Source organism: Cervus canadensis, chromosome 30 (assembly GCF_019320065.1).
Source record: "Cervus canadensis isolate Bull #8, Minnesota chromosome 30, ASM1932006v1, whole genome shotgun sequence".
In the NCBI taxonomy this organism is placed as follows: domain Eukaryota; kingdom Metazoa; phylum Chordata; class Mammalia; order Artiodactyla; family Cervidae; genus Cervus; species Cervus canadensis.
Genome location: NC_057415.1, coordinates 13,528,838 through 13,673,016, shown reverse-complemented (window position 1 = coordinate 13,673,016; position 144,179 = coordinate 13,528,838). Strand labels below are relative to the sequence as shown.

General features: G+C 39.9%; 1 protein-coding gene, 1 long non-coding RNA gene and 2 pseudogenes across 7 annotated transcripts; 2 read left to right on the top strand and 2 right to left on the bottom strand.

Moving 5' to 3' along the window:
- Positions 1–20,845: 20,845 nt before the first annotated feature.
- Positions 20,846–22,721, bottom strand: LOC122431807 (annotated as a pseudogene). Its single transcript, XR_006266629.1, has one exon. The product of XR_006266629.1 is annotated as an RNA-binding protein 7-like (transcript).
- A 16,956-nt stretch (positions 22,722–39,677) lies between these two features.
- On the bottom strand, positions 39,678–108,533 carry LOC122431808. 5 transcript variants are annotated; one of them, XR_006266631.1, is made up of 8 exons: positions 107,541–108,533; positions 91,120–91,273; positions 89,368–89,432; positions 86,603–86,738; positions 84,764–84,842; positions 45,817–45,902; positions 44,463–44,589; positions 39,678–43,730 (listed from the first exon to the last, which is right to left on the bottom strand). It is a non-coding gene; the product is annotated as an uncharacterized LOC122431808 (long non-coding RNA). The 5 variants fall into 5 exon arrangements; XR_006266632.1 differs by lacking the exons at positions 84,764–84,842; positions 86,603–86,738 and adding an exon at positions 51,017–51,294; XR_006266633.1 differs by lacking the exon at positions 86,603–86,738 and having other exon boundaries at positions 39,679–43,730.
- Positions 61,174–61,275, top strand: LOC122432140 (annotated as a pseudogene).
- An 875-nt stretch (positions 108,534–109,408) lies between the features above and the next one.
- Positions 109,409–111,919, top strand: GAS1 (growth arrest specific 1). Its single transcript, XM_043453276.1, has one exon. The coding sequence runs from the start codon at positions 109,549–109,551 to the stop codon at positions 110,590–110,592; it is 1,044 nt and encodes a 347-aa protein (XP_043309211.1). The 5' UTR covers positions 109,409–109,548; the 3' UTR covers positions 110,593–111,919.
- Positions 111,920–144,179: the final 32,260 nt, after the last annotated feature.

The following is a 144,179-nucleotide window of genomic DNA, read 5'->3' as shown; positions in this document are numbered from 1 at the left end:
GCATAGTCAATGAAGCAGATGTTTTTCTCGAACTCCCCTGCTTTATCTACGATTCAGCGGATGTTGGCAATTTGGTCTCTGGCTCCTTTCCCTCTTCTAAATCCAACTTGAACATCTGGAATTTCTCAGTTCATGTCCTATTGAAGCCTAGCTTGAAGGATTTTGAGCATTATCTTCCTAGGATGTGAAACGGGTGCAATTGTATGGTAGTTTGAACATAACTACAAAAAGAGATGGGCCTCCCAGGTGGCTCAGTGGTAAAGAACCTGCCTGCTAATGCAAGAGATGTAAGAGACAAAGGTTTGATCCCTGGGTCATGAAGATCCCTTGGAGAAGGGCATGGCAACCCACTCCATTATTCTTGCCTGGAGAAGCTCATGGACAGAGGAGCCTGGCAGGCTATAGTCCATGAGGTTGCAAAGAGTTGGACACTAGTGAAGCAACTTAACATGCATGCACACACAAAAACAAATCTGATTTCAAATCATGAAGAATCTAGAAATAAATACATGAAGAACCTGGAAATAAATAGCAGAGATCTAGAGTTTCACACATTAAGAAAAATTAAAAATTGGCAATAGCATACAAAATAATGAAAATATTACCAATGGGAACACTAAAGGGTTAACCTTATTTTCTTCTTTGAACTTATAAGCTGACTTTTCTTCAGAATCAGCTACCTTTACATAACCTATTGTTCTTGTAACTCTTGGCTTCCTTCTGACATCAAAAATGACAAAAAACTGCAAAAAGGAGAAAGAGAGAACTTTGAAGTAATAGCAGGAAATAATTGTACCATATCAAGTATTTTGTTATATTTAGTAATATACAACATGGATTAAAAATGAAAATACATTCTATAATTCTCTACTATTCCAAACTCTAAATCAGTGGAAGTGGCTCTAAAATCATTTAAGTCTTTAGAATACCTTGAGAAACATTCACATATCTTGTTAACCAATCGTTCTATACTTACTATGCTGATTTACGGTTCTCACGATTTATGGTCTCAAAAATGTAAAAAATGGGACCCCTGGAAGTTGAAAAATAGACATCAAGTAGTTTGGGTCAAGCCATATTACCTACTGTGAGTAAAAATTTCAGGAGTTTAAATTGTGAATGAAGAGATAAATAAAAGTATTGATTTTTTAAATCTCATATTAAAATGCCCTCATGGTGGTAATTCAGTGTAATGTTCTATAAAATTTGGGAAATGTATCAACAGTCTAGTGGTCACCAAGTAGATGAAGCCAAATCAATCCATAATCTCACTTCATCTCTGTATCTCTATTCATTTCTGACCTCTCTCTGTATCTATCTTTTGTTAGATAGGAAAATATGGATATACATTGCATACATATTCTTTTTTTTTTAATGTTCTTTGGTTTTACCTTTAATTTTCTTTTTATTGTAATTCCTTTTTAACATTTCAATACCTTGTCAGCTTAAAAGAGGAAAAAGAATTATGAAAAAAAGAAACATGTGTTTGGAGACATAGGTATTAGAACTGTAAGTCTGATTCATTCTGATCCAAGGCTTTCTCTTCAACACTCTCAATTTTTGTGTAAACTTGTTTGATCTTTTTTATGTTTAAGACTAATTAATGCACTAATTTTTCTCTCAAGACCAATTAACACAGTAATTTACACTTTTTTTTCCTGAGATAAGTGTGGGTGTCTGATTCACTGTGTTACTTCCTTCTCAGTCATGTTATAAGCAACAGAAAAAAGTCTGATCTCACAATTTTTATAGAGCATATTGTAAAATATTTACCTGTTGAATCATTATAACAACTCCAGGAGCTAGATTTTTTTATCATTATCATTCTGTAGTTGAGGAAACACTCATGCATCTATTCATTCCTGTAGACTCAACTGTGTTGGGAGAAACTGTGCTTCATATCTTTGGTTGTCTTTCACAATACTGTCCTTCAAGACCAGACCAATGTGTAGGTAATATAATCAATATTAGCTTCTTAATCAATGTGAGCTTCTTAAACTTTTTCTGCACATACTCTAAGAGATGGGACAGAAGGAGTTCATTATCTCAACATCATTAGCTTTTTCATATTTTTATAGATGTCAATATGAAAATTTAGCCCAAGGAAATCTTCATTTTAATATTTGAATAGAAAGTTATTTTTCTTAATAAGCAATTACATAAAGGTAAAAATCATAAATTTTAAAAAGGATAGAGAAAATTTATTATGCTCAGAATCTTACTATCTAGACAAGCTAGACATTAATAATAGGCAAATATATTTGAAAATCTTTATGATGAGTTGTATGTATGTTAATAACAATAGATTCATTACTGTTATAAAGTATCATTTTCCAAATGATATGCTTTTGATATTTCATGTCAATAAATACATATCTACATTGTTACTCTCACTAAATGAATATTTTTTCCACTGTATGTGTTACATAATTTATCAATCATCTACTTTATTTAAATAAAGGATACTTTACATCAGAGCTGGGTATGTGTAAGTAATATTGTATGTGAAGGAGAGAAAGGGTATTTATAAGGATATTTCAAAGAAGAAGATTAAGGAGAAACGTCATAGAACTCCAAGTCTAAGATTAGTTTGCGTGGAAGACCAACTTACTCAGTCTTCAAATACAGCTGAAGTTCAAGATCACAGGATCTCTGTGTGTGGTAGAGGCAAGTGCCATAGGCAAGGTGTTGAGCCATAATTTGTCAAACATCTGTATTCTCCTTCCATGCTCACACATGTTTATAACAATCCAATGGGTGGTTTTTAGCTTCAACTTAAAAAAAAAAAAAAAGGACATTTTAGAGGTGACAGTATTTTAGTGTTCTCTCAAATACTTAAGTAAATTTGACCAGGATCTCAAATATTTACCTTATGAACAATACTTCACACCACATTGCTATACTGTTCACTGATGGTAAATTATGGTAATCCCTTGTTCCTTCAACTCTTGCTCTCCAAACTTTTACTATCTGCACTTAAAAGCCAGAAAGATTAGAAAGCAACTTTGGATAAATTCCTTCCTAGTAAAAGAGTTGCTGCTTGCTGTCTGAAACTAAGGAATCAAATCAATTCAGATAACACTTCCTCTCTTGCTATCTAAACTTGATGGCTGAGTAGTCCATATTGGCCCAGAACTCAATATCTTGCTAGGAGATGGATACTTTAATCAGCTCACAAGTACATATTTCATGGGGGAGAAGGAAGGTTGGAACAAAACAGTGTAGATTTAAGAAAACTTAGTAGATCTTTTTGTTTAACTGTGATCAGGCAATGGATTATGAATTAATGAAAAGATCTATCACTCTGTAAGAGAACTGAGAAATGACTTGGGGAGTGGGAATGAGGAAGAGATTACATAGAGCAGAGAAACATTGATATTATGTTCAGTTCAAAAAATCCCTTCTAATTATTCTTTAATGAAATGAATATATATTTTCCTACTTTCCTTCTTCCCCCATCTTTTTTTGCTTCCTCTTTATGTTTGTAGGTTTGTTTATTTTTTGATAATCTAAGTGACAGTTCTCATCATTGTCTCTGTATAGTATTTTATTATCTGAATGCTCGACTCAACTAGAGGCATAAGTGAAAGCAAGGCAGCTAATGAAACCAGAATTCACTTCATAACAGGGAAACATCTGGAAGACTTTGGGTAATATTTTGCTTCTTCAGCTGGTGGCTTGTTTGCCCTTTGCTTCTGATCTGCTCCTAGGTTTTCACATATGAGACAAAAAATACTTTAACTAAAGCAATGTTTCTCAACCTTGTGGGATCATGAGTATCGCCTGGGGACTACTGGTTAAATGAACAGACCCAGGCATCACTGAATCAGAATTTCTAGGGAATTGGTTTGGAAATGTGTGTTTTTAGCAAAGGTCTCAGATGATTCTTATGATCAGATGAGTTCAGGGCTTACTGGACTGAGATATAGACTTTTGTACATGATCTAAAAGCAAGTCTACCCATAAGTCAATGGTATGGAGTCCCCGGTATCTGTAAAGCATGAACAGCTCAAGTGATTCACATGAGGACCTGAGACTTTCCTCAAAGTCATGAACCTTAGCACTATCATTCATAAGTTTTAATGTCCACCATTGAAATAAGCTGTCCATTTCCTCTCCTGCACCAGAAGATTCTAAATAAGTAGGTCTCAGTTCAGTTCAGTCGCTCAGTCGTGTCTGACTCTTTGCGACCCCATGAATCACAGCATGCCAGGCCTCCCTGTCCATCACCAACTCCCGGAGTTTACTCAAAATCATGCCCATCGAGTCACTGATGCCATCCAACCATCTCATCCTCTGTCGTCCCCTTCTCCTCCTGCCCCCAATCCCTCCCAGCATCAGGGTCTTTTCCAATGAGTCAATTCTTCGCATGAGGTAGCCAAAGTATTGGAGTTTCAGCTTCAGCATCAGTCCTTCCAATGAACACCCAGGGACTTATCTCCTTTAGGATGGACTGGTTGGATCTCCTTGCAGTCCAAGGGACTCTCAAGAGTCTTCTCCAACACCACAGTTCAAAAGCATCAATTCTTTGGTGCTCAGCTTTCTTTATAGTCCAACTCTCACATCCATACATGGCCACTGGAAAAACCGTAGCCTTGACTAGATGGACCTTTGTTGGCAAAGTAATGTCTCTGCTTTTTAATATGCTATCTAGGTTGGTCATAACTTTCCTTCCAAGGAGTAGGCGTCTTTTAATTTTACGGCTGCAGTCACCATCTGCAGTGATTTTAGAGCCCAGAAAAATAAAGTCTGACACTGTTTCCACTGTTTACCCATCTATTTCCTGTGAAGTGATGGGACCAGATGCCATGATCTTAGTTTTCTGAATGTTGAGCTTTAAGCCAACTTTTTCCCTCTCCTCTTTCACTTTCATCAAGAGGCTTTTTAGTTTCTCTTCACTTTCTGCCATGAGATTATTGATATTTCTCCCGGCAATCTTGATTCCAGCTTGTGCTTCTTCCAGCTCAGCGTTTCTCATGAGGTACCCTGCATACAAGTTAAATAAGCAGGGTGACAATATACAGCCTTGACATACTCCTTTTCATATTTGGAACCAGTCTGTTGGTCCATGTCCAGTTCTAACTGTTGCTTCCTGACCTGAATATAGGTTTCTCAAGAGGTGGGTCAGGTGGTCTGGTATTCCCATCTCTTTCGGAATTTCCCACAGTTTATTGTGATCCATACAGTCAAAGGCCTTGGCATAGAAATAAAGCAGAAATAGATGTTTTTCTGGAACTCTCTTGCTTTTTCGATGATCCAGCAGATGTTGGCAATATGGTCTCTGGTTCCTCTGCCTTTTCTAATGCCAGCTTGAACATCTGGAAGTTCACAGTTCACATATTGCTGTCTTTCAACAACACAAGAGAAGACTCGACATATGGACATCACCAGATGGTCAACACCAAAATCAGATTGATTTTATTCTTTGCAGCCAAAGATGCAGAAGCTCTATACAGTCAGCAAAAACAAGACCAGGAGCTGACTGTGGCTCAGATCATGAGCTCCTTATTGCCAAATTCAGACTTAAATTGAAGAAAGTAGGGAAAACCACTAGACCATTCAGGTATGACCTAAATCAAATCCCTTATGACTATACAGTGGAAAGTGAGAAATAGATTTAAGGAACTAGATCTGATAGACAGAGTTCCTGATGAACTATGGACGGAGGTTCGTGACATTGTACAGGAGACAGGGATCAAGACCATCCCCATGGAAAAGAAATGCAAAAAAGCAAGATGGTTGTCTGAGGAGGCCTTACAAATAGCTGTGAAAAGAAAAGTGAAAAGCAAAGGAGAAAAGGAAAGATATTCCCATTTGAATGCAGAGTTCCAAAGAATAGCCAGAAGAGATAAGAAAGCCTTCCTCTGCGATCAATGCAAAGAAATAGAGGAAAACAACAGAATGGGAAAGACTAGAGATCTCTTCAAGAAAATTAGAGATACCAAGGGAACATTTCATGCAAAAATGGGCTCAATAAAGGACAGGAATGGTATGGACCTAACAAAAGCAGAAGATATTAAGAAGAGGTGGCAAGAATACACAAAAGAACTGTACAAAAAAGATCTTCATGACCCAGATAATCATGATGGTGTGATCACTCACCTAGAGCCAGACATCCTGGAATGTGAAGTCAGGTGGGCCTTAGAAAGCATCACTATGAACAAAGCTAGTGGAGGTGATGGAATTCCAGTTGAGCTAATTCAAATCCTAAAAGATAATGCTGTGAAAGTGCTGCACTCAATATGCCAGCAAATTTGGAAAACTTGGCAGTGGCCACAGGACTGGAAAAGGTCCATTTTCATTCCAATCCCAAAGAAAGGCAAAGCCAAAGAATGCTCAAACTACCACACAACTGCACTCATCTCCCATACTAGTAAAGTAATGCTCAAATCAGTAGGTCTAGGAGGGCAGAGAATAGCTTGAGAAGCACAGATAAATTGTCATCCATCATCCCTGCTAGTCTTCAGACCAGCTTTAGACAAAATACTAAAGTAAGCATAGTTGCTTGCAATTAACTCTCTCTCTCTCCGTTGAAGTAGCCTTACATTAACCCTCACAATGGTTTGAATTGCCAGGCAGTCTCTTCTGGATACCCATCAGCTGTCTCTCCTCTTTCCCCCAATGTTTCATCCCTTCTTCCCTTTTCAACATACAAACTCTCAGACAGTCCTCTCCCACCCATCACCTAATGCTGAGGTCTCCCTAAATTTCTCCAGTCTATTAACATATCTCCCTTGAGCTTCATGTCTTTTCATTAAAAAACTATCCACTTGGATATCTCAGGCATGCTTGAAAATTTGGACGTTTAAGCCATAAGCTCTCATGCTGTCACTATCCACTCATCTGCCCAAGAAAACACTGGGCATTTTTCTTAATTCCCTCCACTTTTTTCTCAATATCATAATCATAGGCAGGTTTTGTCACTTCTTTATCAAGTACATCCATTTGCCTGAATCTACTGACATTGTCCAGTTTCTTAGACAAATCCCTTGATTTCTTCCTCCCACAAAACATACAAGCAAATAAACCCTGCTCCCATGTCTGACTTTCCCTTCCCAATCAACGACAACACCATGCATTCTAGAATCTTATGGCAAAACAACCTGGAGTCTTCACCTCCTCTCTAACCCCCCTGCTGCTGCTGCTGCTGCTGCTTCTAAGTCGCTTCAGTCGTGTCCAACCCTGTGCGACCCCATAGACAGCAGCCCACCAGGCTCCCCTATCCCTGTGATTCTCCAGGCAAGAACACTGGAGTGGGTTGCCATTTCCTTCTCTAATGCATGAAAGTGAAACGTAAAAGTGAAGTCACTCAGTCGTGTCCTACTCTTCGCGACCCCATGGACTGCAGCCCACCAGGCTCCTCTGCCCATGGGATTTTCCAGGCAAGAGTACTGGAGTGGGTTGCCATTGCCTTCTCTGCTCTAACCCCCCTACCTGCATCCAAACCATAAGCGAAGTCTCTTGATCCTAACTTTAAAACATAGCTGACATCTGAGCACCTCTCCCTCTCATTGCTGACGCCACACTGGTCTTAACCACATCAAGTATTGCCTCAAATACTGCAATGACTTTTCTTTTTTGTTCTTACTATTACCACCACTTGTTGATCACTCTCCATAAGGTAACTAGAATCAACATTCTGAAATATAAACCATTATACCACTCACTCCTCATCCAGTGGCTTTCCACTCACTTAGAATAAAATTGAGCCTCCTTTCAGTGGTCCCCTGAACCCTGTATTACCTGGTTGCACTTCCCTCTCTACCCTCATTCCTACTCATGCTTCTCCCATTCTTTCTGTCCAGCCACATTGGTCTTCTTACTGAGGACTTTGCTCTTGAATGGTCTCTCAGCCTGCAGTGCTTCTCTCTGAGGTCGCTGGGATACTGACACCTTCACCTCAAGTCTCTGCTAATCAGTCTCCCCCCTCAGAAAGTCCTGCCACCTGGCTGGGCTACTCATAAGTGCCTCTTAGCCAGGGACAGTCCCCATGAATGCCTCTTTTCATGGCATCTTGTTTGATTTGGCATTTGTCCCTGTGTTTTGTTTTGTTTTTTAATTTTGAAATAAAGTATAATTAGAAATAGAAACAAAAACTTACCAAGATTTTGTTTCATTGGCCTCCATTTTGATCTTCTGGATTTTGCTATGAGCTGGTCTGTCTGGTGACCTGTGAGGATCGTGTGCAGTGAACAGAGTTCACACTGCAACATGTAATTAAATCTGAAAGGCCTCCAGAGATTACTCTCTTTCTCTCTCTTTCCAGAAACAATATTCCTAAAACTTCCATTTCAAATATAAACACAGAGGGTTTGCTAATGAAACAAATTGTGCTCAGGCACTTAAAGTCCCAGTTATTGAATGGTGGTGGTGGTTGTTCTTCAGTTGCTAAATAATGTCTGACTCTTTTCAATCCGATGGACTGCAGCACAACAGGCTCCTCTGTCCTCCACTATCTCCTGGAGTTTGCTCAAATTCATGTCCATTAAGTCAATGATGCTATCTAACAATCTTATCTTCTGCCACCCTCTTCTCCTTTTGCCTTTAATCTTTTCCAGCATCGGGGTCTTTTCCAATGAGTCAGCTCTTTGCATCATGTGACCAAAGTTATTGGAGCTTCAGCTTCAGCATCAATCCTTCCAATGAATATTCAGGGTTCATTTCCTGAACTAGGATTGACTGGTTTGATCTCCTTGCAGCCCAAGGGACTCTCAAGAGTCTTGTCCAGTGCTAATTTGAAAGCATCAATTCTTTAGCGCTCAGCCTTCTTTATCTTTCACATCCATACATGGCTACTGAAAAAACCATAGCTTTGACTATATGGACTTTTTGTCCGTAAAGTGATGTCTCTGTTTTTTAATACACTGTCTAGGCTTATCATACCTTTCCTTCCAAGAACAGGTGTCTTTCAATTTCATGGCTGCAGTCACTGCTCACAGTGATTTTGGAGTCCAAGAAAATAAAATCTGTCATTGCTTCCACTTTTTTTGTTCTATTTGCCATGAAGTGATGGGACCAGAGGCCATGATCTTAGTTTTTTGAATGTTGAGTTTCAAGTCAACTTTTTCGCTCTCCTCTTCCACCCTCATCAAGAGGCTCTTCAGTTCCTCTTCACTTTCTGCTACTAGGATAGTGTTATCTGCATGTCTGAGGCTATTGATATTTCTCCAGCAATCTTGATTTCAGCTTGAGCTTCATTCAGCCTGGCATTTCACATGATTTACTCTACATGTAAGTTAAATAAGCTGGGTGACATTATATAGCCATGTCATATTCCTTTCCCAGTTTTGAACCAGCCAGTTGTTACCTGTAAGATTCTAACTGTTGCTTCTTGACCCACATACAGTTTTCTCAAGAGACAGGTAAGGTGGTCTAGTATTCCCATCTCTTTAAGAATTTTCCACAATTTGTTGTGATTCACACAGTCAAGGTTTTTGTGCAGTCAATGAAGCAGAAGTAGGTGGTTTTCTGGAATTGCCTTGCTTTTTCTATGATCCAGCAAATGTTGGCAATTTGGTCTCTGGTTTCTCTGCCTTTTCTAAAACCAGTTTATACATCTGGAAGTTCTCAGTTCACAGACTGCTGACCTAGTTTGAAGGACTTTGAGCATAACCTCACTAGCATGTGAAATGAGCACAGTTGTTTGGTAGTTTGAACATTCTTTGGCATTGCCCTTCTTTGGGATTGAAATAAAAACTGACTTTTTCCAGTCCTGCAGCCACTGCTGATTTTCCAAATTGGCTGACATATTGAGTGTAACACTTTAACAGGATCATCTTTTATGAGCTGAAATAACAGCTGGAATTCAGTCACCTTCACTAGCTTTGTTTGTAGTAATGCTCCCTAAAGTCCACTTGACTTCACACTCCAGGATGTCTGGCTCTAGGTGAATGACCACACCATCATGGTTATCTGGGTCATTAAGACCTTTTTTGTATAGTTCTTCTGTTTATTCTTGCCACCTCTTTTTAATCTCTTCTGCTTCTCTGAAGTCCTTACCATTTCTGTCCTTTATTGTGCCCATCCTTGCATGAAATGTTCCCTTGATATCTCCAATTTTCTTGAAGCCTAGCTTGGAAGCTCAGTGATAAAAAATCTGCTTGCCAATGCAGGAGACTTGGATTTCATCCCTAGTCTAAGAAGATTCCACATGCCACAGAGCAACTAAGCCCGTGTCACAACTATTGAGTTGTCTTAAGTAGTTTAGCTTTCTTAATGACTACAGTGATTAGATGTCCTAGATTTCTCAGGATAATCTAACTAAGAGAATGTTGGAAAACAGGAATATGTATCATACCTTGCTGCAGATAATATGTCCTGATTTTTTAATTCAAAACATGATCTCATGGCCCTAGTTTCCGATCTCATTGTTTTTATATTTGTCTGCACTCTTATTCCCAGTGTCGTTCTCACTGAAACAATTCCCTCACTCTTTTTTCAATTTATTTATTTTAATTGGAGTATAATTACCTTATAATATTGTGATGGTTTTTGCCATACATCAACATGAATCAGCCATGGGCAGGCATGTGTCCCCCCATCCTGAACCCCTTCCCAAATCCCTCCCCACCCCATCCCTCTAGGTTGTGCCAGATCACCAGCTTTGGGTACCCTGCTTCTTGCATCGAACTTGCGCTGGTCATTTATTTTACATATGGTAATATACATGTTTCAATGCTATTCTCTCAAATCATCCCCTCACTCTTAATTTACAGTTGATGATGGTCTGGCCAAAGCTTATTGACTGAAGCTTCAGTCTGAATATTGGCGCTACTACATATAATTTCTACGCATTTACCCCAATGCATCATTATTTATTTTGAAATAAAAGTTTCTCAGTATGCCAATAATCTTCTCTCTTAAAATGCAGAGCCATGTATTAAGATTCTAATACGTGTATAATATATATTCTAATAGTATAATTCCATACTTTCCTTGTCCATTTCTTCACTTGCTTTTTTGTGTGTGTGTGAGAGAAATTTTCAAAAAGAAAACTTTTTGATTTAACTTATTTTGTTAACATTCATGAAAATACACTGACATGGGAAAAAATCAAGGAGATCAACTGGAAAAAAAAAAAGCCCCCTTACTTAGAGTTTTCTTGCATGCCCCTGTCCCTCGGCAGAGGCAGCCACTGCTACCAGTTAGGTTTGTAGCCTTCTAGACACTTCTGTGCATTTTCATATATAGTTTGGTTTTGACTGAAATGTTTGGATAGGCCCTCTTTCTTACTGATTCAGATCTTTTGGCATAAACTCTGCAAAGCAAGTCAATTATTAGCCTTACAATTCAACTCCTCCTTACATAGAAGGGAGTCATAGGCATTCAACTAATTTAGTTATCTCTGATTGAGTTTTAGAAATAAATGGGTTTTCAGCACATAACTTCTCAGTACATTTGATAGCCAGTAAGCTCTCACTAAAGAAACTGACAATTGAACTGAAATTAGCTGGCCCTCTCTCTCGCCACAAAGGCCCAGTATTATCACTACCTCCAACTGCAACTTCTGACATAATGAAGGGATTGGTGGGAGAGGTCTGCTAAAGCCATTTGTATAACCAACAGGATTTCCCATCAGTGTGATGACATCATATCATAAATAAATAGGAACATTTTGGAAAATGGTCATAATTTGATGATACTATAAATGGCAGCCATTAAGAGCAAGGGTATTGTAATTAGAGGTGACTTTTACACCCCAACTGACCACCTAACTAAATTCAGAATTAATTTAGGTATTAATTAATTGTATTCCCTTGTACTGGCCTCTCTGAGTCTCAGTATTCTTTTCTGTAAAAATGGGAAAACAGTCACCCTTATCTCCGAGTGATGTGAGCATTAAATGAGATACTGTGTACAGAGTGATTAGTTCAGCACCTAGCTTGTAGGACTTCTCAGATGAGCCTCAAAGAGGACAGAGTGACTGTTACTTTATTGATTTGCATAAATAATTCTTTACAGTGCTTTCCTTCACTTGCTTACTGTAAAGATCTCAATATATTATGGTTGTTCTATGTCCTAGAACTCCAAAGACAGTCAAGACTCCAAATATTACCATTATCAGTATGATCATGTTTCCAGAGAAAAAACATATTTTAAAGTTTCCATGTCACTGATTTCTAAGGTGATTGTGCATATGCAGGGGGTAGTAAAGATACTCCACTTGGATGAACAAAGAAATATTAGAGTCTTTACATCAATTTTCTTTCTTTTGCATTTCAATTTGGCATTAGTGCAAAAGAATGTGTATAGAACTTATAAATAAATGTACTAGTATCACAGAGGCATATTTCCGAGTATACAGTTACAAAGTTTTGGAAGCCATTGTTATAGAAAAGGAGCTGGCACACTACATTCAGTCCACAGGCCAAATCTGGCCTTGACTTGTTTTTATAAATAAAGTTTTATTGGTATATAGCTATATCAATTTGCTTACATATTTTCAATGGCTGCTTCCATGTTATAGTGGTAAAGTAGAGTAGTTACAACAACGACTAGATGGCTTGCAAAGCCTAAAATAGTTGTTAGCTGACCCTTTAAAGTTTGCCAACATTACAATGGAGGATGGCTTTATAAGAGGAGGGATATAATGTACACTGAAATTTGTTTTTAATACCTTTCCACACCAGTATTACCTGATCCACTTGGCAACTCTAAAAAGTGGTAGATTATGGACCAGCAGCATCCGCATCATCTGGAATCTTGTTTGAAATACAGATTCTTGAGTCTCACTCTAGACCTTTCAGAATCTGCCTTTGAACAAGACCCACAGCAGTTGTGTGTGAACATTAAAATTTGAAAAATAGCAGTTGTACCTCTATAACTCTCAGGTTAAATATTAGTGGACTGCTTGGAACCTCCAAAGAACCTAAGTGGATATTAGTTTTAGATTTCTCATTGTATGTATATTTGCTTCTGCATTGCACTGATGAACTGACTTGCCGTATATGTATAGAAAACCAGGGGAGCTGGCATGGTCTGGCTCTCCTCCAATTCATGTTTAAATATGGAAAGGCTAAGTCAACCGTGCATAAGCTTTGAGGCATCTCTCTTTTATTAAAAGATAAAAAAAGGTATCTTGTTCTTGAAGCTTAAACCATGGTGATGTGTCCATTGATGAGGAAACTTGTAGTAAAGGACTACTGATCTCTAGATTTTGTTGTTCATAGTGTTTTAGTTTTTTGTTTGTTTTACAGCTTTTCTATATTGAATTATTAGTTGATTTACTATGTTGTGTTAGTTTCAAATGTATAGCAAAATGATTCAGTTATACATACACACATACATGTATATCTATTCTTTTTCAGATTCTTTTCCCTTATAGGTCATTACAAAATATTGAGTATAATTACCTGTACAAGACAGTAGATCCCTGTTGGTTATCTATTTTATATACAGGAGTGTATATATGTTAATCTCAAACTCCTGTTTTATCCCTTCCTCTCCCTTTCCCCTTCGATATGCTTAGTTGCCCGGTCATGTCCGACTCTGCGACCCCGTGGACTGTGGCCCGGCAGCCTCCTCAGTCTATGGAATTCCCCAGGCAGGAACACTGAAGTCGGTTGCCATGCCCTCCTCCAGGAAATCTTCCCAGCCCAGGAATCAAACCCAGATCTCCTGCCTTGCAGGCGGATTCTTTATCATCTGAGCCACCCGGGGAAGCCCTTCCTCTTTGGTAACCATAAGTTTTTCTTTATTTGTGGGTCTACTTTTTAAATTATGAAAATTCTGTAAGAAGATTAAAAACACATTTATCTATCCTTCCACCTCACAAGGAAGAAACAAATGAAGAATTCCCTGCAAGAGAGCAGTCAGGACAGAATGAACTTCCCAAGCACACAAGCTGGGCCTCTGGGCCCAGCACCTGGCTCGGGAGCTGAAGTCCGATCAGGCCCGCTGTGCCTTCTGGGTCAGAACCAGCCAATCCCTTCCTTTCTTGAGGTTCTGTCATGGAGTTTTCAGTTTTCCTAATGAAGTATTAATGAGGTGGGTGTAATTTATTGAAGAGGGCAAGGTACACTTGCTGGGCCTGAAGTTGAGTTATGTTTCCTGAAGGGAAAAGAAAGTTATGAAATAAATCATCCCCTCTTTAATTAGCAGCTTTGGCTAGCCGACTTGAAATGACTGGGAAAAGTGGGAAAATAAGCCAGGAGTTTTGTCAGAAACCCAAACATGGGTCTCATTTGCTGCTCACTGAGAGATTTATGCAGTTTGGGGTGAACATGTTGGGAGATCCGAGTCAGTTACGTGAAGCACTACAATGAAATGCTCTCCTTCTGTTCTGGATAAACCTTAAATCAGGTTTCTTTCCATTTAATTCCAGTGTTATGTTAAAAATGAAAAAGGCCCGAGAACATTAGGGAGGAGAGGCAGCAAATTAGCACATCTTCCAATATTTTCCAACACCCTCCTACCTGCTTATCTCTACCAGTAGGTTTTCCTTCCATGTATCACTTTTACTTTCTCCGCCAGAATGTGTATTCTATAATTTCAACAGCACAGGCTCTTGGCCATCACTTCATCTGAGCCAGAGGCATAGCACTCTGTATATGATCAGTACATTGAAAACACATGTCGTTTCAGCTCAGGTCAGTTTCTGCAGAGCCTTGTAGAACGTGCCAGGTACTGGGCCAGAGGGACATGAAAACAAATCTGTGAGGTAGAGGGTCACAGATGATGTTAGAGGAGAAGAATTTTTGAGCATTCATGGGAAAAAAGAGAATTGATTTTGGAGAAATTTTTACTTGTTTACCATGCTAGTTAGAGTACATTTACATTATTTTCTCCATTTCACAGTACAGATCATGCTCAAAAGCTCAAAAGAACTTTGGCCCATTGCCCCCCAACTACCTGCACTTAAAAACTACACAAGTAAAATGTACATGTTCTTCATCCTGATATTTCTCAGCAAAGCCCAGTCATGCCCTGAGGCTGAGTTTGAACCTGGCCCTCCTGGGGTTAGTATCCACCTTCTGTGACCCAAAATGGTTTCCTGCCTTGAAAAATGACTTAAGTTTTGTGTACATAACTGCCCAAAACATTTTGGTAAGCTAAATGTGAAAGAATCAAAAACATATGAATTACGCTTTCTTGAACATACATGTGATTTTAAGAGAAATGAATTTGTCCTCAAGCATTTTGTTCTCCTGAACATTCTGTCTGGACTCCAAACCTTACCATGATCCCTAGAAGGAGAGAGTGCGGCCTGGCATTTCTAGGCTGACAGTGTGAATCTATTAGAAACTGTAACTTCTTTCTTGCCTCCTGTTGACAGATTTTTGTGAGGGATCAGCCCAAACGAGCCCACTCTTAGCTTTTAAATCATCCTTCCCCGGAATGGTTGTTCTTCACTGCCCGCATCCAACCCCTACTGCTGAAACTCAGAGTAAGCAAAGATTTCCCATATTTTCTTGGGAAATGCTCATTCCCCTAACTCAGGCCTCAAGGAAAAAAATTTACCCTAACAGCCCCCATTTTAGAAAAATGAAAAGACAAAGGATCTGAGGCTTTTTCTCCTGCTGCAGAGCTGTCATGAAGTCTGTAGGTCACATTTTCCTCTTTACATACATCCTGTCCACTTTGTCAGCTAGTACTTCATATTCATGAAATTCAAACCATGATATTCCAGGCCCTTCCAGGCCTTGCTTTGGAAGAAAGAAATTGCTTTCCCAGACGCCATTGTCTCTCTCACCCCCTTGATTAAGGCTGCTATGCCCACCTGCTGCCGAGAAAGCAGAGGTGATTCAAACATGGGCATGGCCTCCTGGAGTTGGGGGCCGAGGGCTCATTTGAGGAAGAACAGACCACTAATAAATTGCACGGTCATTACCCTTTATGCATACTTGTTCTAATAGGTGTCGCAGATTCCTGCCTCCTAATAAGGAAAGGAAGTTGAAAAACACATAAATTCTCTCAAGGGAGTCAGACAGCCTGAAGCCACGTTCAACAGCTGCGAACGTTACCATGAGCACAAAAGCAAAACAGGGCTTAAAAAAGTGATACATTGCCAGGGATTTTGGCAAGATTTCCTTGGATCCAGACTATGTTTTGCGCAGTTTCAGTTGAAAAGAAGAGCAGTGCGCCTGCCTGCCACATGTGATGGAATTCAGAATTAAATAAACAGTGGCATTAATTGATCTAAAAGGGCTTCATTGAATGCAGCCCAATGTTTGCCTCTATACCAAAGATTTGTTTGTTTGCTTAGTTGCTTATTTTAACTTTTTCTTTTCTCTCTCTTTTGCTTTTTTTAAGTCTCAGGAGTTCATGTTTTGGCACAAGATGGAAGTTTTCTGTTTGGTTGGTTGGTTTTTGCTTTTTTTTGTTTTTGTCCAATGCCACAATGTCCCTAGCTCTAAATTTTGAATGTTTGAAGGTTTTCTTGAGAATGGTTCTTTCTCCTCTCTCCTTTCTTCTTTTCCTTCTTTTCTAGGATTTAGTTTCTCTGAGAGGATCTAGAGATTTGCTGGAGATGTGCTTTGCTTATTTATGGTGATGGCAAAGGGGAATTCAGATGCCTCTTTAAGAGGCCATTAGTCTACCCCCCTGAGAGTTTATGGGCTTAAGAAGAAAATCCATGAGAATATATAGGACTGGAGTTCAAAGTAGACCCCGAAGTCCAGGGCAACAGATATGAATTTCTTTTGTATTTTGATTTGGTTCAAATTTGCTTTTGAGTTTTGTTAAGACCCAGTCTTTCCTGTGAGCTACAATTTGTTTTTCACAAAGGATGTGTTCCAAACTTTATTTCATAGCAACTGTTTTGTTTCATCTAGTCTTGCTCACTCTGACTTTGGGAAGTTACTTTTGAGAAGAATGTGTGATTCTCATTTTCTTTTAAAGTGATTTGTTTCACCCACTTTTGTACAAAGTGATATTGGGGTATTGAGTTTCTAGAGGGTTCCTTATCTGAATGCAGAACCCCACAGAACTGGATCACTTTCACTTTTTTCCCTCCATTACTTCCCAATTTTTTTAATGCTTGCTCTGAAATGCAAGTCTCCTTTTACCCCGTTCTGGGGACCATTTTTCCTTTGCCACATTAGAAAGTAAGTCTAAGAAGATGAGAAGTCAGGCCTACACTCAATTCACTAGTATCCAGCCTGGCAGTTTTCTTTATTTGTCCATTTTTAAGTCATAGACAAGGAAACTAAGATATTTTACAGAGCTCTACATTTAGCCAAGGACACATAGGCAATCATGGCAGAAACATAATGACTAAAATCCCAAGGCCAGTGGCCTTCAAAATGTTCCAGGAAATTAAAGATTTTGAAACAGTGCTTCAGATGTAGAAACCTTCAATTCCAAATAAACAGATTTTGGAAAACTATCTGGCAATATCTATTAAAATGAACAATGCATGTAGGCTTTCTATACATGCACACATAATCTTTCTACACACACACACATGTAATCTAAACATGTAACCCACACAGTACATGTGATCTTTCTGTATATACATGTTCTTTGTTGTTTAATGAATCATTCAGTTCTGTGGGGTTCTGCATAAATGAGTTATGCATAAGGCTTAATTAGAGAAGAAAGGTCACGCCAGGTAGTGACCCCCCCAGAGAAGGAAGGGTTCAGCAGAGGAGGGGCTATCAATATCTCATCTGTATTTGTAATGTTTTGTTTCTTCAGGTGGATGGTTAGTATAAGAGGATCATCATGTTATTATTTACACTCTTATATGTCTGAAACATTTCAAAAAGTCTTAAAGAGTATTGAACTTGACAATGTTTTGAAGCCTAGAGGTTAGTAGTTTACTACAGAGTAGTAATCCCAGTGAGAACCACTGGCTGATAGAGATGGAGAATAATATTCCCAAAGATATCACGCTTACCTTCCCACAACTGGGCCTCCCAGCTGCCCTCTGTATGAAAGCATCATGACATTCCAGAGAAGAAAACATTTTAATTTTTGAATACATGATGGTCCATAAATCTTTATAGTATGTGAATTAGCACCAGCATAAATTGATCAAAAAGAGATTTGGTCACGATTATTGTAAAACATAGGTCACATTTCTATTTATTCATGTAAACTTTATAACTGTTAGTCACAATAGAAACTACAGTGAGCATCATCTCAGAGAAAATCTGCTGTCACTACTGATAATCAGGTCAATTAGATGTGCTGTCCCCCCGGCTCTAGCATAGTGACCAAGTAAGCACTTAACCATGGACTTCAGGAGTAAACAAGATGCCAGAGCCATCTGGTATAACCCTCTCCTTCTGCAGGGATTTTTAAGGAAGCAGATTCAGAGTTTGAATGCCTCTTCTCCATTCCTACCTTCTGCATTTTGGACTGTATCACACCTGACACCACCAATCACAGGGCCTCTTCCCAGCACACTTCAATTAAACCATCATCCTAAAATATCGGTTTGCTTAATTATATTTAATTCCCTAAACTTTCTCCTGTGGTAGGACAGGAAATGCAACTGGATATTGCTTTCTCTTATAAATATTTGGAAGAGCTGTGCTGGAGTATTAGAGTAAGTATCTATTCCCAGGCAGAGGAAGCTGCCTTTCAGCAGTGGTGAACCATGGCCACTTGCCACCAGAACCAGTCATCTGTCACTTTACTGTGGAATGAGTTGCAACATCTAGAATGTGCTGCTCCTCTTAAAGACTCAGAATATTACTCAGAAAGTTACTTTGAATACAGTTTATTGTCATGGTCAGGTCAACTCAATGTGGCTACATGTAACTGCTAGGTTATTTCAATCTTTGTTTACATATAATGACTTATTTTGCATTAACATGGGTGTTTTGTGTTATAAAATGCTCTGATTTCTGACAGCAGCAGGAAAGGGAGCGATATTGTGAAGTGCACTAAAGCTGTCCCCAGGAGGCAGGTTGAATAGGAAACACTGAGGCAAACATGCTGGCCTCCTATGTGTCTACTCTCAAGGGGAGAGGAAGGCAGGAAGAGGAAGCTGGCCCCTAGAGACACAGAAGAGAGGATAAGACAAAGCTGGATACAGCAGGCTCACGGAGAAAGGCCATTTGATCGGACAACTCACAAAGAGGGATCCAGGAGCTCTGACTGCCGGTGAGATGTAAACCTGTGTTTGCTTGTTTTCTTCTATCTCACAAGACCTCATTCTTATCAGCTGAGGTGGAGCACAAAGATTAAGCAGGATTAAGGCAAGAATAATTCTAGGATATGTATGCAATGACAAGTTGGTTTTATGTTTCTTCCTACCTGTGTGCAATGTATTTGCTTACTTATTTTTGGAATAGAATACAGTAATTTATCATATCTTTAATGCACAACTAAAGTCATCTTTTTCCTCCCTGAACCTGCATCTCCCCTTGAACTATCATCTCCTCCTTAATCACTACCCTATACAGCGAGGCCCTCCACCCATAACCATTGAAACTCAAGAACTATGATCCTGCTCACTCACCAACAACACCACCTAAGCATTCCTTCTTGAGAAAATAAGATATGATTGGCTCAAGAAGCAATTACTGGTTTTCATAATGTCAGTTTATTAAGATATATTTACATATGTTATATATATATATACACACACATATACTTTATATATAGATCTATAAAATAAAATTCACTATTTTTAAGTGTACAATTCAGGAGTGTTTAAAATACTCACAGAATTGTGCAACCATCATCAATTTTTTTCACTGTACATCTTTATCACCCAGAAGTGAAAGCCTGTGACTTTTAGAGGCCATTCATAATCCATCCTCAGCAACCACTAATCTATATTTTGTCTATGGATTTGCATATTCTGGATATTTCATATACATGTAAACAAACAACATGTGGACTTTGGTGTTTGGCTTCTTTCACTGAGCATAATATTGTGAAAGTTCAATCATGTCATAGCATGTATGAGTGCTTCAGTTCTTTTTCGGGCTGAATAATATTCTACTTTATGGCTATACCACATTTTGTTTATCTACTCAACAATTGATGGATGTTTGGATTGTTCCACTTTTTAGCTACTGTGACCAATGCTGCTGTGAATATTTATTTACAGGTTTTTATGTAGACATATGTTTCAGTTCTCTTCAGGATATACCAAGGAATAGAATTGCTGGGTTATAAGGTAGCTCTATATTTAACATCTTGAGATATTTCCAAACTGTTTTCCAAGGTGGTTGCACCATTTTACAACCTTACTAGCAATGTATGGCCCTGAAGGAGGGTACAGCAACCCACTCCAGTATTTTTCCCTTGAGAATCCCATGGACAGAGGAGCCTAGTGGGCTACAGTCCATAGGGTCTCAAAGAGACATGACTGAAGCAACTTAGCAGCAGCAGCAATGTATAAAGGTTCCAATTTCTCCATATCTTTGTCAACATTTTATGTTGCCTATCTCTTCTATTTTAGCCATCCTTATAAGTGTGAAGTTATATCTTGTTATGTTTTGACTGGACTGTTCCCAAATGACTAATGATATTAAACATCTTTTCATGGGCTTGTTTTCTATCTGTATATACTCTTTCCAGAAATATCTATTCAAAAAACTAGTTATTTTTAAATTGAGTTGTCTTTTTCTTGTTGGATTGTATGAGTTTATATATTATGCATTCACATGCTTTATCAGATATATGATTTGCATAGAAGATATAAGTATTTTCTCCCATCCTGTGGATCATCTTTTCACCTTCCTGGTGCTCTTATTTGCAGCAAAAAAGTTTATGATTTTGATTCAGTATAGTGTATAAATTTTCTCTTTCATCACTTGTGCTTCTGGAGTCATATTCAAGAAACCATTGTCTAATGTAAAGCCATGAAGATTTATCCTTTTTTTCCTAGGAGTTTTACAATTTTAGCTTCTACATTTAGGTTTTCAATTTTTTTTTTGTTTTTATTTTCAATATATTAAAAAGCAACATAGTACAAATGCTATAGTTAATATTAAAAAGGATCCAAATTTTACAAGGAATTAATTTTTATAAACAAGTTCTACAATGAAAGGGAAACAGCATCTTGATACATAAAAGTGTTGTTAAACAAGATTTAAAAATTTTTAAATCAGAAAATGTTTCAGACTAAATTCTTTCAAATGTTCAAACAAAAAGTAACCTGTACAATCTCCATAGTAAGATGTGTCCCTGTACACTTGTCCTGGGTACAATGTTAAAATTTTCAAAGTTTGAGTCATAGAGGCAGTACTTTAAAAAGTACATTTTCAGTAAAACATTTTACCATTTATCCAACTATGCACTTATATTTTTGTTCTTCTAGAAATAGGGGATTTATATTAACACTGTATTTTTACTGTAAAAAAATACATTTAGTGATATTTAATTTCCTGAGTGGCCTCAGTCATACATCAATTTAATGAGCAAATTCTAAAATTTTACAACGAAATAGCATGTGTAGATGTACACTTCTATGCTCAAGATCATGTCACAGAACTTACACCTAAGTTCTCTGAGAAGTTAAATATGGTTTATCCCCAAACTTTATCAAAAAGCTTTGTTAGTAAAACGAATCACTGAAGTTAAACATTTTCTCATTTATTAACAAAATACTGAGTCAATTCTGACGATCAACTTGAAAATTTTTCATTATATACACCAAAAATCTGATTCACCAACAAGAAGCTTCTTGCAATACAAAAAAATAAGATAATTAAAATATTTTCTTCATAATACAACTAATCCATATAATACATCCTTTACTCAATTGTCTAAAATGATTAGGAATTGTGGCACTTCTTTTGCATAAAACCCTTTCCTCTTTTTAAAACCCTGAGGTGAAAGGCTATGAATGTAATAAAACTAGAACCACAATTCTTCTCATGTCTGTATTGAATTGCTACTGGGTTTTAAAATTTTTACAAAGAAATGTGGCAACTTGTAAAGCTGCTCTATAGTTTTTTAAGAAAACATTCTCAGAAACAAAAAAAGGACCTAAAATGACCCTATGAAAATCCTTATAACACTTGTTAGTGTTGAGATGAGCGCCATTTTCCATTTCTACCACTGTCTCTTCTGTTATCATAGCCATGGCTCCAGCCATCGTGATTCCTGTCTTCATAGAAAAAATCGTCTCTGTTTCCTCTGTAATGATGGTCAGACAGATCACTATAACGCTGTTCACGGCTGTAATGTCTATCCATCACGTAGGGATAAGAATTCAGTCTGACTTTTCTCTGTGATGATGGTGTATCTTGGCGCCACTGGGAGCTTGAAGACTGGTTAAAAGTATGATTATGTGACTGAACTGATGGGGAAAATCCTGACTGATCCAGATGTGGAGAACCAAATTTCCCTCCATATGACATCTGTCTCAAAACACTGTTCATCACTGCTTGTCTCTGATAATTTTCTGAAGATGAGAAAGATCTTTGAATTGTCTGTGATGATGGAGTCATGTTATCCATCGTCCTGCTAGGAGACGTGGAAGTAGGGCTTGAATTTCCAACATGATGCTGGGATATGACAAACTGACCTTCTGTGAGGCATGGCTACTTCCTGATCTAAACTGAATCTTGATAGGCCTTCCAAAAAGTTTGATTCCATTAAGCAAATTCATGGCGTAAGGAACAGATACTTCATGTTTGAAATTCACAAACGCAAACTGCTTCGGTTTACCATCCTTGCCTTTTGGAATTTTCACTTTAATTACTGGACCAGCCTGGTGGAAAAGCTCGAAGAGGAAGGAGCTCCTCTGTCACTTTCGTTTCAAGGTTGCCCACAAAGAGAGTGCAATCCGCTTCGGCTGCCGCCGCCCCCATCTCAGCGTCGCCCCCTCCCGAAAAAGGCCGAAGGGCCGCCCAGGTTTTCAATTTATTTGAGTTAATTTTTATATGGTGTGAGGTAGGAGTTCAACTTCCATTTTGTGCCTGTGGGTATCAAATTTTCCCAGCACCATTTATTGAGAGTTTCCCCATTGAATTGTATTGGTACACTGTAGATGATCAATTGACCCTAAATATTAGGATTTATTTCTGTATCTCAATTTTATTCCATTGAACTATATGTCTGTTTCCACACCAGGACAATACTATCTTACTATCTTAAAGACCCTGATACTGGGAAAGATTGAAGGCAGGAGGAGAAGGGGACGACAAAGGATGTGATGGTTGGACAGCATCACTGATTCAAATATGTTTGAGCAGGCTCCAGGAGATGGTGAAGGACAGGGAAGCCTGGCGTGCTGTAGTCCATGGGGTCACAAAGATGTGGACAGAACTTAGTGACTGAACAACAACAAAGTAAGTTTTGATATCAACAACTTTAGGTCCTGTTACTCTGTCCTTTTTCAACATTGTTTGAGCTATTCTTGGTCCTTCCTATTTCTGTATAAAAAGAACTTGGCTTACTTTATCCCTAAGTCCTGGGAGGTAACCTCTAAACCCTTGGAATTTCTTGAGTGAAAGAAGTATCTTTTATTCACGTTGGGTCCCTTGGACCACACCTGATAGTTTGTGCTAATGTAGTGACTTATGGTGGTCCTGTAGATAGTTTATGCTAAGGAGATGACTTGCCATGGGGATTGGTCATTTCAGAGAGACCAACCACATGATTACAGTGTCAGGGCTTCAAGCCACATGATACCAGCCCAACCTCTGGGAAGGGGAGGGGAGCAGGAGATTGAATATAACCACAGAGGCAATCATTCAATCAATTTTGTCTTTGTAATGCCTCAGCAAAAACTGAATACTGGAGCTTCCCTTGTGGATGATACTCTTTGAGTATGGTCACACTTTGATGTTAGGAGGGTGATATATACCCGGGTACAATGAAAACTTTCCGTTTGGAATCCTCCCAGACTTCACCTGATGTGTCTCTCCCTTTAGCTGGTTCTGATTTGTGGCTGTGATCCTAAAAATAGTACTTCCCTGAGTCCTGTGAGTTGTTCTAATGAAATTATCAAACCCCAGAATGGTTGTGGGAACCCCTGAATTTGTAACCAGCTGGTCAGAGCTAAGGATAGTCTTGGGGATATCAGTCACAAGTCCAGGGATCCCCAAGACTATCCAATCTGGATGTCTTTTAATTTCCATTTCTTTTAAACAACTCCAGCTAGAGCGTCCAGTACAATATTGAATTGAGGTCCCAAGAACAGACATTTTTGTCTTGTTTCTGACCTTAGGAGAAAGCATTCAGTCTGGCTTTTTCATAGATGGCCTTGATAAGCCTGAGAAAGTTTACTTTTATTCCAACTTTGTTGAGTCTTTTTATTAAGAAAGAATATCCATCATTTTCTGAAGAGCCAAAAAGAGGAGGTGAATGAAACATCCTATTAAGAAAATATATGAAATGTTCTTCCATTTAGCTAGCTCCTTATTCTCCACTGAAGTTGTGGCTGTTGAGGCAAGAACCCCCGAATCATAGACAGGCTGCCATTAACTTCGTGTAGAGTATGAGGAGATTCCCCTTCCTCTTGCCGCCACGCTGACCTGCATTCAAATCATCTAATCAAGAGAACATCCATTTAAAGTGCTCCTGACTTCTGACTTCCTTAGCAGCAAAGGGGTCCTGAATCAGGAATAACTATTTCAGGGAAATAATTTTGTAGTTCAGAGAAAGCAAATTGTTTCTTATTAGGACATTTCTCAACTCTTCTTTCCCCAAATGAGAGATATTTAAGCAAAGGAAAGATGTGGGACTGAGAATTGAGGGTTCCTTTATTCTCCGTGGTGGCTTAGTCCATCCTTCAAGGTATGCACGAATTCTCATAAGCATGGCCTTTTGTAGTCCCCTGGCCCCAACTACACAAGAAGGGAATTTAAATAGAGGAGATTCAGAGAGAGGAACTATACCAGAGATAGCACTCCCTAGAATATTTTCTTTTAAAAGACAACACTCTATCATGCTATTATTGTTTGCATCATCCCAAGTGTGTGATGAAAATGTCATCCTTTGCACAGGCTGATTAAGTTTAGTGACCACCATATGAGGCTGTCTCACGACTCAGTGACTCAGAGTGCTCCAGTCAACTAAGGCTGCTTGGCAAGGCCAGATGCAGGAGAAGTGGTATCTTCTCTCGATTGTTCCTTCAAGGTAATTAGTAGTAAACCTCCAAAGTTGTTGAGATTATTGCAAAGAAAGGAACATAGGGAAGCTGAGAGGAAATGTTTCTTGGTCTAGGAAGAAGATGGAAGGAAGAGAGGAATTACATTTTTTTAAATGCTGTAGACTAAGAAAAGAAGCCAGAAGAAAAAAATGAATGGGACCAAGAGGAACTAAGAATTGACTTTAAAGTTTAGCTGGAACTCTATAGTTGCAAACATTTTTGGATAAAATGCAGAAAAAACTTGCTTTTCGTGATCTGGGAGACTTACAGAGATGACTGCCTCCATTCTAGTACCTTTCACGTTGCATCTGCCACTGAGTGGACCATGACATGGCTTTGAGACTTCCAAAAACACAGGTGTTGAGTCTCTTTCACACAGGTCTAGAACTATCCCTGGCACAGCAGTTGTAAAAGGAAAGCCAGGGTCTTATCTTCCTCACTGATCACCCTACTTTGCCCTGGCTATAAGAAAGACCAGGGGAAAGTTCAGGCTGGGACAGAAACCAAGCAACACCTCCCAAGCCAAGACAGGCCAGAGCTCCTAGAGTCATATCATTATGGGAGCAGGTCTGTGAACTCTTAGGCAGTGCTTCCAGTGTGTGCCAAGGAAGGAGGTCAGAATGGGTGATGGAAAAGTAAAAATACCAGGTCACTGTCGTGGGATCCACACATGGAAGTTTGAGTGAGTCATGTACTCTCTAAAGACACTCAGATAGGAATCTAAATCCTGACTGTGCACATGTAATTTAGAAAGCCCTTGACAATGTTTTTTTTTAATATATATATACAATGTAAAGGTTATTTTGCATTTAGTTAATACAAAATATTGGCTATATTCCCCATATTGTATAATATGTCCTTGAGTCTATCTTACACCAATAGAGTGTACCTCCTACTACCCCCTCTATACTGCCCCTCCTCAATAGTAACTACTAGTCTGTTCACTATATCTGAGAGTCTGCTTCTTTTTTGTTCTAGTCACTAGTTTGTTGTATATTTTAGATTCTGCATATGAGTGATATCATTCAGTATCTGTCTTTTTCTGACTTATTTCACTTAGCACAATGCCCTCCTAGTATATCCATGTTGTTGCAAATGGCAAAATTTCATTCTTTTTTACAACTGAATAGTATTCTATTCTGCATATATACCACATCTTCTTTATCCATTCCTTTCTTATGGAACACTTAGGTTGTTTGGACAATGTTTTATTTCCTCATCTGTGAAAAAGAGTAATAGCATGTGACTCATGCAATGAGGTGTATAATGAAAACAAAACAAGATGTGTGTGTGTGTGTATGTGTGCGGGGGTGGGGGGGGGCGGGAATAAAATTTTACCAGATTTCATGAGTAACATTTAAGGTAGTAGGAATAGAAACACTCTAGTGTAGGTTAGAGTTTATTTTTTCAATATCAGGTGTTCTAATCTAAATAGGAATTAAATAAGAATCAGAGAAAAGATCAACTTCAGGCTGGAGAAAAACAACATACTCTTAAGAGAGGTTGTAAGGGGATAGGGAAGAAAAGCTAGAAAAAAAACAGAAAAATATGCTTTTCCTTCTCTAGCAACAGGAGCACTTGGCCAGTTCACTCGGCACCCCATTGGGGCCTAGCTGAGGAATCCTGGTGTGGCATAAAGTCTGCACCACTGGGATGAAAACCTTCAGTTGGCAGAGGACCCACTGCAGGGCCGAGTCTCACTGAGTCCTCAGAAATTTTGACATGTTCCTGCTGACACAACTGATGATATACTCATGTGCTTGCTTGACATGTAAACTTCTTGAGCTTTTTTTCAACATTTGTGAAAGAGTGACTGAATTGGCTTCAATTTTAAACTGAAAAAGATAGAGATTAGGTGCTCTGTGTTAACTGTCCCCAGTCCAAGGCTGAGCTAAAAGCTCCCAACTTTCAGCTAGAAGGAGCTCTTGATTTACAATCACACCAGGATGGATTACCTGAAAAAAGCAACCTTCAGGCAAACTGTGATTAACTTGACCAAAGACATCTGGGAGAGCCATCGATGGCCTGAAATTATGACCTTAGTATTCTGGCCTGAAACTAGACACCACTGGAATTGCCTTCCTGCAAGACTCCAGCACAGGGGCCTTTGTTTGGTATTCCAACAGCTTTTTTTTTCTCTTGGAGCAGTTTAGTAAAAAAACACCTCCACAGGGACAGTCCATGAAGAAATAATCACAACTTCCCAGCTTAGCAGAAGTTGCTTTTCAGAAAACAAACTCCAACTTGCTCAAATCATGGGAGCAAAACAATGAATGCCTCGATGATTAGCTACTGCTGAATATGTAGTTTTATCAGAGAAGTGAACTAAATATAAAATTTGGGGCTTGAAAAAATCATATGCTCACAATTAGCTGGGCTTTCCTGTTGGATACTGTAAAATCGCAACGGGCTGTCAGGATTCATTTTCAGTCGCTGTTATCAGCCGTGAATAAAGGTTGGAGTGAAATGTGAAACAGACTTACAGGTGCTAACACCAGTAATTTATCAGCATGAGGCAGGCTCCTTTTTGTTCTCTGAAAAGCCCTGGGAACCTCAGTGCCTCCTTTTGTGTGGAGGAGTTGATGATCCAACAACAGTCACACAACTAGGACTTGGAAAGAAACTAAAGGAAAAAAAAAAAAAAAAAACCCATGAGCCCTCTCACACAAAGGTGCCTTTCAAGAAAGTATTTGGGCTTAAAACTAAAGTTTTGGAGACCTGTGAAATATTTCCTTCTGTGCTTTCTGCTCTCTCCTGGCTATTGCTGTGCCCTCTTATCTGGATCTTTTGGTCCTCGCGGGATTTGAACTGATTTTTGTCTTAGCAGGGTACAAAACCTTATGCCAGGAAGGGCAAGAGGCCTGCAGAGCATGTGCCCTTGGGCTGAGAGGATTGTGCTTACATTCATAGAACAAAAATCAACAAATTCACCTATTCCCTTTCTAGTTGGGTCGCCTTGAGGGCACAGAAAATGGGTGAAATGAGAATATCTAAATTTATAAAATTAAGTCAGTGTTCAAAAAAATAATCACAGAGCTAATGAAGCACATAAAAAAAAAAATAAAACTATTTGTGCCCATGAACTTTCCAAGAAAATTGCTATGGTGGATTTTCACACTTAAGAAACCAGAAGAAAATAAACATAAATTAGGGGATTAAACTGATCTCAGAAGAATAACAGAGAGTATTAAGTAGCTTTGGAAACACTGAAAATTTTACTAGAGTTTAAATCCCTGAAATGAATTGAAAATCTTTTGTTTTAATGAGAAACAATAAATGGACATGGTTGGTAACCGATGGCCTCACTTCTTGGATGAAGTTCTCATACAGGAAGGGACAAGTGAACAGGTATAGAGAGATGAGTTTTCACTACGTCAAAACTGTTGCGAAATAAGCTCATCAATTTAGTTTTTCCCTCAACTTCCCTTAATTTTCCCACAATTTCATTCTTAATATACCTTTTATAGTACTTAAACTTCCTTCCCTAAAGATTTTAAACATGAAAATCATTTTTGAAATAGAGATTTGTTTTTCTATGGGATTATGAAGATTTTTGTGTAAATAATCTAAGTAAGAACCCCTTTAGTTTGAACCTTTAGAGGTTTCAGTAATTTACAAGTATTTTCCTAAAGGAAAATCACCACTGAAATATAGGCATACCTCATTCTACTACACTTTGCAGATATTGAATTTTATAAAATGAAAGTTTATAGCAACCCTTTGGCATTGGGCAAGTTTATTGGCACCATTTCCCAACAGCATTTGCTCCCTGGGTGTCTCTGTCACATTTTGGTAATTCTTGTAATATTTCATCATTATTACATTTGTTATGGTGATCTGTGATCAGTGATCTTTGATGTTACTATTGCTACTTATGGAAGGCTCAGATGATGGTTAGCATTGGAATATTTTTAAGTTAAAGTAACACATTGTTTTTTAATATAGAACTTATTGAACACTTAATAGTCAACAGTTCAGTGTAAGTATTACTTTTATATGTACTGGGAAACAAAACAATTTATGTGATGTGATTTATCATGATATGAGCTTTACCGCTATGCTCTGAAACACAGCCTGCAACATCGCTGAGGTATCCTGGTACAAAAACTGACAAGGGTAAACATATTCCCAGAGAACTTTAATTTGTTGGATATACATTAAAAGTGTTAACTTCATATTACAGATTATCAGTAAATTTTGGTGATGTTTCAAAAACATATTCAGGCAACATCCTCTGAGGTTTATTTTCGGGACCACATGTTAAGAATTTTCCAATCTTAGAGCCTCTTTAAAGGCCCCAGGATCTAAACTGACTTCCTCATCAGCCCCTTCCCTTTTCCAGTCCTGTGGGCTTCCTGAGCTGGCAAGGGTGAAAAATAGGAAAGAATCCTTGATCTAAAGGAAGAAAAGTGTTTCTGCAATCGATTATGGTTGCCCCTTACTCTTTAAATAGCTTAAACGATGTTGTTGGATTTTTAAATCCTAGATAATTTCTAGCTAAAAATGTGTGATTCATTTGGCATAATGTTGAAAGAGTACAAGCCAGGAGTGGGTTTTGTTTTAAATCACAGATTCATTGGGCAAGATACCATGGTAGCAACACTTTGCTCATCTACAACCTGGGGATAATACACATTACATCACAACATTGTTGTTAGAACCCAAACAAACAATATCCATTGAAGGCACCTCACAGAAGGTAAAGTGCCTTCGAAACAGGAGTTGCCATCAGAGCTGTTTGTGTGAGGCAAGTGAGGGAAGTATATCAGAGCTCACTTGTAATAGAAATGAGCATAATTTGCAAGTTACATCAGAGCTCCAGACTCTTCTTTTTGACTGTCACTGAGTAACTCCAGCTCTTATCATGGATGCAAAGGGTGGTTCCTACAGACATGATCTGCCTCTTTGGTGATGATGTTGACACACAGATTTCCAGAGAACGTGCAAGCCTGTATTTCAGGTTTATGTGGTCTTTTCTTGACATACAAAATCCACAAAGGATGCAAGTCTGGTCATCTTTCTCTAATCCACTCAGCTCCTTCCCCTGATTCTTGCCAAGAATGTGGCAGGACTGGCAGTCAATTGGCACACACTGGGAAGGCCATACTGGTTATTAAATATTGAAATACTGACATAATGGTTGATAAATAATGGTCACTTCCTTGAACCCCACAGAGTGCTCCCTTGATGCACAGACCTGGTGGCCCAACCATCCCTGAGGTTTGACAATTAGGATGACACTGTTATGGTTGAGTGAGTGAAGTCACTCAGTCGTGTCCGACTCTTTGCAACCCCAAGGACTGTAGCCATTTCACGCTCCTCCGTCCAGGCAAGAGTACTCGAGTGGGTTGCCATTTCCTTCTCCAGAGGATCTTCCTGACCCAGGGATCAAACCTGGGTCTTCCGCATTGTAGGCAGACACTTTACTGTCTGAGCCACCAGGAAGTCCTTACTGTTATGGTTGATCAGTACCAACTGGTTAAATTTTTTAACATGAACTGTGGGGTGAAAGGCCTTAGTCTTTGACTCTTGGCCTCACCATTCCCAGTCCTACAGTTGGCAGTTCAGTTCAGTCATTCAGTCGTGTCCAACTCTTTGCGACCCCAGGGACTGTAGCACACCAGGCTTCCCCGTCCTTCACCAACTCCCAGAGCTTGCTCAAACTCATGTCCATCAAATCAGTGATGCCATCCAACCACCTCATCCTCTGTCCAGTGTCTGTCTTAATCCTCAGACCTTATTCCTTACTCCCCTACACTTCATCCCCTCAAAGGTCCAGCCTCTTCGTGTCTGGCCTCCATAGTGGGTTTTTTTCAGTCATTCTCTGTTTAGTCAGATTCCACTGATGAATGGAGGACTGGAAGAGGGTGAAGAAGGTGAGAGGTAGAAGCATTCTGCAGAGTAGTCACCAGGAGGAGCATCCAAAGTCAACAAGATCCCATGAAAATCAAAGACTGAGCCTCTCAAGGTCACAATTATTGTAAGATATCACTCAAAATACTGCTGAAAGCAGCTTTTTTTTTGCCCCTTTCCCATTTGCTCATTTCTGTTCCCCTCTAATCTTAGAGCATGAGGTAATTTAACCTAACTCCTGACTTAGGCTCTCCTGAATGCGCAGCACGCTTTGCCTAACCTGTGGATTCTTTCCCTAGGTTAGAAGAAGTAGGAATGAAGGATCAACAGTTAAAGAATGACTAGCTGTCTACCCTCAACATTGCCCTTAACAATCCTCAGGTAGATCATGTGGGCAAAATAACATCTGAGGACAGAGTCAGTCAGTTTGTACTCAATGGACAACAACATAGAACCTAACCTCCTGCCTGGATGAGTCACTGTGATTCTTCCCCATTTTCCCCTTTAAAAATTGCACTATCCCATGGGTTCTCATTAGTTATCTATTTTATACATATTGTCAATATTGTATATATGTCAATCCCAGTCTCCTAATTCACCCCACCGCCTTTTCTTTCCCCTTTGGTATCCATACCTTTGTTCACTATGTCTGTGTCTCTATTTCTGCTTTGTAAAAAAGATCGTTTATAACCAGGTTTTTCAGATTCCATATATATGTGTTAATATGCTAAATTTGTTTTTCTCTTTCTGACTTACTTCACTGTACTCAATGCTCTGTGGTGACCTAAATGGGAAGGAAATCCAAAATAGAGGGGATATATATATATATATATATATATATATATATATATATATATACACACACACACACACACATATATCTTTCTATAACTGATTCACTTTGCTATACAGTAGGACTAAAGCAACATTGTAAAGCAACGACTATACTCTGAGAAAAAATAATAATATTTAAAAAATACAGAAACTGAAAAAAAATACAGAAACTGTTATGGCTGAGCAGAATCTTTGGAGTTGCTCTCAGGACATGAGTTCACCTTCTCTCCAGTTTGCTAGTTTTTCTGATTAAAGCACCTTTCTTTTCCATTAACACTTGCCTTTCAAATGATTGGCCTTTTGAGAGGTGAGCAGCCAGCCTGAGTTCAGTAATAGAGTGTCTCCTTCCTCATCTCTGTTATTTCCTTGGCTGAAACAGATTTCATGAAGGGATAATGGAGGAGAAAAAAATCTATGTGGAATAAAGATTTGTTTTCCCATGGAATTGTGAAAGTTTTTATACGAATAACTCAATTTAGGACACTTAGTTTGGACACTGAGAGGTGTCCATTACTTATAAGAAATGCTCCTAAAGAGAAAGCGCTGTTGAAATACAAAACCTGCCTGGCTCCCCTTATACGTGCCTAACAAAAAGTCATCTACTGTTGAAGTTCAAGTTCAAATCAAAATTGTAGGTCTTTACCTAGATACATTTGATATCTTCCTATTCGTTAAAAGAATACTCTTACTCATCAGAAAGTTTTCTTAAGTTAGTGAAACATTCCTTCCCACTTCTGTTGGATCTAATACAACATCAGACTTTTTCCCTGGGATGCCCCTATGGAAAATGTAGGGGTGAAGGAGAAGCAAGGGAAGCAGGAAGTGTTCTTGTTTGTGGCCCTTTGTAGCCACATGGTAATGCTCTCCCCCCCACTCCCTTTCCGCTAATTCCTTCTGATCAGTTTGGGTGCAAGGAGAGAGGAGGACTATGTCTCCTTTGTGAGCACAAAAGGTGGCTCCTGACTATTCTTGCTCTTGCCACTGATGCATGGATGAGTGCTTTTCTGTGACGAATGAGGACATGCAAAAGATGGAAATCTATAAATTATCTTTTTATTTTGGTTCTTGTTATATGATAAAATATGTGTGGTAGATATAAAATCATTTGTATAAAATCATTATATAGTTCCAACTATACAAATATGTAATACCTATTAATGGTAGTATTGCCATTCTTAGAAAGCTAACAATCCATTACATTTGAACAAGATAAGATCTAACTAATGATATTAACCAAGCCAAACATTGATGAAGCCCAGGAACCTCTCTGTCTTTTTCACCACTCTGAGTTTACCAGAGTTCTTCATGTAGCAGAGCCCAATAATTGTTGCTGTCAGATTAAGAGACTAGAATATAAGATGAAGGCCACATGATAATGCATTTTTTTTTTCCAAAAAATAATGTTGGCTGTTCTTTGAAGAAAATAAAGTTACTTTCATACTTCACACTATATAAAAAGTATTCGGATGAATATACCTCATACTATATAAAAAAATTCAGATTGCCAAATGTAAAAACCAAAATTATAAATTTATATATAATTTATATATATAATATATAATTATAAATTTACTAGAAGAAAGTAAAGGAGAATTTCTTTTTTTAATTAACTTCTGTGACTTTTTTTTTAGTTGAGTGTACAAAAATGGGCTAAATGACTGCATAATAAAAAGTTGAATATTTAGTTGGATAATCTAATAAGCATAAATATAATTAAATAGCATAAAAGAGATGGGCATACCAGACCACCTGACCTGCCTCTTGAGAAATCTGTATGCAAGTCAGGAAGCAACAGTTAGAACTGGACATGGAAAAACAGACTGCTTCCAAATAGGAAAAGGAGTACGTCAAGGCTGTATATGGTCACCCTGCTTATTTCACTTATATGCAAAGTACATCATGAGAAACTGAGCAGGAGGAAGCACAAGCTGGACTCAAGATTGCCGGGAGAAATAGCAATAATCTCAGATATGCAGATGACACCCCCCTTATGGCAGAAAGTGAAGAGGAACTAAAGAGCCTCTTGACAAAAGTGAAAGAGGACAGTGAAAAAGTTGGCTTAAAGCTCAACATTCAGAAAACTAAGATCATGGCATCCAATTCCATCCCTTCACGGCAAATAGATGGGCAAACAGTGGAAACAGTGGCTGACTTTATTTTTCTGGGCTCCAAAATCACTGCAGATGGTGATTGAAGTCATGAAATTAAAAGACGCTTACACCTTGGAAGGAAAGTTATGACCAACCTAGATAGCATATTAAAAAGCAGAGATATTACCTTGCCAACAAAGGTCCATCTAGTCAAGGCTATGGTTTTTCCAGTGGTCATGTATGGATGTGAGAGTTGGACTATAAAGAAAGCTGAGTGCCGAAGAATTGATGCTTTTGAACTGTGGTGTTGGAGAAGACTCTTGAGAGTCCTTTGGACTGCAAGGAGATCCAGCCAGTCCATCCTAAAGGAGATCAGTCCTGGGTGTTCATTGGAAGTACAGATGTTGAAGCTGAAACTCCAATACTTTGTCCACCTGATGGGAAGAGCTGACTCATTTGAAAAGACCCTGATGCTGGTAAAGATTGAAGGCAGGAGGAGAAGGGGACGACAGAGGATGAGATGGTTGGATGGCATCATTGACTCAATGGACATGAGTTTGGGTGGACTCTGGGAGTTGGTGATGGACAGGGAAGCCTGGCGTGCTGCGGTTCATGTGGTTGCAAAGAGTCGGACACGACTGAGTGACTGAACTGAACTGAAAAGTAACTTAGCAAAGGGGAGAAAAGCTGAGGTCCCTCTTAAGGAAAAGCTCTTTACAATCTTCATATGGAGAAGTTTTCCTAAGGAAGATTAAAAAAAAAAACAGAACCCAGAAAGTAAAATAAAATTGGATTTGATGACTTTAAGAGGGATATGTTACTCACTATGAAAGATACCATGAAAAACATTTAAAAAAAAAAAAAAAACTAAGTAAATAAAAGCCAACTTGGGAGAAAATATTTGCAAAATATACAACTGTTACAGGAAAGGCAGACAAATTTACCCTGTAGAAAAAGGGTCAAAGGATACAAGCAATTAATGCAAAAATGAAAATACAAATGGCTAGGCCATCCCTAGTGGTCCAGTGGTTGAGTCTGCCTTCCAGTGCAGGGGATATGGGTTTAATCCTTGGTCGGGAAGTAAGATCCCACATGCCACAGAGCAACTGAGCCTCTTCACCACAACTAGAGAAGCCTGTATGCCACAAAGACCTAATGCAGCCAAATATATAATTTTTTTTAAAAAAAGAAATACAAATGGCCAATGAACATTGGACTGAAATGTTCTGTCCAGTCCAATGAACATTGGACTGAGAACGGACTCAGTCTCACCAGTAGGGAGAAAAATTTAGATGAAAAGAAAATGAGATGCTGCTTCTGCCTACCTGGCAAAAATGGAACAGACTGTTAATCTCTAGTGGTGGCGGTCTACAGCCTCCCTTGGAGACTGCTGCATGGAATGCACATTGGTAAACTTGTGTAAATAAATATTGATATGTAGAACATGTGAGTCACTTTATATCAATAGACACGCACCTGTAGCAAGAGGCTCAAAAGCATCTTGGACCTGGGTGCTTCTTAAGAGGTAGGAAGAGTACAGAAACTATGTAGGATGATAATGAGTAAGAAGCACCAACAAATGAATGGGACCAAGAGAAGGCTGTGGGAAGAACCAAAAAGTTAGCAGAAGGGAGAGCAGTCAAATGACCAAGAGAAGGTCCTAATGGGACCACTCTGATGCCCAGGCCAGGGACTGGAGGGGAGTTCACGGGCTGTGACCAGAGCACACGCATGTATAGTTTATTGCACCTACATTTCCATGCAGCAGCAATTACGTGGGACTCTGGTTTGCTGCATCAACACCAATTACTCTATTGTTTACACTAACCAGTGGCAGGCACTGATGTTACTGGACGGCCCCCTTAAAAAGCTTCAAAAGTGTTTTTCCCGTGTCTTCTGGATTAAGTCCACGTTGCCTTGCAGCAAGAGAACAAGACAGAGCACAAGCATGAACTGATCTCCTTCCCCTTCCTCCATCTATTTCTCTGAAGTTGTACCTGTTGAAAAAGTACCCTGTGAAATTCAGATGATAAAATAATATCTGACTACAGAGGAAGAAGGGCTTCCCTGGCAGCTCAACTAGTAAAGAATTTGCCTGCAATGCAGGAGACCCCAGTTCAACTTCTGGGTCTGGAAGATCCCCTGGAGAAGGGATAGGCTACCCACTCCTGTATTCTTGGGCTTCCCTGGTAACTTAGATGGTAAAAAATTTGCCTGCAATGCGGGAGACCTGGGTTCAATCCCTGGGTTGGGAAGACCCCTGGAAAAAGGAACAGCTACCCACTCCAGTATTCTGACCTGGAGAATTCCACAACAGATGGCAAGATTGAACATTGACATCTTTGGGATCAATGAACTGAAATGGACAGGAACAGACAAATTTAATTCAAATGACCATTATATCTACTACTGTGGTCAAGAATCTCTTAGAAGAAATGGAGTAGGCCTCATAGTCAACAAAAGACTACAACAAATGCAGTACTTGGGTGCAGTCTCAAACATGAAGAATGATCTCAGCTTGTTTCCAAGGCAAACCACTTGACATCAGAGTAATCCCAGTCTATGCCCCAACCACTAATGCTGAAGAAGCTGAAGTTGATCGATTCTATGAAAGCCTACGAGAACTTCTAGAACTAACACCAAAAAAAGATGTCCCTTTCATCATGTGTGTGTACATGCTAAGTAGCTTTTTTCATGTCCTACTCTTTGTGACCCTATGACTGTAGCCCACCAGACTTCTCTGTCCACGGGGTTCTCTAGGCAAGCATACTGGAATGGATTGCCATGCCCTCCCCCAGGGGATCTTCCTGACCCAGAAATCAAACCCATGTTTCCTATGGCCCCTGCATTGCAGGCAGATTCTTCACCTCTGAGCCAAAAGGATGCCCCGCTTTTGTGATAGAAGATTGGAATGCAAAAGTAGGAAGTCAAGAGATACCTGGAGTAACAGACAAGTTTGGCCTTGAAGTGAAAAAGGAAGCACACCAAAGGTTAACAGAGTTTCATCAAGAGAACACACTGGTCATAGCAAACAAGCTTTTACAACAAACTGAGAGACGATTCTCATATGGACATCACCAGATGGTCAATATCAAAATCAGATTGATTATGTCCTTTGTAGCCAAAGATGGAGAAGCTCGATATAGTCAGCGAAAACAAGACCTGAAGCTGATTGTGTCTCAGATCATGCGCTCCTTATCACAAAATTCAGGCTTCAATTGAAGAAAGTAGGGAAACTACTAGGTGATTCAGGTATGACCTAAATCAAATCCCTTACAATTATGCAGTAGAAGTGACAAATAGATTCAAGGGATTAGATCTGATAGACAGAGTGCCTGAAGAACTATGGACAGAGGTTCATATCATTTCTACAGGAGGCAGTGATCAAAACCATCCCCAAGCGGGGGGGGGGATGCAATAAGGCAAAACAGTTGTCTGAGGGAAAAAAACAGAAGTGAAAGGTAAAGGAGAAAGGGAAAGATATACCCATCTGAATGCAGAGTTCCAAAGAATAGCAAGTAGAGATAAGACAGACTTCCTAAGTGAACAATGCAAAGAAATAGAGGAAAACAATAGAATGGGAAAGACTATAGAAATAGAGGAAAACAATAGAATGGGAAAGACTATAGATCTCTTCAAGAATATTGGAGATACCAAGGGAACATTTCATGCAAAGATGGGCTCAGTAAAGAATAGAAATGGCAAGGACCTAACAGAAGCAGAAGATATTAAGAAGAGGTGGCAAGAATATATAGAAGAACTATACGAGAAAGATCCTAATGACCCGGATAACCATGGGGATGGTGTGGTGACTCTGGTCACCTAGAGCCAGACATCCTGGAGTGTGAAGTCAGTGGACCTTAGGAAACATTACAACAAATAAAGCTAATGGAGGTGATGGAATTCCAGCTGAGCTATTTCAAATCCTAAAGGATGACTCTGTTAAAGTTCTGCACTCAATATGCCAACAAATTTGGAAAACTCAGCAGTGGCCACAGGACTGGAAAAAGTCAGCTTTCATTCCAATCCCATTCTTTGAGAATGTTCAAACTAACATACAATTGCACTCATTTCACATGCTAACAAGTTTATGCTCAAAATCCTTCAAGCAGTACATGAACCAAGGACTTCCAGATGTACAAGCTGGGTTGCAAAGAGGCAGAGGAACTAGAGATAAAATTGCCAACATTCATAGGATCATGGAGAAAGCAACGGAGTTCCAGAAAAATATCTACCTCTGCTTCATTGACTACTCTAAAGCCTTTGACTGTATGGATCACAACAAACTGTGGAAAATTCTTAAAGAAATGGGAATACCAGACCACCTTACTTATTTCCTGAGAAACCTGTATGCAGATCAAGAAGCAACAGTTAGAACCTTACACGAAACAACGGACTGTTGCAAAATGGAAAAGGAGTACAACAAGGCTGTACATTGTCACCCTGCTTATTTAGCTTACATGCAGAATGCATTATGCAAAATGCCAGGCTTGATGAATCACAAGCTAGCATCCAGATTGCCAGAAGAAATATCAACAACCTCAGATAAGCAGATGGTACCACTCTAATGGTAGAAAGTGAAGAAGAACTAAAGAACTTCTTGATGAGAGTGAAAGAGGAGACTGAAAAAGCTGGCTTGAAACTCAGCATTCAATAAGTAAGATTCATGGCATCCAGTCCCATCACTTCATGGCAAATAGAAGTGGAAAAAGTGGAAGCAGTCGCAGATTTTTTTTGAAAATCACTGTGGAATGTGACTGCAGCCATGAAATTAAAAGACGCTTCCTTCTTGGAAGGAAAGCTATGACAAGCATAGACTGTATTGAAAAACAGAAATATCACTTTGCTGACACAAGGTCCATATAATCAAATCTATGATTTTTCTTGTAGTTGTGTACGGATGTGAGAGTTGGACCATGAAGAAGGCTGACTGCCAAAGAATTGATGCTTTTGAACTGTGTTGCTGAAGAAGACTCTTGAGTGTCCCTTGGAATGCAAGATCAAACCAGTCAATCCTAAAGGAAATAAACCCTGAATATTCATTGGAAGGACTGGTGCTGAAGCTGACGTTCCAATACTTTGACCACCTGATGCGAAGAGCCGATTCATTGGAAAAGATCCTGATCCTGGGAAAGATTGAAGGCAAAAGGAGAAGGGGCCAGCAGAGGATGAGATAGTTAGATGGCATCACTGAGTCAAAGGACATGAATTCGAGCAAATTCTAGGAGATAGTGGAGGACAGAGGAGCCTGTCCATGAGGTCACAAAGTCACACATGACTTAGTGATATAACAACAAAAATAACAAATGAAGTTTACAAGACACTGGTCCCTGTCTTCCAGAAGTTTACCATTGAGTCTCTGAAACAGAGAAACACAAACTCACTGGAAGGCAGCCCCCTCTCTCACATTGCTGAGCCAGCGAGTCCTTGGAAAACCTCGTTTTTCTCCTGTCTTCCCCCCACACCTGCCTCCCATCCATTAGCAAGCCCTGTTAGCTCCACCTGGATAACAGGGTCAGTCTGACCATTTCCCATTGCTTCCTCTGCCACCAATCTGGTCTAAGCAGCTGCATCATAAGCACTCTGACTGCTTCTTATCTGGTCTCCCTTCTCCTAAGCGTGCCCACTTCAATCCAGTCTCAATACTGCAGCCAGGGTGATCCCTGGAAGTCAGGTCAAGTCCTCCTCTAAAATTCTGCAATGGCTCCCATTTGAAAGGAAGAGTCAAGATCTCCATGGTGGCCCAGGAGCCCCTACATAATATCTAACCCCTCCCCCATGCGTGCTCTGACGTCACGCTCCATAGCAACACCCCTCCCCCCCCCCTCTCCAGTTGCACTGCAGTCCTGCGACCAGCCCCTTCTCCCTTTCTCCTCCCTTCTCAGGACTCTTGCACCGTTTATTCTGCCTGCCTGGATCACTCCCTTCTTTTGACTAACCTGCTCCCCTTTCCAAGTCTTTACCTAAAAGTCACCCTCTTAATGAGATTGACCCAGATCCCCACTCCCCTTGCCCCATCTAAAGTTGCTGTCTGTTTTCTCCTCATCTCCCCTCTGCTATTCTGTTTTTTCCATAGAACCTATCATACTATATATTTTACTTATGTATTATGTTTATTCTACACTGACTAGAATTTAAGCTCCATAGTGACATTTTTGTTTGTTTTATTTTCTGATGTAATCCAGAAAGGTTAGAATGAATGAATGAATAAATGACTAAAATGGTCATTAACAAAGACTGTTTATTAAATCTTGAAGCATAGATTAGTGTTTAAAAATTAACAAAATGGGGATCTCATGTTTTCTTAAATAGATGTATATCAACAAGGTACAAGAGGACTTAATTTGGAGATCATTTCGGCCCTTTCAGGCTGAATTCAGACAGTTCAAGGACAAATGTGTGCAATTTAAAGACTGAGCTGTTCAAAATAAAAGACAACACTCAACTTTCTGACCTTCTCCTGAACTTTGGCATTTGTTTATCCAAGCAATCAATTGGCTCTTAAGTATTTTGAGTTCCACTTCAGTAATTCATAAATGCTTTTGATTACTGTGGTGATTATTTAAGGACAAGAAAATAAAATGCCCAAAAAAAAGAAAATTAAATAGGTATTAAGTACTTTTGAACAGTGGATTCACATGCTGTCAGATCTAATGCATGTCAAGTCATGCATTTTCCAGCTGTTTTAAGTCTCAGAGCAGAGCTAACTCTGTCCTGAAAACTGTTCTTACAAAGAAGATAATGAGCACCAATTGGGAATACTCAGGTTGGCTCCAAACTGGCTAATCTCAGAGCTGCTGCTCCAGGAAAGATTTTTCCCATAATTACAGGAGATTGCAACCATGGAAAAATAAAAGGCAGGAGAAATGGAGAAGTAGATATTCTGGAAATATAATCTTGGTTAAAGAGAGAGAAACAACTGTCACAGCAGGAAACAAAGTTATCATGTCTCATTCACAAACACAGTTCAGTCCTGCTAGTCTATTCTGTAAATATCTGAAAATGATAATAGCTCACATCTTTAATTTGAATTAAATTATCTTTTGTGATTTCTGACAACCTTGATTTGTTTGGGATTTTTGTACATAAGCACATACTTAAAGTATTTTACTGTGTTCAGGTTTTGGGTGCCTATTTTAACATTATTTATTTTTAGTGGTTTTTAAAATACATGCTTGTTGTAGAGAATTTTGCAAAGAGTAAAAGGAGATCACCTGAAATTTCACCATACAGTTAACTTTTCCACCTTATTTCTCTTCAGTCTTTTTTTCTGTGCCTGTGTAGTAACTCCAGCTATCCAATCAAACTGTTAAGAAGTTGTCTCTCTCCTCTTTCCAGAGAACTCCAAACCTTCTTGACATGAGCAAGAGGTCAGGCCCCTTTCATTGTCCCTTGAGGGACAGAAAACCAGGAATTTAAACTATTGACTAAAAGGCTCCTTTTGGGGGACTGTTGCTTTTGTTGTAGCCAGATTCAGGAAGTCTGGAGCCAGGCCAGTGTAATGCAGAGACCCTGCAGGAAGAGAAGTGGGGGCCTCAATCAGGTAAATGTGTCTGATGGTCTAGACCATCCACCAGCAAAGGAAACATGCATCTCTCTACCATGGTCACTGCCATTCTGGTGGAAGCTTCTCTGGAGGAGAGCTCAGAAGCAAAGGAAGCCTCCTTCATTGGTATTGCTCAGGCCATGCAATTGCCGCCTGGAGTCCCCTAAAGTCATGTCAACCTTTCCATTGACACCCACACCCCTACCCCCACCCCATGAGATACACTGTGTTTCTGTAGAGGCTCATCCATATGCAGCAGCATTTGGTCAGGAAGAGGCAAATATCAGCCACACACTGTGTCTCCTACCGGCCTTTCTCATCCATGATTTTACAACTCTGCTACCGGGCTCAGTCTCAAACATCCAATCTAAGCACAGTCTTGTCTGCTCCAAACAGCTTATCAGTGGAACCCTGCAGTGGGAGTGTCAGAGGGCTGCCCCACCACATCCCTAAAAATCATGCGGTGAGATGTTATAACACTGGAAATAAAGAAGGATGCCTTCCCCACTTGCCTTGTAAATATCACTGACTCCTAGTTTTGAGAGAACTATAGAGACAATTCACCTCTTCTGCTCTCTGACTTTATTTATCTGAAATGATTCCTCCCAAATTGCTGAAAGCCAGTTACTATAAATTGTTTTTCACTTATTAAAAACAGTATTAAAGATCATATTATAATTGAAGGCAGTTTTTAAAAGAACCAAAAAAGCAGGCAATGAGTGAACATCATTGTCAGCAACAATGGTTCGTTATCAAATGCAGTTTTAGCTATGGGTTATTCATGATGGTGTAGTGTCTACTTGGTGACTGTGCACTGGAGCAGAAAAACATTTTGAACATCAACAAATTATACTTACAAAAACCACTGAACAATAAAACTTGAGTGTTTTGAAATACATACAATATATATATATATAGACAGAGAGAGAGAGAGAGAGAGATTCATTTTGAAAACTACTTGCTAAAGAGTATCCTTTCTACCTTTAAATAGGTTACAACTGAACATGGGCATTATTGACACAAAAAAAGAGAATATTTCAACAAAGAACATCTAAGCCATGGATGCAAACAACAACCAATACCTATGAATAAATAATAAACACACAAATAAAGTATGCACACAGTTTATGTACAACATTTGATTTCATATCTGGAGGCTCTATAGAAGAAAAATGATAAGGAGAAAAAAAGCTTTTATTATTCAGGGAAATCATGGTGCTTCAAGAAACATGTGAAAGAAGGAGCGGAAGTGCTGGACAAAGCATTGCTGGGATCAAATTCCTGACATGAGAGAGGGTGGGTGCAGACTTGGTCTTGTGAGTGAAAAACCACATGGAAGTCTAATGCAGACACCAGATGGCCTGAGGTGGGGAGAGTGAGTTCATGGGTTCTAGGGAGAGAAAGGACATTTGCAGGACACTTACAGCCCATCATATTTCTAGATTATTGAGGAAAACAAGAGCCAAGTCTCAATCGATATTTACTCTTTATAGAGATCCTTCAAGTTATACTGCCTCAGACTAATTCTCCCAGAAGGAATAAATGCAAATTTGCTGTCCAGTAAAGTTAACTGTATTCCCATCAGTGACTTCCTTGCTTTGAGAGGAACAATTATCTTGGGAGTTAAAGAGCACAACACCGTGATATGTAAGACATTAGTAACTTTGTGGAAAACTTGAGTTTTCACAATAGGGATAGACAGCATCAGGAGGGACCTCTTAAAATAGTTGGGAGCAAAGCTGGGAATTCCAAATCAAATTTTACTATGCTAAACTTAGGAATCTTTCTTCTCAGTGTTAATTGCTCTCTATCTTTGATCACCACTGAAGACGTTCATCCCATTATCATAAAACGTTCTTGAAAATTATTCCTGGAGACATCACTCCTCCTCCATGGCTCTACCCATTCCCTTTCCCTCTTCATGAGAGTCCAACCAGCATGGTGACCTGCAATGGGGTTTATTGGCCCTCCAGAGGGCTCTGCAGGAAGGGCACAATTCCACTGATACACACTAGCTCCATCAAACTTCTGGAACTTTTCCCAAAATGTCTCCACTATAGGCATCTGGAGCACATTGACTTTCTCTCTTCAAATGTTTAAGTTTTCTTCTGCTTGATGACTTCTTTCTCCTCCTCATTTCCTGTCTTAGGTCAAGATAAATGAATTTTTCACTGGGAAAGCCATTTGGATCTCTGAGGCTTTAACTCCTAATTCATGTTATCTAGTCCATTGCCTTTAGGTTTTCTCCAGCTCATTTTACCCTTGTCTTGACTGTTGTCTTCTGTAGTTCTGTATCCGCACAAGCTAGGAGTCTTCTGAAAGCCCCTCCTATGTGAGTAGCTGCCTTGTTGTACCTCTTCGATATTCACTCCACAGATAGAGGATCAAACGGTAGGAATTTCTGACCAAGCAAAGAACAGAATAGATTATATGGGAATTAATTATGTACTTACTTATTTTATTCTATAGAACATGCTTTCTGATATTAAGCCACTCTGCCCAATCATCCATGCAAAGGAAGGATCTTTCAAAGACACGGTAGGAAAGTTTTTAATCCTCGGTCCTGGTTTAGATATAAGAATATGACAGAGTGATCTGAGCAATCAGTTTCCAATATGATATGATCTGTGGGTTTGAAGAGGTCTTGTTTATCTACCCTAGTCCTTAGAATAGTGTCAATAAAGATTTATCCTTTTGGATTAACTTTATCATGATAATATATTTGAAACCTAAAACTGGGTTTCGAATGACACACAGGGACAGAATAGATTATGTGCAAACAGATGAAATTCTCAAAGAAATGTATGTCCTTATTCTGTAAGTATGAACAAATTACTTGAAGTGGTATTCCTCAAAATGCTATCAGTCATTCTTACCTTTCTGTGAATTAATCTTATTATGAAATTACTTTACTGCTTTCAACTACTCACAATAAAGGGAAGAGCATTTTTTTTTAAATGAAGACAATCATGAAATATGGAGTTTTGTCCCCCAGTAGACTTGCCTTGGCAGAGAATATAGACACCTGGGTAGATAATGGTTAGGAAGTCAGGAGGAAGGCTCTACCAAAATAGGCAAACAGTGCCTTCACGCCTATAGACGAAAACCTCCAAAAAGCAGGAAAGCTAATCACCATGTTGTTTCTTCCCAAAGGAAGTGCTCAGGGTATAGCCTTGTATCCACTTCAGCCATAGTCTTGGTCAAGAGCATCAACTTCTGAAGAGTACTTCCTGGTTCAAGTTACTATTGCAGACAAAAAGCTGAAAACAAATAACATGGAAACAAATAAAAGGGGTCACTGACTCAGGGATCAAAACACTAGCCAGCTCCCCCAAGAAACCAATGGTAGGTTAACAGACTTCTTAAAAATCACTTCTTTATGGGGTTTATTTATTTATTTATTTATTTATTTATTTTTATGGGGTTTATTTAATAAAGATGAAAACACAGTACACTTTTGCAAGGCATTTTTTCTTCAATTGTGTTGTTTACTGTGTTGCATAAGTGGCAAACTCTTTTATACTCTTGCCAAAAAGAAAAGTAGGGGGAGGACTAAGAAAGAATGTTCTCCAGAGGAGAATCCAAAAGGAAAGAATTGGCAAAATGTTCTGAAATAATGGCAGATAGTTCTGCTGGTCCCATATTGGACTTTATCTTGAAAAGATCGTGTATTAAATTATATAGGGCTCTTAAAAATTCAAAGAACTCTTATTTTGACAAAACATTTTTCTATCATCTGGTTAGAATTCTTGGACCAGTTAGCTCAGATCTGCTATTTCCTCCCCATGTGTTTTGCAAACCATGGGAAGAGGGGGTCATTTTTTTTTGCAGGAGTCAGGAATGAGACGCAATTATGGGGGCCTGTGTACAGGATGGATGATATTGTCCCCCAAGCCAGCCAACATAGAAGACCACTTGTCTGCATCCAGGCACTGCTGATTGAATTTGGCCTGATGTATCTTACAAAGGGCCTTATCAGCCAGCTCTCCTCCTCTGTTTATTTAGAAAGAAACCATTGTGTGATGTGGTTATTCTAACAAGGACTGCAGAGCAAGTACTGCTTTTGACATGATGAATCTTCAGAGTGCATGTGTGTATGCACGTGCATACACACACACACACACACACACACACACACACACACACACACACACACACACACACACACACACACACACACAGTCCCAGAGGCTCTCCTGCCTGGTATGTATGGAAAAGCCTCAGATTGGAGCTTATATATCTGAAGTTCCAGCAGACAGATTTGCAGTCAGACAGAGGATTTGCTATCCTCAGTCTTAACCAACAATATTTTGGGGGGCAGTTTATATTCAGAAATCCTGTGTGTTGGAATGCTGGAATAACAGCAATTTTTGGTAATTTGCCTGGGTTTGCATTTGTATTTTCTTTGGCCTAATCTGCTTAATTAAGACCTGAACTCTGGCTGGCTGCCAGCATTCACAGAGCATGTAGGCACCAGATTGACTTACCTCTATTTCTGTTGACTGAAAAATGACATTCCTCTTGCTTTGTGAGCCTCTCACCCTGGGGAAAGGCATATATTGAATCCACTTGCCTGAAAATAAAACTTTAAGTAAACAAAGATACAAAGTGAATGTACCCATTTTCCCATTTATCCCTCATCCTCTAAAAATCAAGAAGTGTTAATAAGGACTCCATCTCAAAGGGAAACCAGTAGTGAGCACAAACTAGTTCTTACTGAACAGATGAGGGTTCATTCGGAAAGAAACATTTAGGCATATACTGACATGTCTGCTGAGCAGCCCCCATGTTCAAGCACCGATGGGAAGTCTAGACAAAGGTCCCCCAATCTTGCTTAAGTCCAGAAAGGGACAGAGACGTGTTCATAGCAAGCTCTCACATAAGCCAGCATGGAAGAAAGACTGTTTTGGAGATGCAAGCAATGTGCCCAGAAAGGGACTTTGTTTTCTTCTGGGAGGTGGGGTTCCTGCAGAGGCCTCATCTGAACTGAAACTCTTTCCCATCAGTAGCAGTCACATACATATGCCCTGACATGGAACAGCACAAAATGAAACACACTTTCCTTCCCAGTGAATTGGAACATCCATATGCATATGTATGCCTGTACATATGTGTTTGTAGGTGTGTATGTGTGTGTGTGCTTGTGTATTAGTCACTCTGTCATGTCCAACTTTTTGTGACCCATTGGACTCTAGTCCGCCAGGCTCCTCTGTCCATGGAATTCTCCAAAAAGAATACTGGAGTGGGTATCCATTCCCTTCTCCAGAGGATCTTCCCAACCCAGGGATTGAAATCTGGTCTCCTGCATTGCAGGTGTATTCTTTACCATCTGAGCCACAGTGATAAATTAAGGAGAAGAAAAATAGTTGATAAGTTTTTATGACATATATATTGCTGTGGCTTCTGAGATGGTGAAGTGGTAAAGAATCTGCCTGCCAGTGCAGGAGACACAGAAGATGTGTGTTTGATTCTTAGGTTAAGAAGATCCCTTGGAGTGGGAAATGGCAACCTACTTCAGTATTCTTGCCTGGAAAATTCCATGGACAGAAGAGCCTGGTGGGCTACAGTTCATGGGTTGCAAAGAGTCAGACATGACTGAGCTTGTACGAATGCACAAATATTGCCTTAACTATTTTTCTATATTCTAAATTCAGTTGAGTTCAGTTCCGTTGCTCAGTCATGTCCGACTCTTTGCAACCCCATGGACTGCAGCACGCCAGGCCTCCCTGTCCATCACCAACTCCCGGAGTTTACCCAAACTCAAATCCATTGAGTTGGTGATGCCATCCCACCATCTCATCCTCTGGCATCCCCTTCTCCTCCCACCTTCAATCTTTCCCAGCATGAGGGTCCTTTCCAATGAGTCAGTTCTTCGCATCAGGTGGCCAAAGTATTGGAGTTTCAGCTTCAACATCAGTCCTTCCCATGAACACACAGGACTGATTTCCTTTAGGATGGACTGGCTGGATCTCCTTGCAGTTCAAAAGAACTCTCGAGAGTCTTCTCCAACACCACAGTTCAAAAGCATCAATTCTTCAGTGCTCAGCTTTCTTTATAGCGCTCAGCTTTCTTTCTTTCTCTCTCACAACCATACATGACTACTGGAAAAACCATAGCTTTGACTAAACAGACCTTTGTTGGCAAAGTAATGTCTCTGCTTTTTAATATGCTATCTAGGTAGGTCATAACTTTCCTTCCAAGGAGTAAGCGTCTTTTAATTTCATGGCTGCAATCACCATCTGCAGTGATTTTGGAGCCCAGAAAAATAAACTCTGACACTGTTTCCCCATCTATTTGCCATGAAGTGATGGGACCAGATGCCATGATCTTAGTTTTCTGAATGTTGAGCTTTAAGCCAACTTTTTCACTCTCCTCTTTCACTTTCATCAAGAGGCTCTTTAGTTCCTCTTCACTTTCTGCCATAAGGGTGGTGTCATCTGCATATCTGAAGTTGTTGATTATTTCTCCTGGCAATCTTGATTCCAGTTTGTGCTTCATTCAGCCCAGAATTTCTCATGATGTACTCTGCATATAAGTTAAATAAGCAGGGTGACAATATACAGCCTTGACGTACTCCTTTTCCTATTTGGAACCAGTCTGTTGTTCCATGTCCAGTTCTAACTGTTGTTTCCTGATCTACATACAGATTTATCAAGAGGCAGGTCAGGTGGTCTGGTATTCCCATCTCTTTCAGAATTTTCCACTTTATTGTGATCCACAAAGTCAAAGGCTTTGGTGTAGTCAATAAAGCTGAAATAGATGTTTTTCTGGAATTCTCTTGCTTTTTCAATGATCCAGGAGATGTCGGCAATTTGATCTCTAGCTCCTCTGCCTTTTCCAAATCCAGCTTGAACATCTGGAAGTTCACTATTCATGTATTGCTGAAGCCTGGCTTGGAGAATTTTGAACATTACTTTACTAGCGTGTCAGATGAGTGCAATTGTGCAGTAGTTTAAGCATTCTTTTGCATTACCTTTCTTTGGGATTTGAATGAAAACTGACCTTTTCCAGTACTGGGGCCACTGCTCCTGGGTTTTCCAAATTTGCTGGCATATTGAGTGCAGCTCTTTCACAGCATCCTCATTTAGGATTTGAAATAGCTCAACTGGAATTCCATCACGTCCCCTAGCTTTGTTCATAGTGATGCTTCCTAAGGCAAACTTGACTTCACATTCCAGGATGTCTGGTTCTAGGTGAGTGATCACACCATCATGATTATCTGGGTCATGAAGATCTTTTTTGTACAGTTCTGTGTATTCTTGCCACTCTTCTTAATATCTTCTGCTTCTGCTAGGTCCATACCATTTCTGTCCTTTATTGAGCCCATCTTTGCATGAAATATTCTCTTGGTATCTCTAATTTTCTTGAAGAGATCAGCAGTCTTTCCCATTCTGTTGTTTTCCTCTATTTCTTTGCAGTGATCACTGAGGAAGGTTTTCTTATCTCTCCTTGCTATTCTTTGGAACTCTGCATTTAACTGTACATATATCACATATATGGTGGTGCTAGTGGTGCTAAGTTGCTTCAGTGAAGTCTGACTCTTTGCAACCCTATGGAATGTAGCCTGCCAGGCTCCTCTATCCCTGGGATTCTCCAGGAAAGAATACTACAGTGGGTTACCATGCCCTTCCCCAGGGGATCTTCCCAACCCAGGGATAGAATCTGCATCTCTTATGTCTCCTGTATTGGCAGGTGGGTTCTTTACCATTGGTACCACCTGGGAAGTGGGAGCCTGGCGGGCTATAGTCCATGGGGTTTCAAACAGCTGGACATGACTAAGCAACTAAGCATACACACATATATATATACACTATAAGTTTAAACAAACATATATAAGCATATATATACACCATTATTGGCTAAGTTCCTATCTTTTTACATATCTAAATTAACTATTTTATTCAAGAATAATTGACAAACAATACTATGTTAGCTCTAGATGCACATAAAGTGAGTCAGTATTTCTTTACATCACAAAGTGATCATACATGGCAGTTACATGGCAAGCTCAGTGCAATCAATCATAATGGAGTTTAACTTTTCTTGTTCAAATCCTGGCTCACCCCATCCACCATGTCTAATTGTGAAGTTACTTAAAACTATTAATATTCTCCTCTACAAAATAAGGATGATGACCATACCTGTGTCATGGGATTGTTACAAATCTTTAGTGAGACAATATATACAAGACACTTAGCATATTCTTTGGTACAAAGTGAGCATTCAATAATGTCATAGATCACTATATACAAATGAAATAAATACACACATCATGCAACTTAGACAATAGAATTGGTTTCCTTATAATTAGTTTACTGTATTTCACTAACCGTATAATAATCGAATTATTAAAATACCATAGACTAAGCAATAGGCCAACACTTTCTTTTCTACTTGTATTGATTTTTCTTTCCAGATCAGCCATAATTCAAGTCATGTTCATGTAAATGCAAGGGCATTTGTAAAGGTCAATAAAGGTGGTGATTCCCAGTTGTTATAACTCATCAAGACAGACTTAACATCAATGAGAACTGTATTTTGAGATTCCTGTTATCCATCGTGCCTCTGTGTGATGAATCACCACAGATAGGTCCTCATAACTATAAAAGGCATTCATGTAAATGCAAAAAAAACAGGTCATTGCGAGATATTTTGGTTTGTAACTCTTCCTCACAAGACTTTATGACCTTTCTAAAGATGGCCACATTTATCACAGCCTCTCCCACAGCAAATGGCAGCACATTTGGTTTATCTAGAATGGTTGCTGGGCTTCCCAGGTGGCACAGTGGTAATAAAATGTACCTACCAATGCAGGAGATGCAAGAGACACAGGTTCCATTCCTGGGTCAAGAAGATTCCCCTAAAGTAGGAAATAGCAACCCATTCCAGTATTCTTGCCTAGAAAACTCCATGGACAGAGGAGCCTGGCAGGTTACAGTTCATGGGGTTGCCAAGAATGGGACATGACTGAGCAACTGAGCACACACACAGAGGACTGTTGGCATGAATAGGGAAGAAACAAGCACCTCCTTATTTCTGAATGTAGGGCGTATGACATGTGACTTGATCAATTTGATTTAATGGCACAAAACTTCGTAGCCTTTGCCTGATTACAAATCTTCAAAGACTATCTCTAAACAAAGAGTCACATTCAAAATTTTAATCTATGTAGGAAATGGAAGATATATGCAGTCTTTCTGTAAGAAAGTATGTTAGGTTCTGAGAAACACAAATAGTAGCTACTCAATATTTGTGTTAGGGAACAGTGTCTGTGCCACAGGGCTTAGGAATGCTATCTTATAGAAATTTGTGAGAAAATATCCAGAACTTTAGAAAAAATAAAAAGCATAGACACTTAGGCCAGTGATGATAGGGACCATCTTCTTGAGAAGTGCTCAAAAAGAAATTGAAGTATTCATTTAATAAAATTTCCCTTCAATACTAGTTTCAAGACATTCCCATTTACATAATGAAGATTTTCTTGATCACTGTGGCCACTGATGAACCAATTCTCCACCTTCTAAATTTCTAGAGCAATGGCTGTTTGTGTGCACCTCCTGCCATAGGACATGGAGTATAGAGTTCATTATGTTTTCTGTGAAAATTCACCAGCTCCCAGTCTTGATTCTAAGCTGAGTCCAACCCCAAGCTCTATTCCCCTGTGACTGATCATGACTTAAGTAACACCTTGCCATCACACAATTCCTTGCCAAGTGAATACTTCATCCACAGTAAGATGCTTGCAGATTAGAATCCTTGATATGTGGAGTTTTCATGTTTCTTCACTTCTTCAGGAGACACTGGACTTTATTGCTATGCAAGAAATTCCCTCACTGTAGGTGAGTCTACATATGCTATATGCCAGACAAGAGCCACTTGAGTTACTTGAGCTGAGTTACCATCTGCCCAGGGGTTAATCTGGATGGGAGTGTTTCCAGTTTATGTTGTATGTCTGTGTAAAGATACTGGGCCAATCAGAAAGCAGATAATAAAAACAAGTGAAATTAGTAACATAAATATATAAATAACATATTATGAATAAACAACTATACCATAAGGAGATTTCAGAAAGACAAATGTGGGTTATTTGAAAATACTAATAAAATTAACAAACCTCTGGTAAGATTGAACAAGAAGTTTGTTTAAAAAAAAAAAAGAAGATTTTTCATACTTCCATTCCCAGCCTAGACGGAGTATAAGGAATAGGATCTACAAAACCACCTGAAAAAAAAACAAACAAACACAATAGAAAAAATATTTGAAACAATGGTTTTCAACACTTTGGACATCAGAGACAAAAGACCATGGTCCCTAAGAGGCACAGAAAAAATAAGATAAGGCCTAGGATTGTTTCATATTTATACCTTGCGAGAGATTCTAAGCCACAGCATGGGAATGGAGAGCTCAGGCAGGTCCCCAAATCAAAGAGCTGAAGATAAACATTTGGATAGGGTAAGGTGGCTGGAGTTCACAGGGCAGCATACAAAGAGGGTAGCTGCATAGACAGAGAACTCCAGAGATAGCTAGAGGTTTTCCTTTATGTATGCAATATAGTGAGCAGTGCATATATGTGAGGAGACTACTCAAGTCTGGGGAAAGATCTTCCCCAAAGACTTAGATACAACAGCACCTGGCATGCACACAAGATGGTCAGCAGTGTCTGTTACCACCAGGAAAACAATACAATTCATCTAGCATTGAATAGAATATTCAGAAATGGGGATACTTAGCACTAGACTAAACACTACCCTGGTCCCAACTGATAAATACTAAAATCAGTCTGCCTCCAAGTAACTCAACAGCATCCTATAGAAAAAAATAAAGAATATTTAGAAGAATGCAAGAACATCCAGCATGTTTGGCATCCAATCAAAAACTACCAGGCATACGAAGAAGCAAGAAAATGCAAGCCACAATGATGGGAAAAAAATCAATCAAAAGATTATACATTGCAAAAGGGAAGAACAGTTGACTTGAGAACATAGCAAGAGACACCATCTAAAGTCAGATACAAAGGAAAAAGTTTCTCAAAACGAAAACAAGAAACAGAGCTTCACTAAGCTGTGAGACCACATCAAGTGACCTAATATGCACAAAATTGAAGTCTTCAAAGGGAAGGGTGCTGGAGAAGACTCTTCAGAGTCCCTTGGACAGCAAGGAGATCAAATCATTTAATCCTAAAGGAAATCAACCCTGAATATTCACTGGAAGGATTGATGATGACGCTCCAGTACTTCGACCACCTGAGGCAAACAGCCAACTCATTGGAAGAGACCCTAATGTTGGGAAAGATTGAAGCCAAAAGGAGAAGGGGAAGGAGAGGATGAGTGGTTAGATAGCGTCACTGGGTCAATGGACATGAATTTGAGCAAACTCCGGGAGATAGTAGAGGACAAAGGAGACTGGAGTGCTGCAATCCATGGGGTCAGAAAAAGCTGGACATGACTTAGTGACAGAACAACAACAACAGAGACCCTAGCCAACATGTTGACTTCTTAAGTAGACCATCAGGAGTAAGAGATCAACAGTTAAAAGAGTAGAGAATATGGGAATCACACCCAAACTTCACCCAGTACCTGGCACAAAGTATATGTTAGTGCCTGGCATTATTATTCTATTATTACTCTTATTCCCAGCCATCCTAAATCTTAGTAGCAATTCTCCTCAAAAAATTCTTCCAGCTGTACACTCTGCTTCATCTCTGTAGATGGGACCAGTGTTTTCTCTGTGAAAGGATTGTCCCCAGGTCATCACCAGGACCTTTAGAACATGTTTGAATGGTATCTGAACTGGGCTCAGTTTGTGGCTTCACCATGTAGTAAACATGTCACCTTGGACAAATTACTTAAATTCTCTGGCTTCAGTTTCTTCATCTGTAAAATAAAAATGGTATTTATCTCAGGGTTGTAATGAGGATTAAATTAGATAGTATGTGTAAAATGCTTAGAACAGCGCTTACCACATGGCAAACTGTAAATTTTTGTTATCATTACCATCAACAATTTAAGATTATTCTATTAACATCCAAAACTTTAATATTGCTTCTTGTCATTGTAGAGACTGTCTCCCTTAGAACTGAAAAATTATATGATACAGTTATTTCTTATCTATTATATAACTGGATTTCTAAAATCCAAAGATATAAGCTAGTGTAGTTGATTTGCATTTCATTTTCATGTGTTTTACTTTTCTCACTGCCCCCTTCATTTCTTATTTTTCTATTATTGCTCACTACAAGTATGATAAAAATTAACCACATCTGTTATTTATCTTTTCATCCTGGGGCAAGGCAAATGTGTATAGTTCCCTCAGCATAACAGGAACCATATGGAGCCCATGGAATTATATGTATTATCAGTTTACAAATTCAAACTTTTCCAAAGATTGTCCACTAGCAGCCCAGGGTTCTTGGGTGCAAGAGTTTGCACTGTGATGTTTATACTCCGCAAACATGTTGGTATAAAACATGCTTGCAGCTGGCGCCTCATCAGAGTGATGGGGCTTAAAAGTGGTTTCCAGTGGTTCTCAGACTCTGCTATACATTAGAATTGCTTCAGGGGCTTTAAAATTCCCTGTTCTCAGGCCACACCTCATACCAGTTAAATTAAAATATGTTGGGTAGAACAGATTGGCAATGGCGTCAGTATTTTTTTTTCTTTTTAATTTTTAAGTTGATTCCAACCTGCAAGCAATTTTGAGAAGCAGCAAGAGCTTTAAAAAAAAAAAAAAAAGAAAGACTAAATTATTTGGTCACTATAAGGGGAAAGACCAAAACACACTTTAGCTTGATGCCATTTGTTGCCATCCTCCTTAGGTGATGCACATGTCAGTGTGAAAATTTTATCTCAGATCCCAATTAGTATCCCTGAAGAGCAGCACCTCATGAATATCCTTCTCAAACAGCGAGCACTGATTGACTAGGCCCAGAGGATACAATCTTGCTCTATTAAAAATAAGAGAGAAAGAGAGAGACGAAGAGAAGAAACTTAATCCATTTGTCCAATGTTCAAGTCAATTGCTCTTCACTCAACAAGTTACATCCGGGGCTTAACACAAGTTCTGTGTCTGTTATGCTTAATCACATACAGTTGGCCTTCAGACGGAGATCAGAAGGTGACATACAAGGTACGTTCCAGGCACCAGCTGGCTCCAATTCAGTGTCCTGGAAAGAGCTATGCTGAACAGTGGGTCACTTTTCAGAGGATGGCCCACTGGACGCCTCTTAGAAGACAATCTGCTTTGATCTTGAAGGGCATGTTCACTCTCATGAAAATCTCTGGGTCCCACAGTCCCTACAATGAGCTCAGTGTCTACAGAATCCTTTCCCAAGTCGTCGTCTTGCTGCAGAGAAACAATGAGGCACTTGAATTTTCTATGAAAAGCTGTGTTGCCATCAAGAACTGGATCCCTCATCTTGATTTCTTTTTTTTTAAATAGAAATAAAATTTCAAACAATAACTCTCCTTTGATATGTAAAGATGTCTTGCTCCGTAGAACTGACCTCTGATTGGTTTGGGTTAGAGATTTTAGTGATTACAGATTATCTGTAAAATGAGAGACTAGGCTCTGAAATGATATAATCTCTGAGACTACTTCTCGTTCTTAAGTTTAAGGTTATCTGATTCTGACCATCTAGAGGTAGCTTCGTATAGTTAAAATTAGACAAAGGTTAAAGTACCAATTTTACTATTTATTTTAGGCAAATTACTTATTCTTTCTGGACCTAAACTTTTGCACTTCTGAAAGGTGATTTTCTTTATTCTTGCCCACTCCCCCCAGATCTAGAGTCAGATGGCTAAAGGCACGTATCCTAGAATCAAACTGCACATTCTGTACCCCAGCCAAGCAGACTCAGCTATGTCATTTTGAATAAGTTATTTAACATCCCCATGCTTTACTTCCTTTCCTTATAAAATTGGAATGTTTACAATTGATATTTCATAAGGTGATCACAGGGATTAAATGTGCTAATGTGTGTTAAACCTAGCACAAAATCTGACAAATAATAAACAATTAAACATAAAAACCATTGCTATCATCATCATATCATCACTGTAAAATGACACTGTATGAATAGCATAGTTATAGATACAGAAGACATGTACATTCCCATCCCCCTTGTCCTCCCTTATTTCCAAGAATCCTCAGTCCTGAAAGCTTTCTTAACACCTGAGACCACAACTGTCAGAGCCTCAGTCTCAGTTGAGGAAAGAGGGACAAACAGAAAAGAAACTCTTCATATTTCTGTTTCTAATTCCTTTCTTATTTCTTCCTATTTCTTATAAACTCTGTATTAGCAAAATAAGTTAGGGAAAATCTAATCTTTTCCTTTCTTTACTTAAACCACTCAATGCCTAATAAAATATTCCTCAGTTTTCCAGAGGTAAAATATAAATTTCCTCTGCAGGGATGAACAAATGGAAGTAAATTACCAGATTTTTAATTAATATATAGTTGATTTACAAAATTATATTAGTTTCAGGTGTGATTTGATATTTTTAGAGATTATACTCCATTTAAAGTTGTTACAGAATAATGACTATATTTCCCTAGTTGTACAATATACCCTTGTTGCTTATTTATTCTACATAGTAGTTTGTATCTCTTAATTCCATACTCTGATCTCCTCCATTCCCATTTCCCTCTTCCTACTGGTAACCACTCGTTTGCTCTCTATATCTGTAAATCAGTTTGTGTTTTGTTATATACATTCATTTGCTTTATTTTTTGGATTCCAAATATAAGTGAAAACATAAAGTATTTACTGTTTTCAGTCTGACCTGTTTCACTAAGCATAATACCCTCTAGGTCCATTTACATTGTTGCAAATGGCAGAAGTTCATCTTTCATGATGAGGAAGTAACACTCTAACAGAGTTTTACCAAGAGAAGGCACTGGTCATGTTGCAGGAAGGGGGACCCCTTCCAGGGCCCGAAACTGGGCTCTTGTCTAACACTCGGAAATGAATTGTCCGAGGAGACACATGCTGACAAAGCAAGAGATTTTATTGGGAAAGGGCACCCGGGTGGAGAGCAGTAGGTAAGGGAACCCAGGAGAACTGCTCTACCGCGTGGCTCGCAGTCTTGGGTTTTATGGTGATGGGATTAGTTTCCGGGTGGTCTTTGGCCAATCATTCTAATTCAGAGTCTTTCCTGGTGGTGCACGCATCGCTCAGCCAAGATGGATGCTAGCAAGAGGGATTCTGGGAAGTGGACGGACAGGTAGTGTCTCCTCTCGATCTTTCCCGATCTTTCCTGAACTCTTCCGGCTGGTGGTGGCCTATTAGTTCCGTATTCCTTATCAGGATCTCCTGCCATAAAACAACTCATGCAAATGGTTACTATGGTGCCTGGCCAGGGTGGGCGGTTTCAATCAGTGTGCTTCCCCTAACAGTCATAGCAAACACCCTCTTCCAAGAACACAAGAGATGACTATACACATCGATATCACCAGATGGTCAATACCAAAATCAGATTTACTATATTCTTTGCAGCTGAAGATGGAGAAGCTCTAGACAGTCAGCAAAAACAAGAGTGGGAGCTAACTGGTTCAGGTGCTTTTGCAAAATTAAGCCTCAAATTGAAGAAAGTAGTGGGAAAAACTAGGCCATTCAGGTATGATCTAAATCAAACATATTATGATTATACAGTGTAGGTGACCAAGAGATTCAAGGGATTGGATCTGGTAGACAAATTGCCTGAAGAACTATGGACAGAAGTTTGTAACATTGTACAGGAAGTGATGACCAAAACCATCCCCAAGAAAAAGAATGCAAGAAGGCAAAGTGGTTGTCTGAGGAGGCCTTACAAATACCTGAGAATAGAATAGAAGTGAACGGCAAAGGAGAAAGGGAAAGATATATCCATCTGAATGCAGAGTTCCAAAGAATAGCAAGGAGAGATAAGAAAGCCTTCCTTAGTGATCAGTACAAAGAAATAGAGGAAAACAATAGAATGGGAACCACTAGAGATCTCCTCAAGAAAATTGGAGATACCAAGGGAACATTGCATGCAAAGATGGGCTCAATAAAGGACATAAACCACAAGGATCTGACAGAGGAAGAAGAGATTAAGGAGAGGTGGCAAGAAGACACAGAAGAATTGTACAAAAAAGAAATTAATAACCCAGATGACCACAATGATGTGGTCACTCTCCTAGAACCATCCTAGAATGTGAAGTCAAGTGGGCTTTAGGGAGCATTACTATGAACAAATAAAGAGGAGGTGATGGAATTCCAGCTGAACTATTTCAAATCCTAAAAGATGATGCTGTTAAAGTGTTGCACTCAATATACCAGCAAATTTGGAAAACTCAGCAGTGGCCACAGGACTGGAAAAGTTCAATTTTCTTTCCAGTCCCAAAGAAGGGCAATGCCAAAAACTGTTCAAACTACTGTATAATTGCGCTCATTTCCCATGCTAGCTAGGTAGTGCTCAAAATCCTTCAAGTTAGGCTTCAACAATATGTGAACCAAGAAATTCCAGATGTATAAGTTGGATTTAGAAAAGGCAGAGGAACCAGAGATCAAATTGCCAACATTCAATGGATCATAGAAAAAGAAAGGGAATTCCAAAAAAAATAAAATCTACTTCTGCTGCATTGACTATATTAAAACCTTTAACTGTGAATCACAACAAACTGTGGGAAATTCTTAAAGATATGGGAATACCAGATCACCTTACTTGTCTCCTGAGAAATCTGTATGCTGGTCAAGAAGCAACAGTTAGAACCAGACCTGGAGTGACTGATTGGTCCAAAATTGGGATAGGAGTACAACAAGGCTGTATATTGTTTCCCTGCTAATTTGACTTATATACAGAGTACACCATGTGAAATGCCTGGCTGGATGAAGCACAAGTTGGAATCAATATTGCCAGGAGAAATATCAACAACTTCAGATATGCAAATGACACCACTCTTATGGCAGAAAGCAAAGAAGAACTAAAGAGCTTCTTGATGAGAGTGAAGGAGTGAAAAAGCTGCCTTAAAACTCAACATTCAAAAAGCTAACATCATGGCATCCGGTCCCATGACTTTATGGCAAATAAGTGGGGAAAAAGTGGAAACAGTGACAGATTTTATTTTCTCAGGCTCCAAAATTACTGCAGATGGTGACCACAGCCACGAAATCAAAAGAGGCTTGTTCCTTGGAAAGAAAGCTATGACAAACCAAAACAGCATATAAAAAATCAGAGATATCACTTTGCCTACAAAGGTCCATACAGTCAAAGCTTTGGCTTTTCTAATAGTTATGTACGGATGTGAGAGTTGGACCATACAGAAGACTGAGCGCTAAGGTTTTTGAGCTGTGGTGTTGAAGAAGACTCTTGAGAGTCCCTTGGACAGCAAGGAGATCAAACCAGTCAACCCTAAAAGAAATCAACACTGAATATTCATCGGAAGGGCTGATGCTGAAGCCAAAAGCTCAGGTACTTTGGCCGCCTGATGCAAAGAACCAACTCATTGAAAAGGCCCTGATGTTGGGAAAGACTGAGAGCAAGAGAAGGGGGCGACAGAGGATGAGCTGGTTGGATGGCATCACTGCCTCAATGGACATGAGTTTGAGCAAACTCAGAGGCATAGTGAATGACAGGGAAGCCTGGCATGTTGCAGTTAATGGGGTCGCAAAGATTTGGACATGACTTAGCAACTGAACAAGAGCAACAACAACATTCTATTGTTTCTGTGATTCTTCCACATCTTCTTTCTCAACTGTTGATGAGTACTCAGGTTGCTTCTATAAATAGGCTATGGTAATGCTGCTATGAACACTGGAGTGCATGTAATATTTTCAAATTAGGGTTTTCATTTTCTTCAGATATATACCCAGCAGTGGAATTTCTGTGTCATTGCTGTAGTTCTTTTAGTTTTTGAGGAACCTTCAAAATGTTTTGTGGCTGCACCACATAATGGTTGCACCAGTTCACAATACCATCAGTGTACTAGGGTTTCCTTTTCTCCACATTCTCGCCAACATTGCTATATGTAGCCTTTTTTGAGGTTAGTCATCATTTTGACATTGTAGCTTTGATTTTACATTTCTCTGATGATTGTTGTTGTTCAGTCACTTAGTCGTGTCTGACTCTTTGCGAAAGTTTTATTTATCATTCGTAAGTGAAAGTAACAGAAAGTCATCTTCAAGAATGAAAGGCCTCAGAAAACATTTAATACGTATACTCTTACTTTAAAAATTGCTCAAAGAATGCTGCAACATATTCAAGAATGGATAAGCGATAATATTTTCTTCAAATACTAGTGAACAATGAAATTAAAAAAATCCACAATTTAGACCAGAAAGTTAATGCATATGAGGCATAACACGAATGTCAACAGTATGTCTAAAAATAGAAAACTATTGCTGTATTGTAAAAAAATAGCAATCTTTATCTTAATTCCTAAACAATATCAGTTAAAATGAGAAAGAAAAAGTCTAGAGAGGAAAGAAAAGTATATCAAATGTGTAGTCTTTCAGAGAGAAAAGTAAGAGCTCTTATTTTGGTTTTCACACTTTTTTGAAATAGAATTTACATAACTTGAAATTATCCATATTAAAGCAACAATTTAGTGGCATTTGGTACATTCACAGTATTGTGCAGCTACCATCTCTTAGTTCCAAAGCATCTTCATCATCTCAAAAGGGGAATGGGAGCAACTGATTAATGGCTATGAAGTTTCCTATGTGTATGGAGTTGCCTATTCTGGATATTTCACATAAATGGAATAATATCACACTTTAACTTTTGAAGCTTGTTTTGAAATTTGAAATATAAAAGATGCACCTAAAACAATATGATTTATAATTAGCAATGAAGAGATGGACCAAAATGTCCTAGGCAGAGAAATTCTGTTTTGTTCTCTTAAGCTACCAAATTGCCTATGGAACATTTGCTAGACTACCAGGGAACCATCATCTGTTAAGTAGTTTTATTTGGGGAAACCATAGGAAGAATTAAAATTAGCCTCTCATTTCTATGTCTACCTGATGTCCAAAAACCTGGACCGACTGAAAAATCTGATAATTACTTCATGGAAAATTATGGCACCACTCAAGTCAAGGTTTATGCAAAAGAATAGAATCAGATATGACTAAAAGAATTTCTTGGTCTTGAATGTCTGGTTAGGAAAACTGCCTTACAAGGGATATCAAAAGTATCCAAGTTCCCTGTCTCTTTCACATGCTAAACAAATAAGTTCAGACATCTCCCCTTTTCGTTGAGTGTTTATAGTGTTTCTGTGGTCTAATGTAGACAATCACAATAATTTGTATTCATAGAAAACCTTTTATTCATAAAATTTCAAGTATCTGAGCAGAACAAGCAATCCCAGGTCCCTGAAGTCCCAATTACATTGGAGGTTTGCAGTTTTCCAGGGGTGTTGGGCCTATTCAGATACCATTCTGCCTCCATCCTTTTTTTTTTTTTCCTCTCACATTAGAAAATATGCTATAGGACCATGCAGCCCACATATTTGCTTCTGAGAAGTCTTTTTCTACAAAGGAAATGTCCACAGGGGATCACCTCTTGTTTGAAGCCTTTTCTTATCCTTCCTCCCTCCCCTGCCCCAACATGACTCAGCACTGGCAGCAGAATTAATTACTTTTTGCATTTCAATCTGCATTTTGGGCTTCCTTGGTGGCTCAGACAGTAAATAATCTGCCTGCAATGCAGGAGACCGGGTTCACTGTTTAAACCTCTACCATGTTTTAATAAGGTCTATGACCTTTATGATTTAAGAAGTCCTAGATGTGATTTCTAGCTCCTTCCACTAACTAGTTGTGTATATTTGGGTCTCCGCATGCTCATCTCTAAATTGGACACAACAGCCAGAATGATCAGAAAGAATCTTTATGCAAATCAGAGCATATAGGCTGCAAATAGCAGCCTCCTAGGTAAGTGTATGCAGCCTCTTGCCGGTACAGGTCGCCGTAAGGTACCTTGGAAACAGTCCTTTATAGTGAACATTCATGATTGGCCTGCTGTCCTCAGCCTAGGCTCCAGACAGGTATGCGAGGTAGCTTTGGAGAGTCCCAGGGCACAGTGGCCAGGGTCTACATTGGCCAAGTTATAATGCCCATTTGCACCAAACCGCAGAACAAGGAGCATGTGATTGAGGCCCTCTGCAAGGCCAAGTTCCCTGGTCACCAGAAGATGCACATCTCCAAGAAGTGGGGATTTACTAAGTTTAAGGTGGATGAGTTTGAAAACATGGTTGCAGAAACGTGACTCATCCCAGATGGCTGTGGGGTCAAATACATCCTTAATTGTGGCCCTCTGAACAAATAGTGGGCCCTGAACTCATAAGAGCCTTACCTTCCTTACACCCACCGATAAATCCTACTTTCCTGTCAAAAACAAAAAAAGAAACAGTGCAGATAAAGAACTTAAGACAAACCTGGTACATAGGAATTGCTCAGTCACAGGTAGCAATGAATAGCAGTGATCCCAGTAGTCATCCTGGTTTCAACATCACTGTATAACTACAATTTGGGCCATATCAATAGATTTTTTCCATACACTTGCTCACATGTCTTTCCTATTAGGTTGTCTAATCCCAGAATGACAGGCCCCTGGCTTGTTTGACCTTGTTTTCCCAGCACCAAGCATAGGAGCTTCATAAAAGTTGATTGAATTTGTGAATGAATTACTTTTGCCCACGATTACCATTTTTAGTCTTTTTTTTTTTTAAACTTTCTAGACAACTTATAATCCTCAAACTGTCAACAAATGGCAGTTTAGACTTATTTCTAACTGTCCTTCCCTTGCAAGCTATTTATCCAGTCAGTAACACTGACAGATTTGAAATTCCCCTCTGGCTAAAAAGATAAGCCAAATGAGCTCATGGGGAGGGGAAAAGAAGTGCTTGGAAGAAGAGCTTTACTTATGATTAAGTAAACTCTCCCAATCCTTAGGAATGAGAAGGGTTTGTTTAATATTGTTTCTTCTTATCTGACTTACAACACTTCAAATTCAGTTAATTTTGAAATTTTATTTGTGCCTATTGATAATATCTCATGGAATCTCAAGGTGATGGGCTGGAGACCCTTAATAGGTTTGATGGAATGTATGAATTTTGTCTGTTACACCAACACATGCTTAAAGGAAGCTTCCATTTGTCGAGGACCCCAGAGCTCCCCTAGAAAGCCTATATATTAACAACTATAACAAATGTAAGCTATATGATTGCCAGTTGTTTACTAAGTGACAGACACTTTCTAGATGCTTTACCTATGTTGTTCATAATTCTCAGATTAGTTTTGAGAAGCAGACATCAGAGAATCAGTAACACTTTTAGTTGCAGATGAGAAAATATTTGACTTAGTTTAAGCATTAATGATCCCATACAACAACAAATATGAAGATGGATGGCCAAAGACTCATTCAGCAATTCCATAATGTTACCAAGAATCCTTCAAGCTCTTTCTAGCAATTCCTCCCACCATTTTCAGCACACTGGTTTCATCCTTGTGACCAGCACCTCATGGATTCAAGATGGCTGCCAGTTCTCCAGGCATCACGCCCACCAGTGGCCACCCCAAGTGGGAAAGAAGGAGCAAATTCCTGTTTCCTCTTGAGGCTCTGACTTAAGAATTTCCTTACTACTTCTTTAGGTAGAAGTTTAAATTATTTTTGCTCATCCTAAAAGCACTCACTGGTGAAGTATGGGGTTTTCATTGCTGTCTTCTAGAAGAATTTGTCTACTGGGACTGGATCTTCCCTGAGTTTGAGAGACCTCTGCCAGTTATCTGAATCCAAAATCTAGGTTCCATTGACACCAACCCCAAATGGAATAGAAGAATGGAGAGTTCTGACAAAATGTGGTCCACTGGAGGAGGGAATGACAAATCACTCCAGTATTCTTGCTGTGAAAACCCCATGAACTGTATAAAAAGGCAGTCTTCAACACCACCACCAAATTAAGAATATTTGAGGTTTGCAAGAAAAATAAAAAATAAAAAGTCCTTAGGACAAAGGCATTTCTGAAAAAGCAAATAAGGAGAAGAGTAAAGAGAAATAGTTTTTTTTTTTTTTTTTAATACCTACTATAAGCCAGTAACTGTGTTATTTACTTTGTCTCAATAAGATTTAGAACAATTGATTTTTCAGAGAGGGGTCCAGAGAGGCTAGGTAATTAGCCCAAGATCACACAGTATTTCAATGTGATACAGTAATTTGAAACCAGGTATTCTAATTCCACAGCCCATGACCTTTGCACATAACTGCCCTGATCTTTTGTATAAACACACAAAATGAGATGTCTGGAATAAAAATGTATACCAGGAGGTAGAAAGTCTGAAATCAAGCAAACGTTTGCTGGGGGAAGGGAAGTAGAGAGTAGGTGGTTGCCCAAGAAGCCCTTCATTCATGGGCTTATGCTTTCAGATTGCATCAGTTGTCTTACTGCCCACTGATTGGTCCCTCAGAATCATCTCTGCTTCTGACAGTTTCCCATAAATCTGTCCAGATCCAAATTCTTTCTTATTTAAAAGGAGCCACACATTTACAGCCACGTGAACAACTTGATGGCCATGGGATGTGTGGGGCCTGGTAGAATAACTGAGGTCACCTACATTCTGTGTAATTACCTACCCTCATCTTCTCCTCTGACAGTCTCCTTCTGAAATGTCATCTGGATTTGAAAGCGGAAATTAATTTTGAGCTGAGGTATATTACAAATGAATTCTGCAAAGCTCTTACTGCCATATGTAATTCTCTACATGGGAATTCTCTAATACTGGGGATAATATAAGTGATAAAAAGATCCGAAGAGCAAGCATCAAAGTATCTTTTAAGAAGTTTCAATGGGGATTAAGAATGAGGAGAGACCCATTACTTGTCAAAGCTGTGTAGATAAGTAAAGCTTCAGAGGCAGGCAACTTTGGTTTGCCAGCTCTGCCATTCACTGGCTTAAGATCATTGACTTATTTATCTGACTTCCTTAATTGTCTAAACAAGACTGACAAAATTGACCTCTCAAGTGTTTGTGACCATAAGTGAGGCAAAATTCAGCACACTGCCTGGAACACGACAGGCCCACACAGTTGTCCCCTTCCCAGTTTCCCTTCTGAATTGGCACATTTCTGCCCACTCAGACCAGGACTAAAAAGCCAGCCTGCCCCAAGGCTGAGAATCAGATGAAGAAAAATGAGTAAAACCAAAGCCCCTTTCAGCATTTGGTAGTCATCAATTAGGAGCCCCTCAAGTCATAGGTCAGAGTTTGACATTATGGCTAAGGGAAGCCAGTTGGCCTAGAAGTGGAAAAACTGTCTAGCAATTAGGAAAATTTATAGATATTTCTCAAAACTCCTTGAGTCCTGAGCTGGGGAAAAGTGTAGTGGTATGTGTTTTATCAAAGCCTCAAATAAACCCAAGTCCCATCAGAATCACTGCTTAAGAGATGTAAGAAGACAGGGAGAGAATGAAAAGCAATGAAAAGACAACGAAAAGAAATATTTCGCAAGTTTTATTAGCTGGGATAGCGGGCAGTCACGCACTCTATTTTTCTGTCTGCTCAGGCAAGCCTCTGCAGACCAGAGGGAGAGTCATCCTCCCCTTGTTTGTTTTATCCACAGCCTCCAAAGGAAAAGATTTTAGAGATTGCTTTTTCACAGACGTGTATACTGTCTCACTCTGTAATCCAGAAAGCAGATGTTTTCAACTCCCCCTTGGAAATGAGAAGTGAATGCCATTTCTTTTTTCTTTTCTTTCTCTCTTTCTTCATACAGAAATTTTTGCACAATTTAAATATACTCTATGCAGAGAGTATTTCAATTCAGAGCTTCATTTTGTCTTTTTCTTTCTTTGCATAGATTTCCAATTTAGTGTGGATACTGTAATGCTTTGGCACAAATAGAAAAAAAGTTCTTTTCCAGGACAGAATTGTTTGCATTTTGCCTTGACGGTGCCACCTGACCCCCCTGGGAAGGGTTGGATTTCTGCACATCCATCACACCCACAGAGGCCATGTCAAAGCCCAGCCCAACCTCTCTTTTGCACATGTATGGCTGGTTATTCACTACATGTAGGCTGAAGATGAGAACCTGAGGTGGAAAAAGTGGATTCCTGCCCAGCCGCTCAGGACACTGACCCTTTTGTGGGCCAACTCTCCTCTCTTGTTCCTGTAACTGTGACATTCCATCACTGTTCAGAGCTGTTTCAAGTGTGAGCTTGTAAGGTATCACTTCTCCAAAAATTCTATCCCATAACCACTAGCTTTCAGATATGAGGAAAAAGATAAGTGTGTAATAAAGCCAAACATAACAATTAATGCATCAGGATTCCTAAGTGCATTTTGCAATAGCAGATTGTGTTGCAGCTGATGTCAGAGCTGACGTGTTGTTAATCCAATAAAAGTGCACAGGGATTTCTCTAAACCTTGGCTGGGCACACATGAAAATGCTATCAGACCATTTGACATTTTGTTTGAGTTCATTGTCTATCATCTTGAAAGTACTCCAGCTTGATTTATACATATATCCTTTAGAAAATTTTTCCCTTATCTGTTGAAGTCAGTTTTCTATAAATTCTTCAAGGAGCAAAGGTTTAGCTGATCAGAATGAGAATCATAAGTAGGTCTGGAAATTCCCTGTGAGGCACCAATGCCAGTGTTTCTTGGTATTGCTTAGGCTAAGAACTTGGATGGAATGAAGGGATGAACCAAACTATTGGGATTCTTTGTCTCTGAAATCAGTGAAGGCATTCTTTGCTACCATATATGATAAAAGCATTGAAAGTGGCTAGATTCCCTCTGGTACCTTTCCCTAATCAAGCCAGTTCTGAAATGAGTATTGCACACAAGCAGAGTCCCAGGGATTGCACACTGGTCCCTCGGGGCCATGTGTTAGGGTGACCAGGAGAGGGTGTAAGACGGTAGAGCAGAGCGTATGGACCTGACAGTGTGAGTGTGCTGTCTGAAGGGCAGCCACGACTCCACTCCCATGGGATTCAAGTGTGGCAACATTTTCGATTAATTTTTTTCCAAGAAAAGTCAGAAATCCTGATGCTTAAGTGGCAAGGTTAGGGGAAACACTGAAACCATCTGCTCCATACCCAGGCAAGATAGTAGCCACTTGCATGAGCTGTCAACCACAGGAGGTCCTGGTTAAGGATCACGGGACTAAGAAGCTACCAGGAGCCAAGAGAATTCAGGAAATGTCAAAAGGAGACTGGAGACGCTAATCCATGCATCCTACTGACCTCCCAGAATCCTCCTTGATGGAATCTGTCTTGGCTGAGCAATGCATGAACCAGCAGGAAGGACCTTGTGTTAGAATGATTGTCCATAAATCTCAAGACTGTGAGCCAAGTGGCAGAGGAGTCCTCCTGGGTTCCCTTAGCCTGTTACTCTCCACCCAGGCACCCCTTCTCAATAAAGTCACCTGCTGTGTCAGTACGCTTGTCTCCTCAGACAATTCATTTCTGAGTGTTAGACAAGGGCCCACTCTCTTGCCCTAGAAGGAGTCCTTCTTCCTGCAAGAAAATCTTTAAATGTTGGAAACCAATTCACATTTAAAAAAAAATTCTATGTACGAATAAAAGCATCTGACTGCTGACCTAGGCTTGTATGATATCAGTTTTAACCTCTGCAATGATTAGGACTTGGGCTTTTGTCCCATACAGCCCAGCAGTCTGGGGCTCCACAGCTCAGGAGTCACAATGACCTTTCCCCCACGACATCCCGGAGTCCATCAGTCAGCCTTCTGCATGGAGCATGAGCCAATCAGAGGGCTGCTTTCCCACAATGCATCTTGCCAGACGTCCACCACAGACAACAGGACATTGACTAATCATATAATGGTTTGTTTCCTGTGAGTGTTGTAGCAAGTTACCACAAACTGAGTAGGTTGAGACAACATAAATGAATCTGACACGGTTCTCACTGGGCTAAATTCAAGACAGGGCTGTGTACCTTTCTGGAGGCTCTTGAGAAGAATGTGTTTCCCGGCCTTTTCCAGTTGCTTGAGGCCCCCACGTTCTTTGACTCATGGCCCTTTCATCCATCCTCAAAACCAACAATGACGAGCGGAGTCCTCAGGTCATATCACTCTGAGTTTGCTTCCCTCGTCACATCTTCTCTGACTCTTAACCCTCGGCCTTCCCTTCCATTTCTGAGGATCATTCTGATTATGTTGGGCCCACCTTGCGTGCATGCATGCTCAGTTGCTCAGTCATGTCTGCCTCTTTGCGACTCCATGGGCTGTAGCCTGCCAAGCTCCTCTGTCCATGGGATTATCTAGGTGAGAATACTGGAGTGAGTCACTATTTCCTCCTCCAGGAGATCTTCCTGACCCAGAGGTCAAACCTGTGTTTCCTATGGGTCCTGCATTGGCAGGTGCATTCTTTACCACTGAACCATAATCTTCCTATTTTAAGGTCAACTGACTGGCAATTTTAATGCCCCGAAGGATAAATATGGAGCCAAATGTTCTCAATGTCTGCTTTAAATGTTTGGTTTTCCAGAATGTGTACAATGGCCCTACTCACCTTTCACAACTCCTGTACAGTGAGTCCCCTACATCTGAACAAATTGAATCATTTCTGTTCTAAGAGCAGTCGTAAGTCCAATTTGTTTGTTAACACAACAAAGTTAGCCTAGGTATTCAACTAACACAATCAGCTATATAGTACTGTGCTGTAATAGGTTTACAATACTTTTCATACAAATAGAGAAAAAGCAAACAAAAAATAAAGAAACATTTTTCATCTTACAGTACAGTACTTTAAAAAGTATAGTAGTACAATACAATAGCTGGCACACAGGGACTGGGATCGAGTGAACAGGCAAGAAGAGTTACTGCCTGGAGGAGGGAGAGGAGGAGGGAGATGGTAGAACTGAATGATCCTCAGCAATGAGAGACGGAGGGCAAGTTGCAATTTCACTCACTCCTGTTGTCGATGGAACGCAAGTTCTAATCTTTGAAAATTCTCAATGTGAGGGTTAGTTCCCCGATGGTTCAGTGATAAAGAATCCGCCTGCAATGCAGGAGACAGGGGAGATACAGGTTCCGTCCCTGGGTCAGGAAGATCCCCTGGAGGAAGAAATGGCAACCCACTCCTGTCTTTGGCCAGAAAATCCCACAGACAGAGGACTTTGGCAGGCTACAGTCCATGGGGTTGAAAAAGAGTCGGGCTAGAAACAGCAACTGAACACACACACTCACACCTACACACACGTTGGCATGAAGGGGACTTACTGTAACCCACAGGGCATTTCAGGATGACATTTATTCAGTTACTTTGCATTTGAATCACAGGAAATTTTCTTCAATTGTATTTGTTTTCCCTAATCTTTTGAGGCTCATACCTCACCACTTAGCCACTTGCTTTCTCCTTTGCATGAAAAAGACAAAAGTTTCAGGTAGTAAATGCCATTTCCTGTCTGCTCACTTTAAATTCCTAAAACCAATAAAAGACTTAGTTTTAATATTTTTGCCTTTTTAAAAAAAATAATTTACTAAACCTTTATTGAACGACTTCACTATGTGTAACACTGTTAGGTCTGGTATGAGCAGACTAAGAGGATAATCCAAAATGAATAAAATGCCCTCCAGTCTTCAATTCCCTTATCAAATATATCAGTTGAGTGGTAGAGGTGACAAACCAGGAAGACTGGCTGTTGGGAGAACAGAGAGTGCTCCACAGGAGACACAAACGAGACTGAGTTTCAAAGTGCCAAATGGAATGTTGCTCTTATTATCTGATTTTCTGCCTTACAATACCAATTCAGTGCTAATATGGAAAGGAGAGAATATTTCAAGTTGAGTGGCAAGTTGAAGCAGGACGGGAGGTCAGAGTCAGCACTGCAGGTGAGGACAAGGGGACAATCAAGGATGGGGCTCCCTTAGATTTCATCTCATTTTGCCCTGCTTTTGGCCAATGCATGCATGCATTTCAGTGGTCCTCAAAACTTTTAGCATGATCCTGTGTGCATGTGTGCATGCTAGGTCACTTCAGTCCAGCTTTTTGCAACCTTATGGATCATAGCCTGCCAGGCTCCTTTGTCCATGGAGATTCTCCAGGCAAGAATACTAGAGTGGGTTGCCATGCCCTTCTTCAGGGGATCTGCACCGAGGGATCAAACCCATGTCTCTTATGTCTCCTGCATTGGCAGGCAGGTTCTTTACCACTATTGCTACCTGGGAAGCCCCTATCATGGTCCTACATAAAATACAACTTGCAAAGTTCAAGAGACAAACATAGCCTATCAAAATAAAACCACAAAATTATTACTGTTGGTTGTCACTTTGCAAATGCTTATTGTATCAAATTTATTCGAAAAGAAGTCTGTCTTCTCCTCTAGGAGAGACTTTGAGAAAGAAATTGATTCTGATTTAACTTGTGTTTCCAAACTTGAGTCACACTAAGCAACTTAGCACCTGTTTAATATGGACATGATTTGAATTCTACTCTGTACCCCGTTGCTTAATATCATAAAAACACGTTACTAGGTAAGACTTGGCTCCCATGAATTCCACCACCTTGACTTCTGCCTGTGATTGTGTGATTATGTATAAAATTAAACTTAATAATCAGTGGACTTTAAGATAAAGGAGAGTATCCTGGATTACCCAGGTAAACCCAAGGTAATCTGGCCCCTAAGGGCAGAGGGGAAGACAGAAATGTTAGGGGAAGCACACTGATTGAAACCGCCCACCCTGGCCAGGCACCATAGTAACCATTTGCATGAGTTGTTTTATGACAGGAGATCCTGATAAGGAATACGGAACTAATAAGCCACCACCAACCGGAAGAGTTTGGGAAAGGTCAAAAGGAAACACCGCTTGTCTATCCACTTCCCAGAATCCCTCTTGCTAGCATCCATCTTGGCTGAGCGATGCGTGCACCACCAGGAAAGACTCTGAATTAGAATGATTGGCCAAAGACTACCCGGAAACGAATCCCATCACCATAAAACCCAAGACTGAGAGCCACGCGGCAGAGCAGTTCTCCTGGGTTCCCTTACCTACTGCTCTCCACCCGGGTGCCCTTTCCCAATAAAATCTCTTGCTTTGTCAGCATGTGTCTCCTCGGACAATTCATTTCCGAGTGTTAGACAAGAGCCCAGTTTCAGGCCCTGGAAGGGGTCCCCCTTCCTGCAACAGAAAGATAAAGCAAAAGAGACAGAGGAAGAAGAAATGGGTAGCCTGAGAAGATTGATGCCATTCCTGGTTCTGAAGTTTAGGGATCATGTGTAAGAAATGGCGAGAGGCTTTTAGAATCTAAAGGTAGCCCCAGCCAACAGGCAGGAAGGAAATGGGGACCTCAGTCCTACCACCACATAGTACTGAACTTTGTCAATGATGTACATGAGCTTAAAAGTGGATTCCTCTCCAAAGCTTCCAAAAGAAACACAACCCTGCTAACATCTCGATTGTAGTCCAGTGAGATCAGTGTCAGACTTCTGATTTACAGAACTTGAAGGTAATAAATTTGTCTTATTTTAAGTCACTAAGTTTATGGTACTTTTTAATGGCAGCAATAAATAACTAAAGCAAACACCAGTTGTAGCTTCCTCAAAATCCTTTCATAACCATTACACTCTTGGTCTTTCCAAAGAGAATTGCTCTTTCCCTTATCTTAGCAATGGAGCAGCTATTGCTCTTTCCCCTCATCCTGCACTCATAACATGAGATTCATAATAATATTAGCCCTGTTTCCTTGTCAACATCTTATCTGAAGCAGTTGATTATAAGTTCCTTGAAAGTAGGGAACAGGTATTAGCCATCTTTATCTCTTGTTTCACAAGGCTTAGGAGAAGTTGTTTATTTCTACCAAAGAGATATCTGAAACTCATTTGAGGGAGAGGGGGAAACAGGCCTAATCAGAGGAGATGCTTTTCAGTCTGGGATCTACAGTGGGAAGTCTGACAGTCAAGTGGGAGTGCTGAGCTCCAATCCACTTAACCCAAAGGAGAACAACCACTACAGGAATGTAGAACAACAACTATAGGAAGTTAGATAGCTGGATTCAGGGGGTGAATATAAGAACAAACATGTTGGGAGCAGAGCAGGAGAGATTACCTAAAATATCTGCTGGTGGGAGATTCACCTATTGAGCCCCCTGGGATGTGATTAGCCTGACTTGAAGGATCCAGGGCAGTGTGGGTGATATGTGTTCAGAGAATGATGCTTCCCTAGCTGACAAGTGATATACATCTCTGGACCACTATTGAGATACAGCTTCCAGCCAAGGTATTATCTCTGGAGTTCTAGAGATTTAACTCCACCTACAAAGAATTCTCTTAGAGGAGGGCATGGCAACCCACTCTGGTATTCTTGCCTGGACAGAGGACAGAGGAGCCTGGAGGGCCACAGCCCATGTGATCGCAAAAAGTCGGACACCACTAAGCGACTTAGCACACACACAAAGAATTCTGACTTCCCTGGTGGCTCCGATGGTAAAGTACCTGCCTATAATGCAGGAGACCTGGGTTCAATCCCTGGGTCGGGAAGATCTCCTGGAGAAGGAAATGGCAACCCACTCCAGTATTCTTGCCTGGAAAATCCCACAGACAGAGAAGCCTGGTAGGCTACAGTCCACGAGGTCACAAAGACTCGGACACGACTGAGCGACTTCACAAAGAATTCTAGGGCCAGATTTATAGTGGGCCTTGCATTACCTTATTTTCCATGATCTAAGTCTAAAACTTCAAAAAATAATGTGTCCTACCCGCTTCAATACCCCCCCCAACTTCCTCACTCACCCCACCACCACCACCACCACACATGAGCACTTGATTTTACCTTGGAAAATTCTATTGTAGTGCCCACCTTCCTTTTGGATCTCAGCTAATTCCAAGACACCTTCTGGTTCTCTCTCAGACATGCAGATCGCCACCTAATCAAACTTTTCAGCTCACGAGTTCCAAATTAGCCTCTCCAGCCAAGTTACCCATGGAAACGTATTTTAAACTCTTTTTAGCAGAAGAAAATATTTGGATTTTTGCCTACTTTGCAAAGGCTGAGAATCAAATTACAGACCCAGAGCTTCTGATTTTTTAATATTATGTGTCTGTATTATTTAAACATACACGGAAAATAGTATTTTTCCCTAACAAACTAAAGCTTGCTGGCACCAGCACTGCACTGGCGACTGTGACCACTGTGTGGGTCGTGTCACCGGGATGCAGTCAGAGGCCTCGGTGAGACAGTCTGAGTCCACGGAGTGGAGCCAGATTGGGACATGGAATGTGGGCCTTCCTTTTGCTTTTCTGGAAAGGGATAATTACTGACTGTACAAAGACTTTCCATTAATTATTCAAATGTTGCATCCTGTGTCTCAGTGCAGGTCATGGTAGGCTCTCAGGTACTGAAATGTTATTCTCCTTATATTGGTGGAGATTCTTTTCAATTAAAGGACTTTTCCTTCCTCTAATCTTTTGTTTTTAATTTTAAAAAACATTCTTAGCTCATGTATCTAAGCCATGTAAGCACAGGTGTTTTGTGATGTTCCATATTTCAAAAGGAAAAGAGTGAGATCCTTTGAACATATTTTCCAAGCATCTCAACTGAGCAATAACCTATTTTATCTTCCATGTCTGTGAATAGTTTGCAAATGAAGGAGTCTGTTACCCCTAAATTTCTTATAGCGTCATTAGCATAGACTTCACTTGGGAGTTGGTTAACATTTGAACAGCGGCTGAACTGGTTTACAGTTCCACAGTGCAGAGAGGAAAAGTTAGCGAAATAAATTAATAATGTTAAAAAAAAAAGAAAAAATCAGAGCCTTTTTAAAACCAGTTAAGAAAACAAGCTTTTCACAATCACTTTAGATGAATCATTAACATTCTAAATTCTAATAACAAATCCATTCATTTGCTTCATTAAGCCAGTCATTTCAATTTCCCCTGCTAGGAAGCTCCTTATTAACATAGTTCAAGTTACTATGTTTACCTGAGTTAAGTAAAATTATATATCTTAAATATTTCACCTCACTAATGATGCTTGACTCCATCTTTTTTCTATTTTTGTTGTTTAGTTGCTCAGTCACGTCCAACTCTTTGCGATCCCATGGGCTGCAGCACACCGGGATTCCTTGTCCCTCACTATCTCCTGGAATTTTCTTTTTTAATTTGAAGTATAATTGACATATAACATTATATCAGTTGCAGGTGTATAACACAATGATTCAATATTTGTGCACGCTGAAATGATCACCACAATAAGTCTAGTTACCATCTGCCACCATACAAAGTTAGAATTTTGTGTATGTGTGAATAACGAAAACTTTTAAGATACACTCTTTCAGTTATTTTCAAATATGCACTGCAATATTATCATAATGTACACTATGCTATACATTACATCCCCATGACTTACGTATTTTATAACTGGAAGTTTGTACCTCTTTACCTCCTTTACCCATTTTGTTCCCCACCAAAACCTGCCCCTCTGGCAAGCATCAATCCATTCTACAAGTCTGACTTTGTTCTGTTTGTTTGGTTTGGTTTTTAGATTCTACATAAGTGAAGTCATACAGTATTTGTCTTTCTCTGCTTTATTTCCTTATCATAATATTCTAGGTCCATCCATCCATGTTTCCATAAGTGGCAAGGCTTCATTTTTTATGGCTAGGTAATATTCCATTGTGTGTATATAATATTTTATATATATATAAACATAGGGGTGCATATATGTTTATGCAAAACATAAACATATTAGCGTTTTTCTTTTCTTTGGATTCCACCCAGAAGAGGAATTGCTGGATTGCCTGGTAGTTCGCCTTTTAACTTTTTTGAGGAACCTCCATACTATTTCCCATAGTGACTGTACCGGTATGCATTCCCACTAACAGTGCACAAGTGTTCCCTTTTCTCCACATCCTCACCAACACTTGTTATTTCTTACCTTTTCAATCTTAGTCATTCTAACACTTGTGCGGTGATGTCTCTCTGTGATTTTGAATTGCATATCCATGGTGATTAGTGATGTTGAACATTTTTAAATGACCTATTGACCATCTGTATGTCATCTCTGAGAAACGTCTATTTAGATTCTCTGCCCATTTTGTAATCAAATTGTTTTGTTTTCACTTTGAATTTTATGAGTTCTTTATATATTTTAGATAGTAACCACTTATCAGATAAAGGATTTACAAATATTTTCTTCCATTCAGCAGGTTTTCTTTTTATTTTGTTGATAGTTTGCTGTGCAGAAGGTTTTTGGTTTGATGTAGTCCCATTTACTTATTTTTGCCTTTGCTTCTGGAATCAGATATGAAGAATCTTTGCCAAGACCAATGTCAAGGAGTTTGCTGCTAATATTTTCTTTCAGGAGTTTTATGATTTCTGGTTTTATATTTAAGTCCTTAATCCATTTTGAGTTAATTTTGCAAATGGCATAGGATAGTAATCCAGTTGGATTCTTTTGCCTGGTCTGTCATGGTTTGCAGAACTTAATCTATTGAAGAGACTCTTTTCCCAACTTTATATTCTTGGCTCCTTTGGCTATGTATTTGGCCATATAAGTGGGGATTTATTTGTGTCCTCTCTATTCTTTTCCGTGGAGCTATATGTCTGTTTTTATGAAAATACCATACTGTTTCAATTACTATAGATTTGTAATATAGTCTAAAATCAGGGAGCAATGATGCCTCCAGCTTTGTTAATCTCTCTCAATATTGATTTGGCTAATTGGAGTCTTCTGTGGTTCTATTCAAAATTTGGCATCTGTTTCTCTGAGAAATACCATTGGATTTTGATCAGCATTGCACTGAATGTGCAGATTGCGTTGGGTAATATGGACATTGTAACAATATTGATTCTTCCAATCCATGTTCATGGAATATCTTTCTATTTATTTGTGTGTTCTTCAATCTTTTATAATTTTCAATGTACAGGTTAAATTTATTCCCATGTATTTTAGTCTTTTTGATAAAATTGTAAATGGGATTTCTTTCTTAATTTCTCTCTCTGAGTTTGCTGGCAGTGAATATGAGAGATCTTTGTATATTGATTTTGTACCCTGAAACTGTATTTAATTTGCTTATTAGTTCAAACAATGTTTTGGTATAGTCTTTAGGGATTCCTATGTTTAAAATCCCATAGTCCACAGAAAGTTTCACTTTGGTTTTTTTTTTTCTCCCAATTTTGATGGAAACTTTTTCTTTCTTTATTGCTCTGGCTAGGACCTCTAGTACTATGTTGAAAAAAGTGGTGATAGTAGGTATCCTGGTCTTGTTTCAAATCTTAAGAGGAAAACTTTCAGTTTTTCATTGTTGAATATGAACTGTGGACTTATCACATATGGCCTTTAATATGCTGAGGTACAGTTTCTCTATTCCTACTTTGTTGAGAGTTTCTATCCTGAATGGATGTTGAATTTTCTTAAATGATTTTTCTGCATCTATTGAGATGATCATAAGATTTTTTATTCTTCATTTTCTTAATGCTTATTACATTGAGAAACTTATGGATGTAAAATCATTCTTCTACCCCTGGAATAAATCCCACTTGATCATGGTGTACAACTCTTTTAATGTATTGATGAATTCGGCTTGCTAATATTGTGTTGAGAACTTTTGCATCTAAGTTCATCAGAGCTATTGGCCTGAGATTTTCTTTTTTTTGTGGTGTCCTTGTCTGGTTATGGTATAAGGTAATGCTGATTGGAAAAGGTCAGTTTTCATTCCAATCCCAAGAAAGGCAATGCCAAAGAATGCTCAAACTACCATACAATTGCACTCATCTCACATGCTAGCAAAGTAATGGTCAAAATTCTCCAAGCAGGCTTCAACTTTACATGAACCATGAATTTCCAGATGTTCAAGCTGGTTTTAGAAAAGGCAGAGGAACCAGAGATCAAATTGTCAACATCTGCTGGATCATCAAAAAAGCAAGAGAGTTCCAGAAAAACATCTACTTCTGCTTTATTGATTATGCCAAGGCCTTTGACAGTATGGATCACAATAAACTGTGGAAAATTCTAAAAGAGATGGGAATAGCACACCACCTGACCTGCCTCTTGAGAAACCTATATGCAGGTCAGGAAGCAACAGTTAGAACTGGACATGGAACAACAGACTGGTTCCAAATAGGAAAAGGAGTACCTCAAGGCTGTATATTGTCACCCTGCTTATTTAACTTATATGCAGAGTACATCATGAGAAACGCTGAGCTGGAAGAAACACAAGCTGGAATCAAGATTGCCAAGAGAAATAACAACAACCTTAGGTATGCAGATGACAGCACTCTTATGGCAGAAAGCGAAAAAGAAAGAAAGAGCCTCTTGATGAAAGTGAAAGAGGAGAGTGAAAAAGTTGGCTTAAAGCTCAACATTCAGAAAACTAAGATCATGGCATCCAATCCCATCACCTCATGGGAAATAGATGGGGAAACAGCGGAAGCAGTGTCAGACTTTATTTTGGGGGGCTCCAAAATCAGGTGGTGATTGCAGCCATGAAATTAAAAGATGCTTACTCCTTGGAAGGAAAGTTATGACCAACCTAGAAGCATATAAAAAACAGAGACATTACTTTGTCAACAAAGGTCCATCTAGTCAAGGCTATTGTTTTTTCAGTAGGCATGTATGGATGTGAGAGCTGTACTATAAAGAAAGTTAAGCACCAAAGAACTGATGCTTTTGAACTGTGGTGTTGGAGAAGACTCTTGAGAGTCCCTTGGACTGCAAGGAGGTCCAACCAGTCCATCCTAAAGGAGATCAGTCCTGGGTGTTCATTGGAAGGACTGATGCTGAAACTGAAACTCCAATACTTTGGCCACCACATGCGAAGAGTTGACTCATTTGAAAAGACTCTGATGCTGGGAGGGATTAGGGGCAGGAGGAGAAGGGGATGACAGAGGATGAGACGGCTGGATGGCATCACCGACTCGATGGACATGAGTTTGGGTAAACTCCGGGAGTTTGTGATGGACAGGGAGGCCTGGCGTGCTGCGGTTCATGGGGTCGCAAATAGTCAGACACAACTGAGCGACTGAACTGAACTGAACTGAATGCTGACTTAGTAAAATAAGTCTGGAAACATTCCCTCTTCCTCAATATTTTGGAAGAATTTGAGAAGGATAGGTATTCAATCTTTTGAATATTTGGTAGATTTACCAGTGAAGCCATCCAGTCCTAGACTTATCTTTTTTGGGGGAGATTTTTTATTACTGATTCAGTCTCCTCACTAGTAATAAACCTATTCAAATCTTCTATTTTTTTTTTTTAATAATTCAGTCATGGAAGACTGTATGTTTTTCAAAATGTATCCATGTCTTGTAGGTTGTCCAATATGTTGCTCTCTAATTGTTCATAGTAGTCTTTTATGGTCATTTGTATTTTTGTGGTATCATTTGTAATTTCTCTTTTATTTCTGATTTTATTTGAGGTCTCTGTCTTTTTTTCCTGGTGAATCTAGCTAAAGGTTTATCAGTTTTGTTTATCTTTTCAGTGAGCCATCTCTTAACTTCATTGGTCTTTTCTATTGTCTTTTTAGCTTCTATTTTAATAATTTTTACTGCTGTTTTCCTTAATTATTGCAAAGCTTGAATCCTTGCTTAATTCACCTGTACCCCAAGTCCTCACTGACAGTTGAGTTGTGTTTCATAGAATGGCTGTCAAGAAGGGAAGTAGTAAAATTAACTAGCAAAACCTTTCTATGCATGCCGTTCAACCAAAGTTCTCATCAAGTAGACCTTACTTGCTTCTTCACAAGTAGAGGAAAGTATTCCTATTTTTTGCCCATGTGCTCCATGCCAGGCTGTTCTAAGCACTTTAAATGTATTACCTTATTTCGTCCACCTGTAACAAAAGTACAGGTCCAGATAATTTCTTTCTCTACTTAGAAAACCAGGAATTTAGTCTAAGAACCATGTGATTCCAAATATTATGAATATATGTAAGGGAATCGGTTCCTTAAATCTAAAAAAAAATCCCATAGAATACATTATTAAAAGAAAAGCAGAAACATTTCACAAACCCAGCACTTTAGTGGAACTGAACATATTGTTCAATTTAGGGAAACCTGGATGGCTATAGTCCATGGAGTCGCAAGAGTTGGACACAATTGAGCAACTGACACTTTCATTATCTTACAACTAGTACTATAAGCAATAGTTGTAGTAAATAGTTTTGAGGAAAATGATAATGGAGTTGAAAATCCTTGTAAACTAAATATTTTGGAGATAGCTCACACGGAGATTAAGAGAGGGGGTTGTTTCTCCTTTCTCTTTTAAGAGTTCTCCAGGGAGAGTCATTTTCTGATGAGTCCCTGTAGGGGGTGGGATGGTGGGTCATTGCTGTGTAAGACCAGCTGGGTTGGTGGTAGCAGTGGGAGAACAGCATTGCTAGAATCTTCTTTAAAAAATCAGTTACCTCCAGTCTCTTCCCCCGCCATTCCACTCTTCTGAGTAACAAAGATAATACTCCAGCACATTCCAGATGTCATTCTCTCTGCCTGGAGAAGTCACCTCAACTTTCACCTCAAGTGTCCCAAAGCATTGTTCTCCAGAAGGACTTTCCTGCCTCCTTGACCGTGACTTCTCTTGTTTCTGTTCTATTCCCCATCTCCATGTCTGCCTCATCAGGGCAGCTGCCTCCATGCATTGGAATCCTTGTTTGGCACATTTCCTTCTCACTAAATGTCAAATCTAAGGGTACACTCTGTCTTTACAGCTTGGCATGCCCATGGCTTTACTAAGTCATTTTGCATGTTTTGGGAATGAATGACACTCACATGAACCCATTATGAGGTCTATAAACCTATGTTTTAGCAATAAAAGTGAAAGACAAAAGGGCACAAATGTTACCCTCAGGGACTTGATTATTAATTGGCTGGAGAGCTTTGTGTTTCAGGGCCTCCGGTTCCTCATCCATAAAATGTGAGAGTTGAAATAATCAACTCTCGGTAATATTGCCAACAGCTAGAAATAGCTAGAGTCACAGGCTGATCCTCCATCTGCATTCAGTCCAGTTTTTCTTATATCACAGGTCCTACAAAGGGAATCTTTGTAGCCTAGCTTTGACTTTGTAGCCAAAATCTTAGCAATGTAAATTTCAGGAAGGTCATTGAACCCTAAATCTCAATTTCAACATTTCTCACTGATTTTGTTTGAAAGAAATGACCACCATGAACATTGCAATTCAGATATGAAATCAACAACCTCAGATATGCAGAAGATACCACTCTAATGGTAGAAAATAAGAGGGACAAAAAAGCCTTTTGATGAAGGTAAAAGAGGAGACTAAACACGTTGGCTTGAAACTCAGCATTTAAAAAACTAAGATCATGGCATCCAGTCCCATCACTTCATGGCAAAAAGAAGGGGAAAAAGTAGAAGCAGTGACAGATTTTCTTTTCTTGGGCTCCAAAAATCACTACAGTGACTGCAGTCATGAAATTAAAAGACTGATTGCTCCTTGGAAGGAAAGCTATGACAACCCTAAACAGCATATTAAAAAAGATATATCTTTGTTGACAAAGGTACATATAGTCAAAACTATGGTTTTTTCAATAGTCATGTATGTGAGAGTTGGACCATAAAAAAGGCTGAGTGCTGAAGAACTGATGCTTTCAAATTGCAGCAGTGGAGAAGACTGTTGAGAGTCTCTTGGACTGCAAGGAGGTGACATCAGTCAATTCTAAAGGAAATGAACTCAATATTCATTGGAAGGACTGTTGTTGAAGTGAAAGCTTCAATGCTTTGGCTACCTGATGCTAAGAGCTGACTTATTGGAAAAGACCCTGATGCTGGGAAAGACTGAAAGCAAAAGGAGAAGAGGGCAACAGAGGATGAGATGGTTGGATAGCATCACTGATTCTGTGTACGTGAATTTGAGCAAACTCTGGAAGATAGTGGAGAACAGAGGAGCCTAGGGTGCTGCAGTCCATGTGGTCACAAAGAGCCAGACATGACTTAGTGCCTGAAAAACAACAATAATAACATGTAATGCCGTATGATAATGAAGACATAGATTGCATGATACTGAAAGTAATGAAAGGAACTTTCTATCACAAACTGTGGTCCTCTGTGCTCCAAAATACTCTTGAGATATAAAATGATATTGGTGAATAAATATCCACATATCCACAGAATACAACGTTTTTTTTCAGAATATAACTTTCAAGATTTAAATTTTGTTTTAGCAAAGGAAATAATATGTGATCTTAAGGAGAGTCAATCAGTTCAGCTCAGTCGCTCAGTTGTGTCCGACTATTTGCGACCCCATGAATCGCAGCACGTCAGGCCTCCCTGTCCATCACAAACTCCCGGAGTTTACTCAAAATCATGCCCATCGAGTCACTGATGCCATCCAACCATCTCATCCTCTGTCATCCCCTTCTCCTCCTGCCCCCAATCCCTCCCAGCATCAGGGTCTTTTCCAATGAGTCAACTCTTCGCATGTGGTGGCCAAAGTATTGGAGTTTCAGTTTCAGCATCAGTCCTTCCAATGAACACCCAGGACTGATCTCCTTCAGGATGGACTGGCTGGATCTCCTTGCAGTCCAAGGGACTCTCAAGAGTCTTCTCCAACACCACAGTTCAAAAGCATCAATTTTTCGGCACTCAACTTTCTTCACAGTCCAACTCTCACATCCATACATGACCACTGGAAAAACCATAGCCTTGACCAGACGGACCTTTGTTGGCAAAGTAATGTCTCTGCTTTTTAATATGCTATCTAGGTTGGTCATAACTTTCCTTCCAAGGAGTAAGTGTCTTTTAATTTCATGGCTGCAGTCACCATCTGCAGTGATTTTGGAGCCCAAAAAAATAAAGGCTGACACTGTTTACACTGTCTCCCCATCTATTTCCCATGAGGTGATGGGACCAGATGCCATGATCTTAGTTTTCTGAATGTTGAGCTTTAAGCCAACTTTTTCACTCTCCTCTTTCACTTTCTGCCATAAGGGTGGTGTCATCTGCATATCTAAGAAGAGTCAATAGTTATTGACAATTAGATTAACATGTTATGTGACAGGTAAAAGAATAAGTGAATTCCACTTACAAATCTAAACACAAAGAGCAACACAACAACAACAACAAAAGTGAATTGTAAAAGCAAATGCATTGGATTCAGAGAGAATTTCTTTAGTCCAATTTTACCTTGCAAATAGCAGGAAGAAAAATGTTACTTCAGAGCATATTCAAAGGAAAGTCTTCCTTCCATGTAAAATCAAACCATCTTACAAATTAGAAGATATTGTAACTATCCCAACTTCAGGCAGATGGAGAGAATTTGTACAGTACACAGCTGTCCTTACATTGCCCTTTTGTTACTATAAAGTACAGTAAAGAGCCTGATCCCTGCAGGAATGAGATATGGCCTTTTTTTGTTGAAGAGAGTTGCACTTTCATGATTTCCTACAAAACAGCTGCAAAAATACCTACAGTAGGGCATCTGGAATTCTTAAAAGTGACTTGAGGATTTGTAGCTAATGAAACATTGTGAAATAACACTCACCATGTTGTAAAAAATACCCTTAACCATTTATTAGCATTCTTTAAGACAAAAATAAAAGGTGCCCTAAGCACATTAGCCCAGCTTGATTAGAAGAAAATGCTAAAGTGACAAAGAAATTGTGTAAATAGATGCCTTGCCAGAAACAGACCTTGACATCATAAGACATTTCAATCTGTTTTAACAGTTATGAAGAACAGTGTGGTAAAATACCACCGTGATGGCTGCAGCTTAAACTGTTTGATCAGATTCTGGAGCATCATCAGTAATAACTTACATGTTCTTTAAAAATGTGGTTTCCTGTTGAGACCAAGCACTGTTCCCAGAAAAAAAAACGGAATTCTTTTAAAGATGTTTTTCATTTTTACCTCTCACAAAATAGGACTATCAAAGTGAAAGCAATGGCCTTTCCATGAGAACTTGGGTCAAATAAACCATGTATTGTTCCATCTTAAAATGAAACATCTGGCTGACTTAAGAAGAAAACGAGCTTAATTATTTCTGAGTATCTAGCAGAGAGAGGTTAACTTCAAAATCTATATGTCTTTCCAAGATGGACATGGAAGAAAAAAAGAAAACAACTATGAAGTTATTTTTGACTCAGGAAAGTAGATCTGGAGGTAATTTAGTGAACACAAATTACCGCTGACAAGGGAAGAAATAATTTATTCTCCTGGTGAGTCTTTTTATATGAGTGGGCAGCATGGAGCTGTCAGCAGGGAAAAGGCATTTGGATGGATTTAAAAATAATTTAAACCAAGTCCAATATCCTATAAGATATCTAGGACATCATATGAAGTTGTGGGATTTCTTGGAGAAGTTTTATTTCTAAATCGGAGCTTGAAGGTGAAATTATGAGATATAAATTCAGGTGGAGGAGAGCTTGGAGATAATGTATTTCTTAGCAAATTCTTCTCTTTAGCCTCACTTTTGTTTTTTTTTCCTTTTTCCTGGGTCCTCAATCTAATAGTCTCTGCTCACCAGAGTGTTTATAGATGTCTACTTGGAAGTCCTTCCTCAGGTCCACATGCTCCTACCAATGGCTCCATCCTGCTGTGAGCCTTGGCTTCCTTCACTGATGGTCACCACCAGGTATAATCTGCTTGGAAGGGTGTTGTCATTTCTCTGTTTGAACCATGGCACATGGTTGGGCTAGGATACTGACTGGATACATGTCCCTGCTTTCCCTCATTTTCCTATTTCCTCTTCTCCACTTTGGGCACCACTTAAGACTGAAGGTGGAGAAGGCAATGGCACCCCACTCCAGTACTCTTGCCTGGAAAATCCCATGGACGGAGGAGCCTGGTAGACTGCAGTCCATGGGGTCGCTAAGAGTCAGACAAGACTGAGCGACTTCCCTTTCACTTTTCACTTTCGTGCATTGGAGAAGGAAATGGTAACCCACTCCAGTGTTCTTGCCTGGAGAATCCGAGGGACGGGGGAGCCTGGTGGGCTGCCGTCTATGGGGTCGCACAGAGTTGGACATGACTGAAGCGACTTAGCAGTAAGACTGAAGGGGTGATCAGACTTTCCTGAAGGCATAAAGGAAGCAGATGCAAGATAAGTACATCCTAGAAGAGAAAAATTATAACTGTACTCCAAATCCATTTTCTCCCATAGTTTGAAGAGAAAGCACGCATAATTGGAAGGAAAAGCATCTTCACAAAGTATATCCTTGGGGACATACTCAACCTTGGCCCCCTGACTTGCACCTCTCTCAATGATTTCTTCTCCTAATCTCCATGGTGTTAAACTCCACACACTTTTGGGAAAACCCATCTTCCTTACAGGCCCCTCCTAGGGTCTGTCCTCTTTTCCACCCAGCACTATATTTCCTCCAATTCAGAATGCTCTCTGGCAGGAAGGGGGTACTAGGAGCAAGTCGTGATTGCTGGTCTTTGACATTTTAAGTCTTGTAGAATATAGCTCTCTAGCCATCTAGCCCTCTTCACATGATGGAGGCATGCTGAGTTGAACACTCATACTGACATGTATCACAAGGACATATCTTAAGCCTCAGAGAGAATATCACCTAAACTTACAAGAAATAAGAGGAATGATGATCAGACTGCCTTTCTCACAATGGACTTTCACTTGCCACATCGAGTACTATGACTTCCACCCCTGAATCCCAACTGCCTCCTCCGTTGTCCTCTCTACCACCTGCAGAAATGACCACATAGCTTTGGTCAATTCACTCCTTTAACTCTACACATTTTTATCACCCAATTTGATATTGCCAAATAATTCAAATTCTTATCCAAGAATCATCTAAGGTGGTCCCTTTCCAGGATAAGAGAGTTACAGTAATATCAGGAACTATTTTGTTGAAGATTCCATATCCAGTCATCATTCGTCTAATTAGAGAAGTTAAAGATTTGAAAATTGACCAGAACTCATAGGAAGTACTGGATCTCTGTTCTAAAGACCAAATGCATGTGGTGCTTCAATAACCCTCCAAGCAACAGCCACGCTTCTGCAAATTGAAGTGATTGGCCTCGTTGTTTAGAATATTCTGAGACTCAGGCAAGTCCCGTCTTCAGCGCTGCTACTCTTTCTTTCTTGGGAAAGGTGTGTTTGTGACAGTATTAGTAGTAATAGAAGGCGTAGTAACAGTGATGGTAGATGTGTGGGCTGGGGCAGGGTGGGGGTGGGTATACACAGGAAAGAGCCACCAAATGCTTTTCATGGCAAAATGGTATAGGAAAGGAAAATTTCGTGTGGAACCAAGAATGACTATAGAAGATCTCTTGATTCATTACCTACCTACCGTATAGAAACCTTTCAGTACTTTTAGCCCTTTGTCTTCCCAAGAATCAGTTGTACAAGTTATTTGCTCAGTAATCCCACAAAATTAGGGAATCATAAAACTCACTCACACTAACTACATTTTCTCACTGTAACTTCTTGGGTTCATGCTCCTGCATCTGTTTTTTAAACCGGTGTGGGCAGGGCAGAGCTTCAGCCCAGGTGGAGGGAGTGGAGCCTGGAATGAGCTGCTGGAGGTCTCATTTCAATCACGATATGGAGGCAATTACCTGCGCAGATGTGACCCACTCAGTTTACACCAGGTCGCTGAGAAATGAGTCTGCATTGGTAGGGCTCTTGTTTTCAAGGCTATGTAAATATACCATGTAGGAAAAATGGATAGTTAACCTTTACTTTAAGAATAAACCAATAATAAATTCATAAATTAGAGTTCATTTTGAATCATATTATGAAAGATAAATAAATTATATAACTAAACAAAGACATTTAACTCTATTTCAAAATCTGATATGAGTGGCTCAAAATATTGACTAAGATGAATGCAAAATAACCAGGTGACTTTAATATTCTGTTGGCCTTTGGGTACTCTTTTTTCTTTCAAGGATAAGAACATCACTTCCCAGCCAAGACTTTGAGTTGTTTTGATAGTTCTCTGATCATTCCCAGAACGGTGAAGGAATTCTCAGTTTTAAATCCTCTGAAAAAAATACAGGTACTCGTAATCCAATATTTGATTATTTTAATGGGGCATTGGAGGTTTAGGCAGAGTCATGAAATCCAAACAAACAATTGAATGTTGCAACCCACTTAATAAAATTAGTTCCAGGACACACAAATCACTCAGTTGGAAAAGAATCTTCAAGAAGAGGCTATAATTAAAGTAAGAGGGTTTCTCATCAAGACAGAGCCTTAGGACTTTGACTCTGAGGTATATAAGCTTTGCACATTCTTTGAACCTGTCTTCACTGCTTGAAAAGAGAGAGAGGGGGAGATGGAGCTAGAGCCAGAGAAAGAAAGGAAAGGAGGGAGAGAATTTTAAGGAAACTATGACGCATAAGGGATAAAAAGAAAAAAACATCTGCTGGATAATTAGCAAATTCCTTCACAAAGAGAACATTTAAAAGTTTAAAGTTTTCAACACCAACTAGACCACATTGTTTCCAAAAAATGCTTACTATTATTTTCTATTCTAAATTCAGTCAATTCAGAAAATTATTTAAAGAGGAAAGTAGGGGAAGGAGTGGAAAGAAGGGCCCTCTTCAGTAACTACCAATTGAAATCTCAATCTGTTGTGAAGTTTTGGTATCTTGTGTCACCCAAGACAGGGAAAGAGCCTTAAATATCATTTCCAAGCTGGCTCAATATTTGTTTGTCCTCAATTTGAACCAAATTAATTTGATATCCAAATGTGCTACTTTTTAACCAAGTGTTGGGCTAATGTGCAGTCACTCAGTCGTGTCTGACTCCGCAATCCTTAGGACTGCAGCCTGCCAGGCTCCTCTGTCCGTGGGATTTCTCAGGCAAGAATACTGGAGTGAGTTGCCATTTCTTCCTCCAGTGGATCTTCCCAACCCAGGGAACAAACTCGAACCTCCTGTGTCTCCTGCACTGAAGGTGGATTCTTCACCTGCTGAGTCATTTGGGAAGCCCAACAAAGCAAGTAAACTATATATTTCAACTCCTTCAGTTGCTGAAGTTGGAAGGGGTGAATTGTATTTTTAGCTGAGCAAATATGAAAGGGAGCTGGAAATGGTTTGGGTCTCATATCCAGTGGGAAAAATGGAGAACTGGTGGCCAATTAGTCTACAAAATTGGCTGAATTTCAAGAAGAAAAATGGTGGTGAGAAAGGTTTTCATATTTAACATTTTAAGAATAAAAAGTATACTTTAAGTACAGAAGGATAAGGATAGGTAAGATAAGGAAGTGAAGCTTACTTCCTACCTGAGCAAGGAGATGAAAACAAATTCAAAGTCCTTCAACCTATCCTCACAGGGCCAGGGCAACAAGGAGGGCTGTAGTCCCCACTGCTAAGGCAATAGGAGAAGCAGGAAATGGAGGGACGCAGGAAGCATTCAGGCAACAGCATCTGGAATGGCTGTGACCTTACCCATTACAGTTTCTTGACTGTTTGTTACTCTGAACTTCCACCCCTCCTCTTTCTTTCTCTTCCGCTCCTTCCTTCTTTTCATGCTCTTCTCTACTGCATTGGGCTTCCCTGGTGGCTCAGAGGTTAAAGTGTCTGCCTGCAATGAGGGAGACCTGGGTTCAATCCCTGGGTCGGGAAGAAGGAGAAGGAAATGGCAACCCACTCCAGTATCCTTGCCTGGAGAATCCCATGGACGGAGGAGCCTGGTGGGCTACCTTAGTCCAAGGGGTCACAAAGAGTCGGACACAACTGAGCGAGTTCACTTTCACTTTCACTTTCTCTCCTGCATTGGGTCTGCTACATCTTCTAGCCTCTTCCTCTCTGAGGCTAACACAAGGAGGAGGTCTGAATAAAAGCAAGATTCTGGCAGTATCAGGGAAGAGTGGTAAAAGATACTTGTTACTCCAAGCTCTAACTTCCACCTCCTTGAGAAATCAGGTGATTTTAGTCAGTGAAAATCCATGATTTCTTGGCATCCCTCAAAATATCGTGATTTATAATATAAGAATTTGCATGCATGTTCTTTGGTAGACAAAATGCACAAAATTAATCAGTCAACACAGTTTATTTGGGATTAGCCTAACCACTAGCTTATTTGCTCACTTAAATGTCATGAACAATTACAAAGGGCTCTTCTCATGCCTCCCTTATTCTGTCTCTTCCCATCCTTACTAGTAAATTTATCTGGTGGGTGGACCTCACAGGCTTCATAGATCAATGACTAATGCTATGGAAGTTCTTAATGGCCCATTGGGTTCAATCCTCATGTATTTGTATTGAGGGTGGGAGGAAACATGTGTACCACCCTCCTTTCTGAATATGATCCTAACTTTTCCTGCAAGATAATCAGTATAAATTACAGTTTGAATGAACTTGCTCACATTTTCTGAGAATACATGCCAGTAGGCAATCTGATGACACCATCAAAGAAAAAGCCCTGACTTTGACACAGTTCAAACAGGAACATTCATAAATGTTTCCATCTCCAAGTATCTTCTTATTATATGCAGGCAGAAAATTGACTGAGTCAATTCCACTGACCTGAAAAAAAACTTTTTGCTGATCTGAAATTTTTAGACCCTGACTGTGCAGCAATCGGTAAATTGTTACCTATATAACTGCTTTGTGCATGAGTAAGAACCCACAGAACATTTGTAGAACTGAAAGACCCCCATTCTAGATCTTACTAAAATCTTATATCAAAGGCAATTCATACACATATAAAACAAATTCTGAATAAAAATTATATCTGTCTGGGTCCAACCAGGAAAACAAACCTCTCTAGGTATATAAAATAGAGGAAATTTAATTCCTTCTACAGATGATAAATGGAGATGGGGATGGCAACCCACTCCTGTGTTCTTGCCTGGAGAATCCTATGGACGGAGGAGCATGGCAGACTATGGTCCATGGGATCACAAAGAGTCAAACATGACTGAGCAACTAACACTTTTATACTTTCATAGATGATAGAAGCTGAGAAGTAGAGCCCACAATAGTGGTATAACCCAGAGACTGGCAAGAGCCGAGACCCTCTCTGAGGCTGGAGGAATAGAGAGAAAGATCACTGTTATCTTAAAATCCAAAGTCAAGGTCATAGGAGCAAATGGCCCAGATCTGGCACCCTGGCAGAGTGTTAGCTTAGTTAATATGAACACTGAGTGCAAAATAAATTCAGGAAAAAGTATTGCTCCTGACACATTATACCATGAGTGCTCAATATATATTTATAGGTCCCACACATACATCAGGATGACTCAAAGAAGTCATCAACAAGCTTTTATGCAAAATTGGGAACAGGGACATTTGAGATAGCATCCAATAATTATTTTCTTTTCAGTTATTTCTTTCCAGTGCTGCCTAAACAAGCAAAAAGAGTTACCTGATACATGTGAATTTATTGGGATCATTACCCTGAATCCAAGACAACTAACTACTTAGTTTTCATTCTCTTTATGAAAGCAAAGCTTGGCAGGCCTGGAAAACCCGCAGTCTACAGGTCGCCCATTTCTCTCCAAGCCTTTTGCCCAGCCTTCTCACCAGTCTGCGAGCCTATGGTGTCTGGCTTGTGGCTAGACCACAATTCTGAGGCAGTTGGCAAGTGGGGGCGGTGCCAGGCTGACTTCACCATGATGGTATCAAAGTTGGGGTTGGGTTGCCAGTCTCAACAAGCTGATATCAAAGTCAGCCCCCTCCTCCAACCTGCTTGGTTTGTCTGCTGGAATAATTGGCCAACATTAAGCTAGAGACTATAAAGACCACAGGATTATTTAAGACCCCAGTTAACCAGTTTCCCAATACCAACTGTTCCAAGTAAGCATTGTGTATCATGTCATGTACAATGAGGTAGATTTTAGAGTCATCTAGACCTAGCTCCAAATCCCAATCCTTTTGTTTACTCACTGTACAGCACTGAGCATCTCAACCTTTCATCGATAAAATAGGAAGGATGAGGTAGGAATAAGGGCACGTTGCACATGTAAGCTCAGTTCTCCATGTAACATACACTTTATGTTCAACCAATGACATGTACTGTAAATGTGAATGTTTAGTAAAAGCTGTTCGTTGATAACAGTGATAATCCATGAAGGATATAGTTTTGCAAGGTAGAATACTGAGCAAGCCACTAAAGCAGTTACAGTGCAAGTAGCCAAATATTGCATATGGATGTGTAGTTGATGTGTGCTCTCTCCATTTGAGACAAAAATGTTCTCTAGGCTGCTTACCTGAAACTTGAGGTCCTACTTCCCACACTCATGATGGTGATTCTGATCCATAAAGTCAACAGCCCCTGCAAAGGAACGTTCCAAACTGAGTCAACAAATAGGAATTCAGAAGAAACACCACTACCCCTGACTTCATTGTGACTGGGAAAAACCAGCTCTGAATCATTTTCACTTTGTATATGTAGATTGTTCTGTACTGACTGTAAATGGGAACAGAAGCACTAATATTTGCAGTAGGAAAACGGTGGAGACTAGGAGTTTCAAAGGAGAGGACCGTCTGCGGAAGCCATCCACACTCTATCTGTTCTCTCCCCTCCCTCGTCTTCCCTTTGCCCTTCTGCTCCTCCTGGTATTTCTTCTCTCTCCTGCCTGCCCTCTCACCCACAGGGATTGCTCGCCATAAGATGAGACACGTTTCATTATTCAGAGCGAAGCATTCAACAGGCCATCTAAAAACGTGATACATCCCCAAATAATCATATTAACTATTTTGTTATTTCAAATTTAAGAAATCTGCACATGAGAACTGTCCAAAAACTAGGCAACTGCTTTTCTTTCAGGGGGTATGTTGACATATTCAGCAAATAATTTCCAAAACACTATGTGATGTTTGAAGTTGTTTTTCTAACCAAGACAGTGTGTGTGGCTTGAAAAACACATTTGTGTGGTATGTTTTCGTAGATTGGCTTGCCAGGTGACCAGAAATAAAAAGCATGTCCTTAAAATTCCCTCCTCCAAGGTCTATCTTCCCCAGTCAAGGGGTTCAGTGCATTCCAGCTTTACATTTTTTGCTCTAACGCCCTGTGTGGCCTTGCTCAGTTTAGATTTGAACCCAGTTCAAAAAAGCACAAGTCCAGGAAAAGATTGTGCAAGACTTTTGTGTTTACACTGCACTGTACATTCTTAACAATACTGGCTATTTAATCCATAAACATCGATTTAAATTTTATGAGATTACCAATCAGCGTCTCAGAAAATATTACAAATTTAAAAGCAAAAATAGAGAAAATACTAAATAAAGCAATGTTTTCCCAGAAGTTTATGTAAGATAATGAACACAATTGCATTGATCAAGTCAGTGAGGCAAACATTGGTTGGGTGACTGCTCTGTGGCTGGGTGCTCAGAGGAACATAAAAGTGAGCAGGATTTCCCAGACCTTTATCACATCATACTGTAATTATGATTAAAAATCAAATTATGATTAAAAAATTATCAATTCATTAGAAAATCATTGTGCAGTCTCTCTCTATCCGAGCTTGTAAGGATATTGATCTTGGGGGGTACAATACTACTTACAAACTGCTTCATTCTGCTCCAAATTTTCTTATGAAGTTTTAAAGATGAATGAGAGAAGAGCATTTTTATTAAATAATTCTTTAAATTTCCTATATTTATCGTGGAAATTTTATCACAATAATGATAAAAGCTAACACTGAGGACGGTCAACTTACGATGTGGCTGGCACTGGTCTAGTTTTAAGCATTTTTACATACAATCATTTCTTTAGTTCTCAGAATAGCCTTTGAGCTGGGGTTCAAGTTTCTATCACTATGTAACTAACTAGCTTAAATTTAGTGGCATTAAAGAATAACCATTTTTCTATGTTCATAGATTCTGTGGGTCAAGAAATCAGATGCACAAGAATTCAGATAGGGAGGACTAGGTTTCCGTTCCACAGTATCTGAGATCTGGGTGGGGAAAACTTAAGCAGCTGGAGGGGGCATGACCAGAGAGCTGGGGGCTGGAATTACCTGATGCTGTTTCCTATACATCGGACAGCTGGCCTGGGATGACTGAAGACTGACTCAGGTGGAACTATGGACTGGGACCCATATTCGTGTAATGTCTCCTTGGAGCTTGAGAGTCCTTACAACACAGCAGACTTGATCTTCTTACTTGGCAGCTCTGGACACCAGTGAGCAAGGCAGAAGATAGACATCAATGGGTTGGCTGACCTTGAGTCAGATGTTTATATTTGTGGCCAGTGAGAATAGGACTATGTTTTCAAACTTGGACATCTGGGCTCACAAGTCTGGGTATTTCCCAGTGAAAGGAACTATTTTACAGTAAAATTCAACCTAGTGGAAATTTCTGCAGTTGCAAGTTGCAAAGAAGAAAGTTTATGTTTTCCTTATAAACACTTACTAAGAATAAACTTTATATATGATGGTAAGTAAAAATTAAATAAACAGGAATCAAATACATAGGAATGAAAGCATTGAGGCTGAAAAGAAGAAAGACAATTGAAATGCAAAGGAAAGGAAAGAAAAGGTGCAAATCAAGAGGAAAAGAACAGAATTCACCAAATGAAATGTTTCCCTGAGTTTGTGTGTGAGTATGAGATCAGTGGATCAGTAAGAAAAAAAATGAATCAGGGTTTTAGAGAAACAAAAATTCAAAATGGAGAAAAAGAGGGGGTGGGATATTAGTTGGATTATAGCCAGTTTTCCAGCTCCAAACATCTGGAGCCAAGACAAGGAAAGGTGAGGCGCTGTCCTTTGCTGCAACACTTGCCTCCACAGGGGCTGGTTACTCAGGATATTTACATTAAATTAACGTGGCTGGCTATGGCTGTGTTCAGCACTTGGATACGCGGTTAAATAATCAGTGTGGTTTGGCTGCTGGTTTCTTTACTGTGGTTGAATAATTGGTGTTGTCTTGGTTGCTGGCTACTTAAAAAATGTATATGTGCACTTGTTTCTCTTTTTTCTTTCTCTTGAGCAATTTTGACAAGCCCTTGGCAGAAAAGTGGCTGACCAGCTTTCAAACCAGTGCTTTTTCTCCTTGTCATTTATGCTTCCCCCAGATGCTTTTTAAGGACTTGAGAGTCTTAAAAACTTTTCTTCCCGGGATCTAGACGATGTGCTCTGTGTTAGGAAAGAATTCAGCTTGCTTCTTTTTGTTTGTAGCAAAGAGATAAGGCTGAGTCTAAGGGCAGCTGTGGTTTACCAGAAATGGATGCCTCTTTTCTAGGTATGATTCACTAGATCCTCAGATCTACCATAAGAATGGGGAAAGACAATTACAATGACCTTTGGATAAAACAACTCTGCGTTGGTGCTGTGCTTAGTCACTTAGTTGTGTCTGAGTCTTTGCGACCCACGGACTGTAGCCTGTCAGGCTCCCCTGTCCATGGAATTCTCCAAGCAAGAATACTGGAGCAGGTTGCCATGCCCTCCTCCAGGGGATCTTCCTGACCTGTGAATCGAACCCACTACTCTTATGTCTCCTGCATCGGCAAGGGGGTTCTTTACCATTAGTGTCACCTGGGAACCCCAAAACAACCCTATATGCAGGTCCCATGTTTGTCATTTGCTAGATCTTTAAAACCTAGAACAGTACTTGATACATAGTAGATGCTCGATATTTGGTAAATAAAGGATAATAACTGTGAAAATAAAGTTTGCTTCATTCAGTCTTTTTGTTGATTTGCTTAACAATTGTCAAATTACCACAAGCTGTTCTGCCCTGGGAAACCCACTCCTCCCCAGATGGCTCTGTCTTCCCTCATATTCCAAGACTCAACACTGACTTCAGGCAAATGATGATCAGGGTGAATAATCCTCCTTCAGCAGCAAACTGGGACAGGAGTGTCAAGAGACAGCACAAGTCAGGGACAAGCCTCCACCTGCCAACAAACTCCAATGATATATGCATATAAGTCATGAATGAAGGCAAAGTCTTTAACTGCTACTCAGAAACCACAGGTTCTCAGGGTCCCAGAGGATAAGGAACCCAAAGGTCCAAGTCTGAAGCCACATACAGAGAGGAAACTAGTGCTTCAGAGTGGGAAGTAAGAAAGAAAGAGCGTTTTTTCAAATACGTCTCGTCAGTATTAGGATAAATTCACCTCTACTAGAAGTCTAGAACATGAATTTAATGCCAATCATTGTGGTTCCTCAGATTCAGGATAATCTGAGTAAAATTGATCGGAAAGTGTCAAGTTTCTTAATATTGATTCAGATCTATCTCAGGGCAGAGGTGAGGGTGAATACCTAAGATTTTAAAGGAATTTGGGGAGGATTCTTTAGAATTCATTGATCTTGCCATTTTAGTAAGGAGTTTTATTTTCCCTAATAAAAGGCATTCTTCAACAACTTTTTTGAGAACTACTAAGACCAAGTATAGAGAAACTCCCAGGAAAGGCAAACCTCTCATCCCCTACGCTGTGCTGGGTGCTATGGAAACAAGGTGGGGTGGTGGCCAAGGCGACAGGCTTAGCAGGTCACTTTCTGGGCATTCTCACTTATTCGGTGTTGTTGGATCACTTAACTGCCTTCAACTTAAATGCCATCAATCTTTGCCTTATTAATTTTCTGAAGACATAAATAATAATGTTTGTCTTACACATAATAAGAGAAATTAAAATTAAAGCTACAAGGAGGTATAACTTTCATCTATCAGATTGGCAAAGATCCAAAAGTTTAATGACACGTTGTGTTGGTGATGATGCAAGCAGACAACACTCCCGTACGCTGCCACAACTTCTTTGGAGTATGGCTGACCCATTGAAACAGCACATAACCAGCTGAAACTGGTTTTTCCTCCTTAAATAGGTTGATGGATTAATCAAAACTTGAGTTATTTTAGAGAATAGCACTGCGCGTGTGTAGGTTGGAAAGCCATGTCTCCAGGATGACCTCGGAACTAAGAACCCCCAGTCCACCTAACTCAAATAGAAATGTTGTCACCAGAGCCCTTTGTGAAGCAAGAAATTGGTCAATATGGAAAATCTGACTTCCAACATCAGTCCATACATCAGTTCATAGCTTATATGAACTGATTCAAGACTAGCCAATCAGCCTCCAAGTTTGGAACTCCCCCAACCTTTTAAATTTCACCCTGAACCGTGGATCATGCAGACAGATTTGAGTACTGCCTCCTGTCTCTTTGCTGGTCAACCTCACAATAAAACTCATTTTCTCAAAAACTGGTGTCATGGTATTGGCTTCTGTGTACATAGGGGCAGTGAACTTGCTTTGTAACACTATCATAAATAGAACAGTTGATCTATCACAGTTTAAAATGTCCCTCCTCTTTGATGCAGTAATGTCACTTCCTAAAATGTATCCTCTGGCTGTATTAAAGTACTTGTGAAAAGACAAATGTGCGAGGTTACTCACTGCTGCATTGAAACCACAAAAGATGAACTTTGTTCATCAGTAAAGGACTGGCTAAATAATGTATGGAACATCAAAAAAATGGGATACTATGCACTCATCAAAAGGATAAGCAAGTAATAGGTCAGTGCTTGGAACAGCGTCCAAAATGTATTATTGAGTGAAAAAAAGGCAAAGATGATTATTTTAAAAGATTTATTTTATATACATATGTAATATCTCTGGGGACACATATAAAACTTTGATAGCAATGGTTGAGGGAGGTGAGTCTGTAGGTGCAAAGGTGAGTGGAGGCTTTCTGGACACGTGAATGTTTTTATACCTTGTATGTTTTGCACTATATACATATATTTCCTATTCAAAAGTGCATTTGAATAATAATAAGAATAAACTGGCAAAGAAAACATGGTGAAAGGAGTTTTGGTAACTAAATGTATACCTATGCATGAAATGAAGGTCTATAGCATAAAGCCACCAATCACAAGCACCCCTAATCAGAACACTATTGGAACAGAGTGCTGATCCAGGTAAGAACTCAATAAATATATCTGAGGTGGGTAACTGAATTATATGAAAGAGTCTATCAATATAAATGGTTAATCATTTAGGGATATGTGTACAAATTTTGGATTCAAATGGCATGTATGGCCTCACACTATTTTTTCAACAGAAGAAAAAAGAAATACTGGACTTTCCTGGTGGTCTAGTGGTTAAGAATCCTGCCAATGCAGGGGAAACATGTTCGAGCCTTGGTCTGGGAAGATTCCATATACCATAGGGCAACTAAGTCCATGTGCTGAAACTACCGAGCCTGTGCTATCTCTAGAGCCCAGCAACCACAACTACTGAAGCCTGCATGCCCTGGGGACTGCAGGAAATGCAACAGGAAATGCCACCACAAGAAGCCCATGCACTGCAACAAGAGAGTAGCCCCCTCATTGCAACTAGAGAAAGCCTGCGTGCAGCAACGAAGACCCATTGCAGCTAAAAATAAATAAATTTTTTTAAAAAAAGAAAAGAAATACTAAATGTTGAAACTTTAAATAATAAAGCTATAGATGAAAAGATTCAATTTAACATCCATGATTCAATTTAACATCAGTTTTAAGTTAAAACAGAAAGTTTCCAAGGGGTTGTCAGTATAGTCAAACTATTCTGTATAATAATAGTATGATATAGACTGGTCAATATACATTATACATTTGTCAAAACCCATAGAAAGTATAACACAAAGAGTGAACCCTAAGGTAAACTATAGGCTTTAGTTAATAATAAGTGTTGATATTTGTTTATTGATTGTACCAAATGTACCATACTAATAAAACATGTAAATAAAAGGGGGAACAACCCAGGGAGAAGAGGGCAGGAGATATGTGGGAACTTGAAACTTTCCAATCAATTTTTCTGTAAACCTAGCAGTGCTTATAAAAATAAAGTCTATTAATAATAACAATAAGAGAACAAAGTAGAACATAGGAAGATTCTTTTTAAAAATGCTTCAGCTTTCTGACATATATAATTAAGCATTCCATGAATACCTGTTGGCTTCAACTGAATCAAAGTCAGTAAAAAAGGAGCAGATAAGTATGAAAGCAGCTTTAAAATGTAGGATGACTATCAACTTATTTGTGATAAATTTGATACAGTCCTGGGATTCACATTTCAAAAGAGCCTTAGACAGTTTGTCAACAATCAGTCAATAAGATCATAGATTTTTTCCCCCAAGATACTTTATGATAATTACATATATTTAGCAATAAAAATAGAAGCAATTCTAATGCCTCTCTCCCAAATTCTTTGAGAAACATTAACCACACACTCATAAATTTTACGTTAACTTGTTGATATATAATTTTGTTGTTGACAAGGTTTTCTTGACGGGGGAGGATGGAATGTGGAGAGGAAGCCTATTGCCTTTGTTTAGACTTTTACAAGGAAAAAAAGTAAAATTTTTAAATAACTGAGAAGCTCTCTCACAAATTATGTTTTAATGTTTAGAGAACAGTTTATCCATATTTATGACACATTTACAAAAAAGTTTCTTCTTGATATCAATAGTGAAAAACAAGATTTTAAAACAAGGCTTGGCACAGCTTTCAAATATCCCACCATGTCCACTAAAGAATTGACTCTAATTATTGAAGAGCTTAAGATGTCATGTCCAAATGTGCATAAGGTGATATCTTGGAAAAATTACTCTTTGTAGAAAACTATACTGACTGCACATTCAGAACTCAACTCAACATTCAGAAAACTGAGATCATGGAATCCGGTCCCATCACTTCACGGCAAATAGATGGGTAAACAATGGAAACAGTGAGAAACTTTATTTTGGGGGCTCCAAAATCACTGCAGATGGTGACTGCAGCCAGGAAATTAAAAGACACTTGTTCCTTGGAAGAAAAGCTATGACCAACCGAGAAAGCATATTAAAAAGCAGAGACATTACTTTCCCAACAAAGGTCTGTTTAGTCAAAGCTATGGTTTTTCCAGTAGTCATGTTTGGGTGTGAGAGTTGGACTATAGAAAACTGAGCACCGAAGAATTGATGCTTTTGAACTATGGTGTTGGATAAGACTTTTGAGAGTCCCTTGGACTGCAAGGAGATCCAACCAGTCCATCCTAAAGGTAATCAGTCCTGAATATTCATTGGAAGGACTGATGCTGAAGCTGAAACTCCAATACTTGGGCCACCTGATGCGAAGAACTGACTCATTGGAAAACACCCTGATGCTGGGAAAGATTGAAGGCAGGAGGAGAAGGGGACAATTGAGGATGAGATGGCTGGCTGGCATCACCGACTTGATGGACATGAGTTTGAGTAGGCTCCAGGAGTTGGTGATGGACAGGGAAACCTGGCACGCTGCAGTCCATAGGGTCGCAAAGAGTCGGACACAACTGAACTGACTGACTGCCAACTGCAAGCCTGGGAAGGTAAAGCAGATTATGCCTCAAATGGTCTATTTGGATTTTAAATTTCTGTTTCATTAATATCTCTCTTTCATAAACTTTGAAAGTTAAGTTTCGTGAGAATTGAAGTGCCTGCTGATTCAGTGGGATTTCCTCTTGTTGACACCCAGCCAGTATCTTGATCTCACAAAGCAATAGTGTGGGGTACACTTCCCACCCCCGGAGAACAGCTGCTCTTGTCTGCTCTATGGAGAATCAGAAAATCTGGGTCATTCTGCCACTTGGCATCCTGTAGCTGTTAATGACATTCTTTGAAGAATCAGAAGTTTGTTTCCTACATTTGTATTAATCTTCAGACAGTGGTGAGCCCTTAAGTTCCTACACCTAACAACTTGTTTGCCTCTAAAACAAGAGAAAACAGCTAGCATCAACATATAGCACAGAACTTCTCCAACAATTTGTGGTGAAAGACTTGGTTATTTTTCCATCTATCACTTAAAAATAAATAAATAAAAATATATGAATAAAAATAAATACAGATGCATGGTCTAAATCAGAATCTTAAGGTCCCAGTGTCTTTGTGAATATCTTCCTGAAGGGGTGGGGCAAAGTGAGCTCTATCCTCTCTTTACCAAGAGGGTTTTGTAAAGACAATGTGAAATGACAGAAGTTCATTCAAACTTTATTGCAACAAATTGATTGTTTCTATTCAGGGTTGGAAGAGTCACTTCATAAGTACAAGCATCACCGATGTCAGGTTCCCCAGCATACTGTACTGCCGGTAGACATTTATCTGCTCAAGGTGAGTGCTTTTGGTTTCCATATACTCTAGCTTGGAAAAGTTTCTATCTGCAGAGAAGATGCCATATCACCCAAGTGAAATGATACCTACAAAATGGAAGCCCCCAATTTTTATTGGTCAACTCAACACGCATAAAATTATCCTTCCAAATTATCATAAAAGAATCCAAATGCTTGTTTCTACCTTCTCACAGGGCTTGTGGACCAGGGCTGACTTATGGAACACATTGGTGGAGCCCTGGTACAAGGGAAACTTTTCTTCTAATGACACCCTTGGTTTTCCTTCAGAGAGCCTACTCTCTCTCACTCCTAAGGAACTTTGTCTAGAACTTTTGGGGAAAAAGTAATTATTTCTAATGAGATTGCTAGGATAAACACAGCATTCTTTCTTCTGTAGTTTTTTTTTTCGGAGAAGGGGTATAGGGTAAGATTCTCAGAATTGGGCTGGGCCAAGTGGTTGTATTTTACATTTATTTTACATTTTAAAAGTGTAGCTAGATCTGCTTGCAAAGAGAATTTGCATTTCCATCAGAGGTATCCTAAGGAGAACGACTGTCACAGGGCTTCCACAGTGTTTAGCCTGTCTCCTGGCTGTTAAAGTAATATCTCATTGTTTTCTCACTTCCTTTAATCTAACTACTAATTAATTTAAATATCTTTTCACTTGTTTGGTGACATTTGGATTTGCACTTCTATTTGTCTAGAACTGTCTATTTACATCTTTCCCCTCTTTTCTCTTAGATTATCTTTTGCTTGTAAGAGCTCTTTGTTTATTAAAAAATTGGCCTTTTGTCATCTCTGTCATAAACATTCTTTGCGGATCTGTGGTATGTCTATTGACTTTGTCTCTCGTTATCTTTTCTATACACAACTTCTTAATTTTTTATATAGTCAAATATGTATGTTTTTGTTTCATGTCTTCTGATTTTCCAGTCTTGGTTATAAGATCTTACTAAATTCTAGGATATATATCATAGCCTAAATTTTCACATTTGGTTTTTATCTTACTTTTTATATTTAAGCTTCTATTCAATTTTTTTTAATTTTTACATTTCCTCTTAAATGGATGGCCAGTTTTCCAAGCATCATTTATTTAAGGGACCATACTTTTTCCACTGATTAAATCATAACCTTTGTGAAATAAATATATGACAAAGGTTATGGTCTAATCAGCACCATATTGCTTTAATTATTAAGGAGGTATCATATGTTATGATCCCTCTCATTTGAGTTTTGTAATTATTTTAGGTATTTGTAATCAACTTTCCTATATGAATTTTAACATATTTTCATCCAGTTCTAAGAAAAACCCTGTTGAGATTTCAACTGGAATTGCATCAAATTTATGTATTATTTAGAAAAATTACCATTTTATTTTGTGACTACTTTATCTATATATTCAGATCTTATTTTCATTCTCATTGTAATATAACTACTCATGCGTCCACATCTTCCTTATAAAATTTATTCCTAAATATTTTATATCTTTTGCACAAATATGCATGAATATATTTTTCCAAACTATTATAATCGTAGTGATGGTGATGACCTTGGGCATTTTCCCAAAGAGTTGCTGTTTTGTGTTTAGTTGCTCATATCTGACTCTCTGTGACCCCATAGACTGTAGCCCACCAGGCTCCTCTGTTCATGGGGATGCTCTAGGCAAGCATACTGGAAAGGGTTGCCATGCCATCTTCCAAGGGACCTTCCCAACCCAGGGATCGAACACAAATCTCCCACATTGCAGGCAGATTCTTTACTGCCTGAGACACCAAGGAAGCCCAAAGAAGTACTGGAAGTCTTTAAGTGGAGTAGTGATTTGGTCGGACTTAGCAGCAGCATGGAAGATTACTTTAGAGTAATGATTCCAAAATGCTGACTGAAGTCACAAAAACTTCTGAAGTCTCCCTTGTGTCATAACTTTCTGGTAAAATAAGAAAAAAATAGAACAATGTATTAAATTTTTAAAAAACCTAAATGCATTCAATTTAAAAGCTTCTATTCTCAAGTTATTCCCACACTGCTTTGGGGGTTTCAAAGTTGTCTTTATTTAATAAAACACTAATGTTAATAATTGGTAGTAAGGATTTTTTTATTTGTTAATTCAAAAGTTGGTACCTTTTTTCCAAAGACAATCCAATTTTTTAAAAAGTGAATTGATCTATGAAATTCCCACATCTGGGGACCACTTGCAGGATTATTTGACCAGAAATAAACCTTTGTAATTTTTTTCTCAAAATACACACTCCTGGGCCCTTAGGGAAGAATTCAAGTATAATGGAACTTATATGGGTATATGTATTTTTAAGAAACCTCCCAAGTGATTCTGAGACACTTCCCTGGTTAAGAACCTCTGATTTAGAGAAAGAGTCGGGAAACACCCAGTGGTGAGCAATGGTGAAAACCTCTAAGAAGCCAGGGTAATGGGAATATAGAAAGGTTGGATGAGAGAGACTTTTTCTTAAATGAAATCAGTAAGACTTGGGATGGTCCTTGAGGGGGTTCTAAGAAAAGATGGGGTTTTGGAGAAGGCCCCACATCTTCAGCTGTGGGAATAACCCAATTTTATTGTGCATGAATGGGGTTCCCATCCATATGAGATTCCCATCCTATTTTGCTCCCAAGAATTCATTCTTCTTAAGAAAGCAATGGAGAGAGACAAAGAAGACTTTTAGGAAAAAAGGGGTAGACATTCAGGATGTAAGGTAGCATACAGAATTCTAGAGTAGATGTTGTTGGTTTGTACTGGATGTCTGCTACCAAGTATTCACAGTCTCTACTTATAAAAACAAAAATAAATTAAAACAGGTGAGTGGGCATCTATGACTTAAGGCTTCAGCTAAGTAGTATGCATCCTAGACACTCCCCAAGGACATATTGCTAAGTCCCTGAAAGGGCAGAGATCTGCTTCTCATGGCCTTCTCTCTGCCATATTGCTAAGCACCAACAGGTAGGTGATGCTTAACACTGAACCTTTTTTTCTTACACCAAACCACACAGCACTTTGGGAATATCATTTTATATTTCAAGACTTCAGAACTGATTCTTTTAACTTCTCAGGGCCTCTGTTCTCTTTTCTATAGTATAAGTGGTTTAGAAGTTCTGAAGTTGGCTAATTTAGAAGACAAGCAATAAGTTTCTGATTTTCACACATTAAGCCCATCAAATATTTTGACTACCTTTGATGGGCCATCAATTGGATGTGGGATGTAAAGAAAAGGGAAGAATCCAGGTAAATCTTTGACCCAAGTAATTGAGTATGATGGCAAGTGTATATATGATTAACTACTGGTGAATAACAAACTACCTCAAAATTTAGTGGCTTGAAACAACATCTTGGGTTTTTTCTTATGATTCTTTGGGTTGACCAGGGTAAGCTGTGCTGTCCATTCATGGGGCAAGATCGAAACTAGGATGAGGTGAATGAAGTGTCTAGTGTACAGAATGTAAAGGTCACTCTCTCAAAGTCCCTGCAGCATCACTATGAAAGCAAACACTTCCTTAAATTTTATATCTGGCTGCTTCACCTCCCCTCATCCTAGTCCTGACCTTGGGTTGGGGTTTCTCTTATATGCTTTCCATCACATGGCAGCTGCAGCTACAGATATCTAAAGATTCCACAGGGCTAGATATCCAAGATGGCCTTTTCACTCACATATCTTGTACCTCCTCACTCACATGGCTGAAAAAGCTGGGAGCTCCCCAGCCATCTCTTTGTCTCGCCACGCATCTTCTCCACATGGCAACCCTGGCCTTCCTCACAGCATGGTGTTCTGAAAGCATTCAGAATTCCTACACAGTAACTAGCTTCTCCAGAGCATGCATTCCGAGAGGCCCAGGTAGAAGCTGCAAAGTTTTTTGTGCCCTCACTGGATGGTCCTAGAATGTCAGTCACCAATATTGCATTCAAAGTCATTAATGTCTGCCCAAGATTTAAGGGAAAAGAAATTAGACTCTGCCTCTTGATATAAGTAGCACAGATATAAAAGGATGGAGGACATTGATGGAGATGAATTTTGGAGAATACAAGCCACTGAAAGACCAGGCAACAAACATGTTTTGGGGATGGGAAAACAGAAGTGCTCCTGGAGCAAGCTAAGTTTGTGATGCTCATTAAGCAACCAAGTGAATAAATATACATGGAAAACAGAGAAAGACTGGGATTGAAATGTAACTCAGCATCTAGGCACTGGATGAGATCACCTAAGGAGTGAGTTTCGAGAGAGAAGGAGCCCCCAGCCAGTACAATGGGGAACAGGAAAATGCAGCGTCTCAGAAGCCAAACAAAAAGGTACGTTGAAGAGAAGGGTTATCGTCCTGTCATGTGGTACTGAAAAGTCAGACAGAATGAGGACTGAGCAGTGATCGTTGGGCAGAGCAAGATTTCAGTCATCCTTGATGAGAAAAATACTGGGATGAATCTTGATTATAGTGAATTGAGGAGACAGCAGAGAAAGTGAGTAAAGGCAACTTTTACAAGAAGTTTTAATAGAAATGGAGTAGTTACTGAGTGGGGAGTTGTGGTCTAGGAAGAGTTTGTTTTGTTTTATGATAGAATGAAGTATAGCCTATTGCAAGTGGATTAGCATGATACAGTAGAAAGTGAATTAAGAAAGCAGCAGAAGTAACTACAAAGAGCATTTTGAACAGGTGACAACACTGAGCCAGACTGGAAAGACAGGAGTTGGTAGCAAGTGAGATGACACTCCAGTTAGAGATCCAGAACTGGAAACTTTGAGGTGACACAGTTATGGCAATGGTTAGGCCTAGGGTACCGTTCAGAGTTGTTGCATGAATGTGAGGGAGTCAAGGAACTCAGAGGTCAAGTTTGTCATGAAGAGTAGACTGGAGAGAAACCAGTGAGTCAGAGGCTGACACCATGAGGAAATGTACCCCTGAGAAAATTAAGCCCGAATGCCCAAATGCACCAGCAATGGTTTTATACCCTATCCACTGAGCTGAGATGGAGCTATGTTCCCAGAATTCCTCTCCCCACGTGGTTCCCTGTTGGTGTCAGCCATGAGGGGAATTTTGCACCAGATTTGGAAGAAGGAAGTGAAGCAGCAGCACCACATTCTTTGTAGTCTCTGTGGCAGCTGGCACCCTTCCTTGCTGATTTAAACCTCCCCTTGGTTGGGATGGGTCAGCACCTGACCTGAGCTTCCCAAGCTCCCTCCACTCTCTTACTTCGGCTTCTCTGAGTCCTGGACAAAGTGTGTATCAGCTCCAGGTTTGAAGGCACCAGCTTTCCCTACAAGTTACCCCCTGAGTTACCAAGCCTGGAAGTGATGAGGAAGATGCTAGTTCCAGTTCACCCTGACTGGTTCCAGCTTTCCTCACAAGTTGAAGTCCCAGTTTTCCTTTCCAACCACCTATCTGGCCAACCCCAGTGAATTCAGGCTGAACAGCAGACAGAAACAACAGGCCACACCGCCCACCGCCCACCGCCCAGCTACCACCCCTGTGGGAACTCCCCTCTCCATAATAAATCCATCTGTCTTGCTCACACATCCTGCCCTGGTCAAGCTCTGGCTGACATAGCATCCACTGTGATGGGCCAACTTCTCCTCTGTGCCCAGGGTGGTACCATTGCAGAACCAGGTTCATCTGCCTGACATGCGGCAAGGCAAACGCTGACATGCCAAGGTTTACAGCAAAGTGTGTATTCACAAGGCAGTCAAATGAGGAGACCCAAGAACACTTCTCATGTGCCTCTCCGAAGGTGAAGGGTTCAGGGTACTTAAGGGATAAAGCTGACGTGTGGGGAGCATGGGGAAAGGGGATTGGAGGTAAGAAAAGGGGGAGGAATCATCATTCTACCCAGGCACATCTAAGCTACAGGTGTCTTCATGAGACAAATGTTTATAAAATGGCACATTAGTATGTTCTTAGGGTAGAGTTTTCAGTTCTCTGATGTCAAGAGGTCACCAGGCAGACAACCGAGCATGCTCAGTTGATGCTTGGGTGGTCTTAACTGGCTACAGCTCCAACTGTGCACAGCTGACTCCATGTTCCTATAAAACAACTTGGGCAAACACCTTATTGTTTAGGTTACTTGACACTTGGGAGCTTCCCAGGTGGTGCTAGTTGTAAAGAACCCGACTGCCAATGCAAGAGATGTAAAAGACACTGGTTCAGTCCCTGGGTCAGGAAGATCACCTGGAGAAAGACATGGTAACCCACCCCAGTATTCTTTCCTGGAGAATCCCATGGACAGAGGAGCCTGTCAAACTACAGTGCATAGGGTCTCACAGAGTCGGACAAGTCTGAAGCGCCTTAGAATGGCACATGACACTTGGAGGACATGTAAGTTTTCTGTAGCAAAAATTAAATCAAGCTTGGTCAGTGAAGGCAGGTTACAGGTTTACTGATGACCCTCAGTTTCAGTACTGGTTATATACCATACTTGAGGAGGAAATAGCCACTCAACTCATTCTCTGTCTTCTGTGGTTTACAGGAGTAGTCCTGGTTGAGAAGAGCTGTGAGTGAAGTGAAAGTTATTCAGTTGTGTCTGACTCTTTGCGACCCTGTGGACTATACAGTCCATAGAATTCTCCAGGCCAGAATACTGAAGACGATAGCCTTTCCCTTCTCCAGGGGATCTTCCCAACCCAGGGATCAAACCCAGGTCTCCTGCATTGCAGACAGTTTCTTTACCAGCTGAGCCACAAGGGAAGCCCTAGAGGCACTGTTGATGGAGGAAAAGTCAGTGGGTGACTATTGGAGTAGCAGACAGTCACTCAAGGAAGCTGAAGGTTTCCGGGGAAGAGGGGAGAGAATAGTTTGGAAGTGGGAACAAGGGAGGAACAACAGTCCATCTACTCCATTTCCAGGGCTGGTGAGAAGTGGGTTATGGAAGAAAAATCAGCCAGAAATGAAGAACATTTTTGAGGAAGGCTGCCTCAACAGGCTAGCTGGGATGTATTTTTCCAGCTTTGTTGAGATATAATTAATGTATAACATTGTATAAGTTGAAAGTTTACAATTTGACAGTTTAATAAACCTGTGTACGGTGAAATGCATACCACAATAAGGTTGGTTAACACATCCTTCACCTCACATAATTACCATTTTTTGTTGTTGTTGTTGAAGTGAGAATATTAAAGTTCTACTCTCATAGCAACTTTCAAGTATAAACACAATAGTGTTAACTACAATCACCATGCTATACATTAGTTACATCCCTGGAACTTACTCATCTCATAACTGAACGTTTGTACCCCTTGACAAATCTCATTTCCCCCAACCCTCAGTCTCTGTCAACCACCATTCTACATTGTTTTTATGAACTTGGTTAAGACTCCACATATAGGTGAAACCAGACAATATTTATCTTTCTCTGTCTGACTTATTTCACTTAGCATAATGCCTTCAAGGGACATTCATGTTGATGCAAATGACAAGATTTCCTTCTTTTTCCTTTCTTTTCCTATGGCTAAATCATGTTCCATTATATGTATGTGTGTGTGTATATATATATATATATATATATATATATATAAAACCACATTTTACTGATCCTTTCTTAGCCTGTTGATGTATACTTAGGTAGTTTTCTATCTTGGCTACTGTGAAAAATGCTGCAATGATCATGGGAGTGCAGATACCTTTTCAAGATAGTGATTTCATCTCCTTTGGATAAAGTATTCTGAAGTGCAATTGCTGGATCATATGGTAGTTCTATTTTTAATTTTTTGAGGAACCTCCAATCTGGTTTCCATAGTGGTTGCATAAATTTATATTCTCAGTAACAGTGCATGAGGGCTCCCTCTCCTCTATATTCTCACCAGCATTTGTTATCTCTTTTTGAGGACAGCCATTCTAATAAGTGTCAGGTGATATATCATTGTGGTATGATTTGCATTTCCCCAATCATAAGTGACATTGAGCATCTTTTCATGTATTTGTTGGCCATTTGAATGTCTTCTTTGGAAAAATGTCTATTCGAGTACTCCCTCCATTTTTTAATCAAATTGTTTATTTTTTTGTTATTGAATGGTATGAGTTCCTGTTATATTTTGCATATTAATCCTTTATCAGATATGGGGTTTGCAAATATTTTCTCCTATTCTATATGTTCCAGCTGGTTTTAATTAGAGTAAGAAGGTGGAGCTTCAGCTCAGAAAGCAGCTTGGGAATATGCAAGATTTTTCTAAGAACAAATTGAGATTCCAGTTGAAGTGGGATTTGAGGGGGTGGGGTTGGTGGGGGGAAAGCTCAAGATGGGAATCATGACTTAAGCTTAAGTCAGCTTAAGGGATGTACAGAGTGATATGGGGATTAGTGTGGGGGCGATGAGAGAGGGCTTGGAGGTCTGGTGGCTATCAATGAAAACCTGGATGTAAGGCAAGGTGATACCCAGTCTCTGGGGCCGATGCAGGAGCGGGCTCACTCCTCCTTCTGTCTCATCATCATAGCCTCCTTTTCAAAAGTTTGGTCTCTCCAGCTGCTGAAAGCCATGCAGGCCTGAAATGCCATGAGGCAGGGGTGCTGAGGTGACTACCTTAAAGTTCTCAAAGCTCTTTGCCTTTCTGAAATCCCACTGAGCTCTATCAAGGCCAGGATGGGGGCTAGTGTTACAAAAAAACAACAAAACATGTGCACCTCTAGAAAGGGTGTTCTCAAATGTTGGTTCCCAACAGGATTTCCCTGAGAATTTGTTAGAAATGCAGAGTATTGCTCCCCACCCCCACCCCAGTCCTACAGCATCAGGAACTCCAAGAGAGGACCCAGCAGTGTGGCTTTAAACTAGGCCACCAGGCGAGTCTCAAGCTCACTAAGGTTTGAGACCCACTATTCTAAAGGAACTGAACAAACCAAACGTCAGCTTAAAATGCAGCTGACTGCCCACCTTGTTCTTATGAGCCTAAAGCCACAGCGTATTAAACGTGAAAGGACTTTTTCAAGGATCCAATCTGGCCTTGTACCTTACATGTGAAAGGTCCAAGTCATAGAAAGGGACTGTGACTTGTCCAAGCCCTCCCGGCAGGACGGAGATTACAATTCCAAATAACCAAAAAAATAAAAAGAAAAACAAACAAAAAACACCCCAGAATATGGGAAATGGTTGTTCCAAAGGGCCATCCAGTTGCAGACTTAATATATTTAAATATAGATTGCTATTGTTGTTTGGGCGTTCTCCATTAATCAAGCCAGAGCAACGAGGTCTGTCTTACTTCACCCTGGCTTTTTAAGGTTTATTTGGTTTCGTTTTGTTTTGGGGAATTGCTGAAATGCAATTCCTAATGCAGACCCTGAGCCTCCGAGGAATGCAGCAGGCTCCGCCTGATAAGTCTGCAGACGCTGTGTCTCTATTCTAAGTTCTGCCATTTCCAACTCACCGGGCCCCTGGGGAGAGACGGACAGCCGAACGCTGTGCGTACTGGACCGCGGCTGCCTCGGCTTCACCAGAGGAGATTTAGCCTGAAGTTTTGTGACAGATGGAGTTGATAGTCTCTCCACGGAAAGGGGAGGAAAAAAGCGCCAGTTTTTGACAGGCTGCAGACGCCCGGTGCCTCTGGTGGTCGAAGGCTGCGTTGCGCCGCAGTTAAGGTAGTTCGCAAACTCCCGCGCCTGGATCGCAGAGGCTGCTGTAGGCGGCGGTTTCCCTTAAACCCAGGGAGACTGAAACATACGCTTGAATAGAAACCTTGCAGGATGCCAAGTTATACCCTTCCTCTTCTGTTCTGACTGCGGCCAGAAGGTACTGCGCAACATCCCTAAATATTTTTAATGTATTGTTTCTTTCATCACCGTCCGTTAGAAACTTTCCTTCTTAAAAAAAAATTAATTTGACTTATTGGATTTCTGTCTTGAAAATGACAACAATGCCTGGCTCCAGGGCCATACCTGCCAGATCGGTAAATGGGGACCAGGGTGCTGGGTGGGGGCTGTAAAGGGTGGTAAATATCGATATCCCCCTAGCTAAAGCATTTGCCTCTTGTGTGTGCCTGGATTTTTTTTTTTTTTTTTAAGTTTCAGAGTTCCACATTAAATTCTCTGGGTTCTCTTCCCCCCTTCCCCCCAACCCCCGTGATGATCCGGCAAAGATGGGGAACTCGGAAAACAAACTGAATTTTGAATTCAGTCGAAAGCACAGATAAGGGCCAGGCAGAATTAATAAAAGTACCAAATAAATAAATAAAACAGAAGAAGAAGAAAGGAAAAAAAAGAAGAACCAAACAAAAAGGACCGTGGCCAAGCCGGATGCAAACGGCTGCCCCTGCGCCCGGCCCGCTGGTTCCGTGCGCGGGCAAGGGCTCCACATCCGAGCCTCCTTAAGAGTAGGAGGAGCTCCCGGGCCTCTGTCAGGCTCCTTAAGCCGTTCCTTTCAAGCCCTGAATGCCTGAATGTGAGCTGCCCACCACCCTCCCCGCCCTCCCCCACTCCGCAACCCCACTCCAGCGGCTCGTAAAAAAAAAAAAAAAAAAAAAGTTTCAACAACAACAGGCGGGACCAATAGCATCTCGAAAAGCCGGGAAAGGGGGCCGAGCAAAGGGCGAAGGAGAGTGGAGAAAGGAGAAAGCGGGCAGGCTCGGAGCGCGCGGGGCCGGGGCTCGGCGAGCCGGAGGAGCGTTGCTAATGTTTTTGTTTGTTTGCTTTTCCATGCATGCATAATGAGGGGGCACCGCGGCACCACGCGGGGGCTCCCGGCCCACTTTTGTATTTAAAGCCTCGCAGCGAGCGAGTCCGCAGCCGGGCTCAGCGGATCCGCTCCCCGGGCTCCTTGTCACCCGAGAAGCCGCCGCCGAGGGAAGCCCGGGAGCCGCCGCTCTCCCGCCGCGCCGAGTTTCCCGTTTTCACCGTGCCGCCCGGAAAGAGCTCCCCGGAGCCGAGGCCGGGGTCGCCGCGGGCGGAGGGGGAGGGGACGCGGGCGGCCGGGCCGCGGGAAGGCGGGCAGCGCCCGGACGCGAGCCAGGAAGCGGCGCGATGCAAGAACCCGCGGCGGCGGCGCGGCGCTGAGTCCGGGAGGAAGGAACTGCCGCGGCCGCACAACGGATCTGCAGGCGCAGAGCAAAATGCACCCGCGGCGCCGCGCGGTCCCGCAACCCCGCCGCGGCCCCACGGCCCGCAACCTCCGAGGGCGGCAGTGAACGCCTCCCGCCACTGCCGGGGGCCGACCGGAGGGGCTCTCCACGGCCGTGCACTTCTAGGAAGCCCCCGCAACCCAAGCGAGAGCCGACCTTCTGCAAGCAGCGGGGCAACAGCCGGCGGCGCGCATGGATTTATGAAAACACTCATGCAAGAAGTTGGCAGGACTGGGGCAAACTTTTCCGCCGGCTCTGCGTCCGCCGCTCCCCGCGCCTCGTCTCCTTTCCGCTCCTCGCCCGGCGGCCGCCGCTGCCCGCGATGGTCACAGGGCTGCTGGGCGGCGGCGGCGGGGCCCGCAGGGGAACCGTGCCGGGCGCCTGGCTGTGCCTGATGGCGCTGCTGCAGCTGCTGGGCTCGGCGCCGCGGGGCTCGGGGCTGGCGCACGGCCGCCGCCTCATCTGCTGGCAGGCGCTGCTGCAGTGCCAGGGGGAGCCGGAGTGCAGCTACGCCTACAACCAGTACGCCGAGGCGTGCGCGCCGGTGCTGGCGCAGCGCGGCGGGAGCGACGTGCCGGGGGCCGCCGCCGCAGCTGCCGCCTTCCCGGCCTCGGCCGCCTCCTTCTCTTCGCGCTGGCGCTGCCCGAGCCACTGCATCTCGGCCCTCATTCAGCTCAACCACACGCGTCGCGGGCCCGCCTTGGAGGACTGTGACTGTGCGCAGGACGAGAACTGCAAGTCCACCAAGCGCGCCATTGAGCCGTGCCTGCCCCGGACGAGCGGCGGCGGCGCAGGCGGCCCCGGCGCGGGCGCGGGCGGGGTCTTGGGCTGCACCGAGGCCCGGAGGCGCTGTGACCGCGACAGCCGCTGCAACCTGGCGCTCAGCCGCTACCTGACCTACTGCGGCAAGCTCTTCAACGGGCTGCGCTGCACCGACGAGTGCCGCACGGTCATAGAGGACATGCTGGCCATGCCCAAGGCGGCACTGCTCAACGACTGCGTGTGCGACGGCCTGGAACGGCCCATCTGCGAGTCGGTCAAGGAGAACATGGCCCGCCTGTGCTTCGGCGCCGAACTGGGCAATGGCCCGGGCAGCAGCGGCTCGGACGGGGGCCTGGACGACTACTACGACGAGGAGTACGACGACGAGCAGCGCCCCGGGGGCACGGGCGGCGATCAGCCGCTGGACGATGATGACGGGGTCCCGCACCCGCCGCGCCCGGGCGGCGGCGCTGCAGCGGCAGGCGGCCGCGGGGACTTGCCCTACGGGCCCGGGCGCAGGAGCAGCGGCGGCGGCTGCCACTCGGCACCCCGAAGCGCCTGGACCCTGCTCGCCTCCATCTTGCTGCTCCCGCTGCTCTTTTAGCCCTCGCGCCCCCCGCCGTCGGCCACGGGAGGGTCGGCGACGGGGCACCTGTGGCTCGGGGACAGAGGGGTGGTCGGGGATTTTTTTCCAAAACGTTTTCTAGGTGGCTTCTGCCTAGCCGATATCCCGCCCTCGACTTGTCGCACCATCCTCGCCTCCTCTCCGGAGCAGGACTTTTTGGACATCCTTCCCTGCCCCCATTCCAGGCTCCAGAAACTCTCCGCAGAAGCCTGCCTAGCTCCAGACCCCCGGCATGAAACGGGCCTGGCAGGGGGGACAGAACCGTAGTTCTGGACTCCGAAGAGAGGATGATGACCAGAGGGGCCTTAAGAGTTTCAAGGGACTGGGTTTGGAGCGGGAGTTTTGAAGAAGGATTTATATTTTCATAGGGACTGTTTATTAGTATTTCTCCTGGAGGGAGGGGGTGCCGGTATCGACTTTTATTGTGGCCAGTGAGGACATTGCAATCGTAACTGATTCTCGTTTACTCTTGGTTTCCGCGCCCAGAATTGTTTTTGTAGGGGGGTTGGGGTGCGGGAGGTGAGGGTGGCGGTCATGAGAAGGGTTAATGTTCCTGAGTTTGGATAGTTTTGAGCCCTTGACTTTAATTTCATTGCCACCACTCTGATCTCTTAGCACATTGCTTAGGATTAAGGATCCAAAAATGCTATCTAGAGAGTTGCTAGTGGTGTTGAACAATGCAAGTTTTTATTTAAAAGAGCTCTGCACTGCCATTTATGAAGCCTCTTTATGATGTTTGTTTTGTTGTCATTTTTGTTCTTTACACCAAGAAATTGTATGTACAAAAATGCAGAGAACATATATTGCCTCTGCTTTTATCAGGGCACTCACCCCTGGTACTTCGTATATAAAATGTATTAAAACTGGGATTTGTTACCAGTTGCTGTATTTTGTATATAGAATTTTTATAAATTGTATGCTTCAGAAATAATTTATTTTTTAAAAAGAAATTTAAAAATTTAATTCCACATCCATGGTACACCTTTCTTGCCTGAAATGTAAAGAATCCAATTGTCACCAGGGATCCAGAACCACCATAAATTGTGAAGTGTGCTCTATCTAGAACAGTTTAAAAATGTACAGTGTATTTTATAGATTTGAAGTTAACATTCTTATTTTCAAGAGAATTTATGAACATTGTAGAAATGTATAAATGCATTTCCAAACTGCCTTAAACATTGTATTTTTATAGACTTAAAAAAAAATCCTATGTTTTAAGTAACTGTGGCTTTGTGTATTTTTTTTTTTTTTTGGTTATTTGATTTTATTAAAATGTGTACATCAGTAAAGAGTTTTAAATAATGAATATGGTGTAGTTACTTTCCAGAGTCACATTGTGGTTAACCCAATAATGGGTGAGAAGCAGGATGGAGGGGCCAGTGGGAATCTATCAACCATCAACTGAAATTAAAATACAGTTCAAGACTAGAAATGAGGGCTATTATTTCTGCCTTCAATTTAATGAACAATTAAACATCTGTAAATGAGGCAGCTAAAAAGATATAATTTGACTGGTCTCCATTGGTATTTACATTTGTGGAGCGGCTTGGCATAGTTTGGGGCTAACCCACACATCTCTTTACCCTTCCTCCTTTCCACTGGGACCCCCCCCCCCCCACCCTCTGGAGTCTCCTCTCTGGCTACTAGAAGTCCTTGTCCTCCTACAATCAAACATGCCAATAACATCTGTTACCAATAGGTCTTAGAAACCTGGGAGACTCAACTTCAAAGTCATTTTCACACTTTGGGTGAAAAAGTACAAAATTTTGTTACAAAACATTCAGGCGGGCGAAAGTAAACATACTGGGGAGAGGAACAATTACCAGAACTTGTAATATTGTTGTGAGGAGTTGTTTAGCAGTGGGCTGAAGGCTGGGTTCCTGCCAGAGCTACTGATCTACACTCAAACGCCCTTAGATAAATAATTACACTCTTAAGCTGTGTCGAGTGCTGATACACTTGACCTTGTAAATAGAAATGTTTGCAGTAGGAATAAACTCCGGCATTGGAAAATCTTTTAAACATTAACACAAAAGAGAGCGCTCTGTCCTCTGGGGATTTGAGTCTGAACCTCGCCAAGCTAGGCACTTGCAAGGGGGAAAAAAAGTTTATTTATCTTCTATTCCTGGTGTTTATTTAAAGCTTTTCATTTTAAACTCGGTGATTGGAAGGCAAGTCAGGAGTTTAAAAGTCACCACAAATAAACTTTGTCTGAGGGGTCGACAGATTAGCAAGATCTCGTGTCTCTTTATATGATATTAACATGTGCTGAGAAAACATAACCAGATTTCTCTGCTGCCTGAAGTAATTAACAAAGCTATGCCCCCTTCCAACTTCCTCCCAGTCACTCCCACCCCTACACTGGAAGTTTCTTTTGCCTCTAACTCGCTCAGCTTCGAGGCATTTCTTAGTGCATCTAAAACCAAGATTCATACATGCATAGCATCAGAAAGCCTGAGATAGTTGTGGTGTCAGGTCAGCCCAGGAGAGTGGTGTGTGGCTAGAACCAGGTCACCTGAATGGTTGAGTAAACATATTGTTAAAATAAAGCTGAAAGCGTTGTTTCTTTGGTAAGTGAACAAAGAGTATTCCAAAAGACTTGTAAATGAAATCAGCTTTCTTTACAAAACCAAGAGTTAGCAAATGCTTCTGCATTTGTCCTTAAATATATTTAAATCATCTCCTCCTGTTATTTTAACACATTCTTGACTAAAAGTTAAGTCTTTGTCCCAGTAAAAGGCCCAGTTTTCCCCAGTACGAAGTAAAAGGCATTAGCACTAGAAAAGGCCTGATAATTAACTGCTACAATAAACTCACGACTTGATTTTACAGGGTCCTGTCAAAAGCATCTGCCTGGAGTAAATCAACACAACTCGCTCTTGGGGAGCGCAAGGACTCGAGGCTTTCTGCTTTCTTCTTTGGAGAAAGTGAACATTGATCGGTGGTCCATTTTAATTTAAACAGTTCTACACTAGAGCCTAGGAGCCCCCCTCAGCCCTCTGCAGACCTAGTGAATTCCAGAACAGGTTTCTGAGATGTTAGGTTCCTGGATTATAGGTTGCCATCTGCTCCTGGGCAGAAAAGATTTTTACAGATGTTGACATCTGTAATATCTCACGCTCTCAGGGGAGCCTTTGGAATTTTGGACATTTGAGAAGGCCAAATGTCTCATGGAGAATGCCTGGAAGTACCATTACTGAAGGCAAGGGAGCCTTGGCTTTTCCAGGGTAGCATTAAAAAGCACCCGACTTCTAACAGAAGTCTTCCAGGGTGAGAGCAACTCCTTTTTGGACTTCATGGAAAATCTGTGTCCTCCCGGCCGCTCCTATTTCCCTGTTAGCAGGTTTGCATTCTCTGTGACAGTTTATTTGTCTTTGGAGGCACTTCAGTGACAAATGTTTAAGGGAGTGTGGGACAATGGTGGAGAACAAGGGGGCAGTTCATTGAGCTGACAGTGACCATACAGTAAATGGAAGGAGGTTCAGGCTTCACTGCTCACCCAAGCACACGGCAACGCTTTTGTGTATGACCACAATGGACATAACATAAGGTCTCTGTTTATTTTCAACAATATCTAGCAATGTACGCGGGCAATACACGTGTGGCAAGTGGGAAATGGCCGGAGGGAACTAAATTCTTGCATTAAGTAGCAGGACATCCTTTAGCGTGGGCAGGGTCCCGACAAACGTCCATAAGGAAGGAAACCACACACTTCAGGGACCACCATGTCAGGGACCACCACATGTCAGAACATGTCTAGGGTACACTGCAGCTCTCCTAGGGGAGTAGGGTGAAGACAACTCGGAACCAGCAGTCTCTCTGGATTGAAGAGTCATGAGAAATCAGGTAGAGTGGGAGGTTCCTTCCTCACCACTCCAGCATCTGTGCCCCGATTCCTCCCAGCAATGCCGTGTTGTATAAAATGAAAAGAGAGGAACGTGCCCTGAGAACTTTCCAAGACTGCAGACTCAGCACTGAAAATCTTCCCACTTGCAACTTTACCTTTGCATGATTAGCTCACAGGTTGCAACAGTGGAAGTTCTCCAACTTCCTCATGTGACCCTTTTTGATCCCGTAAAAAAGAAAAGCACACATGATTTGGTTTCTGACATCTTACACCAAGGACCTTCGGAAACAGGGTCAGCTGAGCCGGTCTCTCCCAGCTCTCCAAAGCAAGGTTGTTGGGAAGCATCTTGTTACAATGCCCATGGCCCAGGAGCAGTTCCAGGAGGCTTGGGCTTCCAGTGGGTCTTGCAGCTTTGTGAGTTGAGTAAAGTCAGAAGTTACTGTATTCTATTGGAGAAATTGCTTCTGCTGGACAGTTGAAAAGCTTCACCCTTGACTATTTGAATGACATAAGTAATGTGCTATTAGCATAAATACCTTCTAAGGCATCCATTTAATCAATTTCTTAAATAACAGAATGATCTACTACAAAATAGTGGACTGTATACACTATATTTTGGCACAAAGATGGTCATTCTCCCACTAGTAACCAGGGGCTCTAAATAAATGATTTCAACAATGTTTTATTAAAGGACGACAAGAGCCCTCCAGCTGCATTAATCGGGGAGAAGTCGAGTGGCACTTTTGTTATGGAAATGTTAAGCACATAATAGCACTGCCGAACAATGTGCGGCCACTTCATTCTTTCAGCCATGCTGACACCTCTTAAAGAGGAACTGCAGGGAAGGATGTGGGAAAGATTTGCTTTGCGAGAAGGCTTTCAGCTAATATTTTGGAGGGCTACCTCCAAACCATGTGTAATATGCATGCAATAGAAGCAAGAAAGGCTGCTGACATATTGCAAGTTTCCTTACCTTATTTCGGGAGCTCGGGTTCCTTAAGAAAATCATATGTCTACCTTTTTTTTGACATGGCATTTGTCAAAATTATATTTGGGTGATTTGGTAGTGCTGCAAGTCCAGTTTTAGAATGTGGATCAAAGACAGTTTCTCTCGATGGTGCTGAGATATACTGCAGTAGCTTTACTGAGTTCCCCTTAAGCAAGCAGGGTTAAGTCTACAAACAGGTGAAAACACACGTCATCAAGGACATCTTCAATCTATAACCAAAAAAATAAGTCCTATTATCTATTTCCAGACTTTATGGACACCTTTATATTTTCTGGTTATCAGTATGAATTTTTCCATTTATTTCTATATTTAAATATAGGATATTTGTATGTTCTCAGGCACTAGAATGGAGTCATTTTCTCACAACTACCAAGTACCATAATAAAGAACATTTCAGTGAGATTTGAGGACTTTTTGACAGACACCTCTTTTATGAAAGTGCCAGTCATCTAACCTTTAATTTTAACCCTTGTCTCCTCTTACCTGGCAAGTAGTTATGCCTGTTTGGAGCATCCTTCTGTAGTGAACATTGATGTAAGCTCCTAGGATGACCGAGACCTATGCCTGTAATCCTGAACAAGTGAGGGGAGTGGAGGGTGAACAAAAAGAATCTGCTTCAATTCTACAGATATCTGTTGAGGAGCTACCATTGTGTGTATGATGTACTTTCATCCCTGGACAAGCTGACAGTCAGAATGGGGATACAGACACCCATGTCATTTCAATATCACATGGCGAACACAGAGAAGGAGGATCAGATGACTTAGCCTGGGTTTAAGGAATGCTTGGAGAAAAAGACAAGCTTGGAGCTAGGAATGATAGCTCCAAGACAGGAATGGACATTAGCAAGAATGGTGGGGAAGACATTTCCATCAGAGGGAACCACATGTCCTAAGGCATGGAGGGACTGAGCAACATAGCATGTGCACGTGTGTGCGTGTATGTGTGTGCACACATGCACACGCTCGCATATGTTTATATGTGTGATTGAGTCACCAACAAAATGTAAAGTGGAAAGTAACAAGGATAGGGCTTGAAAGAAGGGCTAATACCACGTCATAGAAGCCTTGAAAGTCATTCTAGGCATTGACCTTATCCTGCCATGTCCATGATAGGAAACCTCTGCAAACTCCCAGCTGAAGGCTCCAGAAGTTTACCTTCTTGAACAGAGTACATGGTGGTTTTAAAGCGTGAAGACCAGAGACAGGGACAACAGTTACTGCTAGGTTCAGTTAAAAAAAAAGTCAGATCACTCTGATGGGTCAAACATGGAGCACTCAGGGAAGGAAAAGGCCAACCACTGGACTACTAGGTTTCAGGCTAGCAGTCCTCAGGGAAGAAAGATTCAGGGGCTAGTTGTGTTTGGGGATATAAGGAATATCCATTTGGCAGCACACTGCAGAAAACCAGCTTCAGGGATGAAGCTTGAGGCAGGAGTCAGACTTGTAGAGTGGTCATGGTTAAGACTCTAAGAGTGATGCACCCAAAGAAAGTGTAGAGAGAAGAGGGCAGTGGGCAGAGGAACAAGTGCCCAGGAAAGGAATCCGAGAAGGGAGAATAGAAGGGCAGAGGCATTGTAAGAGAAGCAGAAGCGTGGAATGATAAAGCTTCTGGACATGGACACCTAAATATGAAAATGCTTGAGACCAGTGCATGTGTGTGTGCTGAGTATATACAATCTAGGTCTGCTTGTGTCAAGAGATTGAAGTCATACTTTTTGTACCACATTGATTCTCAAAATGTGGCATTGCAGGCAATTATTATTTCCCTTCTTATATAATTATTGTTGTTCTTGTGCAATCACTAAGACATGTCCAATTCTTTGAGACCCTATGGCCTGTCCTTCACTGTCTCCCGGAGTTTGCTCAGATTCATGTCCATTGAGTCGGTGATGCTATCTAACCATCTCATACTCTGCCCCTGCTTCTCCTTTGGCCTTCAATTTTTCCCAGGATCAGAGTCTTTTCCAATGAGTCGGTTCTTCGCCTCAGGTGGCCAAAGTATTGGAGCTTAAGCTTTAGTATCAGTCCTTGAAATGAATATTCAGGGTTGATTTTCTTTAGGATTGATTAGTCTGATCTCCTTGTAGTCCAAGGGACTCTCAAGAGTCTTCTCCAACACCACAGTTTGAAAGCATCAATTCTTCGGCACTCAGCCTTCTTTATGGTCCAAATCTCATACCCATGCGTGATTACTGGAAAAACCATAGCTTTGACTAGATGGGCCTTTGTTGGCAAAGTAATATCTCTGCTTTTTAATATGCTGTCTAGGTTGGTCATAGCTTTTCTTCCAAGGAGCAAGAATCATTTAATTTCATGGCTGCAGTCACCATCTGCAGTGATTTTAGAGCCCAAGAAAATAAAATCTGTCACCATTTCCACTTTTTCCCCTTCTATTTGCCACGAAGTGATGGGGTTAGATGCCATGATCTTAGTTTTTTGAATGTTGAGTTTTAAGCCAGCTTTTTCACTCTCTTTCACCCTCATCAAGAGGCTCTTTAGTTCCTCTTGTTCCTTAGTATGATAAGGCAAAAAGAAATGACACTGGAAGATGAACTCCTCCCTGACCCGGGTTGGAAGTTGATACACTACTAAGGAAGAGCAGAGGGCAATTACTAACAGCTGCAGAAAGAATGAAGCAGCTGGGCCAAAGCAGAAATGATGCTCAGTTGTGGATATGTCTGGTGGTTAAAGTCCAATGCTGTAAAGAACAATATAATTTTATCAATGAATATATATTACTTCTTTTCAAATTTCAATGTTGTTTAGTAATATTCAGAACCCTAAAGAAGAAATAAGAAAGAGTAGTTTCACAACTTTGATAGCTACCACTGTTACCTGTGTTTCAGAGGACTATGACCTCCCTACCCTTCCACTCAGTCTACCTCAAATTCTCATGAAGTGATCTTTTTCTAAGGCTAAAATAATTCAAACTGTAAAATTACTCTGTTTCAAAAAGCAACATGACAAATGAAAATAAATCATAAAAACATTGCTTCTTGTTAGAACAAGAACTGTCTCAAGAGATCTTTGATTCAGCTATTCTACCCAAAGCAATCTATAGATTCAATGCAATCCCTATCAAGCTACCAATGGTATTTTTCACAGAACTAGAAGAAATAATTTCACAATTTGTATGGAAATACAAAAAACCTCGAATAGCCAAAGTAATCTTGAGAAAGAAGAATGGAACTGGAGGAATCAACCTGCCTGACTTCAGACTCTACTACAAAGCCACAGTCATCAAGACAGTATGGTACTGGCACAAAGACAGAAATATAGATCAATGGAACAGAATAGAAAGCCCAGAGATAAATCCACGAACCTATGGACACCTTATCTTTGACAAAGGAGGCAAGGATATACAATGGAAAAAAGACAACCTCTTTAACAAGTGGTGCTGGGAAAACTGGTCAACCACTTGTAAAAGAATGGAACTAGAATACTTTCTAACACCATACACAAAAATAAACTCAAAATGGATTAAAGATCTAAATGTAAGACCAGAAACTATAAAACTCCTAGAGGAGAACATAGGCAAAACACTCTCCGACATAAATCACAGCAAGATCCTCTATGACCCACCTCCCAGAATATTGGAAATAAAAGCAAAACTAAACAAATGGGACCTAATGAAACTTTAAAAGCTTTTGCACTACAAAGGAAACTATAAGTAAGGTGAAAAGACAGCCTTCAGATGGGAAAAATAATAGCAAATGAAGAAACAGACAAAGGATTAATCTCAAAAATATACAAGCAACTCCTGAAGCTCAATTCCAGAAAAATAAATGACCCAATCAAAAAATGGGCCAAAGAACTAAACAGACATTTCTCCAAAGAAGACATACAGATGGCTAACAAACACATGAAAAGATGCTCAACATCACTCATTATCAGAGAAATGCAAATCAAAACCACAATGAGGTACCATTACACGCCAGTCAGGATGGCTGCTATCCAAAAGTCTACAAGCAATAAATGCTGGAGAGGGTGTGGAGAAAAGGGAACCCTCTTACACTGTTGGTGGGAATGCAAACTAGTACAGCCGCTATGGAAACAGTGTGGAGATTTCTTAAAAAACTGGAAATAGAACTGCCATATGACCCAGCAATCCCACTTCTGGGCATACACACTGAGGAAACCAGATCTGAAAGAGACACGTGCACCCCAATGTTCATCGCAGCACTGTTTATAATAGCCAGGACATGGAAGCAACCTAGATGCCCATCAGCAGATGAATGGATAAGGAAGCTGTGGTACATATACACCATGGAATATTACTCAGCCGTTAAAAAGAATTCATTTGAACCAGTCCTAATGAGATGGATGAAAACTGGAGCCCATTATACAGAGTGAAGTAAGCCAGAAAGATAAAGAACATTACAGCATACTAACACACATATATATGGAATTTAGAAAGATGGTAACGATAACCCTATATGCAAAACAGAAAAAGAGACAAAGAAATACAAAACAGACTTTGAACTCTGTGGGAGAAGGTGAGGGTGGGATATTTCAAAAGAACAGCATGTATATTATCTATGGTGAAACAGATCACCAGCCCAGGTGGGATGCATGAGACAAGTGCTCGGGCCTGGTGCACTGGGAAGACCCAGAGGAATCGGGTGGAGAGGGAGGTGGGAGGGGGGATCGGGATGGGGAATACGTGTAAATCTATGGCTGATTCATATCAATGTATGACAAAACCCACTGAAAAAATAAATAAATAAATAAAGGCGAAAAAAAAAAAAGAGATCTTTCATCAACTCATTCACTGATTCATTCATCCATTCGATGTGCCAAGTGACACTCTAAATACAAGGTATACAGCAGGGAACTAAAAAGTGAACCTTCCTGCCCACAAGGAGTGTGGGCCATGATATAAACCTGTTTTCTGAATCTTGTTCCCTTGTGCTTTGCGGTCTTGTAACAAGATCATTCTTCCTGTATTAAGGAACAACCACACCCTCTTCTTTCTCTATACCTGTTCACTAAGCGTTTTGTTTATCTTTCCTTTTTCAAAATGTGTTCATGCCTCACAGATATATGTGGGAAAATATAAATTTTATATGTATGACTAATCATCCTGGGGTTTTTTATGTGTTTTACAAGTGGAAGAATTAAATCCCATAATTTTCAGTTCATTGTATGGTTGTCTTCTTCTAGCAAAGTTCTGATAGAAGAGTTAAGCCAAAATTTATTACAGCACTTTTAGGAACTAAAGCATACCTAATTCTCGACATGTGCCTAAATTCAGACATATGATTATATTCTGGCAGAACAAATTATCTGCAAGTAAATTAATCAATCACAAACTTGCATTTTACATATTATTTTTTAAATAACCATTAGTTAGCTCTAGAAATAGACAACAGATATACACCACTTAAATGGTCCAATGAAGCCCCTTGTTCATTGTCAATTGAAATTTTTTTATTTTTGCAAAAATTAATCTAGTGTAACAAATAGTATTTTTTTTTAAAGGGACTGCTATTTAGGGTGCTCACAGGAAACTGGTTATTATTTGGCTTCTGTTCACAATAGACCACCCCAAAACTTAGTGACTTAAAGCTGTTATCATTTATTTGCTCATGATTTTGTTGGTAGGCAATTTAGACAGTGGACTCAACAGGGCAGTTCTTTGCTGACCTTTTCTGGGCTCTCTTGGCTGTGGTTAGCTGGGGGTCAGGTAGCGGCAGGGTATGATCCTGATGGCCTCATTCACGTGACTTGGAATTGGCTGGTGTGATGGAGGCAGCTGAGACATGTGTTCCTCACATCTAGCAGGTCGGCCCAGGTTTCTTATTATGACAGCTGTACTCCAAAAGCAGAAAGAGAAGAAAGCACCAAAGTGCAAGCGCTTTTCAAGCTGCCACTTGCATCACATTTGCCAGTGTCCAATTGGACAAAGCAAGTCACAAGACCAGGCCCAGCTTCAATGGTAGAGAGATAGACTCTGCATCTTGATGAGAAGAAAGGCAAAGTCCAATTGCCAAGCAGCATGCAGTCAGAGATGGGAAGAATTATGGAAGCCAATTTGTAAACTCTCCCACAGTCATAAACGTGGCCCTTGAGTTCTGCAGGGATGATAGGAAGAAAGAAAGGTTAGAGAGTAGTTTATAGCTTTAATTTTCAGAATTTATAGAATGTTAGATCCACATGGCAAGAAAAGACCTGAAATATCAATCTACTCTTCTATTTGCAAAACATTTACAATGTAATATTATACATAGTAGGACCATTATTTCACTTTCTTCTGCTTCAAAATGTTTTATTTTGCATAATACTATACTTTTTGCCTTCCAGAGGAAATTTAGAATTAGTTTCTGGTATTTCTCTCAAAAACTTTCATTGAAACTTTGATTGGGATTGGATGTAATTCATAGATTGATATAGAGACAACTGGTAGCTCTATAATAGTCTTTTCATCTTTCCAGTTAGATAAATATTATACAGATCGATAAACAGATTTTACTATTCATTTTTATCTTCTTTTTTTATTCAGGTTTTACTTCTTTCTTTTTTGATTTATTTCTGGGCACTTCGTAGTTTTTGTTGGATGATGGTGATGATAATGATGACATTGCCTAATTCATTATTGCTGACACATAGATAACTTGGGTTTTGAATGTTGATCTTGTTTCTAATCACCTGTTGAGCTCTCATGGGCTTTAGTTATTGGGAGGAGATGCTTCTTGATATTTTAGACATATAAACCTGTATTAACGATTATCAAACTTTTTGGTCTAAGGAAGATTTATACTTTTAAAAATTACTGAGATTTTTGTCTATGTGGGTGTGAAGAGTTAGAGGGGCACAATTTCTAACCCTGCTAATGGTTTCTGATACCAGTTGCAACTTTGAGGTTCAGTAATTCACCGGGAGGACTCACAGAACTCACTGAGAGCTGTTATACTCACAGCTTCTCACTGGGAAAAAGTTTATAGAGCAGAAACAGGGCAAGTTGTCAGCAGAACTTCCATGCTGTCTCTTGATGGAGTCAGGGTATATGTGAAAATACATGTAGATTACTGCCAACCGGGGAAGCGTGCCTGAGCCCCATGTGCAGAGTTTTTATTGGGGCTCCATTATGAATACATGATTGCTTGATTGATGGCCCAAATGGTTGATCTCAGTTTCCAGGTTGACTGATACCATGTGACCCATGAATCACATTATTGGCCTTTCTTGTAAAACCAGCTCCTACTACAAGATGTGGCCAGATCCCCATCTTAAATAACTTCCTTACTATCTGTTTAATTCAAGACCTCCAAGCAAATAAAATTACCTCCAGAAGCTGAGGGCAAAGGCCAGACCTTTTCTGGGCAAGGTTAACCCAGTGGGTTCTGTTCATCCGTATTTGCTGTTGTGCTGTTCTCAGTAGCTCAATCCTGTCTGACTCTTTGCAACCCCATGAACTGTAGCCTGCCAGGTCCCTCTATCCATGGGATTATCCCAGCAAGAATATTGGAGTGAGCCACTATTTCCTCCTCCAGAGGATCTTTCTGACCCAGAGATCAAACTTGTGTCTCCTGCATCGGCAGGCAGATTCTTTACCACGGAGCCACCTGGGAAGCCCCATACTCATATTTACCATATTATAAATCAAAACAAATACATTTTAAAAATGTAGAATAAGTAATTAAGAATAAGAAACGTATACATGTTAAGATAAATATTTTAATGGAAAATGTCTTTTTTTTAAAAAGTAGTGAAAAGACAGCTAAATTTCCATATCTGCTCCTACGTTCTCTATTCCTATATGATATAAGAGATACACTATATATATATATGTATATGTGTATATATATGTAAAGCAGGGATAATTTAATTGCCTTTTCAGATAATTATGGACATTCTTCTTTGATATACTACAATACTCAATAAGTGGTAGATTTTTAAAGCTTAGTTGTTAGGTAGAATCTGAAACCATATCAATAAATACTTCATAATCTACGATGTTAATTCTTTTATCTTGCCATTTTAATGAAACTTTCATTTATGCATGATTTTAAATGTTTGGTTTTTGAAAAATGAAAGTGAAAGTTGCTTAGTCGTGTCTGACTCTTTGCAACTCTTTGGATTGTATAGTCCATGGAATTCTCCAGGCTAGAATACTGGAGTAGGTAGCCTTTCCCTTCTCCAGGGGATCTTCCTAACCCAGATATCAAACCCAGGTCTCCTGCACTGCAGGCAGATTCTTTACCAACTGAGCTATCAGGGAAGCCCCTTTTGAAAATTTTTTGTTACTGAATTATGAAGATAATTCAAATATCAACACATACTAATTTATAATATAAAATAAACAGTGCTTGTTAATATCACCACCAATCTCATTATAAAATTCTCTAATTATTGGAAATATATTGGTTTCATAGTGAGAGATACAAGTTTTCCAAAAATTCTCATTTTTGCATGCAAGATCTAATGTTATGTTGACAACAAATCCTTTGATTACTTTCCTTTGATTGTATTTATTTCTAACAAAAATATTTACCAAATATTCAAGTGTGAATAAAAATAGTTTCTCTTTCATTCTTTCACATAAAAGCAGTATTTAATGGAAAATGGCTACTTCAGTTCACATCTCAAACAATCACACAAACATACAGGTGTTTTTCCTTGACTCGATGGGCATGGGTTTGGGTGGACTCAGGGAGCTGGTGATGGACAGGGAGGCCTGGCGTGCTGCGGTTCATGGGGTCGCAAAGAATCAGACATGACTGAGCAACTAAATTGAACTGAACTGAAAACATTTAATGAGGCAAAAATACATGTTCTCCCCATTTTGTCATACAGAATATTAAAAAGACGTGTACTCTAGTGTTGAGTTTAAACAAAATTTCTCTTGTTTCACTACAGAGATTCTTAGGTGGCGCTGTCAAATTTTTTTAGTAGTAGTGCAAAGCAGTGAGGAGTATGACTACTAGTATAGTTTGGTACTATTGCCTTGATATGTGCTAAATCAATATCAGTTTTAGTGACCATTGCTTTTGCTCCAACAGTCAAATGTCAATACAGTGAAAAAAGAAAACAGTGCCTAGGAATTATTATGAAAACAATTTTTACCTCATGGTAACCTTGAAAGTTATTGAGGGGCCTCCAGGAATTCATATACCACTTGTGAAAACTGCTAATACATTTTTTTTCTTTCTGCACGCGCTGTGTTGAGGCACTCGGTGGTGTCCAACTCTTTGCGACCCCATGGACAGTAGCACCAGGCACCTCTGTCCATGGGTATTCTCTGGGCAAGAATGGAGTGGGTTGCCATGCCCTCCTCCAGGGGATCTTTCCAACCCAGAGATCAAACCCAGGTCTCCCACACTGCAGGTGGATTCTTTACCGTTTGAGCCACCAGGGAAGCCCTTCTAATGTTTATAGTATTTAAGCCTCATAATTAATTTTTATGTCATATTTCCCTGGCTAGAATTGCCAGTATAATGTTAAATAGCAAGGCATGATAAGAGGTGGCCATTCTCCTTGTTTCCTGACGTTAGGAGAAATAGTTCTGTTTCTATTATGATGCTTGATATAGGTTTCTAGTACATGCTTTATGAAATTAAGGAAAAGTTTTTCCACTTTGTTTTTTGTTTATTGGCCTACTGAGCAATTATACTTCTTGAGCTATTGTTGGTGATTTATAATTTTACAAAATAAAATCAGTTTAACCTAGATTTCTAAAACATTAATATTGCATTGTACAAATTAGTCCCTTTCAGATTTTTAGTCTCTAAATTTAATGTTTATGTTGTCCTTCTTTCTTAACCTTTTATGTACCTTCTTTCTTTTGATGTTTTGCTCATACTGTTATTTTTTTCAAACAATGTTTTCTTGAGTTCCATCTATGAAATTCATGCTGGGATTGTTTCCTCTATTGTTAATTTTTGCTGTATCATTATTGGTTTCTTATTTCTACTTCATTTCTCTTTCTTACTTTTCTGGGTTCTTGAACTAAATTCTTAGCTCACTTTTTAAAAAAAATTTTTGTTTTTCTCTCTGCTGGGTGGCCATTGCTATGTTACACTTTCCCTAGTCGTGGACAGTGGGGCTACTCTCTCTCTGTGGTGCACTGGCTTCTCATTGTGACGACTGCTCTTGTTGCACAACTTCAGGGCACTTGGGCTTCAGTAGTTGCGGCTCTTGCGTTCTAGAGCACAGGCTCATTAGTGCGGCTCATGGGCTTAGTTGCTCTGCAGCATGTGGGATCTTCCTGGATCAGGGATTGAACCTGTATCTTCTGCATTGGCAGGTGGATTCTTTAACTCTGAGACACCAGGGAAGCCCTATGTTTTAAATTTACCATGTTTCTGTCATTTTGCTGTGTGTCCCACCTCCCGCCCTAACTCTCCTAATTGTTTGAAAGTTATACATTTCATTTCTATTTTTCCTACTGTTTATCTTAAAATTTAACTCATATATTCATTAGTTTTTCTCAATGTTTAAAGTTAGTCTACATTATCCTCCTAAAGAAAAAAAAGCACTTTTCCTAAGACTTCCTTCCACCACTTCCAAGCTGTGTCATAAATCACTTGCTCTGTTTTGCTACTCATATCTTTCTTTTCAATCTATCTTTTCTTAGAATTAACAATACATACCACAGGCTTTTGGGGGAAAATAGAAAAACTGAGGTTATCAATTATACCTACCATTAGTGAATTGCTATGAGATAAAAGCAAAGTAAGAAAACATTTTTCCAGCCAAAACCGATATTCCTCTTAGGGAAGAAACGGCCTATTTAGGGAGAACTGGGATAAGCTGTTGGGTAGAAAAAGAGGCTTCAGAATGGAAATCTTGACTTGAGAACATAAAAAGGTGATTCAAGTGTTTTTTATGAGAAGTAACCATAATGTGTAGTGAGGAAATCAGAAGTTAGAGGAGAAGAGAATAAGAAAGTGGAGACTGAGGTAAGACACAGCAGCATGGCAAAAGATGGAACGTGGTGTCACAGAAACAGTGGATGGACTTACAGACAACAAGGAATATCTAATATTCATTTTAAATTTCATGGTAGCTCAGCTGGTAAAGAATCCGCCTGTAATGCAGGAAACCCCAGTTCGATTCCTGGCTTGGGAAGATCCCCTGGAGGAGGGCATGGCAACTCACTCCAGTGTTCTTACCTGGAGAATCCCCGTGGACAGAGGAGCCTGATGGGCTTCAGTCCTGGGGTCGCAAAGACTCAGACACGACTGTGTGACTAAGCACAGCTCAACACATGGAACTTACATACATATTCTTTGCTGTTACTTATAAAACTCCCATAAAAGTGTACTCTCCTTGATCCTCCTGGTTTTTGTTAAGTGATGGAAATGTGATTCAGGAAGAAAGAGATTTTTGTCACTGCAGGTTAGCCTTGGAGTAAACAGATCCAAGATGCAGAGAGGAGGATGAGAATATAGAAAACATAGGAAATTAGACTTCAAGGGGACTAGAAAAAAAAAATGAGGCCATGAGAATTGATGGATTCTTATAGAAAACCCAGGGACTAATGTACAAGAACATGGGCAGATGGTCAAACGGCAACTGTTACTATTACTGGGAAATGGGGACGATTTGAACCCTATCTCTGCTGAAGGGAAAAATGCAAACCAAATGAGTTCATCCTATGAAGTTAATACTATACTATAGATGCCTATCAAATCTGAAGTGCTATATTATGATTATTGGACCCACAAACCAGGCTACCCAGTGGTAGGAATAGAGTCCATCTCAAATATATCAGGTCTCTAGAACTTCTCTTTTCCACCTCCGGATATAAACATTGCCCACTGCGTAGGAGATGTAGCTTCGGTGATAAGGTTGAAGGATTCTTTATATATGGCTCTGACACTTAGTCTCCCTTGGTGAGTTTCATTTTAAACATTCCTTTTTCATTTGGGGTTGTATAAAACATCCCAGAACGAAGCCAAACCTTTTGGAATACATTCTTTTTGTCAACTAAGCACATTCCAGACATGCCATCTGACTTTAATTTGTTTGTGATGCCACCAGTGAGACTGTTTTCCCTAGGAAACAAACATACTTGGTCTTAAGTGAAGTCTTAGCCCTTCTGGGCTATTTATGCAACCAATAAATATTAAATGTCTCTATGTGCCAGGAATTATATTACATATTATGAACACAATGTCACAATTATCATTGTCATTATCCTCATCATTGGTCAGCAAAAAATAGCAGACTAGAGGGATGGCCAGGAGGTGCTGTGAGTTACCCCACAGTTCTCTCCCAGCTGTCTAAAAAAATGTTAATATGAGCTACATGAAAATGAAAATGTGCTTGCTAATTCACCACAATTTCGAGGCAAATTTCCCCATCTCCCTCATCATTGGCACCCCTAAAGTTCTAGATCCAGAAATTCGGAGATGTCACTGGTAGCAGCAATTTCTCTGACCTCCTCCTTAGCTCCTCTGGTTCAGCCTTTGCTTCTCTGCTCTCCCTAATTCCTCTTCCATTGACTCCACTCCCCAGTGATGGCTCTTACCCACCTATTCAGTCTGTGATGCTGTTGGACAGTCTGCCCCACTCTTGATATGGTTCCCATTGCAGGGACACTTCTGTGCATCCAGGCTGCGGAAGGTGACAAGCTGGCCTGGCCTGAGATGGCCCCCCCGCCCTAAGTTTAAGTGTTCCTGGGGCTTACTTGTCCAGGATGGGAGGTGTTATGGATTAATTGCTTTTTCCATAAATTCATATGTTGAAATCCTAACCCCAAGTACCTCAGGATGTAAAGGTTATTTAGAAATAATGTTGGAAAAAAAAAGAAATAATGTTGTTGCAGATGTAGTGACATTAAAATGAGATCATACTGGAACGGACTGACATACCTGGTGTCCTTATAGAAATGGGAAATTTAGATACAGGCACACAAATACAGGGAGAGCATGGGAAGATGAAGCCAGAGATTAAAGTCATGCTACCACAAGCTAAGGAAATTGAAGATTGCCAGCAAACCACCAGAAGTCAGGGGAGAGGCATGGAACAGACTTTTCCTCACAGCTCGGAGAAGGAACAAGCCTGAAGACACTTCATTCTCAGACTTCCAGCTTCCAACTTCCAGAACCCTGAGACAATTTGTTGTTTAAACCACTTATTTTGTGGTCTTTGTTATAATAGTCCTAGCGAACTAATACAGGGTATTTGAAAAGGAGTCGAATTTAATAAGAGGATACCAACTTCCAGCTATGGGATGAATAAGGCCTGAGCATCTAATGTAACGGTGATTAGAACTGACAACACTTTTATGGTATAATTGAAATTTGATAAAAGAATAGAACTCCAATGTTTTCTTATACACATATACATAAAGGTATATCCATGAGGCAGTGGATATGTTAATTAACTGAGGGAAGGGAATTCTTTCAAAATGTGTCTGTATATCAAATCACCACTATGAATATTGCAATACTTTATAATTTTAATTATCAATTATATCTTAATAAAGCTGAAATTTTAAAAGAAAGGAAGCTGAATTTGGAGGGGTGACAGGGTTGTGGTTACATTTTTTATTTCTTTTGTTGAGAATCCTGGTACAGTTGGTAAACTCTTTAGTTAGGCTTCATTTTAGAGAAAGTCTATTTCCTCTAACACAAATATCATATCATATAATGCATTATGCATACATTATGCATGATGGCAGCTCCTTCCAAAGTTTTGACATAAGCGGGTGTCAAGACTTGTCTGGTGTTCCCCAAACCTTTGCATGCATAACAATTACCTGGGGGAATTTGTTCAAAGTGCATATTTCTGGGCTCCACTCTTATACTGACCCTACCAGAATCACTGAAGGCAGAAGAATGACAGTCTGTGCTTTTGACAGGCATCTCTTGATTATATTTTGAGGGACATCACTATGAGTTGAAGGAGTGATAGGATTTCATGCAAAATCTACTGAATGAGGTAGAGGCACCTTTTGGTGTAGTTTTATGGTGAGTCCTAAAATTCTCACTGTAGAAGCAATAACATTTCTATCTAGCATTTAAGAGAATATCCCCAAAGTACTTATTATGCGTCATTAGTTAAAATGATCTCGTTGTAGACCTCCTCTCCACAAAAACCACACCATCATAATTTAATGAAGGAGAAAATTACTTCTAATTGGGTTTATTTCCCCAAGTAAAGGCAAGAGTCAAGAAGAGCCAGAAAATTATTTCACTGATTCAGTAAGTACTCGGCTCCCTTCTAGGCATAGGAGAAAAAAGTAGTGATTGAACTGTCCCTGCCTCCACTAAGCTTATACTCTAGAAGGGAAGGCAAACAAGAATATCTAAGAGCAGACAAGAATTCTAGCCCCTACTGTCTCTTACTCTCTTATACCATGAGTTTCAATTTTCCCTGCATAGAAAATGGTTACACGAGAATATTTTAAAAGATTTCTTAAATTTATGAATATGTGTAAAATTCATACATTTATTGAGAACAAAAAGATGACACAATGATAGATTGACTCAATGTCCTATTATAGATTTAAAGCTATAGTATTACTCTGAAAAATTGTGCTGCTAATACTCTGTGATTTACCCATTCTTTCATAGACATTTTGTCTGTGAATCCTAACTAAAGAAGGAAAAGATCTGAAGATTGGATGGTGTTAATTGCTCCTTTTAACAGGCAACACCAAGGGCAGAGATGTGTTTCTAATTTGCTCAGTTATCCTGACATTTCTAAAAGGGCCACAGAGATCAAGTTTCAAAAAAAAGATTTGGTCATTGGTTTTTCAAACAAGATGGAAAGGTGTTAATAAAAGAATTAACATTTCAAACCATATGGAAAAGTAAAGAAAATAAAAGTTTCTGTTCACAACAATTACTATTAGTTTTCCACGTTATTCAATAAAGTTTAGGAGACCATCAAATAGCAGGTAGAGAATAAAAAATGCTGTATTTTCAATTTAAATCTAATTCAGTTCTGATAGAGATTACCAAAATGTAAGTTGCCCAGACCAGCACTGTCACAAAACCTCACACAATTACAAATAGCATAAATTCTTTTGTCAATGCTTACAGGCATTTTCTTTTAATATCCATAAGTATGTATTGCACAAAACCCAATACTAGACTTGAAAATAGAACTCTGAGAATAAAACAGCAACCATCTACCACCAGGCATCCACTCCAAACAGGAAGATCCAAACTACATATAATTTAGCAGCCAAGCTTGCTTTTCCTCTAAGTTCCCAGCCTCTTATTTCAGGGTTTTGTGTGGAGTTTTAGAAAGAAAATTGAAGACACGGTTCCTAAACCACGCCATTTTAAGAGGATACAGCAAGCTTATTAATAATTGTATTACTCCTCTATTATTGCTGGGAATAATGATGGACTGGAAGCATTGGCCCCCAAGTAGAATTTATCCTGAAATGTTTTCAATTAACTCTTGGCACTGGCAGGAAAGCATCAAACCTTTCCCAGGCTGAAATATGGAAAATCTGCAGGGAACATCTCAGCAGGAGAGGAATTTCATTAAAATGAGCACATCATAATCCAATGACTTCTGCTCTCCCTCTAAGCCTCCCTATTGATAAGGAGTCCGAGGCGATTTTTATGGATTTGCAGAAAGAAATGATTTCATAAGATCTTTTCAGAGAGGTTGCTTTGGGCCGGGCCTTTGAATGATTATATGCTCGCTGATGAAAAAATGGTCAGACCTTGAGCTGACTGTGATGCTGGGTAAGAGGGTGGACAGAAGGGTGTTGAGCCCAGATTCAGCCTGCAGAGAGTGGCTAGAATTCTGCAGACGCCCTAGGATCTGACATGGCAACAGCTTTCCCAGGTCTCTGCAGAATACATTCTGTTACAACATGGCCTTTGAATGACCTGTTTGGAGAAGCGAGAAGCAGATGTCTAAAGATCAGCCATTATACAATCTACCAACTTTTAAAAGTGTGAATCTATCAGAAAAAGTTCAGTTGCCTTCCTGGATTGGGAAGAATTGGAAACACCCAGAAAAGCAGTGGTGGGTAGTAAAGGTTTGTTCACTGGTTTTAAAATTGTACATTTCTGTCCTCAACTTCCTATCCCAACTCAGCTTTGTTAAATGTTTCATGAGAAAGAAAAAGCCTCAGTTTCCCCACCTGCAGAATCATGACAATATAATACTACACAGACAGGAAGTACTGTGAGTACTAAGAGATATCACACAGAAAAAATGTTCAGCAAGTATTATCTGTTAGAATTTTTTTTTTTTTTTTGCCATGTTAAAAGTAAAACATCAAAATACTTGACCAGTACTCCCTCAGAACTGTCAAGGTCATCAAAACCAAGGAGACTCTGAGAAACTGTCACAGCCAATGGGAGCCTAGGGATACATGACAAGTACGTGTAATATCCTGGATGGGATCCTGAGACAGAAAACATTAGGCAAAAACTAAGGAAATCTGAATAAACTGTTGTTGTTGTTGTTTAGTTGCTAAGTCAAGTCCAACTCTTTGCAACCCTATGGACTGTAGCCTGCCAAGCTCCTCTGTCCATAGGATTCTCCAGGTAAAAATATTGGAGTAGGTTGCATGCCCTCCTCATGGGATCTTCCCGACCCAAAGATTGAATCCACATCTCTTTCACCTACCCTGCCCCGGCAGGTGGGTTCTTTACCATTAGCACCACCTGGGAAGCTCAAATAAACTAAGTACTATGGTTAATAATTTATCCATGTTGGTTCGTTGATTACAACAAAAGTAATACAAATGTAAGATGTCAGTAAAAAGGGAAACTATGAGAGTGGGTATGTGAGTAAAATTAAATTCTCTGTTTAATTTTTCTACAAATCTAAAATTGTTCTAAAAAATAAAGTCCATTCAAAACAAACAAGAAAGTCAGTATCATTTGAAATTATAAGGTAGCCTTTTATAAATAGCATTCCATCTTAATAAAAGTGAGACCATGTATGCATTTTGATGTTGTTTAGTGGCCAAGTTGTGTCTGACTCTTTGCACACCCATGAACAGCGGCACAGCAGGTGAATAAAGAACTTTTGCCTTCCACCAGACACACACGTGCAAGCACGCACACACAAAATACTCCCACATGTGCTCACATGCACACATGTGCACTCACATATGCACACACAAAACATGTTCCCATTGCAGATCCAGCATTCTGGTTGTCTCACTGTGGCTTTTGTGGCATAAGATTCAGTACTCTTGTCACTTAACTACCCATGTGTCTCACATACTCAATCAAGCCTGCTGGTTGTATTTGAGAGCTACTGGTCTATACCTACACACTTTACTTTCTCAACGTCCAGTCACTTCTTAAATCCTGGAAGTTGACTTCTACCTACCTCATCACTCGACTGAAATAGTTTTCTTAAAAGTTATCAGTGATTTGCTCATGAAATCCAGTGGTTTTACTTCCTGATCACAGATTCCTCCTTGTTACTGTCTCCACTCTTGCCTGTCTTGTCACAGGTTCATTTTGGTTCTCTTATGGGTCTACTATTCTGATTCTTCTCAGTTTTCTCATCCTGTAGTGTAAATATTGACCAAGACCCCAACTGTAGCTTTTTGCTTTTGACTCATTATTCACTCCTCTTCAGAAATTACACCGCCTTGCATTCCCTCAACTCCCACCTCTATGCAAGTAATTTCCCAAGCTACGCCACAAGCTCAGACTCCCTTATGACTGCCCCCTCCCCGCCACTTCTATCTGCCCACTGGGTGTGTCCAGCTGAGTCAACATTTCTAGAATCTTCCTCATCACCCTCACATAAAAAGCTTTTCTTCCTCCTATATTTTTTGCTTATATTAAGGCTGCCACCATTCTCAAAGAAATCTAGTCACCTGGTCTTTGATTCATGACATCGATCAGCTTTGACTTTTTAGTCTGCCCACACCACCCATCTAAGACTCTCACTAACATTGACATTTCACTAACTCTCACTAACATTGACATTTCTAAGGACTCACACTGTACACCATCCACTTGTGTTGCTGTGATTCCAACTCTGACCTCATCACACATTGCTATTGCCTCACTGGTGTACTGGATTCAAATGCATGCTTATGCAATCCTTCCCACAAACTACATGCCAATGTATGTACTAGTAGATGCAAATGTAAAGTGAGACATCTCTACCTCATTTTAACCAGAGGATTTGCAGTATGTTTCCTGAATCCATAACATAAAAGAGAAAATGTAAAGGATAAAAGTCAGAATCATGGCAAACAGACAGGAGAATGGAAGATCAAGATCTAGGAGAAATCCGTTGCAGAAATACAGGCCATGTGTTTAACCTAGCGAAAATTAAATGGCAGTTTGCACTTTGTGTCCTGGGAGCCAAATAGAAAAAGAAAACAATTAGATGATTCCCTTCTCTATAAAGACAAAACTGGATAGTTTCTCAGAAGTAACAATGTGTCTGGCACTTCGTTTGAGAATAACATTTCCAAATGAAAGTTCCTTAAAGGGAGCAACTTTTTCTAAAGCATAGCTCCAATCATAATATTTTTCTGTTTAAAACTTTAAAAACTATCCTCTCATAAATTGAAAAATGAATTCCAAACTTCTTAGACTGCAATCTGAGCTTGGGGGAATGGCTAAATACTGTGTTATCTTTTAGTCTTTCCTCTCATCCCTCCCTCACACGTTCCTTGCATTTCAGGCAAACAGAATTACCCCCCACATCTTGGGCCTGCATGCATCCCATGCTTGCCAGGAATGCCTCTCCCCAGCCTCACTGCCATCTCCTTGGGTCTCTCCCTAGTTTCCTCTTCTAGTTTGTTCTCCTTTCTAATCCTCCGTGACTGTCTGTGACCCTCGGGTTGGTTTTGGTGTCCTTCTACCTCATGCCATGATGGGTATATCTGCTAATGGACCTTCCACTCTTCCAAAGTGGAGGCTGAGACTGCTTTAGCCTTCCTCCGCAAAGGCTGTTCTGTTGAAGACCCATTTACCAAACACTTAGCTCAAAATTTGAAATGTGCAGAAATGGAGTTCTCAAAGGGCCTGTTCAATACAAAAATGTAAATTTCCCAGCAATGATGAAAAATGCATTCATTCATTTCATTATATTCCAGACAACATAGGAAACATTAAATTGGTTTTCATGAGTTTGTTCTTCTAGGAGGAGAGTCAAGAACCTTCATTTTGGACATCTGCCTTAGGGCCCACAAGTTAAAGTCATCTTACTCCTCAGCATCCCACCTAGGTGCTCAATGAGTAGTTTCAAATGAGTGAATGGTTTCTTCGTAAGCTCCAGATTTTCTCAGGAATGACATTTGCAAAGTCGCATGAGAACAAAGCTATTTGACTAGGTTTTTCTTGTACTTCTTTCCGTTGTTTTTAACAATGTGGTAACATGGAATACTCTAGGATCTGGACAAAGAAATACTTTCCTTCTCTTTGCTAGAAATGTCTATAGCTGATTAATGAATGACATTAATTTACTGAAGTCACTCCTCACCACCACAATTTGCTTCATAATCTCAAATGATGTCAATTTGATGCAATAGCTTTCTGTCTCAGTCCCTCCAATATCTTCTTACCTTCTCCTCTCCCTCCTTTTTCTTTCTTCTAACAAGAGATTGAGCAGTGCATTCTCAGAATCCATATCCATCCCATAGTCCACTGAATTTCACTATAAGTTTTATATGTGTTTTATTAACTCATTTCATTGATGTAACAAGCTTGTGACAGCAGCCCTACTGTGACTCCATTTTACAGGAGACCACACACTGAAAGGTAAAGTCACTTGCTCTTTGTCATTGTGAGTCAGTAAACATAGGCAGCCTGGCCCTAGATTTCATGTTCTTGACCTCGACACACTGCAGTCTGATACACCTAAATACATTATGTGGTGTCCAGCTCTACCCAGTTGACCAATGCTTCCACCCTAATGATCTCATTCAAGCCTCATAGCAACTCTGTATGACCTGAAGAATGGATGTTACTAGTAACCCATTTTTCAGATGAGAAAACTGAGTCCAAGAGAGAAAAAGTGATTGCCCTAAGGTTTCAGGTAAGACTGATGTTGCATTGAAACTCAAGCTAAGCAGCTCCTTGTACCTGGTATTTTTCCAATATATATGTATATATATTTCTCAGTAGATATACTGTGTCATATATATATGTATATATATGAAACATATGTATAAAAAGCTTTATTAAGACAATTTACATATCATGAATTCACCTATTTAAAGTGTACAGTTTAGTGGCTTTTAGTATTCACTGAATTGTGCAACCATCATCACTATCTCATTTTAGAACCTTTCATTACCCTAAAAAGGAACCCAGTACCCATTAGCAGTCATTCCTTATTTGCCCCAACACTCCCTTTCTATCTGGTCCTAAGGAATCACTAATATAGTTTCTGATACATGTTATGCACTTTTCACACAAATGGAATCATATTATATGCGACCTTTTGTGTCTGTCTACTTCTTTCATTATGTACATATACCCAATTGTGTTTACCCGTTCATTGTTTAGACATTTGGGTTGTTTCCTGCTCACTTTTTGGCTATTATGAATGATCTTGCTATGAACATTCACATACACATTTTTGGGTGAATAGAAATTTTCACAAAGGTTTCCCTGATCGCTCAGTTGGTCAAGAATCCATTTGCAGTGCAGGAGACCCCGGTTCGATTCCTGGGTTTGGGAAGATCCATTTTTGTATGAATATATATTTCACTTGTCTTGGGTGATAAGTGGAGTAGAAATGCTAACTCTACGCTTAACTCAAATGGTAACTCTATACTTAGCTTTTTTAGGAACTGCCAAATTGTTTTCTAAATTAGTTGTACCACTTAACATTAGTTGTACCACTTAACATTTATACCAGTGATTTAGACAGTTCCACTTACAGTACATCCTCACTGTCACTTGCTATTATGTATTTTTTATTTTAGTCATGCTAATGGTATGTGGTATCTTACTGTGATTCAATTTAAATTCCCCAATGACTAGTGATATCAAGCATCTTTTCTTGTGTGTATTGATCATTTCTGTTATCTTCTTTGGAAAATATCCATTCAAATCCTCTGCCTATTTTTAAATTGGATTATTTATCATTATTGAGTTATGAATTCTTTATACATTCTGAGTACAAGTCCCTTGTACCTAGATTTACAAATATTTTCTCCCACCCTGTGAGTAGTCTTTTCAATTTTTTTATATTATCATTCACAGCACAAAAGTTTTAAAAATTTAAGTACATTTTTTTATATTGTTGTAATATCTAAGAAATTCTTACCTAACCCAAACTCATTAGATTAACTTTGTTTCCTTGTAAAAGTTTTATAGTTTTAGCTATTACTTTAGATGTTTAGTATATGGTCCCTTTTTGATTTATGTTCTGTGTATGATGTGAGATAGGGATCCATCTCCAACCTTCCACAAAGATATCCAGTTGTGTCAGTACCACTTGGTGAAAGACTATTATTTCCCCCATTGTGTTATCTTGGAACATTTGTAGAAAGTCAATTGACTATAAATATATGAGATTATTTTTGGACCTTCATTTCTATTCCATTAATCTATATGTCCTTTGTTATGTCTTGATTACTACAGATTACTACACCATGCTTCCCTGGTGGCTCAGTGATAAAGAAACCATTTGCCAAAGCAGGAGACTCAGGTTCAATCCCTGGGTCAGGAAGATCCTGTGGAGAAGGAAATGGCAACCCACTCCAGTATTCTTGCCTGGGAAACCCCATGGACAGAGAAGCTGGCAGGCTACAGCCCATGGGGTTGCAAAAGAGTCAGACAAGACTTGGTAACTAAAACAACAACAATACTAAGTTCTAGAATCTCTCAACCTTTGTCTTCTCAATATTGTTTTTGGCTATTTTGGGTCCCTTATATTTCCATGAAATTTTAAGTCTGTTAATTTCTTTTAAAACAAAGTCAGTTGGTATTCGATAAGAACTGTACTGAATCAGTAGATCAGTTTGGGGGAGTATTCCCATTTTAACAATATTAAGTCTTCTGATCCATGAACGTGTGTGTCTTTTTATTTAGATCTCTTAATTTATTTTAATAAATTTGCATATTTTGGTTGTAAATTCTGTTGTTGAATTTATTACTAAGGATTTTATTTTTAATGCTATTGTATAGTGGAATTATTTTCTCAACTTCATATTTCATTTTCAGAATGTTCATTGATAGTGAAGAAAAATACAATTGACTTTTTTTACATTGATATTATATCTTGTAACCCCAATGAAATGCTATTCTTGTGGATTATTTAGGATTTTATATATTCAAGATTATACTTTCTATCAACATAAATAGGTTTACTTTTTTCCAATCTAGATGGACTTTATTTCTTTTTCTGGCCTAATTATCCTGGCTAGAACCTCTACTACAATATTAACTACATGTGGTAAGAACAGATATTCTTCTCTTGCTCCTGATCTTAGAAGAAAACATTCAGAACATATATATTAAATATGACAGTAATTCGGCATTTTTCATGGATGGCCTTTATCAGGTTGAAGAAGTTTGCTTCTATTTCTAGTGTGTCCAATGTTTTATCATGAAAACCTGCTGGATTTTTCTCAAATGCTTGTCCTTCGTCTATTTAGATGATCATGAGGCCTTTGTTCTTTTTTCTATTGATAAAACTAATTTTTCAGATATCAAACAAACTTTGCATCCTGAGATAAATTTTACTTAGTCATAATGTATAATCCTTTTTAGTATGTTCATGGATTCAGTTTGCTAGTTGTTGAGGATTTTGGCATCTATATTCATAACAGATGTTGGCCTATGGTTTTCTTCTGATGTCTTTGTGTAACCTTAGTGTCAGTTTAATACTGACCTCATAGAAGGAATTGCTGCTTTTAAGATTCTCTTTTACTTTTGGCAGTTTGATTGTGATGTGTAGGTACAAATATCTCTGTGCTTATCTTGGGGTTTTGAGCTTCTTAAAGGCTATTCTTTTCATCAAGTTTGAGAAATTTTTGACTATATTTCTTCAGATATTCCATCTATTTCTCCTTTTCTTTCATCTCCTTCTGGGACTACCATTATACATATATTGGTATGCTTAATGATAGCCTACAGGTTTCTGAGGCTCTGTCATTTTTACTCATTCTTTTTATTTCTATTCATTAGACAAGATAATCTCAATGGACCTGTCTTCAAGTTCTCTGATGTTTTTTTTTTCCAGTTTATCTTTGCTGTTGAGTCTCTTTAGGACATTTTTCATTTCTGTTATTTAGTTTTCAAAACAAGAATTTCTATTTGGTACTTTTTAATGTAATTTCTCTTTGCTGATATTTCTGCTTTGTGAGACATGGTTGTCAAACATTCCTTTAATTCTTTTTTTTTTTTTTTCATTTATTTTTATTAGTTGGAGGCTAATCACTTTACAATACCACAGTGGGTCTTGTCATACTCCTTTAATTCTTTAGACATGATTTCTTTTAGTTCTTTGAACATAGTTATAATATAATATAATATAATATAAATATAATATAAAGTCTTTGTCTAGTGAATCAAATATCTGGGTCTCCTCAGATGCACATTCTATGGATTGTTTTCCCCTGCTCCCCACCCTCCAATATAGACCAAACTTTTATCTTTCTTTGCATGTCTTATAACTTGTTGAAAACTGAACATTTTATTTTATTTTTAAAATTTATTTTATGATCGTGGTGGGTTTTCGTTGCTGTCCACGGGCTTCCTCTAGTTGTGCTGAGCAGGGGCTACTCTTCATTGTGGCTGATGGCTTCTCATTGCGGTGGCTTCTCTTGTAACAGAGAATTGACTCCAGGCTCACAGACGCCAACAGCTGCAGAAGGCAAGTTCAGTAGCTTCAGTGTGCAGGTTCTAGAGCACGAGCCCAGTACTTGCGGCACACAGACTTAGTTGCTCCATGACATGTGGGACCTTCCCAGAGCAGGGATCTAACTTGTGTCCCCTGCACTGGCAGGCAGATTCTTAACCACTGGACCACCAGGGAAGCCCCTGAACATTTTAAATAATATAATGTGGCAACTCTGAAAATCAGATTACCCCCATTCTAACCCACACTTTCTCATTGCTTTGTTGTTACTGATGCTGCTTACTCGCTTCAGTAAGTAAGTAATTTCCTAGACTAATTCTGTAAAATTTGCATTCATTGTAGCATATAGTCACTGAAGTCTTTGCTCAGTTAGCTTAGTGCTTGGATAATGATTGGTTAGAGATTCCCCTAGAGACTCCTTAGAGACTTTTAACTAGTAAATCTTCCATTCTTTTCAAAGTGTATGTGTTGGGGTATACCAATGATGTCCCAATATTTTCATAGCTCTGCTTAGCCATCACTTCCTGCTTATGTACAGCTTCAAGATCAGCCAGAAGTGAGAGTGTAGGACTCCCTCAGGTCTTTCTTGATCATGAGCACAACCCTACAGGCTCTACATATTTACAGCTTTGTAGACCCTGGGAATATGTCAGAGCTTTTCAAAGTCCACTGTGGATGTCTCATTCACAGCCTCTTCACAACTGCCACCATGGTTGTGAATCTTGGTTTTTAAGGCTACTGTGGACCTGGGGAGAAGGGAATGAGAGTAAGTCAAATTAAAAATGACACAAACTCTGCTGTTCTTAATGTTTTTTAGTTTTTCTTGAATAAACCCTCTTTAGATTCTTGCAGCCTTTGGTTAATCTCCAGAGTTATGAAAATGTTGATTTTGACAAATTTTGCCAGTGTTTGTTACTTTTATGGAGGAATATTCTGTAAATCCCACTATCCACTGAACTTCTGAAAGTTGTTTTTTTCATAATTAAATGGAATTAGATGAGTCAGAGACAAATTTCTGTAATAACCAACCAGTTCCTTTGCACTGACATTCTCATTTTTTGATCAGAGTTCTCCACAAGTGCTAGATTGTTTACTTTGTTCTTACGTACCAAAATTGGAAATAACCACAAAGGATATCACCTTCAGTCCACTTAGCACTGTGAACTTAAAAAAAAAAAAAAAAAAAATTCTAAATCCTTGAAAACCATAGCATTACTTTGGAGTCACTTGGGTAACTCGTTAAACAGCCTTGAAAGTTAACACATTCCTATTTTCCTTCCATTGAAAACAAGTTAGAGAGTAGAACTAATTAAATTCAGGTAACAAAGAATAAATTTAGCATACCAAAACCTGTCTTTTAGAGTAATGCTTTGTCAGGATGTGTGTTTTACTTTATGTACCTGTGATAGATACATAAAAGATATCTAAGATATTCTCATCCTAATCCCCAGAATTTGTTACTATTTACTCTAGATGGCAAAAGGGACTTTGTAGATGTGATTAAGTTAAGGATTTTGAGATGGGGAGATTATCCAGGATTATCCAGATGGGTCCAATATAATCTCAATGGTCTTTATGAGAGAGGAGGCAGGAGAAAGAGAGTCTGAAAAGGTGGTTGAAATGATCCAGTTGCTGGCTTTGAAGATAGAAGGAGGTGGGGCTGTGAGCCAAGGAATGCCTGCAGTTTCTAGAAGCTGAAAAGGGGAAGGAAATAGAGTTTCTCCTCTCCCAACTAGATGAAATCTTATCATTTAACTTCATGAGATTTCATTTCAGATTTCTCACCTACAGAACCATAAGATAATAAGTTTGTGTTGTTTTAAGCCATTAAATTTGTGAAAATTTGTTGTATCACCAATAGAAGACAAATTGAGAACATTTATGTCATTTGCTTTATGCAGGAAATTCTAAATTTACCTGCTTTACAATAGTTTTTGTCCCATATATGCTGGTGATAAAATAACTGTAGGGGAAAGCAAGCATGAAAGGGAGAGCAGAGAGTTGAATGACTTGTAAAGGCAGCAAGGATAAAAGCAGATTGTAGAGTATTTAAACTCTACATTTGTTTTCCCCTGCGAGAGTAATTCTTTCAATAACCTCTACTTGTTCAAGGTACATATAGAACAGAGTATGAACTTAGAGCCTAAGACAGTTTATAAAATGTACAGAGGTACTTCATTTACATCTTGGTGGTTTCTTATGCCTGTGTATAAGAATCCTGCTCAGGGATTTCTGCATTCACTTGCTAACTCCGAGAAGCAAGGCCACTTTGGGTCACTGCTTTCTGTTTCACCAGGAATCATACCCACCACTGCCATCTTGCTCTCCTCTATTATCATTTCAGAATTTATGCAGAATATTGAGCCAGATTTTTTACCAATACCTTTTCCATTGCAAATACTGTGTAGAATTTGCCTATTGGCAATAGTAGAAATCGCCAGAGTTTTTGTTAATATTGTGCGTGGTTTAGTGGGGGATGGGAGACTATGCAAAATACTTCTGCACCATCCCAGAGAGACAGGGTTGCATGCACATTAGTAGTGAGACATAATTGCCCCAACTCAATGGAAGAAGGTGAAGTCCCTTTCTAAAGAAATCACTGCTTGCAACTTTTAAGGATTTAGGCTTTAAAGACCACATATGTAGGCTGTCTTCATGTCCCACACTCCATTTACCATCTATGATTGGACCATTTTTTTGTTCTTGTTTTCTCTCCTGTGCCTACTTGGGGTATTAATCACTAATGATAGCACACAGTTAAGAGGAAGGCGACTTGAAGTACAAAGTCCTGAGAGTAAATATCAGGGCTTGAATAAGGAGAAGAAAGGAGAGATAATAGAAAAAATGGCTTTGGCGGAGGAGACTCTTCTTTAAAAGCACACACACTCTTTCACCTTCCAAGCTAAGAATTATAAAAACATCCGTCTGCAACCTTCTGTTAAACAAATAACCTGATACTTACACTTATCCTCATTCTCAACTATTTTTTTCCCTCCTCTCTGCAAACAGACCTCCAGTGAAACACACATACAAATACATGGTCACTCCACATTCATACCTCTGCCAAGTCTTCCCTCACATGTAAACTTTAGGAAGTTCCACTCTAAATAGTTTTCAAATCCAAGCTGCCACTTTGATTTCATCAAATCAAGCCCTTGTTGAGATCAAACCTTTGAAATGAGAGAAGATTTTTAATCCATTTACACCAGATGGAGTCCAACTCTCACAGTCTAGAGAGATGCAGGATTAGGATTTCTCAAACTCTTCCCATACGCTTACCTCCCACATACCCAGCATATTTTACAGCTACTTTAATCAAATTGTATCAGCACTTGCATTTGAACAAAATCAGGGAAAGAATCTTTTCTGTAAACCAGCCTTGCTGTAACTATCGGTGTACTTTAGTGACAAAACGCTGCCTTTTTCTACCAGGATCAACAAATAGAGATGAAAACAGGGCTTATTGAAAATAAGCCTGAAGCTAAGCCTTTCAGAGAGGGGTGACAAAGTTTTTTTTTTAATGATTGAGATTATGAGAGGTATTTTTGTAATAACTTAAAACATTTATGTGAGAATAAAAGAGTGAAAATGGCAAGCTTCTTCAACCACAGCTAGTGAAATTCTGAATTTCAAAAAAGCTTTGTCTAAAATTACGTTGTGTTCATTTTCTCAGCAAGACAGAAATATCGTTTGTCATATAATTTGCCTTTGATATTAGTAGCTTACTAATAGCATCTTGAAGAGATGTTAAATTTCTGGTAGCTGCCACTTACTCTGCAAAGTTACTTCCCTTTTCTTCTGCTGGCACTTGCCAGAGAACAAAGGTGGTACTTTATGTTCTCTGATTCAAATTACAACCCATAAGGTAATTTGTGAAGTTATGTGCTACACAAACAAAGCCACATAATCTAGGCTTGGGAACAAAACCCATGGGCATGCGGAGTCTGGCTGTTGTTGCAGGTGGGCGGCATCGCAGTCACTCAGAATCTGTGTAACAAGCACAGGTGTCTCTCCAGAGTCTGTTTTGTGACTCCTGAGATGTGAGCAAAACAGTACCTGTGAGAAGGAGCCCTCGGGTGGTGAAGGTTGTCATTTGTGACATTTACAGACGAGCCTCTTCCAATATCATCTCAAGCTTAAGCAAATATATGCTAGATTTAAAACATTTAGTGTTTTAGGATGAACAGGCAGTTGGGAGCTTACACATAACAGGCAATATATGGAAAATATCATGCCTTAGAAATGTAGAACCTTGTCACTTGCGGGCTAAGCACAAGAGTATGGAGGAGAGTGAAGAGTTGAGTAAATAAGTGGGGAAGAAAAAGGGGTGATCAAGAGTATCACTGAGCACTTGACAGCTTAGGTTTTTTTCATTAGGAGAAGAACCCTGAGGAATTTTATCCCAGTGAGCTTCAATCCCCAAAGGTCTGTCTCTTGGAAGGTCAAAGTGCATGGGAGACTGCAGATGACTTGAAGTCCACCAAGTGTCTCCTCAGCATCCTCCATGTCAGAGTACTTCAGCCTGACACCCAGGGCAGCACCTTGCTGGGGAGCTGCCGGAACCCACTGAGCTTCTGCCCTTTAAACATGTCACAGAAATGTGGGTCATGAGTAACGCTATCTTTTCTCCCACTAGTTGGGGTCATTTTGCAGTAGGTGTTTTATACCATTTCTAGAGCCTTCTGATGAGGTTATGAGTCAGTTATCTTTGGTATCAGCTGGCTTACTAATGCAACTTTTAGTGGCTTCCTTGCCTTTCCTGTGTCACCTCCCCATGCCTGCTGCATCTCCTTACATCTCAAAAAGTCAAAAACAAAAACTATATGCTCGTAAACCACACCTCAGGTTCTGCTTCTCAGAGGAACCCAACTAATAGTTGAGAACCTTTTAGAATCATGGCAAAGGGGCATTTGGTTCCCTAGTCCTCAAGTGGTAACTTGAAATGGGGTAGAAAGAAAGGTAAAGAAAGAAAGAAAGGTAAAAAGTGAAG

Excerpts from the sequence above, each read along its gene's own strand:
- GAS1 (XM_043453276.1), top strand. The coding sequence starts at position 109,549 with ATGGTCACAGGGCTGCTGGGCGGCGGCGGCGGGGCCCGCAGGGGAACC.